At 37.3% G+C, this 144,179-nt stretch overlaps 5 protein-coding genes and 1 long non-coding RNA gene across 12 annotated transcripts in view; 1 reads left to right on the forward strand and 5 right to left on the reverse strand.

The window, feature by feature from the left end:
* The window catches only part of ndp (norrin cystine knot growth factor NDP), a 14,095-nt gene extending 3,040 nt beyond the window's left edge, over window positions 1-11,055 (reverse strand). Inside the window, exons 1-2 of the mRNA XM_052564768.1 lie at window positions 10,911-11,055; window positions 4,345-4,700 (exon numbers count right to left, since the gene is read on the reverse strand). Coding sequence (XP_052420728.1) covers window positions 4,345-4,536 — 192 coding nt within the window. The 5' untranslated portion in view covers window positions 4,537-4,700; window positions 10,911-11,055. The remainder of the gene's footprint in view (window positions 1-4,344; window positions 4,701-10,910) is intronic.
* Window positions 11,056-15,730: 4,675 nt separating this feature from the next.
* On the reverse strand, window positions 15,731-27,209 carry efhc2 (EF-hand domain (C-terminal) containing 2). The gene is made up of 15 exons (XM_052564948.1): window positions 27,093-27,209; window positions 25,525-25,713; window positions 25,280-25,430; window positions 24,964-25,187; window positions 24,640-24,891; window positions 23,910-24,017; window positions 23,618-23,756; window positions 22,443-22,608; window positions 20,873-21,015; window positions 20,585-20,781; window positions 20,357-20,490; window positions 19,450-19,644; window positions 18,073-18,165; window positions 17,876-17,978; window positions 15,731-15,946 (listed from the first exon to the last, which is right to left on the reverse strand). The coding sequence occupies exons 1-15, from the start codon at window positions 27,132-27,134 to the stop codon at window positions 15,836-15,838; spliced, it is 2,247 nt and encodes a 748-aa protein (XP_052420908.1). The 5' UTR covers window positions 27,135-27,209; the 3' UTR covers window positions 15,731-15,835.
* A 484-nt stretch (window positions 27,210-27,693) lies between these two features.
* fundc1 (FUN14 domain containing 1) lies at window positions 27,694-32,902 on the reverse strand. The gene is made up of 5 exons (XM_052564757.1): window positions 32,774-32,902; window positions 32,030-32,192; window positions 31,822-31,897; window positions 31,093-31,221; window positions 27,694-29,560 (listed from the first exon to the last, which is right to left on the reverse strand). Exons 1-5 carry the CDS (start codon window positions 32,805-32,807, stop codon window positions 29,483-29,485), a joined length of 480 nt encoding a protein of 159 aa, XP_052420717.1. The 5' UTR covers window positions 32,808-32,902; the 3' UTR covers window positions 27,694-29,482.
* Window positions 32,903-33,878: 976 nt separating this feature from the next.
* Window positions 33,879-89,714, forward strand: kdm6a (lysine (K)-specific demethylase 6A). 6 transcript variants are annotated; one of them, XM_052565277.1, is made up of 31 exons: window positions 33,879-34,369; window positions 34,507-34,570; window positions 37,916-38,024; window positions 38,112-38,161; window positions 41,615-41,673; window positions 44,344-44,388; window positions 52,338-52,458; window positions 67,862-67,916; window positions 68,377-68,411; window positions 70,068-70,161; window positions 71,783-71,909; window positions 72,152-72,250; window positions 72,836-73,055; window positions 73,336-73,470; window positions 74,750-74,890; window positions 74,980-75,057; window positions 76,404-76,508; window positions 76,620-77,003; window positions 77,413-78,185; window positions 80,401-80,530; window positions 80,797-80,902; window positions 81,853-82,058; window positions 84,045-84,106; window positions 84,193-84,267; window positions 84,950-85,098; window positions 85,223-85,337; window positions 85,442-85,629; window positions 86,819-86,960; window positions 87,083-87,209; window positions 88,481-88,651; window positions 88,754-89,714. In XM_052565277.1, the coding sequence occupies exons 1-31, from the start codon at window positions 34,212-34,214 to the stop codon at window positions 88,781-88,783; spliced, it is 4,353 nt and encodes a 1,450-aa protein (XP_052421237.1). In that variant the 5' UTR covers window positions 33,879-34,211; the 3' UTR covers window positions 88,784-89,714. The 6 variants fall into 6 exon arrangements, with proteins under 6 accessions (XP_052421237.1, XP_052421238.1, XP_052421235.1 ...); XM_052565275.1 differs by having other exon boundaries at window positions 33,939-34,369; window positions 74,753-74,890; XM_052565278.1 differs by lacking the exon at window positions 44,344-44,388 and having other exon boundaries at window positions 33,928-34,369.
* dipk2b (divergent protein kinase domain 2B) lies at window positions 89,428-93,355 on the reverse strand. The gene is given in 11 exon segments (XM_052564708.1): window positions 89,428-89,923; window positions 89,926-90,103; window positions 90,105-90,204; window positions 90,425-90,515; window positions 90,680-90,869; window positions 91,835-91,950; window positions 91,953-92,004; window positions 92,399-92,641; window positions 92,724-92,757; window positions 93,050-93,180; window positions 93,344-93,355. Coding segments are annotated over 11 exon segments (1,191 nt in total). The 3' UTR covers window positions 89,428-89,879.
* A 16,448-nt stretch (window positions 93,356-109,803) lies between these two features.
* LOC127964349 (uncharacterized) lies at window positions 109,804-136,038 on the reverse strand. Of its 2 annotated transcripts, XR_008155035.1 has the most exons (6): window positions 135,870-136,038; window positions 130,233-130,308; window positions 128,138-128,211; window positions 120,001-120,134; window positions 113,518-113,581; window positions 109,804-110,627 (listed from the first exon to the last, which is right to left on the reverse strand). It is a non-coding gene; the product is annotated as an uncharacterized LOC127964349 (long non-coding RNA). The 2 variants fall into 2 exon arrangements; XR_008155034.1 differs by lacking the exon at window positions 135,870-136,038 and having other exon boundaries at window positions 130,233-135,845.
* Window positions 136,039-144,179: the final 8,141 nt, after the last annotated feature.

Consider the following 144,179-nt stretch of genomic DNA (forward strand, 5'->3'; position numbering starts at 1 on the left):
ATTGTTGTGTGACAGATGAATGGCTTTGCACTTTGTGGGACCGACTTATGGTGTTCAGTGATCCACCTGGCAACATCGCTGAAGTTACTGGCTGATAAAGAGGGATTCACTCATCAAAAAATGCTCTGTCCTATATAAGAGTGCTCTGGTAATTAAAGCTTAATGAGTGTTGCGCATCTACAATGATAGACACAAACGTGACCCAGTTCAATGGTCTACTGATTCGGAATATGAGGTGCTGGCCAGACCACGGGCCGCCACATTCCTGAACACTCCGTAAATGGACTCCTATGTCATGTTGTCTTTCAGCTGCATAGTGTTAGCAGAGTGTCACCCGCATTATAAGGAACACTAGCCTGACTAAAGCCAAAAAGCACCCGATATGCATCACTCATGGTCCGACGTCCATGAATGAAGCGGCATTTGCTTGCTGCTTTTAGCTGATGTCATTATTTAATGTTACCTGAAACTGTAGGCATACGGCCATGTTCGTAAAACAAACGGTGGAGAGATGTGGGGTATTTCAGAGGGAGGTGCAGTGGAGGTGTGTGGCCAACGGAAGATGGATATCCAAGGTGACAAAAGCTGGGCAGCAGATGTAAGCCATCTTCCCCTCTATATTTATCTCAGAGTGACTGCGCAGGTGGATCCTATTGTGTCGCACTGCTGAAATTTGCATGGAAGCAACAGCCATCCTCATAACTAATGCAATGTGTAACAAGCTTCTTTAAAGGTGACTGAGTTGAGCTTAATCCATTGTGCTGCTTTTAGACAATGGGCCTGTGTACTTGCCTGTCAATCAGAAATTGTTTTTGAGACAGGAAATTTTAACTGTTAGTTCATTGCATAATTCAAATTGTTTTCCGATTTATTACCAGAGTGGAAAAGTATTTCACATTGTCTATAGTGTCCATTTTGATTACATATCCAAGAAATGATTTGTTAATTATACAGGGAATCTTCTTGGTACATTATAATATGAATGATAAAAATGAAACTGTTAAGTATTTTGTGGATGAAGTAAACTTAAAATGTATTTTCTTCTTTAAATCTCTTAAGATTTCTGGGACTTTTCACTGCTTGTATCAATCCACTTGTACATGTTTGCCACTCCACACATACTCAGGCTTCAGTCTGTGCATTAGTTTGTGAGGATTCTTTCAGAAGATTACATTAGGCCAATTGGTGACAAGTGATTGTCTTCACGAGTGTGTCACTGAATTATTATTATTTTTTCACAATTTTGATTCATTCAGGAACCCTACCTCTATTTGATAGAACTTAACATTATTCCTTTGTGGTTTTGTTTAGAAATATTAACTTCTTGGTTATTGAACTGTTGTGTAAAATCAATATCATACTTGCAGTTGCACCATCGATTGACTAAAAAAGCACTGATTCAAAAGAGTCAGTGCTTTGTCAGTGGTACTACACCAGTTGCACTGAATGTTTTTTTTATTTACTAAAAGTAGTTTATAAGAGTAATTTTTATTTGAATCTGACTACATTGGTTGCATTTGTCAAATGACAAATTAATGAAATACTCAGGACTCTGAAGTTTATTTGTCTTGTAATGTATCTTTGGCTGCATTATAATAATGTTCCTAATTCAGAATAAAAAAATACATATATGTTGGTATGACTGCTTGTTCTGCAAAGTTGCCTGATGAAAATGTTAAAGGGGTCATCGGATGGCCATTTTTCACAATTGATATGATTCTTTAGGGTCTTAATGAAAAGTCTGTAACAGTTTGGTTAAAATTTCTCAATGATAGTGTAAAAAACACCTTGTTACCCTGTCAAAAACAGCTCTTTTCAGAGCAAGCCGTTTTGTAGCATTTTCCTTTAAATGTTAATGAGCTCTCCTGACCCCGCCCATATCTTCTGGGCCACTCTCTGAGGGACTGTTAACTTTAGGTTATTCATCTTGAAACATTACTAGGAAAGGCGATTTGCAAAGATTGATTAAGACACCTTATACTTACTTTTTCTGTTGGTGAAGTTAGACCAAGAATGAGTCGCGTGAAGATAGACGCATTTAGGTAGATCGGGGCGCATTCCCTTCAGAAACAAACGTAATCCACTAGAGTAAACAATGACTGTTGGGTTCATTATTACATCCAACAACAAAACACCTCAATCACTTAGGAGACATTCTTGTCTACATCTGAAACAATGGTGGGCTGATGACAGCTCACTCAGGGCGGGTCTAAGGTAAGACACAAGTCCAGTCTGTACTGAAACGCTACTGTCAATCAAACTATTGTGGGGGGTTGCATGACTGTGTAACGTCACAAAAACAGGCTTCTGAGATCGGCTCGATTTGAAAAAGGGGTAAATATTTTAATAGATATAGTAGATTTTATCATTATAGGGTGGTTGTGTACACACACTGCCAACACTCATTTCAGTTCAAACAACTTGTAAAAGTGCATGTAGCATCTGATGACCCCTTTAACATTTTATCATAAAATTGAACCTTTTAGCAATTAAATAAATGCTTTGAATAAAGATTAGAACTTTTTGCTGAATGAGACTCAAAGGTCAAGATACAAGATCCAGACCAAGAAGTAGAGATCTTTAAAATGAAAATTATGATTAATTGTTATATCAGTATTTTTTCCCAACCCTATTCACTAACCACTTTCTGGAAGCAACAGTAAAAAAAATCTCAGCTGCCGTGTTTAGATCCTTGAATGGATGTTAAACCAACTACGTTTTCCTTTATTTACCCAATGCTTTTACATTATCGAGGTAGTCTGTCTCATAATTAGAAAATGCAGTGTGTAATGCTTGCAGAATGAATATTTTCAGCTCAAGCACAGGTGGCTGACTAGCTCATCTTTAGTTTATTGGAAGTTGGATATTTGTTGACACAGCCCAGCTGGGTTTGCAAGAACAAGAGCCTAAGAATCTTAATTCACGATATACAGATCATGAGAGGCTGCCCTTCTGAGGGGTACAGGTGAATCAGAGCATCTGGAACTCATCCCAGAGTGTTTATTATCGATGGCTTTGTTTTGAGGGGATGTTTTTGAGGCACTCTTTTGTTTCGATAACCAAAAAATGAGTCAGGCACAGCACTGCGTGGAGCCCTGGAACTGTGCCATCTCCCAGACATTTTATGCACCCCCTGAGAGCTTATTTCTGGCGAGGCTTTGGGCCGCACAGGCAGACTGTGCACAGGCAGTGTTCCTTGCCAAGGTGTCAAAGTACCTAAAGGTAGAGGTCATTAGACAAGCCAGCCATGCTATCTGATTCAATAAATGAAAACAAGGTTTCTTCTCAGCCTTGGGTTCTAATTATGAGCGACATCCCTGGGCTCCGTATTTAAATGTAAAACCTTTTAAACACCAGGAGACTTGATTTGTTTTTAAGCAGCTTGTTAGCAGGAAAGTTGTGGGTGTAGAGAGTGTATTGTCTTACAAAAGGATCTGACCTCCAAGACCATTTTTGTAATGGTCTTGGAGGTTGTAATCATGGGAGCTTGATTTTGTGTGACTTTGACTTGGACGCTAATAAGATTTTTTTTTTTTTTTTTTAAACAAGACCACAAAAATTTCTCCACACTGATAGGCGACAAAAATTAAGTTGACATCGGTGAGATGCAAGAAATTAGTTAATGTTAGTTATTGTATTAATTAACATGAACAAACAATGAATAATACATTTATTACAGTATTTATTCATCTTCGTTAATGTTAGTTAATGAAAATACAGTTATTCATTGTTAGTTCATGGTAATTCACAGTGCATTAACTAATGTTAACAAGCACAACTTTTGATTTAAATAATGCATTAGTAAATGTTGAAATTAACATGAACTAAGACTTATAAATGCTGTAGAAGGATTGTTCTTGCTTAGTTCATGTTAACGAAAGTAGTTAACTAACATTAACTAATGGAACCTTATTCTAAAGTGTTACCGAAATGTCTTTGCAAGAAGTTTTTTTTTTTTTTTTTTCTAGTGCAAGTAGTAATTCTTAAACTTCAATTTCAGTTATTTCTCAAGAAAAAAAAACAAGTTCTGTTTTCTCTGTATAGTTTTATCTAACATTTCGATTCTACTTCGTTTAAAATTTATTTCAATTACAAAAATGATTTAGTTTTGCTACTACGGGATACTACTATGATAGTAGTTTTTGTCTTAATTGTTATGATTCTGATTCTTTTTAAGGAGTCAGTCATTCATTTTAATTATTCAGTCAAAAAGATGAACATCCTGTAACTCGTGTGTTAGCTCAGTCAATAAGTTGTTCAGATGCATTTCTGAGTTCTGAATGACTCCCTCGCTGAACTGTAAATCATTGTTCAATTAAGTTCATCAACATTTTGCCATCTTACCTTTGAATTGCACTTGTAGATAGGATGTGTGATGGTCTCAACAAAATGATGTCTCATACACCTGTCAGGATCACTGTCCCCTAAGTGTCCACTCTCTGCCTTACAGGTTACACCATTAAGGATTGTCAGCAGGGGACATGTGACCAGAAGAAGAAGAATCCCAGGCTGGCTCAGAGCGACTGAGTTCCTCATATTGTCCGCAACTTCCACAGGTAAAAGAAAAGAAAACTTGACCGTCTCCTACAGAACACAACACAGAGCTCTCCACTGTGATGTTGATGCCGCACATGTGAACCGAAACATATAGTGAGTGTTCTCTTTAAACTCAGCCATCCTCTTTAGTGGTCTGGATGTGTCTGTGAAAGGTAAAGAGAGGAACCATGGTTAGTCCAGGACGCAAGCTGCAGTAATGACACCCACCTGAGAGTGTGATATCAGGTAATGTTTCACACGTTAAAGCCAGTTTGCGGAGCTGTTTAAATTGTTAGTGGAGGGACTGCGCAGGTAAGGTAAGGTGCAGAGTAAAGGAGAGTGGGAGTTTGTCTGCATGGGAACCCAGCAGTGACAGATGACCCGAGACAGATGTCTGTTGTGCCTTTGCCAACTGGTTAAGGTGATTGCTGCCATGTCTCCAGCCAGGAAAAAGTGGGCTGTGATGTATGAGGAGTGCTGGCAGACGGCTGTAGTGTTATTCTAACAATCCCAACACTGAACAAAAACATGGTGTTTTTATTACACGGCGAAGAAACCTAATATATTAATAAACAGCCTGCAGTGAATTTCCCCAGAAATGAATTTTTCATAAAACGAAATAAGTCTCCACGCAAGTTCTCTCATGACAGCGAAACAACTGCCAGCATAGGTACATATTTATTTATATATATATATACTTCTTTTTTCATGAGCTTTGTGCTTTACAGTCCTCATGACAATGCGCGGCAGTTAAATTCACTGAGCCACAACTGCTAAAAGGTTTGGTGTAATGAGAGGGAGAATGAGTAGCAGAGCCCTGAGGGTAACCGACTCTGCAAACCTGGATCAGACAGAGAGGAAATTATCATTCACTAAAACAATGCCTTGCATTATGTCTAAACCTCTTTCCAATTTTATTTCGAAACCCGCAATTGCTCCAAAATCACAAGCACATCAGACTAATTTAAAGCTTTCTCCTTGTGTTTTTCTTACCGGAGCGACTCATTTAACTTTAGCATTCCTCGCATAAGGATTTTAGGTATCAATTTGCTTGTTTAAATAAATACTCCCTGAAATGTTTAACTGCACCGGAGAGCATGTGTTGAGGGGTTTACAAAAGCACATATCACAGTCTGTTCTTAACTCAGATGCTTTAAATACAGGAGGCTCTTGCTTCGTCATTTATTTAGTATTGGGCATACCAGCCGCCATCTTCATCATCATCATTGTGCCCAGACAAGACTGTTGACATTCAAACCTGGTGGAGGACGTCTGCGGCAGTGATCTGTAGGCACCGTAATGGGCATTTACAATGCAGTGTAGACACCCCAGCTCAAAAGATAACTACAGATCCAATTTAGTTCATAAACAATGAGACGGTGACCTCATGCCGCAATCATCTATGGCAGCTTCATCAGTCAAAAGCTTCTAGTGCTGTTAGGACAGTTGTGGGTGTGTTGCTTCTTGCCAGAAGTCAATGTAAGGTAATGTTGACCACCATAGCATCCACACCTGCTTCAGCCTGTAGATTTATAAAGCCCACTGTGTCTACAAATGGCAGAAGGACTTACAATCACCTCCATCTTAGACGGAATCCACCACATCTGTCCACCTCTGAGCAGAGGAATTGTTTCCCTCTCTGGCTTCATATCTATTCACTTTTGTACACTTACATTTTGGAGTTTATAGACTAGGAAAATGAGCTTTGACGTGCTGGAATCTTAGCATAACAACTGTCTGATGCAAGATGTAATCAAATTAGTGATTTAATTAGCTCTCACAGTACAATCGGAGGCAGAGACAAGAACTTGTTTTTCTCAGCATGGACATTTTCGGGAGTGTCTAAAACAAAGTGTGTAACCAGAATATTTTCGCCACAGTGTGATACATTGTAAAACACTCTAAAAGTTAAATTCTATCATCATCTACCAAAGTCAGTTCACTCAGTGGCCATATTTGCAACGCCTCTGGGAAGCTATTTCTGGCATGCAAGACCAACTCCTGTTTACTTAAATTGAGGAAATACAGAAATCTCAGAAACTCATAACTTAATAACATATTTCAAATCAACAGCAAAATCTGACATGATGGTGTTTTCAATAGGGCTTATGTCTCATTATGTCTTTCTTTCTTTTTTTTTTTTTTTTTACACTCAAATGGTTTATATGGTGTATACTTGAGGTTAGTCCAGTCAGTGTGCAAATACAGTCATCCTAAGGGCAAGCCTATGACTGTTTCTATGGCAACTGAAGCTTCAAACAGTGGTTGCAGTGACACAATTGCTTCACAAATTGGCAATTGACCTTTTAATTTAGAAGGTGGGACTAATTCTGACATATTTCGTCTTGCAGTTTCTTCCATGCATAAGTAAAATAAGTAAACCATCTTGATGTGTGTGTGTCTATATATATATATTATATTATTATTATTATTATTGTAACACTTTAGAATAGGGAACACATGTTCACCAATAACTAGGCATTTTCCCTCAATAAACTCCTAATTTGCTGCTTATTTATGGTTAGTAATAGTTGATAAAAAGGTCTTGAATAGGGTTATACAGAATAAAGCATTAATATGTGCTTTATTAGTACTAATTAAACAGCTAATAATATGCATGCTAATAAACAACTAGTTGATAGTGATAACTAATCCTTAAAATAAAGTGTTCCCTATATTATATTATTACTTTAGTATTTTGTGGAGAAGAAATAAAAAAAAATTGTTCCATGCGGTGAAGTCATTGTTGTTTAACATGTTTATTGGTTGCATAAAAAGTTGAAACATTCTTGAACATATCATCTTTTGTGTCCCTCGGAAGAAACAAAGTCACTGGAGCGACACGAGGGTGAGTAAAAGTGAGCTATCCCTATAATATTTCCAAATTGCAAGATGCAAAACAGTGTATCTTTTACCTTCACTAACTGCCAAATTTTATCCCACAGTAAACAAATTTAAGAGGAAGGCAGGAGCCAGGGCTGGGTGAGACACGCCAAAACCCCGCTGCACTGAACTCTCAGGACAGACTGCTCTCTTAGGGAGCGCGTCTTAACCTGGAGTCCAGTCAGTAGCTATAACGCGACTCAGGGAGCAGTTCCCTGGAATGAACTGTCCCTAGGCGTGGCACTAGTGGTTGTGGAAATAGAGTATGGATCTTTTGAACATGGCTGATCCTCTCAGGCTGTGGCAAGCCTGAGAGGGGCCTCGCCGTCTGCACCATTAGAACTGTGAAATTCCTGACATTCAAAATCAGCCGCAGTTTAAAGGCCGTATGGCAGAAGTTGTTGCACTCAATTCAGTGCTGCTTCTCACCTCACTCAGGCCTCTGTGTTGTGATATCATTAAAAACCATAGTGTCTATTTGATTAAGAGGGTATAAAATGTGGGAACAACAAGCTTTTCATGTCAGGTCATCTTCACATGGTGGTTTTAAAGAACTCAAGGGGATCATGGGTCGGTTCTTGATATCTCAATTCTGTCTCCTGTTCTAACCCTTGCTGCTTTTTCTGCTTAAGATAAAGCTCAGACTGTCATTTTAAGGAGGATTTTCTACTCAAAACCAGCTAAGGGGTTGGATTATGTGGATTGAGTCAATTGAATCCACATTATTAGTTATAGTTTCCTCAACATTGCTGTGAGGAAATGGGCTTATTTTAAGTTAGAGCTCAATTTCTGAGGTAATCCATCTCAAAGTCTCTTAATGCCTTCAAACCAAACTACGCTGAGAAAATAATCAGATTGGAAGAACATTTAATCTGGATCATAATGATTGCACAATGTTGTATAAAAGGAATCATGATACTGGAATAAACACTATGTTTTAAATTTTAGACACAATATCGGATGATAGTTTGTGTATTTTTGCAGTCAACAAAAATGGTTCTGCATATTCTGTTGTGAAATCTGTTGTGAATCTTAGAGCAATAAACAGTAGTCTTTTTCCTGAATGATTCAGTTTTTCAAATGAATCATTGGAGAAAAAGATGATCTGTCCTATTTTTAATAACACTGCTGGGTTTGCATATTAAGTACTAACCAGTAGCCATATCACCCAGTAGCCCAAGACTGGTTGCCCACTGAAGCTAAGCAGGGTTGAGCCTGGTCAGTACCTAGATGGGAGAGCAGGGAGTGCTCTCCATTTGGTCTGTGTGATGTCCTAACGCCCCAGTATAGGGACAAGGTCACTATACTGTCAACAAGCACCGTCCTTCAGATGGTCATTAGATGTCCCAGGAAAACCAAGGTCCTGACCCTCTGTGGTCATTAGATGTCCCAGGATGTTTTTTGAAAAGAGTAGAAGTGTGACCCCGGCATCCTGGCCAAACTTGCCTGTTGGCCTCTGACCATCATGGTCTCCTCTCCGTCAATGAGCTGGGTGTGGTGGGCGTTCTGGCACACTTTGGCTGCCATTGCATCATTCAGGTGGATGCTGGACACTGGTGGTGGAGGAGGAGATTCTCCCTTCTATGTAAAGCACTTTGAGTGCTCAGAAAGTGCTATATAAATGTAATGAATTATTAAGTAGGAACTACATTTGAATTAAAACACACTTTGTAACCATTAAAAAATTACATTCTATATAGATTGAACGTAGTTTGAATGCAATGCAGACATACTTTATCTGCCATATGACTTAGTGTTAATTGCATGGCTTCAATACCATTTGCAACTGCCATGGCCTCATGGGATAGTAAAGGTTTTATCGGATGCGCACATCCGAATCTTTGCGGAAGTAGTAGGTTATCTGGGTACTTTTTGCCTATTGTTTTACGAATACTTAATTGACACCTTGTTGCCACCTACTGTCATAAGGAAAGAGTCACTAAAAATCCCCAGAACTGTTGTATAATATAAAATATATTTGTTGATTATACAAGAAAATTTTAAGAATCATGTTTCCAATGAATCCTTCAGATTTCATTTAATCGTTTGAGTACTCTAACAAGGGTATCATCAAAACTTCAAAAGGGCGCTCTTGATGGGTCTGCCAGCAGCTGAGTCCACAGTTGTTGAGTGAGCCGTGTGGTCGCCTAGTATTTGCCAATAAGCAGAATTGTCTTCTCAGTCACATTGACATGCCCAAACCCCCTCCTCCGGTGAAGGGGTTACGTCACTGTTTTCTACTTTTTTAGCACCCTATTGTTTGACCGGCTTTTAATAAACCAAAGGGCAGATTCCTGCTGGGATCACCCCGCAGCCCTCCTCCCATGCCCATCTGCAACCCAAGCAGCATGCCAGGGGCACTGCCACCACACGCCGACGCCAGTAAACCACGTCTCCACACTAAAGCCCACACTAAATATATCTCCTGTGATAAAGATAAGACAAACACAGTGGATTGGAAAGTAGCTTGTTGCCAATAGCCAGGGCACCATGTGAGCCAATGCTAAACTAATGTTAGCTTTACATTTAGCTTCTCAGAAAAGTGCCGGTCTGATTGGAATGCTAAAGGATGAAAGGGTCTGCGCACTGTAAATCCGTGGCAGGGTTTACCCTGTTATGTTGTCCCATTAACCTTCCCGCTCTAATGTGACGTGCAAATTGACGGCTGTCGTCATCTTCTGAAAATACCTCAGATTTTAATATCTTTGTAAATAGCTTGAAGAGTCATCAAAGGACTGTTATGTAGTAGCCTACTGATTATGAATGAGTTGCGCACTGGTTGACACTGTCTGCTTTTAAATCTAACATCCTGAGGGAAGTGTGTTCTAGTTCACCTCTTCCTCAAGCTCCATAAACAATCCTCAGAATATCTATGATTTCTCATCTGGTGCGCTCGGCTAACGACCTCTGGCTTAGCATTAAATTGTGTATTCAGTCCCTGTCTGTGCTAGACAAGCAGCTGATGGCTTACCTTAGCAACCGATCTCCCACAGCACACATTATGTGAAGCTCGTCATTTATAATATAGCCATTTTGGAGTCATTTCGGAGCAAAATCATTATGTGTCTGATCTTAATGTTATTAATATGCAGTCTCTCTTAAAATTGGATTCTTAAATTGTGAAGTCAACGATGACCATAATTAGCATGTCACTTTGGGCAATGCATTATATTACGAAAAAATTTAAGATTGAAGAAATGTAATAATAACACACACACACATATATATATATATATATATATATATATATATATATATATATATATATATATATATATATATATACACACACATACATACACACACACACACACACATTCTAAAAAAAAAAAAACATATCTAATTAATATATTTATATTTAGTATTTGTTAAGAAAGGTATGTGCTGCCGAAACAAGGAAACAGTAAAACATAGATATATAGCGATAACCTTGCAGTCAATGAAAAGTAATTCTGATGACCTGATCACCTTTAAAACACTGGTGGTCTTACCTTCTGCCTGGCGCCGTTTAACCTGCAGTATTCAATCCCAGCTGGCTCCTCTAGGACAGAAATGAATTTTTTAAGCAACAATTGCCTTTAGATCTCTCCTTCTCCCTCATCCACTTGCTCTCTCTCCTCTCTCTGTTTCTCTTTTACTCTCTCTCACGCATGCCGATTGTGTGTGAGCTCTGACTCCTTCCCCTCCCTCTCGGCTCCCCTCCCCTCCGCTTTGACATTCACACCCCCTCTTTTATTGAGGAATCACATGGAAAAGGGAAAAGGATGGATGATGTACATCTTGGGATGGTTGTCAGATGTGGAACGTGACAGCAGTCGTATATAACCTTAGGGACACACACATACTCGCCCCCAGCTGCCACACCGACAAGCAAATGGGGATTCCAGCCAAATCAAGAGGACTGACCAGAAGTCTGGCCCTCTTTTACGAGGTCCAGGTTATAAAACTGTTAGCAGAGTTTACTTAAAAACAATTGGTCTGCTGGGTTTTCGTTGCTGTCTTGAATGAGACTTGGGAGGTGTAACTCAATCCAGCTGCAAGCTATTTTGAAGTATGTATGTAGTTATATGTTGTAGCATAATGGGGAAAAAGTTTTTTTTTCTAACTCAAGAAAAACTACAAAGGGGAATGACAATAGCTGTATTAAATTCACATCTTCATACGCTAGCATGTGTGATGAAATTCTTACAAAATATGAAGAAATTGCAATCAAATGCAAAGCACATAACTGCATTCTTGGAATATAAAATAAAAAACAGATGTGCAATTATAAGTTCCCAATGAACGGATAATTACTATTTCACATCTCCGACATGGAGAGAATCCAGCAAGCATTTGTGTTTTTCTCAAAGTTTGTCCTTCTGTGGCCAAAAATGTCCTTTAAATGTCATGGTCGAAGAGGCAGTTGAAATTAAATTACTGCAAATATTGGCACTAGAGGGAGAAAAATTCGAGATATGGACTTCATCCGAAAGCAGACTGAAGGTTTGTGGCTTGAAAATATCTGATTGTCAGATCTTACCAACTTTATCCAACAGTTTCCATGATGCAAAGTCTGCCAAGAAATTTAAAATGACTTAGTTTGAAGCTTCTCTAAGAAAAGACAAGGCCAAGGTGGACTAACTTAACTCCGTATATTGACTAATTTACAGTTTTACAAAAGAAATGCAGCACAAAACGTGTCAAGTCAGGAGCCCCTTGAGAAATAAAGTCTGTGCTAAAAGCGCAGGAGGTCAAATGTTTACTCAGCATAAATTACCTGCAAGACTTGGTGGGTGTGACCTCACAGATGTTCTCACCTTCTATCTCTCGACCCCTTGACCGAACTCCTGTTCACACTTCAAATCTGAATTGAAGTAGATTAGCGCAATGCTAATTCAGAATGGACTGATAATGACAACTGGGTCATGTTACATGGCCGCTAGCAAGGTATTTAAGCGAGGCATACACATATGCATACGTAAGAATAAAAATAAATAATTTATCGGAATCTTTTCTACAACTGCAAGACAAATGAAGACTGGCGGTGACCTGGTATGTCAGCGAGAGCAAAATAGCCTTAGCAGAGATTTCCTCCAAGAGCTTCCCGTTCTGGAAACGAGCCCTTCTCATGCCTGTCCATTATATTTTTATTATATCCAGGAGCATCTGCAGTCTTTCAACACTCGACTATTCATTCAACTTCCGTTTTGCAATCTGATGTGGCACGAGTATTATATCAAGTGATTTACAGTCTGCATTTGTCCATCCATCTATTATTTGCTTCAGTGCATTCAAACCTTTTTATGAAAGACCCGACATTTTCAAAGAGGATAAAGGGGTGAGAATTGTCAAAAGACATTGCGTTTGCCTTGATGTCTTCTTACATGACAGTATTCATCCATGCATTTTATCCACAGATTCATATCTGTCTCCCCTTCAACTGAATTTGGCTTTTATTTTTAGCCACAACAGACAGACTGAGGGTTTGCAAAGCAGCTTGTCAAGTAAAGAACATGAAGTGAGCCAAAGTTTTCAAACTTGGGATTTGATCATGAAGTCTCATTTCAAGCTACATGACAAAAAAGACTCATAATTTCGGGTGATTTATATTAAAACAATGCATGCTGTCTCCCAGAAATGAGCTCCTCTGGGAACACTGACCTGGATGAAAAAAGTCCATAGTCCAAATTTACAGCCGGTGTAGAAAAACATTTCTTCCTCTAGCTATTTAAAATAATACTTGCCAAAGACAACTTTGCATTGATCACTGTACCAGGTCTAGCAGGCAAAAACACATACCTACTAAAACGGGTTCTTAGCGAGGAAATAACAGAAAATACATATATATTATAGAATTTCTGTGTGTATTAGTTGGGAGAGTGGAGTCAATTATGACAGCGCAGTAAAAAACAAAATTAAAAACAAGACCATCTAAAGGCAAAACTGAGGGGAATGTAACTGTTTCCCCAAATGTACCTGAGGCTGTGACTGGCCTCCTTAAATGACTTAATTCTGCCTGTTTACTATCAATGTGCCAACTGCTGTAAGCATTCTCAAGTCTGAAGCTATGAAAAGGACAAGGCAAAATGACCGGCATCCGTTAAGTTCTAGAGCTTTTCCTATTAAATTAAAACTCATAAAATGAGTACATCTTGTTTAATTGTGTTGTATTTAGGCAGTTTCTGTTAGTGGTGTTTGCTATTAGATAAAACAAATCTTAATATATGTATTAGATGCTGTTAAAAAGAATATATCTGCTTCCATTCACTGTCAGACTATTGAAAAAGTACTGACGTTTAGGATTGAAGTGTTTTACTAGGGTATAGTTAAAAATGTATCATTTATCAAGAATGTTAACATGATTTGAATATGAAATGGCAAGACATTGTGATGTAAAACTGAAAAAAAGAAAAGGCAGAATTTTATTTTTGTTGAAATCCTTTGAAATTTTATATCGCTCCTAAAGCTGAAGTGTGGAGTTTGTGGATCACTGGTCACCAAATGCTAAATTTATGACTGTTTCAAACAGATTTCTCTCCTGTCTGCCATTGGTTAGCTAAACAGGTGGCCCCACCCAAAAAAGAAAAACATGCCATTGGCTGGCTGATTGAGCAAACAGCAATATTTTGATGGCTCTCCAGAGCTGTTTTTGAAACCAACCCACAAATTGTTTACCTATAGTTGTCTCTGCATAATAATCTAGACATGAATTTTTAGATTGAAAAATGTCACACTTTACCTTTAAGGGAACAGTTCTCCTCTTACTATTTAAACTCTGTCTACCGTGGTTTAGTGGCGGTGTAGTGGTTAAATACTTTTGGTTCAAAACTTCAGGTATGTTGTGGTAAGTCAGTTTAGCTAAGATATTTCCTAAAGAATGAAAAACTAAAGCAATATGATTGATTTTGACTGTAATTTTATAATGGACCCTTTACACAAGACTGTGATGTTTGACTATTTGAGAAAATGGGAATGCAAAAAATATTTTTGTTACTCTCCCATTTGCTCTTCAAGTTTACCCAACTATCGCTGCTGAGAATCCCGGAAATGTGAGAAAGGTCCATTGAAATGTTTAGCAACCACCAACAGACCTTTAAAAATTTAATTGGAGATCTTTTGCACCAGAGACTTTTACAACATTTTCCTGTTCAGAAATTTAAGGAGACTCGACTGGAGACTGTATAAACATCAGTTAAACAAGAGCCAGGAAATATTAAAATGAGGATTTCTATTTCTTAATGTTCTGAAAGGCAGTTTCACCTGAGGGAGAAAGAGTCTGTGTATTTGGTGTAATGAAATGTGTCTATGCGGTTTAAGGAAAAAAAAAAACAACAACATTATTTTCCATATACTGTAAATTATTGGTTCTCCTCTATGTTGTGCTTTTCTGAAAAGCATCGATTTTTACAAAGCTCATCGGTCTGAAAAACAAAGTGCACAGTGATTGGCCAACTAATCCAGTGCATTGTGATTGGCTGACTACCTCAAGCAAGTGATGAAAATTATTATTGCTAATATAGTGTCTCTTACTTTTAGGATTGCACCTCTGTGCCATTAACGTGCTCCAGACAGAAATGAAAACAGTACTGATAATGTTAAGATAATGTTTACACCTAGGTAGGTTAGGGTCTTTGTTGCATTTTGGAATGATAAAATGTGTCCTCTTTCCCCATTCACTGGAGACAGGCTAAAAATAGATCCTAGATCCATCAGCCTTTGTGTTTCGGACAGAAGCCTGCTAACTCATGAGGCTAATATTTTAGTAAGTGTGAAGGCTACTTGATAATACCGGTGTGATGTAATGCACTTCTTTTGTCTTGGCCAGGAACTGAGGCCTTGATCACAAAAGCTCTGATTACAGACACGCTCAACCTGTCTTTTTATATACAGCATCAGCATTTTTCAGTTGCATAATGTTCCAGATCAGCGCGTGAACAGCCAATGCAGGTTATAAAATGATGATGCTGAACCTTTCCTTTTTACCATGGGAAAAAATGCTCATTCCCTTTAACTTAATCATGATAAGACCTTTGGGAAATCTGAGTTTGGGTACTTTATAGCAGGCACTGCAGTTATTTTCTCTTATATGCCTTTGGCATGTTGCTGTATTATATTGACAGCTTTATCCACATAATCATGGCACATGCGCATGTCTGTCTGCCTGTATAAGAAATATGGTTTGATTTAGCGGCTCATATTTTTAACTGCTCCACTCTTAGTCCCAAGGCACATAAGGCACTTCCAAACAGCTCTCTCATTCCAGCATGTTTTTGATTTTATGTCGAATAAAAAATACACATAAACGGTATTATGACATTCATGAAGCACAGCAGAAACAACGATGTGCAACAATGTGAATTTAATCAGCGCAATACACAAAGTCGAGCAGATTTCTTGACTTTCTCATGTTATTGAGGGTCCCATCAGGCTGTTCTCAGCTGTCATTAATGTTTGTGGCGCTGCCAAAGACGTCCTCCAGAAAGAGCGAGTAGTTGATGGTTTTAACTGCAGGGTCTGCAGCGTCTCCTCTCCAGTCTGCGTCAAACTGAAAACAACAGCACGACAGGGTTTGAGAAACAGTTCACAGAGGTTCCTGGAGCACATATGTTTAACTGGCACTCTCATTTCATGTCTCTGTAAATTAAGCTGAAGCGAGACAAAGATTTATCAGGCCGGATTGACTTTAGCACATGGTAAATGTCTTGTACTTGCTATTTAAAAATGTATAACAAATGTTTAACGACTTTGCGTGGTTCAGTAAATCAGACACATAATCATCTTTTTAAAAGAATTGCTACAGATAAGAATTTTTATTGCTCAATATGTTAAGGTGACCAGATTTCTCAAATGAAACTGGGAACATATTTAGTTCAACAGTCTATATATCACTAAAATATCCGATATTATTATCTATGAATTCAAAAAGGGGGACAGTTTTGTGTGATTTGAACATGGCCAATGTAGAACTGCGATGAGTTATTGTATATCATACTCTGACATACTACTATAAATTAGTGTGATCATCTACACACACTTATGAACTGTAAAAAAAACGAGTAAAGGTCCTTGCTCACTGAGTCTGAGATTTTTGGTGTGCGTTTTTTTGTACTTATCGTCCAAACCTTGCACACAGTCAGATGTGTCAAAACACCTCTTAAAATGCTTGCTATGGACATGAAAAACGCAGAAAATCGAACTCGATCCAAATTTTTTATGACAGACGAACGTTTCTGAGGCAGTGTGTAAACCTAATTGACACATCGTGAGGCTGTATTTATTTTTGTAACGTATGCAAGGACCGTAACGTTTCCTCAAACTAATGTTTGTCAAAAAAGATAACTAAACCTAAAATGATTAAAAATGTTTTGTTAATTAAACAGACACACACAAAAAAAATTAGACTGAAGTACAAAAATACTAAAATGTAAACAAAAAGAAATTTAAGATAAATAGGAATATATATATATATATATATATATATATATATATATATATATATAATTTAAATTACATTTAAATATTTGAATTGAATTTAAAATGGCAAAGACACAACACAATTACTAAAATTATAAATAAAACTGAAAATACAAAGCTGAAGCTAATTCTAAATTTGAATAAATACTATAATATAAAGAAATCTAATATAACAATGGATATCAATGCATATTGGCTACCAAAGGGAAAAAAATGTCCCTTGAAATCCAAGGCATCTGGTTATCCTGTCACATGTAATATTTAGCAAATATACATAGTTTTTATGCACAGAGCTTCATGTGGTTTTTATGAAACATGGCTGTAGTCACTAGACTAGACAAATTAAACAGACCGATCGATCCTTTCAGATTCAGTGTGGTCTTGTGGTCTTATTCTTCTTTCTTACATACTGAGAAGTACTTGATAAATGCAGGGCAATTCACCATTGTAATGGCTGCTAGATGAGGTTCAGTGAGGGCCACGGGAAATGGCTGGAAACTGGCAAATTTAGCGATCAATAAACCGAAATGAGCTATGAGAAACGAGCGAGCAAAGCAAAAAACAGAATCACACAGCCTGGCTTGCTTCTTATAGATCCATCTTGGAATCGCTATGAATGGTCCTCCAAGCCTTGATTACATAGAAAAGATTGCAGTGAGAAACTAATCGACCCGTGGCTCCACCTGCTGGTTTGTTAAGACCCAGCACAACTGGAAGGCGTCGCATCGCGCGAGTCAATAAGCAGATGGTTCTGTTTAGGCTCCAAGGAGACATGCTAAATTACTGCGCTGTAATAAAAGCTCCACTTCAGAGTATTCGTTGAGTGGGTTTTTTCCAAGTTTGATTTACTTGTGATGAGGCTTGGAGGTGCTCAAAGCTTGTGGGGCCCAAAGGTTACCAGGGCCTGCACCCTGACACAAACACTCTCATGTGCATGTGGCCGCTTTAGCAAAAGACAAAGAACGACATCTCAAAATAAATGGACTGCTTTTAAACTCACCTTCACAGTGACATCTGGAAGCACAGCAGGGGCAGGGTTTTCTCTCCAGTTGATACTCGATAGGAAGGCGTGATAGTCAATCTTCTCAGACTCGTCTTGAAACCTGGATGCGAACATGAGAGATGCAGAAAATAAGGATGTGTTGTGGTGAAATGTTTCTTGGATAATAAATGGGAGTTTTGCTCTGCTGACCCTACTTTTCGAGAAGGGCTTGTTGTAGGTCATCAGACAGGGGCAGTCGGAAGGCTTTAAAGATGATCTGTGCCTCTTTAGAAGAGAGGTGTCCCGATCTAGAGCAGCACCATTTGAGTAGACAGAAAGAGGAATGAGTAATTCACGTCAACATATTCCATAATATATATAGAACAATAGTATTTACACCATCTAAAAATGGTTTCAAGTCATTTATTTCTATCTTTTGCTGTCGTGTGTCAGTAGTAAATATCATTTTACGTTTCCAAACATTAATTTTGGTATTATTTGTAATAATCCAATGAGATTTTTGTTAGCACAAAGAGTCTGAAAACAGCAACATTAACATAAATCAACATATGTATAATTTATTTTTTAATTATTATAATTTTTTTTTTATTTCAAAGTATTTCTTTAAATCAGGATTAACAATCTGTAATGCTACAAATGGCCTCACTTTTAAACAATGTAATGCATGCTTCCTGAATAAAAGAATTAATTTCTTTATAAAGTATTGACCCCAAACTTTTGAATGGTACATATTATAAAATACTGTTAATAAAATGTTATCATATTCAATTTTCTTGTGGAGTTCATGACGGACAGCTGCAGGCATTCCTGGTTCATTATTTTCAGAACATCGTAAAATAACGAAACTTTCCACAGGGCCACATAAACAGGACAAGCACGTTGACCTGTCGGCATTCTTCCTCATCTGTTTCTCCTGCCTGCAACATGCCACAGGTCTTCATCTGTTTCCAATGCTTCACTTGAACCGCTGGAACTAATCGCACGCCCTCAATCTAAAGCAGACTGATGGTTATTCTACCTCAGCGTGATTGTTAGTGGTCCACATCAGTGCCTGCGTGACTCTTAATAGCTGAGAACAACGGGGACTGATTTCGTGGTTCTGTATGAATGCATGTTTATATCAATGTTGATTTGTTATTATATTCATTTGGTCATGTGCATATACTGCAACAGGGTGCTTACAAGCAACAGACTGAATGGACAGGAGGAAATATATATTGGGACAAAGTTAACATTAATTTATTCAGTGGGGTTCAAATATCTAAGACCAAAAAAATAATAATATTGTTTTCCAAATGTAATTAAAATCTGGAAACATGTAAACCAAAACAATATTATAAAGTAAAATGTATAGTAAAAAGTAGTAAAATGTTTGATATTATTCTGGTTCTGAGGAACTGAATGCACAAAGTATGCCATTTTGAAACTAAACATAAGCAGCAAATTCTAAATGTGAAATTTGTAACACTACTCACAAATAAATCATACAAATAAATATTTGAAGTGCACAACTAATTAAATACAAGAAAATCTACTTTCAAAAGTTAGATTTGAGTTAGGTTGAGGGCTACCTGTCCCGGTCCTCGTGTGTGAAGGCTCGAATCATATCTGTGAAGTTCTCAAAGTTTTTCTTCTTTAGCTGATCCTGAGCCACAGCAAGCACGAGGTTCAAGTCCACCTCTGATTGTTCCCGCGATGAATAATTGCGACCCAGCGTTATGATCTCGTGTTCAGACAACCGAACGTCCATTTCAGCCAACAGAGTCCTGTGAAGAACACAGCCATTACAGAATGCTTGAGCACTGTCAAACTAAACAGTGTAGTGGGTACGCATATTTTGAAGCTTAGCAGCTGGTCTTTGGTTGGTCATGAGCTGGTTTAAGCTGGTTATGAGCTGGTCCTGAGCAGGAGCTAGTTGCTTAAGAACAGCACATGACCAAAGTCTCTTTAATACAAGTCATGTCACTCGCTGGCCATCTTTGAAACACCTCTTGGGCATTCAAGTGCAGCTCCTATCTCTTTGAATGGGAAAACTTCAAATTCTCCAATGAGCTTAGGATTACATTTAATATCTGAAATCACCAAAGAAATCTGGCAGATGTTTCATAAATGTTGTCATTTTTGCTCAAATAGCCTTAAAAAAATTCTTATGCTAGATCAGCCATTGCATTTGACAATGTGTTTAATGTCACAACTATGATGTGTTTGTTAGAAATCAGAATTTAATACAGTTTGTTTCTTTTACTGTGTTGTACCCAGACACAGACACCAAAAGAACTCTGAGTTTTGTCCCCAATCAGCCACAACAACTGCGAGAGGACATTTTGCAAGTCAGTTCTATTTCTGTAGTTAATTACACCCACAATAAAATCTCAAATTCAGTGAGCCTGAGCCAAAATTGCACTCAAAATAAATTATATGGCAGGCTATAACAAGGTGTTATGTACCTTTTATTTGTATTTCTGGCTGCCTTCTTACCTAAATGACTCATATGGAATGAAGCCAGTGCTGCTTGGGTCACTCGTGGTGAAGAACTGTTTTACTTTCTTCTGCTCTTCCTCACTGATGGATTTTACCTTGCTAATAATGGTGCCAATATTGGCCTTGGGGAACTAAGTAATTGAGAAACATACGTGAAGGGATTTTAATGAAGTTTCTGTGTAAAACAAATTGAATAAATTGAGACTTTGTAGATTTTTGTGTTACCTCCTCTGCATGCTGCTCCATGTAACTGAATGTAAATTCATCAGCATCCAGCAGCTGGAAGGGCTGATTGTTCAGATCCAGCCGAGCTCCCACATACAAATCCTGAGCTGTGAAATACTCAGACATCTCACTCTTAAACAGCTCCTGTCCTGGCTTCTTTACCCGACCTCTCTTTAAAAACTTACCCCCAATCACACCTTAAACACAAGAACAATGGAACAACATTAGGTATAATCTTAATCTTATGTTTTTATCTGATCTGAATGTAAAGGAACAGGAGGACAGTACCTGAGTTTCTCTGAGGAGGTTCAAAGACCGCTATGGTATCATCGCTGAGGTAGACATATATGATAAAAACACGTTCTTTGTCCACAGGACTGTCTGTAAGCATTTTCGCCACAAATCTCAACACATTGCTTACCAGACCTTGCCTAAAGTTGAGGAAAAATAATGTCATTTATAATCTGGCTGAGAAATGTTTTGTTACAGGAATGAATAGAATAAAAGTTTTATCATTGATTTGACATTTTAAAATCAAACTAATCATGTAGATGTTTTTGCCTACACTTTGAAATGTGTTTGAGCTTAATATTTATTCTCATTGTAAAAAGTATTTATGTATACTATACCATTGGTACACTGAATAAAACATCCAAACATATAGAGTTTGATGATTTTATTTTTAAAATGGTTATTTTGAAGAGATAGTTAAAAAAATCTATCATTACTTACTCTCAAGATGTTCCCATCATGTATGACTTTATTTCTTCTTCAGAATAAAAATTTGTGCACCAAATCAGCATAATAGAATGATTTATATTAAACAAATAACTTGTCCTTTTAGACTCTATTTATTATGCAATTAACAAAAGTCAAAAAGGCTTCTAACACTTGCTTGCTCTATTCTTTTTCTATTCTATCTGTTTTCTGTTTTCTTATATATGTATATATATATATAAACTTGCTATGTTTACTGCGTTAAGCTGACTAAGACTTATTATAGCACTTGTATATCATTGCTCTTTTGTTGATTTTAATTGCTTTCATTGTTCTAATTTGTAAGTAGCATTGGATAAAAGTGTCTGCTAAATGACTAAAAGTAAATGTAAATTTCTGAAGGATCATGTGACACTGTGGAAAAGTAATGGCTGCTGAAAATTAAGACTTGACACAGCCTCCTAGACTGAACAGACCAAACTGCATGTGACACACTTGTGCCAAGTTTTCTTGTATTCTCACTATACTAATGGACTCCCTGACTTTGCTAGAAAGTTTGAAGACCTGTTCTCTTTCCAGCTTACAGTGACTATTCTTAAAATATATAGTTCACCAGGCTGACAAGATCAGGATGGGTCTTGATTCCTGTCACTTAGCTGCTTTGAGGTTATTAGTATTTATAAAAGAGCCCTTCACTTTGAAGAGCATTCTTTTTCCCTTCAAACTCTAAGCCTGCCAATGTCTGACATTGTATTGTCCAAAGCAAATTGAGCGAGACAGTTATTTCCAGCGTGATACTGGTTCTTGGGATTATATTTGGAAGCAAAACACTGCAAAAACAATGTATAATAATAAACTGACTTGAAAAAGTGTTTTACATCGGAAGTATGGTGAGATTGCGGTTGAGCTTCTGATTATTTATAAAGGGCATGTGTTCATCCATGTGCTTTATTGCAAAAAGCTGCACTAAACTGATGAAGGATGACTTTAGTAGGACAGACAAGGGTCTAATGTCTTCTAGCAAAATGATCAGAAAGCCAGTTAGAGCCTGACATGTTGTTTTGATCTAATATTAATCATTTTAAATGGAAGGCAACCATATACTCTAGATGTCCTAAGGGAGATTAGCTCCACTGGTTACCTGTCTTTTTCCATAAGCTTCTTGAAATCCTTCTGTGGAGGTTTAGGCAACAAGCCCTGACAGGAGCACAGCGAATCTTCCTCAGATCCAAATCCAGTGTAGGGTGGCACCTGTCTGGCTGCTTTAGGAGGGAGCGAGGCCTGGTATGAGACAGGTGTGAAGTCCTCTGTGAAGCCACACAGGAAGAAAACCTCAAACACACAAATATTTAAGCAGACATATGCATGGAAAACCGGAAGTGACGCCAGACTGGTTGCGTTTACTCATATGAATTCAATCAGCAACCTCTTAACCTCTGAGAAACGGACAAGTGCTTCATCAGAGCATGTGTCACCTCGACTCCGTTAGACTCATGTGTAACTAATGCTATGATCTGTTCGGCCAGCATAACGCCGCAGCAGACAGATGCACGTGCACCCGTATTGTGTTACCACTGGCATGGAGCTCGTGTGCCTCTCATGTCCGGGCTTTTGAAGATAAAGAGGCCAAGCTGGTCATTGCTCATATCTGCTGTCCAAAAACTGAGTCACCTTGAGGTGTCAATCAGTTCTGCTCCTTTAGTCTTCTGTTGTTCAATGCGTGTTATTCCAACAGTTATTCACAGAGATGAAAGCACACTAGGGAGCATTAGGCTCTCATAGAGATGTGGGATTTACGACAGGAAGACTTTGATAATAATGAACAGCTTGTCAGACCACACAGATGCGATGTGTACAGAGAATGAGGGGTTGGGGTATGTACATTTTCTTTTCAGTTTACTACAAAAAGCAGTCGAGCATACAATTGCAAATGCTGTAGAGAGTTTGTCTGGAGCAATCAAAATAAACATGAGTTCACGACATAGTTCTAAAGTCACAGGTGAAACTCAATACTGACATCATGTGGCCATTAAGAGCGGGGCCAAACCCCTCCCTCCAATTTTTTATAAATAAATAAAATAATCTGTTCTCCTGTTCTATTTTATACTATAAAAATAATAATAATTTAAAAATAGTAAAAAATAATAATAAAAACTTTCTCTCTTTTACTCTCTTTTGCCTGGAATCAAATTGTTTTCATTTATACAACGCTATTTAACCACAAATCACGAATTAGGACATATTAATCAAATATAATGTTATCTCCTTTAAAAGCATAAATACTACTGCCTCCCTTTGAGGCACGATGTAACTCACCAATACCATATTTAGACCGATAATACTCTTTAGTGAAGTTGTCGCAGTCACAAATTAACATCCTACGACCCCACACATTAATGACGCCTCCAATGGTCAGGTCACAGTCTTTGTAGAATTCTTCTTCTACTGCTCCAGTCTGTAAAATGTTTAGGAGACATTGACATACTCGTCCATTCAAATTTAAACAGCTGGCTACTGAACTGATTAAAAAATGTATTTATAGAAATGAACAATTGTTATGAAATTCCTAAGGGCGTTGATAATGGACCAATGTTTAGTCTGTACTAACCTTGAGGCTATCCAAAATGTAGCGCCCTCCTTGTCCGACCGGTCCGAATACATTGAGGACTGTGCGGTCTGTTATTTCTCCAGGCTGGCGTTTGGGAATAGGAGCATGCTGTTTGACACAATCAAGAGGAAAATAATTGACATATTGCAGAACCTGAAGGACAAGTGAAATTTGCCAATGGGTTCATTATTAATTTTTCACTGGGGGACTCCTGCAAAACCTTTTTAGATTACATTTAGTGAGAGGCAACAGAATGTGTGACAAGACTACATGAGAACAGAAAAAAAACCTTCTTGCTTCATTATGAATTTAGACTGCAAAACAAGCAGAGAGGAAACTGAAAAGTGCTTTGGGAAGTTGGATATTCTTTCAGCCCTGTCAGTCTGGATAAAAGCTTGGCATGGAGGATGGAGAAATGTGTCCAAGCAAAAGAGTAGAGAGGAACTGATAACCACTGAACTGGATTGAACAGTGACCATTTAATTTCATGTTTCTCAAAGACATTCATTGAAGTCATCACCTCTGCATTTATTTGATCAAAATACAGTAAAAACAGTAATATTGTGAAATATCATAACAATATAAAATAACGATTTAATATTTGAATAACTTTTTAAATGTGAGAGCAAAGCTGAAGAAACATTTCTTCTTATTATCAAGATATTTTAATAAATTATGGATGTGTAATATTTTTTTTATTTATTTTTTTGCAGTGCTGTCTTTTACAGACCTTGGGAAGCTTTCCCCTGTGCAGAAATTTAGGGACAGCATCTCGACCAGAGTTTGGAAGGACAACTTCGTAAATTTCCATTGTGTCATCTGCCAGGAAGTAATGCAAGATCAGCTCTCTGGGGTCTCCAAACATCCTCTCAGTATCATCCCAGTAGCAGTAGAAGCGCAAGACTTTGCGGTCATGTTCCAAAAACTGCTTCAGGGTATCTATTCTTTCATACGGCCGCAGTGGCTTCATGTTCTCCTCCATCTGTGAGAGGGAAAGAAACAGTATAACATTGAAGTATTGATATTGCTATATAGATACACAATGCTTTCTTACCTCTTGTCGATGTGTGGAATAGGGATCTGCTGGCGTGGAAGCAGGGGGGATTAGGCGCACCCCCATTTTTATCAAGAAGTTGCGTGTGAAGGGGTCACAGTCCGTAATCATAAAGGTTCTGTTATAGAACACTATTTCCTGATTGATGTTAAAATGGTGCACATTGTAGAAGCAATCATCTTTAGGAGCTGGGAGAGGAATGCGGTGCCTCCGAATCAGGGTTCCTACATTGAAGGAGAACAGATGGATTTAAACAGGATGTTTTTACTGGTTTGTCGTTAATCAGGATGCTATACATTTGATTCTGATGGTTCACCCTGTGGGATCCCACTGTTTTTGAGCTCTGGCTCCACTACTTGTATGGTGTCATCCTCCAGATAGAAGTAAATCTTGCACTTTCTAACTCTATATTTTTCTTCCCTCCTCTGAGGTACAGCTTCTTGGAAATAAGCTTCAAAACACAGGACCTTTGGGTAGGAAAATAGCATGAAAAATTAGGATAATTTGCACAGCATTATAGGTAAAATGGCTATATTATGTTTCCTCATAATAAGGACAAACCTGTTTGTCAAAAGCAACCCATGCAGGAGCATTGCTGCCCTCTCCCTTTGGAAAAAGTGAATACTTGGGTCTTGTGCCCTGCCCCAGGAGAAGTTCTCCTCCAATGCCTGGCTTCTCTGACCCAACCATCATGGCTACTCCATTTGAATAATCAAAATGCTGAGATTTGTGAAATTTGTCTTTTCCAAGCTGGAAAATAATGAAGAGAAAATAAAATGACACTCTAAAGTGTTTTCATAATTTTATGACAGAATCTTTGTTTCTATCAATTTAACTTCATTTTATGTGTTTTTTGGGGGGGGGGGTTTCTTTGTCAGTAATTAATGGTTAAAAACATAGAATGAACTTCACTGCAGGTTGTGAAATTAGCAATAAAATAATTTCAACGTTTTACATTTACATTTATTCATTTAGCAGACGCTTTTATCCAAAGCGACTTACAAATGAGGACAGTGGAAGCAATCAAAAACAACAAAAAGAGTAATGATATATAAGTGCTATACAGTAAGTTTCAGTGAGGTTAACACAGTACACGTAGCATGGGCTTTTAAATAATATAATAAATAAAAGGAAAACGGATAGAATAGAAAAAGAATAGAGCAAGCTAATGTTAGAGGTTATATATGTATATTCACACACACACACACACACACACACACAATTGCACAATAAATGAAAATAAAATAGAATACAAAAAGATTAGAAAGGCAGTTAGAATTAGAATAGTGAGTGCTAAAGTTAGAGGGTCAAATAAAGATGGAAGAAATGGGTTTTAAGACGATTCTTGAAGATGGCGGAGGACTCAGCTGCTCGGATTGAGTTGGGAAGGTCATTCCACCAGGAGGGAACATTTAATTTAAAAGTCCGTAAAAGTGACTTTGTGCTTCTTTGGGATGGTACAATCAAGCGAAGTCCACTTGCAGAACACAAGCTTCTAGAGGGCACATAAGTCTGAAATAACAAATTTAGGTAAATGGGTGCAGAGCCAGTGGTAGTTTTGTAGGCAAACATCAATGCCTTGAATTTTATGCGAGCAGCTATTGGAAACTAGTCCGAATTGATAAACAGAGGTGTGACGTGTATTCTTTTTGGCTCATTAAAAATTAATCTTGCTGCCGCGTTCTGGATTAATTGTAAAGATTTGATAGGACTGGTTGGAAGACCTGCCAATAGGGCATTGCGCTGTCCATTCTGGACAGAACAAGAGCTTGAACAAGGAGTTGTGCAGTATGTTCCGGAAGAAAGGGCCTGATCTTCTTGATGTTGAATAAAGCAAATCTGCAGGACCGGACAGTTTTAGCAATGAATGTGCTCTGAGAAAGTCAGCTGTTTTAGGCAGCAATGATTACATAAATGAACTCGCTAAATAACTAAATAGAATAGTAACGTTTGATACTACAAACACACACACACACACACACACACACTTTCAATATTTTCAGTTTTATAAGTAAATATTAGCGAACCGCTCTATAGCTAGCAATACTTAATCAGCCTTTATTCACATAAAGTTGTTTTCCCTCAACAAAGACAGAACATTTCTAAAGATCATTTTTGTTATCACTTACATTTCTTTTGACTGAATTTCCAGGTAACATTGGTAAGGCCATTATTGGTAGCAAGTAATGTCGGTTTTCTCAGAGCAGGACGAGCCCAGACTGATGAAAACTGGTCGCCAAGATAACAACTTGTTTGCAAACAGTATTGCTAGGCAACGAAACCCAGATCACGTGACAATACATTCATCGGTCTTCAGTTCAAATATGATTTCGCTTGAAAGACGTAAATCATATTTCAGGTTTATCGAAGTCCTTGCTTAGGCCAGTTTTATCATCTCTCTGTGTTCCATAACCCGTAACATGCACTGACAGACAGACTGATAGATGGATTGTACAGTGAGAAATAAATAATTTTGAGATTATATAAATTACTTATGAACATACTCCTGGACCTAATTTACATTTGAATCTTTTCAACCAAGTTATTGTTACCTTAAACTGCATAATCTATTAAGATTAACCGGCTGGCCAAATTCTTATGAAAGCCCTTAACTTATAATATACACAGGTGCTGACCATATAATTAGAGTATCATCAAAAAGTTGATTTCACTAATTCCATTCAAAAAGTGAAACTTGTATATTATATTCATTAATTTCACACAGACTGATATATTTCAAATGATTATTTCTTTTAATTTGGATGTTTATAACAGACAAAATCAGTATTTCAGAAAATTTGAATATTGTGAAAAGGTTCAATATTGAAGACACCTGGTGCCACACTCTAATCAGCTAATTAACTCAAAACACCTGCAAAGCCTTTAAATGGTCTCTCAGTCTAGTTCTATAGGCTACCCACTCATGGGGAAGACTGCTGACTTAAAGTTGTCCAAAAGACGACCATTGACACCTTGCACAAAGAGGGCAAGACACAAAAGGTCATTGCAAAAGAGGCTGGCTGTTCACAGAGCTCTGTGTCCAAGCACATTAGTATAGAGGCAAAGGGAAGGAAAAGATGTGGGAGAAAAAATGTGTACAAGCAGTAGGGATAAGCGGACCCTGGAAAGGATTGTGAAACAAACCCCATTAAAAAATGTGGGGGAGATTCACAAAGAGTGGACTGCAGCTGGAGTCAGGGCTTCAAGAAACACTACGCACAGACGTATGCAAGACATGGGTTTCAGCTGTTGCATTCCTTGTGTCAAGCCACTCTTGAACAACAGACAGCGTCAGAAGCATCTCACTTCAAAAAGGACTGGACTGCTGCTGAGTGTTCCAAATTTATGTTCTCTGATTAAAGTACATTTTGCGTTTCCTTTCGATTTCAGAGTCCCAGAGTCTGAAGGAAGAGATGAGAGGCACACAATCCAAGTTGCTTGAGGTCCAGTGTAAAGTTTCCACAGTCAGTGATGGTTTGCGGTGCCATGTCATTTGCTGGTGTTAGTCCACTGTGTTTCCTGAGGTCCAAGGTCAACAAAGCCTTATAGCAGGAAGTTTATGGAGATGCAGATTTCATTTTCCAACAGGCCTTGGCACCTGCACACAGTGCCACAGCTTCCAGTACCTGGTTTAAGGACCATGGTATCCCTGTTCTTAATTGGCTAGCAAACTCGCCTGACCTTAACCTCATAGAAAATATATGGGGTATTGTGAAGAGGAAGATGCCAGACCCAACAATGCAGAAGAGCTGAAGGCCGCTATCAGAGCAACCTGGATAACATGTATACATGTGTGTATATATCTTTACAGGCAGTAAAAAAAAAAAAAAAAAAAAAAAAAATATATATATATATATATAAAAATATATATATATATATTACTGCATGTAAAGAAGTCCATGCTTTTGTCTACCACGAATTATCTAAAGTTGTTTTTTTAAACCTTAGTTAAGGTTTTATTTTTTCCCCCTTGTAAAAATCAAAACAACATGAATAAACCATAAACAACCAGAAAGACATACTTTTTTTATTTTCCACAAACATGTTATTGGTGGTTGATTCTGTATATTTAAAAAAAAAAGAAAACACAAAGAAAGTAAAACACTCAAAAAAACAATACATGCTTCTGGACAAGTAAATATCACGGAAATTATCCAACTAACTCTAATAATGTATTGTCAAAAACACAGCACAGTAAGAAACACTTTAGTTGTATAACAAACCTCATGTTGATGTCTTACTAAGAGTATGCAAAATAAAATAAAAAAATAACAAAACCACACCTACAATTTTCTTTAAAGTTATTGGCACAATATATCTCTTCATCAGGATGATTAAGCTATGTACAGTTAATCAGCATTGTAGAGGAATATATTTAGAACAACAGTTCAGCAAATGTCCATTGCACTGCTTCAGACAATACATCAAGTTCCAGTGTTGGTTGTATTGCTGTGACACCGACATAAGGGAAAATATTAATGTGCAAACTACTTGGTAATACAGTAGATCCATGTTTCATTTAGGATGCAAGTCCCAGCAGAAATCCTCCAACAAATCCACCTGAGATAACAATATTCCTCTTCACAAATTCTGTCGACTGGAAGAAAAAGACACCATTTACATTTACATTTAGAATGTAGGATAAGTAACAGTCAGGGGTGGTAAAAGTACTCCAAAGTTATACTCAAGTAAAAGTAGATGTATCTAAATAAAAAATGACTCCAGTAAAAGTAGAAAGTCCTCCATTCAAACATCACTCGAGTAAAAGTACAAAAGTATCCGATTTAAAATATACTTAAGTACCGGAAGTAAAAAGTAAATATTCAAATTAACTGTAAATATCAATAATTAAGCAGATCAGTTGTTTTGGGAGTGATATGCAGTGTTTTAATTGAACAAATGATGAGATTAGATACTTTAGAATTTTTTAGATTTACAATCAAAAGAGACAATTAAGAACCTTATCGCAGATTGAACTTTCAATAGACATGTTACATAACATCATAGCTGCATCAAACAGAAGATGTGCAAGATACAAGGTAAGACTGTTTCAGAAGAACAATGAGGAAGAACCAACTCTTTAAAGAGTTAGTTCTCCCAAAAATGAAAATTCTGTCATTCGCATTTTAGGTGCTAAATATCACGTTATTGGTATTGTCGCTTCGACCTGCGGACATGAAAAACAACCACAACTTAGTGTTGCCACATCCGTGGTTGTTTTTCATGTCCACCGGTCGAAAAAACCCCAATCCCAATAACTTGATATTTCGCGCCTAAAATGTGACTTTTACCAAGGCAACCCTTCCAATAAACGTATATTTTAACCTCGGGAACCAATTTTTATCGGTGAACCTCTTGGAATTGCGTTTTTGGGCTAGTTTTTGACTAGTTTTGAGAAGAAACTGGTCAGGATTTGTTGTGAAAACCTGGCAACCCTGATCTGAACGCATGTGCTGGAAATATATACTACTAATTACAGGAGCGTTACTGATGAGATGAGCATGAAAATCGCATTCGACACAGCCCTTACTGAAATTTCATTCACCCGTGGCAGGCTAAGAAGACATTTCAGCCAATAAGAATCTCCCTTGACTTCAGTGAATTTAAACATATCTTTGAGATATGGCCATGGGTGATCCCTGTCGGGAATCTCGGGATCATTGCGGGCAGCAAGAGCTGCACTATCACCTATTTTAGCGGTCATCTTCCACCTTGAACTAACTGCTGCGTGAGCGTATGTTGGCAAAGAACTCGCGCATTCTTTTTTTCAAAAGAAAACCAAATTTTTAATTGGTTTGTAAAAATCAGTGTAATAAATACTTGAAGTGGGCATGGGGAAATGTATCAGAGTAAAAAGTAAACTTTGTCTTTAATAAAGTAGTGGAGTAAAAGTGAAAGTAGATGGAAATAAAACATACTCAAGTAAAGTACAGATCTCCAAAAAAAAATACTTAAGTAATGTAGCAAAGTATTTTTACTTCGTTACTTACCACCACTGGAACAGCTTTCTAAAGTTTTACATGCCCACATTAAATAATAATGGAAAAATGCTTTATTGAAATTTGGGAGCTCAAACTAGCTAGCAGATTTGTATACGATGTTATAACGGATGCATGAAAGAATACCCACTTCTTCTATAAAGGAATTGAGCTCAGGGGCTGCTTTGTTTGCCTTTTTCTTCAGATGCTTTTTTGCTTTATTGACATCCTTTTCCACTTTCTTCCAGTCAACCTGCACATAGCCACTGTGGTTGGCAATCTGAAATGAGAAAAATAAGATTTGTTTTCCTCTCTTAACATGACATAGAAGCATAACAAACCCTTAAAGGAGTAGTTCACTTAAAAATGAAAATTTGCTGAAAATCTACTTACCCTCAGGCCATCCAATGAATTTGACAAACAATCACTGGAACAGATTTAAATAATTTTAGCATGACATCACTTGCTTACCAGTAGATTCTCTGCAGTGAATGGGTGCCGTCAGAATGAAAAAGCAATATAATGGATAGAGGCCTTGTATTTTAGCCAGAAGGAACTGTTTGAAGTTAAAAATGAATTTATGATGTATTTGTTTATTACAAATGCACAGATTTTTGTTTAAATTCATAAAATGTTTATGATGAGCCAAAGTTGTGTTTTATTGTTATTATTGTGATGTTTTTATCAGCTGTTTGAACTCTCACTCTGACGGCACCCAACAGCAGAGGATCCACTGGTGAGCAATGATGTAATGCTACATTTCACATCTACATGAAACACATGTACAGTAAATGAATGAATGACCTGAGAGGGAGTAAACATTTGGCACATTTTCATTTTTGAGTATTGGCTACGACATAAGCATTTTAATAATCCGTACTTGTAGCAAAAGAAATCCTCCTCCAACAGCAGTAGCCACAATTTTTCCAACTCTCTGAAAAAGATAACCAGTACACCTGGAGGACAAAGTAATTTTGGATTTATTAGTATGGATTATTTCATACATGAATAGAATACTGACATTGGGGGATCAAATATCAGAGCACATAGGAAATAGCATTGGTTTCTTAATCTGTATTAAGACTAACCATCCTGTCACTCCACCCATCATGATCTGTGAAGCCACAGAGTACTTTTCTGCAATGGGTCCTGTACTGTTCCCAAAAACAAGACTCCACCACTGATGCCTCCTGGCATAATCTGTGATGTTAACCACCTCATATAATTCATCTTCACTCTCTGCATCTACATCTGAAAACAAAAGGAACTGTTATACAATAAGTAAGTTAATTGTATTTCTACACCGTCCAAAATCACAGCATGGACGCAAGTGAAAATACACCCTTATATAATTTATTTGGTTGTTTTGCATGGGTAAACAATTGGCATACATATTATTCGAATATTTCCACCCAAGAACCAACTGTAGGTCCAAAACCTGTTTTACATTATTTAATATTTTAGATGAACCCCTTTATGATCTGATTTAAAAACAAAGAAAGTTAAGAAACAGCACGAACCTTACACTGATAATGTCACCAACCATCGCACCTTACCCTGAAATATCATACCTGAGAACAAGGCACTATTTTTAATGTATTCAGCGACATGCAGTTACTAAGACATGATTGAGAATTAAAACCGTATGAGTGGATTTTCAGAGAGATTTATCCAAATGATATCTGTACAGTCTACATAATAATAATCGATCACTTGCAGCTCTACTATATTGCAAACTCTTGGAATCTCGTTGCATATAAGCTATAGAGATAAATAAACAGGTTGTCAATCATTAAAGGCTCTTCAAATGTTTAGTTGGACAATTTATTTACCTTCACTACGATCCGCCATTTTATGAGGCTCCATTCACACAGTGCTCCAAGCCGCTGCAGCGCTACGCACAATCCTGCGTAATTTACGTGCGATCACTGTCCACGGACCGCTACGGTCGCTTATATGCGTTATTCACAAAATACTCTGCTAATTATTTCGAGTGTACTTTTACATTTTAATATATGGTTTACTTACAGTATCAGAGATCTTTTAAACCTACTGTCTGAAGCTGGCTTAATTTAAGAAACACTGTATTATTTTTATAATAATAACACTCAAGCAAGGGAGTAAAAATAAGATAAATAATTAGTTCTTTCTTTTCTTTTTTTACTTTCTTGCTTAGTATATTGAAGGATGTTGAAATATATCTTAATAACTCTAAAGAGAATAGTGAAAGAAAGAAAGAAAGAAAGAAAGAAAGAAAGAAAGAAAGAAAGAAAGAAAGAAAGAAAGAAAGAAAGAAAAGATAGGATAATATAAAATAGGGTAGAGCATGATAGGATAGGATGATTTTTTTTATGTGATATGATAGAATAGTAGGATATTTATTATCTGAAATTTAGGAATAACATCATTGGACAAATACTAAACTGATAACTAACAATAAAATAAAATAAAATACAGTACGGAACTCACTAATATATTCACTAACATACAATAATAAACAATTACAGAACCCTAATAGGAATTGTATGTACATTAGAAAGAAAGAAAGAAAGAAAGAAGAAAGAAAGAAAGAAAGAAAGAAAGAAAGAAAGAAAGAAAGAAAGAAAGAAAGAAAGAAAGAAAGAAAAGAGAAATAATGTAACCAAATATTCCACATTTGGCACATAATCTGGAGTAAAGAAAATCATACTAGCTCATGTAACAAACTGCCTAATAACTGTAGAATTCAGGCACCGTTTTCCTCACATCCTCAAAACCCTGAGTTCTCAAACAGACAGATGCTTGAGCCAATAATGCGTTTTATGTTGGTGTTACGTAATCATAATAAATCCAGGTGAGCCAATGGCAACAGGCGAAGATGCGGCGTAAAGTTGAGGGGTTTGTTATTTACCCTCCCCCTTGAAAGTTTATACGAAAAAAGGGATCCCGAGACAAGGCCGATCACGTGGTCTCCACCGAGAGCAGCCATTGGCCAGAACCTCAGAGGAGGCGGTCCGACGGCGGCGGCGTGGGCTCGCTTGAGTGACACAATTATAACAAGTTTGAGCTGGCGACTAGGGGGAAGTTTGAGATATTACTAAATAACAATTTGCCGTTAAATCCCGCATTGCTCGTTCTGCATGCATTTTGGTGTACCTGCGACTCGTTCATGTCGAGGACAATGTGAAAAAGGGGGAAATTATTTTCCGTCTATTCTTTTTTTGCGTTCAGATCTACGCAAAAAGGTGCTCGGCTTGCGGTGCGTAAATATTTTCGCTGGTGTTTTTGTCTATGAAATCGTGCGGAGTGTCAGTGGCCGCTGTAGCTAGCGCTGCTGCTGCTGCTGGTGATGAGGAAAAGAAAATGGCGGCGGGAAAAGCGAGTGAAACCGAGGAGGACTTTCCGAAGCTTACGCCGCAAGAGAAGGAGCGCTTAGCCAGCGTGGACAGGTCAGTTAAAGCCCCTTTACCTGCACCGAGAACCCTCCGTGCATTTTTACGAGCCTTCCCCACATGTTAAAGCGGTGCAAATGAACGCGGTGCAGGTAAAGTAACACGGAACCGCCTGTGTTGTCTTCTGTTTGCAGCACACTGTTTGGATTTCAGAGGCTTCATGAAGATGGCGCCAGAACGAAGGCCTTGCTGTTAAAGGTATGAGTATATGACACTGATGGAGGTCTGGAGACAGATAGACACATAACTGCAAATCATATAACATGCGTGATACAACATAGTATGCAATGACACTCAAGTAGGTCTGTGTAGACATAAATATATACTTTATTAATCAGCTGCAATACAGTCAGTATAATGCACAGAAACAACTATTGCATTGTACAGAATAATGTAGTGTGCGTGACACTTTTATAATGCTGTAAACAGATGCATACTTTCTATAAAATGCAAAAAGACGCACAGTATTAAATTCAGATTGTACTATACTTCAAATGATATATTAAAAGTTGCATATAGTCCGTCCAACTTCATCCGCATACACAAATCACTCACGTAAAGCAATAAATAGGTCATCTGAGTGATTGTTTATCGTTGTATATTTAAACTTATATTGTCACCCAGCTCTAATCTGCTAAATACGACTGCACGGATATATTAGTTAAATCTTCATGATTTTAACTGCTTTGAGTTTCGTGGAAAGTGCTATGCAATTGAAACTGGCACAATGCATGTCAGTGATGGGGATCTGTAGATGCTCTGCGGTGATTATTTTAAAAATTAATCGGTTTTGAAAACAGCATGTAAACAGCAGTCAGACTTCATTTTTGTTAAGTAAAGCTATTTTGTATAAAGCCATGTTCGCCTGTTATGACCCCATCGTCAGTGCGGCTCTGTAATGAAGAGTTGAGGGTGTTGTTTTTATTCTTTTGCCACCGTTTGAGTATCAGTTTAGCAGTCTAAGGTTGCTTGTTTTAATGAATTATCTTAAATCTAAAGAAACGTGTTTCATCTTTTAATTGAGCCAGAAGGTGCATCTGTCGTATGATGGTGATAAACAATCTCAGTAGTGTTTAAGTTTAGCTAAGTTAGCCGAGCTGTTCATACTCGGTTAGGCCAAAGTTGTGAATTATTGAACTTATTTTGCTGATCTTAGACCAGACTGTAGGCTATTTTCGTGTTTCAAGATGAACTGGGAAGGTTAAAGCTCTGATCTCAGTGGTTTACAAGGCAGAAAGGCTACATATTAGCTGGGTAGCATGATGCTAACCAATGTAATTGCATGTGAGGAGTCATTTGAACGCAACTGGGCTCTTTTCAGTCTTATCTCAACATCCAGGCGTTCAGTAAATCAGTAATCAATTTATTTACGAGAACTTGTGTGAGGTTTAACATTTAATTTGGCAGATTCGAGTACTTCTGAAGGGGTTTGTCATTATGGCCGAGCAAGTTGACTTTGTCAGGTTGCCTTTGCAAGCAGCATTTGTTGCAGTACGTCAGCGCTGGATATTTTGTCACTTGATTATTTTTTAAGGTACATGTGTTTTTATTATTACTTACGTTGTTTATAACATAAGGAAAGCATATAATTGTGTTTTTAAAAAATAATTGTCCTATTGTAGGACCCATGAAATAAATACATTTGAACTGTAGTAAAGTGATAAAGAAAAAGATTAAGAAGTTCATGTACCTGGGGAAGTGTTTTTTTTTAATTTAAAGAATAAATGTAAGCTTGTAGACAAAACTATCCTGAAAAACAATTATATGAATAGCTTAGAATTATTGTTCATAGACATCAATTTGCCACAAGAAATGCCATAAATAATTGATGCGTCTTAAAAATAGTGACTGTTCATACAAAAAAATGCTAACTATAATAGTAATTATAGGCAGTAGAGATAGACAGGTGGAATGCTTAATGAGCCAGACATTGTGAAGCTGTGGTGGCTCTTACAAGAAAGGGATGATTCATTTAGAAATAGACCTGCGCATCCCTCAGCGGAGCGCTCATTGCTGTTGTGCTGCGCTGCTTACTGTCTGTCTGCCGCTGTGCTACTCTTCCCACAAGCTAGCCATGTCTGTCAAAATGTTCAGTGTCCCAGATACAGCCAGCACCTCTTTAAAGACCTTTGAACACTGCGGTTAAATGAGCATTTCATTTTAGTTTAACTATAACGTGTATTCATGGGTTTAGCACTGACTGTACTGAAGTTATTTTGGTTCCTAGATATGGTCTAAAGAGAAAATGTTCATGCAAGATATTTTGCAGTATGTGTTTTATTTAAATGAAAAGGCGCTTATTTAAAAAGTAGATTTTTTTTTTCTAAACAAGGATCAGTTATTCAATATGTGAAAGTTTGCATTGGTCAGTCTGAATGTTAAACTTTTTAAATTTCATATTCTGTTGCCTAATGCATGTTTTAGCAGTTTAAAACACCAAGTTAAATATTCCAAAATGCATAGACAACAAAACCGAATGAAAACCTCAGTGTTCTGAACTTCTTGTGTCAAGGGACATAACCAGTGTTGTTTAACCTTTTCTATGACCTTCAGTTCTGTTCAACTCGGGTGACCTTGTAGGTGTAGCAGAGCTTTAAAGGGTACTGACAGTACAAGTAAAGAAGTCTACCAGTTGTATATTGGGTGCTGCATTTAGTATAGTTACAGTGATGGGTCCTGAAGTACTTGAGTGTTGCTTCAGTCTCTCTAACATTCTACTAAAGCAGTTAAAAAGATCTTTAATTGTGCATTAGTGTGGCATTTGCCACATTTAATTTGTGGTTAAGATAGATGGTCTATCTTGTGTTAGATGTAAATGTAACATGCAACATGTTTTATAAAGCAAGTAAGTGAACTTTAATGTTGAATTTTCAAAATGCACTCATTTCCCACATATAGACTACAGTATAGGATTTATATAATGCGTCTATTTTATGTCTGTTATTTTCAGAAGGGCTGAATTTATTTGATGGAAAATACATTTGTTATAACAATCAGTGCTCGAAACCGTTGAGCTTCTCAATATTATTGTGGAAAAACTATTTTTTCCCCCAGGATTTTCTGATGCATAGAAAGTTTAAAACAACAACATTTATTTGAAATAAAAATTGTTCGTGATGTTGTACTAGTCCTTGCTGTCACTTTTTGTCAATTGAATGTGTCCTTGCTAAATGAAAGTATTAATTTCAAGGAAATTTGACCTCCAAACTTTTAGCATATGGCTGCTGTTTAATTAGGCAAAAAGTTTTAGAATTCAGACTTTAGGGTAAAATTTCATAATGCTTGGTGAGTGCTGAGATACATGATTTCTATACATTAGAAAAACGAATATCTCTTTGCATTATCTATCTTCACCTCTGTATTTTATGGTAAATATGACAATAGTAATTGATTGATTGAATTAAATGGTAGTTGATTGAGAAAATTATAAAACAGTCACAATTTGTTTGTCCTTGAAAAGGTTTTACCAAGTTCAAGACAAACTGGTTGATTTCTCCAGGTGGTCTTACTGACTTTTGTTCACATTTACGGTTTGCTTCTCAGGCTGTTCGCTGCTATGACGTCTACATCTTAAAAGCTGAAGGGAAAGTGGAGCCAGAGGTGTTTTGCCAGTTAGGTCACTTCAACCTTTTACTGGAAGATTATCCTAAAGGTGAGTTCTGACTAAAGGAATATTTCTTTTATTGTCATTGAAAATATCACAATTAGTCTTAACACGTTTCTTTTGTTTTCTTTTCAGCATTATCTGCATACCAGAAATACTACAGTTTACAGTCAGACTACTGGAAGGTGAGCAGGGCCGGAGTGGGACTCATTTGCAGCCCTGGAGCTTCATACCTTAGACTGGCCCACTTTAGTTCATGACTGACTATAGGCTTATTTAAATAATGTAATTATAGGCCTACATCTGCAATAGTGAACTGTTGTTCCCTACAGCCTTAAATCATTGTATTTTTGCTTGCATATCTTCATCAACCGACAATTATTATTATTATTATTATTTTTTTAGAAAGGTGCCTCTGTCGGAGTAGTCAGAAGATAATAACGTCATCATTAGGGTTGCCAATTAACTTCAGAAATGGAAAATAAGGGACAGTTTTGATTATTTATAAGAAAGGGAAGCTCAAAATATTTTGTAGTATACCATAATGTGTGCCTAAAAAGTTCTCAGAAATAATCATATTTTTTTTTGTTTAAACTTTTTACATACAATTATTCTAAAAATAATTTTGTCAAAAAAACTAAATCGGCCTGAGTAAATTGTGCCATTACAGAATAGTCTCTGCATACTGCAAATACTCTGAAAGTGCATACATACAAATGGCATTGAAATGTTAAAAGCATAACAACTAAACATCAGTCAATAAAGCATTTTTTTTGAATGACACTTACATTTTTGAACTAAAATTTTATTTCAACCATATAGCCTATGAATGAATGAAAATGTATATTTTTCACTCAAAGAAAACTTGAAGAATGTGGGCTACTTCTGGTCCTTGGATTTGTACTTTTCCAATTGGCTAGAAGTTGATTTAGCCTATTATGTTTTCTCCATTCAACAGAATTGACTTACAAAAGTGAGAGGCATCTTCCCTCTGGTAGATTGAGTGTTTTGATTGGATATTGGCCCATGATCAATAGGTTTTTTGCATTCCCAAACTGATTTGGCAAATTCAAAATGCGTATAGTGAAATGGAATTGCCGTTAGCATGAGTCCCGCTCGCTGCGAAACGGGAGCAGACGACAGAGGATTGATTGCTTGCAAATATGGGACAGACTGCATTCTATAGGCTATAGATTTTATACGAGACGATACCGTATTATACGGAACGGCTGGCAACCCTGCGAGTGGGCCTGTGAGAATATAATAAACAAAAAGAGCAGGGTCGGGGCTGCTGTCAGTGTAGGCAGTCTAGGACAACAGACCGCCCCTACAGGAATTCTCCTGGTCCTCCCGATTAGCCAATCCAGACCTGAAGGTGATGGATGCTTGATTCTCAGTGGTTGTGCGCTTGCACAGTTTACACTACCAATGTGTAGGAAGTGTTAAATACAGATGTTAACAGTGTCCGGTGTGTTTTGGGAATTCATTGTGACAGGATCAGGCCCACTTTTGGAGGTATTTGTAGATGCATGTGGTAACATTTAATTTGTCTAATGCAGTGGTGCCCAATCCAGTTCCTAGAGATCAGCTCCACCCTGATCAAACACAACTGAACCAGCCGATTAATATCTTCAGGAATACTTTGATCGTTTGGAACTGAGATCTCCAGGAACAGGATTGGGCACCACTGCTCTAATGCATCACAGACAGTATCAAAAGGGGGCGTAATCATTCCGTCAAAACAAGGGCTTTAAACTTAAACTTAACTTAAAGCAATAATGATTACAATAAGAACTGAACAAATGCACGCACAAGACTCCGTAGACTATTTGTAGTATGGCTACTTGCATTTGGATCACCTGTAACAGATGTAATTCCAGGTGTCTGTTGTTCGTGAAAACAGTTCAGTTTGATGTGTCTTGCTAGGTGTAGCTGTCTGTAAGAATGTTTTTGTACGTGAAATGAGATTCTGTAGGAGTGTCAGTAATGTCCTCTGACAGTTCTGGGTTCTCTCCTAGAGCAAGAGTGACGCCTTTGGCTTTTCCATAGCAGAGTAAACTTTCAACGTGATTTGACTTTAGATACGGTTGTCAACTGTAGAAGTGTCATCTCTTACCTACCAGGCGCTAAGCCTCCACATACGGCTTATAGAAACTGATTTCCAGCACAGATGGACTAAACGTTCTTATGTGAGCTATTAGGTAGTTTCTAACCGTTCGTACTATAAATTACGGTTTTGCATTGGCACTGTTTAGTTTGGACGTCTGAATGGAAAATTTGCCAGTGGAAACATTGCAGACCGCAGCTGTGGAAGTTGCAGATTTCATACCTTTTTCAAAGCTTAGTACTTAGCTTAGCTTAGTATTTTTCCTTCCCCCGATTTAAGTTTTTGTTCTCAGAGTCAGGGCATGTTCTAAATGTGTGCCTGCGTTGAAGGGGTTAAAAAGGGTGCTGTCTCAGCACTCAGACAGCTGTGTGTGATTTGTGCAGGTGTGATGAGCAGCCCGTGTGCAGTAGCATCAACCTGTCAGAGTGATGCACCATATGCTTTGCATTCAGTTCTTTTTTGGCACGTTTTATTCTACGCCTGTCCTGACTTCACACTGCTGTCCGAGGTCTTGTGAGACAGTCATCCTTTCTAGATTGTAAATAAGTAGCGTGCACTGTCATGCCAGTCGTTGAAAGCCCCTGTCATTGTTGACTTCCTGATTGCATTGGAATAGAGAAAGATGATGAAACTGTCACATTCATCTAAATTGTGACAGGCTTGTCATTTCAGTGCATTGGAATGCATGAACTGATAAAATGTACTTTGAATGCAATGTCTGTCCCATAAATGCAAAACTTTCTTAGCTTTATCTATACTTTTTCCTGTAGGTTTACTCTGATTAAATTGCAACAGCCTTTAAATATATATTGTTATTCATGGATAATCCTACCTTCTTGCCCTTTTTGCATTTTATGATTGACTATTTAGATTGATTTTTTTTTATAATTCTAGCATGTAATAATATTTTGATTGTCTAGCTTAAGCTATTTTACTTTTCTTCCAGTGCTTTAAAGTAGAAAACTCACAAAAAATACAAATTGGTTGCAAGTTTTGTGGTTTGCGCTGCATATACTGGCTTTCATGAAGCTCACCCTGTCTATATGTAAATGGTGACTGGGGTTTGTATTTGTTTGACCTTGTAGCCCAGTTCTAGTTTAATTCTTAAGTTATTCACTTTGCCAAATTACCATATAGTTTCATCATCTAACGAAAGTGCATTTGTGGGGAAGACAAGCCGCAGTGGCTTTCAGTTTTAGTCACGCTTGGCCTCTGTGAGCACAGATAAGAGGTTCACACATGATAATGTTTCATTGATCCATATTGTCTTGCACATTCCGTTATGGAAATATAACCTTTTATGGAAAACTTTTGCCACCTTTTTAGTTTAACACATGCTCATTAGCCGCAGGTGTTTCTGTCCCCTGCTGAGCGCAGATGTGTCAGACCCGCTGAGAGGGTAAACTATCCTTAATCATGCTTACGGTGCCATCCTTTATTAGAAAGCCATTTTGCTGATTAATTAAACTATGATGAATTAATGAATAGTTTCTTCTTATTATGTTTCTAACTCAGCTTTATTTTTTTCCAGAATGCTGCCTTTTTATATGGCCTTGGTTTGGTTTACTTCCATTACAATGCTTTTCACTGGTAAGTTCACAGTTACTGTGTTCTATAATGCATTTGTTTTCTCATGCATTCCATCTAGTATCTTTTTCTTTTTTTCATCTGTAACATAACATTGTTGAAATATCATCCCTAATAGCATTTTTCATGACGTGAAGTGTGATGTTGATGCTTTCTCAATTTACAGACTAATTAGAAATTCTGTATTTTATTCTCCTCTTGTTCGTATTTTTTGTTATATCATTTTTTTTAGTCTTTGCTGTTGTTGTTAAAGACTGCAGAAAGTATGTGCATTATTTAGGTCCACTTTCTGTCGATGAATAACTGAAGTGTTTCGGAGAACGTATCTCTTGGTGGCTTTGGCTAAGCAATTAATTGAATTAAAATTATTGTTGCAAGATGCTATTAAACCACAAAATGGAGGCAGTTAAATATATGTCTGCATGCACTGTGTGGTTCAGAGTTAAGGGGCTCTTCATTCTCTTTTTGTCTGTAGTCTAAGGTTGTGTGTGGGCTGATGTAAGAGTGCCTTTCAAGTTGTACATGATCCACAAACTTTCGCTCCAGAGGTGATTTGAATTTAGTTCACTGGGTCCGTTATAATTTACCCAGATCATGGTTATTTGTGTTCCTGGTTCTGCATTGGTCTCTCTGCATCGTTCTACAAGTACACAGCCAAAATGCTATTTGGCAGTGCTGCCGACAGCAGCAAAGTGCAAGCAGAAAACATTGCTGGGGAACTGGCAACTACAGCTACATCTCAATAAATTAGAATGTCGTGGAAAAGTTATTTCATTTCAGTACTTCAACTCAAAAACAAATTAGTTTAGGATAAAATGAACAAACTGTAACCAATGTTGGGTCTCTCATTCGACACAAAATCGTGTTTCCCTATTTGCGATGTATTTGAATGCCAAGTTATTTATTATAGTCTACTTCACTCGCTTTCCAATATCCACTTGAAACAAAATGTTTTGCATAACATCATGGCGGTATAGTGATAACACTTAACACCACAGATTTTATTATATATTTAAACTGAACAGTGTGTCCCCCCCATATGTTTGACTGACTGTACTTTATTATCATAATGAACAGGCTGCATTGTCAAAGTAAAGCTTAACTTTGTGCTTGCATGTGGCGCTAGGGCAATCTCTTGATTTTTTGTTTTCTAACAGTCGAAGCAACTTCTCCTTTTAGTCATAGTTAATCGAAATTGTAAACGGTTTGCCTTCTGTGTACATTCACAATAAAAACAAATCTTTGAGCATAAAAAAAGCCTAAAGAAAAATAGGATGCTGCTTTTTTGCCGTCTGTTTCCTTTCGCGCAGCACAAAAATGAATCAAAATGTTGCGTTTTTCGTTCATTTTTGTCATTTATTCAAGAAAAAATATATTTCTTGTATAGGCCTATTTATTCGGTATATATAACCAGGGGTGCACATAAGTGGTCAGCGGGTCCGCATGCGTGACCAAAATAAAAATTGACAGCTGTTAATGCACAATTACCATTTTAGATCACCTACTGTACTATATAAGTTTTATTTTCAACCTGAAAGCATAAATTTAGGCTATGCTTCCCATTTCAAAGCACAATACAAAACTGTGACTGACACTCTTTAATCCGGAAGCGCGTATATTTACTTGCCGGCAACCCGCCGGAATAAAAGACTGCTGATTTAAAGTTTGAATATGATGAAAACGCTTTTGTTTATTTTTAGGTGTTTTTTCCAAATTGGGGAATACATAAAGTGATTCTTCTTAAAGAGGCAAACAAACAAAGTAGTAGTAAATATTAGCATTTTATTATTAAGTTTATTTACTATAAAATAAATGCATTTGTATTTAATACTAAGACTGCTTTTTATTTTTTATAATATTATCTCACACTATTATTTAGTTTATTTACTATTATTATTCTTTTAAACAAATTAAATAGTGTAATAATATTATAACTATTATATATTCATTTTTTATAGTTGCATTTAATGGGTCACACTATATGCAGTGTGAGGACCAAACCAAATCTCCTGGTTCTCTTATGAGAACTAGGCTGAAAAAAATGATGTGCACCCCTGTATATAACCTAGCTTTATTATGTTTTTCTCCACTCGCAGAAGCACTGCAGGTGCGTGAAGTGATAGGAAAAGCGTGTGAATCCTCATATTCTGTTGTTTGTTGCTTTTTGCATAATTTGATAATTTTCATATAAAATTATCAAATGTTAGTATTTTTAAAGGGTCACGGAAACTTATGTTTTCTAATTTGATTATTGAATGAGGTGTTTTACATCTCATGTTTTTGGCCAGTTTAGTTGTCTTTACTAGTTTATATAGGTCCCCCCCAAAAAATATTGATGATCCATAAGGATTCACTTAAATGTATATGATTATACTGTCTCTAGTCAGGTTACATTAGATTACTTTTAACATTCTGCCAAAATCTGCCAAAGACCAATATTGTTGTCAGTTGGTAATTTTGTACCATCACAGAATGGCGGTCAGGTATAAAAGAATTATGGGAAAAGCATCACATTCCCTCATTCATGAATCAGTCAACTTTTTCCCCCTCCCCTATAGTGTTTTAAGGTCAATTTTATATATTAATCTATAGCGTATAAATTTTATAGGATATTGCTATTGATTTGGCAATTGTGATATTTACTACTGGAGGTCCCCTCTTTCCTTGTCTTAGGGCAGTACAGCGCACCCCCTCAGATGCCCATTCTGGACAGAGAAGGTAGGCATACCATGTTGGTTTTGTAAGGGTATGCCTCAGACATGCTCTGTTAGATGTGTTTATCAGTAAAAAAGGAATGACATGTTGATAGCTGTTAGAAATATCTGCATCGTTAAACAGTTGGTATGGGAAAGTATGCTGCATTTGTCAGTAGATGGGGTTGAAAGCACAAATGAAAAGCTAGTACTAGTATTAGCTAGTACTAGTACAAGCTAGTAGGAGTACTAGTACTCTTATTATATGAAATGTTTTTTCTTTTCTTTTAAATAAATTCTTCGTAAATGGTCCTTTTAGTGTTTAAGTGGATGAAATGGCTATTCCTCTAATGCCTGTAGGCAGTTTGCGCCTTGTAAAAAGTGTCTAATGGATAATTTATCATTGCACAGGCAAGGTTAAGGTTGGTTAGCAATTCTATCACATAGTGTCATACTGAAGCATATGATTTTTAGTTTTGTGAAGTTAAGTTTTGTACTTTTGAAACTGTATATTTGATTTTTTTTCTTGGAAATTGTCTTTCCTTGTTAAAAATTACAGTAAAGGCATTTTAAGTGTCATTTTTTTACCTGTGGGGATGTACAATGTCACAGATGCTGTTGATATAGTGTGCACACCAAAAGCAGATTTAATTATTTGCATGTGTAGATTACATACAATGTCAATGCAAAGTAGGGATGTGCATCTTCATAACTGAGGCTGATGCAATATGCATCTTGATGCATAGCCAATGATACGATACATTAAAGATACGTATGAAGCAGCAACTGATGCGTTGCGATGGTGCGATCCAATTCACCCCATTACGATGCAGTGCGATCCGATTTCAATTGGATACAACACAATACATTTCAATGCAATTGGAAAAAATATGATGCTATGCAATTCAATATGTGACAGATACAAATAGTTCACTTTTATTTCTTTGGTTAAGATTAGGGCTGCACGTTTTCAAGTTTTTCATTAACCGTTAACCGAGGCCCTTAGCGGTTAATAATCGGTTAACCATAGTGTGCGCCAGGGTTTCCGTTGTCCGGTAATTTCCAGACATTGGCCAAAAAAAGAAAAAAAAGAAATGTCCGACAAAATTTAATCTCTCCGGTCAAATTGTCCTATTAAAACTACCTAATAATCCCGCCCACTAACACAATCTGTATTTGAGAAGAAGCCTAAAATGTATAAAGCAAATATACACCGACCTTTGGCTATGTTATAAATAAAGGACATATAAACATATTTTCCTATTATATTTTGCCTGGAAACGCTTCCAACAAGGCGTCAGTTCTATTTCTAGCATGCACGCGTCGAGCCGCGCCTGAGCCGCGCGTCTCACGCAGGCAGTCGGCAAGCTCTAACCTGTTAACATGGGAGCCGAATTAAAAACAGACACACCACGCAGCTGAGATGCTTTCGCTCATCGCCACGCATCCAGTGAGTCCTGACCGGCCTAATGATGCCCGGGTGTTGGCTGTTGAGATTACAACAACGAGGTTGTACTTGAAGTATGTCTAAGCACTGTATTGCAATACTTGCATTTTGCCCCGTCACTCTCAATTTTAAAGTGCTCCAACGCTGTACTTTTTTTTGCCCGCTTCATATTAGAAAAATGACTTCTTCTTGTGGACATTACAAATGTCTGGGAGCGCTCTGGCGGTGCAAAAATGTATTACAACTAAATTCAATGCACGCCATTGACGTCACTTAACCGAGCAAAATGTTTCACTCGGTTACGCAATTTTTAACGGTTAATCGGTTAACCGGTTAACCATGGACATCCCTAGTTAAGATAGACATTTTAATCTATATTATGCTTCTCTCAGGACATGCCATGGTCTCCTTTAGTGATGTGATACGTTATATTCATTTAGCAGCAGTGGAGATGAGAGAACACACTTAAGAACCTGTTTAGAGAGGAGAATGTTATTGGTCACTTTAGCTGCGTTTTCTACTGCTAGGGACTAGAGCTGAAGATCTTTGCCCGGACCCGACGGGACCCGATGGAACCCGACGTGTTCGGTCTGGTTCGGGCTTAATTTATATCATTGTACATGGGCTCGGGTTTGCGCTCCGGTAGGGCTGGGCGATATATCTAACGATATGATCATGCGCATCTAATCAGTAAAGCTGCTTCCTTGATCACCGCTAAAATAGCCATCACCTGCTTGTAATTGGAGTGCCATTTAATAGACTGACAAGCTGACAAGCTGACAAGCTACGCCATATCGCTAATCGTTCTTGCAAGGTAAACGAGCGGTCATGTGATGTGTTTCAATTAGCACAAGAAAAATGCGAAAATGGATGTTAAGTAGGTGTAACGGAGGCTTGCCTCTGGAGATTATGCAAACTTTTTTAAACCGATGTATTGCGTTGTTAACTTTTATGCCTATGCACCAATGCGAACCAGTGAATCTTACCATCCCTGATGCAAAGACATGAATTTGCGGCAAGGATCGCAGTTTCCACAAATGTGCAATATGCACCTTATGTGTCTTCCTCGTAAGTTAAAACATTTCAGCTTGAGCAGAAAATTCATGTGACACGTTGTCATGCAAGCCAATCAGGGAAGAGCTTATTGACATGTCCGGTTATATCAGAAAATGGAGGAGAGCATTATGTAATGTTTATATTTACACAAGTGACATGAAAAAAATTCTGTGATTAATCTAGAATGCAATGCAAATATTAATTTCGCTTTGCACACACCACAACTATTTTTGAATCTGGAGCATTATGTTCCGTTGTGTGTTTTATTTTTTTTATTTTTTTGGTCACATGTAGCTTTCAGGTCCTTGACTCAATTACTCATTGAAAGTCTAAACCACTTTTGTCTTGTAGGTCAAGTTATCCTGTTGATCGTAACTAGGGAATCATCAATTCAATACTTCGTATCAGTATCAGCTTCGATACTGGCATTTTCTGTCGAATCGGGTATTGGTCAGATGAGACCGATCCAAATACGATATTGTGCTTTATTGTATGTTATTGTTAAGTCCCACAAAAGCACAGAAACATTATAAAGCACCATAAAGTCTTAAGTCCAGGTGTTTTTAAGCCATTCCAATGTTTAATGTGAGTTACAGATGATTATTTAAGTTGTTAAATTCAAGTTCACTTAAACTCTTCTCCCCGCTGGGTCTGTCTGTCATCATTCAGAATTCAAACTGTGGGTCACATTCGGTTACGACAGTCAACACGATGATACTCTCTTCAAGAGCGCACTATAACTGAAATTTAAAACTGTTAAAAGAAAAGGCTCAATAAACTATCACACAGGTTTAATAAACTCTGCATTAATATATCTTCCCTTTGTGCTTTGAATTTCTCTATGCATAGCGCTGCATGCTGTAACACGACTGTGATTGAAATATTGCTTCAAGCGCATCATTCTGCACATAGGATGCACATAAGCGCTTTGTGCTGCTCTGTATAGGAGCTTTTTGTATTATAATACTTTTGCGCAATGAAAGATTATTTATAGCAGTTCTTGTTCTGTCCTATGTATGTGTGTATGTATGTATGTGTGTATATATATATATATATATATATATATATATATATATATATATATATATATATATACATACACACAAACACACAAACACACACACACACACACACACACACACTATATTTGTTTTAATTAATTATTTTAAAACAATACAAAGAGCAATGTGTAAAATGTTTACGAAAATAATTCCCATACTTATTCGCTTTTATTTGTTCCCCAGTCCCCACTAAATAGTTATTTCACTAAATGTTTAGATTTTATAAAAAATTGTGCACTTATAGTTTTTCTAGTATAACTTTGTTTGCTAAATTATCCACTAACCTAGTTTATAACAGTATTTTTGTCATAGATTTTTCTTTTTATTGTCTATATTTAGTTGTGTTAAACACACAAAAGAGTGAGATTATAGAAATTCTACATTGATAAAAAAAAAAAAATAATAAGAGTATCAGCCTATACTAAGACTTTTCTGGACTTCGATCATTAATTTCAGTGTGCAGAGACTAGTGACTAGAGCATGTGACCCAGTCATGGATTCTTGCTTGCTAGTAAATGATGAGGTAATCTTTCTCTGCCTTTCAGTTCCCAAAAAGGAAACTGAGATGAGCTGCTTCCCATTTTTTTCTCTCTCATTTTCATTCTGTTTTTTTGTTTTGTTTTTTTGTTCTTGTTCACTCACTTGCTAATCGCTGTAATTCAGGGATCTTCAATGCCAGCAAGGTTGACAGACTAAAAGATGTAGCCTATAGCCAGGCAGTTATGTCAATTATTTGTGGTACTTGGTACTAGAAGATAATCTAGCCAGATTTTGTTTATAAACCTAAAGTTTGTGGTTTAAGTAATCTTATTTGCCTTTCAATTTTCTATTTGTGGAGTCTTGAAATGGAAAAAAAACAGCTGTTTTATGATTAGCTATGTGGTTACATGCTGGGTTGGTTGTGGCATGGGATTTGGACTACATGTAATTTATGATATTTAGTTTACTGGCTTCCAGTCTTTTTAGCAGATCAGTTCTCCTGCTTGCCTAGTTAAAATTTTAATAACACAAAATAACCAGGGTAGAAACTGTTAGAAACTGCTAGAAACCTCATACAGCGCTAGCTGTTCCAGTCAGAGTTCAGTGAGTTTATTATGGTGTTGTCACGATACCAAAATGATTGTTTTGATACCGATACCTAGTCAAGAATTCGATACTTTTCCGATACTTTTCCTGTAAAGGGAAAATGCATTCTCAAATATCATTGATGTGCTTTATTTTACAACTGGGACAACATTCTAATCATGTAACACACTAATAAATGAACATATGACCAGCAGATATATTAAACATTTGAACAAAATATGAAATATCAAAATATAAAAAATAAAATAGAGCAATGACATTCAAGTTAAAGAAAAAATACATTTAGTAGCATTATCTAAGTTATCATAAGAAACATAAGAGTAATTAATTTATCTTGATTCTGAACTTTGAATAAAAAATATGAATAGCAATTATATTAAACAATGTTTCTGAACTCAGAAGATTAAATGTCAAAAGATAAATAATATAAATTTAAGCAATGGCATTCAAGTAAAAAAAAAAAGCAAATAAAATTTAGCAGCAATATCTCAGATATTGTAACTTATTCTGTCAGTTGTGCAACCTTTTCTTTCAGAGGAGAAAACTCCAGTGAGCTTTAATGAGCGTCATATTTATTGAGCGTCATCTTTTTCTACCAGTCATGGACTGGCAGCCACAGTATCACTTGTGTTCGCACGTGCAGCCTAGTGATGTGCGGGTCGTTTTTTTTTTTTAACCCGCGGGTCCCGCGTTTATGAAATAATTTGGCCCGCCCCAGCCCGCAAATAAAGTAACATTTCTTTACCCACCCCGACCGGCGCATCGGGGACATCACATAAGATACGTTGCTACTAGACTCATATTTCTCGTTCACTGAAGCTCCTCCCTCCACAGCAGCGCGCGAGCGCGGCACTATTAGCAGCGCATGTGCAGCTCGTGAACAGCTCTTTGAACTGTTTCATACTGTCAAAGAGTTACTCAAGATGTGACGGAGCATGTGATTTGATGAATGTAGTGAACGAATCCGCCCTTCACTGAATGAGATCGAGAGATCTTCTCATGCGTGAATGAGTTGAATGAACTGATGAATGAGTGTACAGGGTCAGTGAGCCAAGCATGTAAATCTCGATCAGCAATCAGCAGTTATAGGTGCTGTGCAGATACGCTCGTTTTCATATTTAGCATACAGAACAGAACTCCACGTTTAATCCCAGATTAATGTGAATATTATATATGAACTCTCTTGACCAAACGATGAAAATGTTATTTATGCAAGAAAACCTCGTGCTTTGTTCATATCAACAACTTATTTAAACTATTTAATGCGATTATCCACACATGTTAGTAAAGCCACTAATACAGGCAGTAGTGCTTCTTTGCTTGCAACACAGACGTACATAAGGAGGCACTGGAAGCGTGCGTTGCACACACTAACATGAAATACGTCTCTAACAAATCTGGAACGCAGTCATTCTTTGAAGTATCGATACTAATACATTTAGGTATCGTGACGTTTTTAATTTCCAAGAATTGCGATACTTTTGAAGTATCGGTGCACCGTGCAACACTAGTTTATTATCATGGTTCAATAGTCCACACTCACCGTGGCACTGCAGTCTTCGTCTTTCTTCTTCTGTGGTTTTCCTAGTTCGTGATTGGTCAACTTCAGACAGATCAACAAATCGGCTCGTTCAACAGCGCACGTCACTAATTCAAACCGATAGCTCACAGACTTTTTAGACATGTTTAAAAATGATCGGGAGGTCGGGAAGTGCCCGTAAGGCACTCTGCTCTGCTCGTAATTCCTCGCACATGATACGAGCTACGAGCATACACCATTTCCACACGATTGAAAAAAATCGCATGTGAACTCGAATGACACCAAAAATAAGAAAATAATGTTCTTCATAAAGTTAAAGTTTAACAGCAATCAATTAAAGGCAAATATCACAAATCGCTGAATAAAGTAATACCTGATAGAGCACTGATGAGACTATAGCTTCAGAATAAATATCATTTTTTACTCTGACAAGTGAATAACTGATTTACTTGTCCAAAGCACAAGCACATTTCAAAGTTTAATGTCGAGCCTTGGCTAAAACTAATTGAAGGTCTATTAAGCACGGTGCATAGCTTTGGGGTTGTGGCTTATGTGCAAAATGCATGCAGCAGACGCAAAGCAAGCAAGTCATTAGGGCTGTGAGAAACTGTGAGGGGGCTGGATCTTTTGTACAAATAATTCACAATGTACAAATTATGCTTTTAATGGGATCTAAACTTTAAACGTACATTAAAATAGAAACAATACAAAGTCCTTGAACATCAAATATTGGGAACAGGTTGGAGCCCATCTCTTGTCTCATATCTTCATGTTTTCTCCTAATATTCCACAGCAACTCACACACCATTTAAAAATGGGCAGAAAAGCAAATAATATTTTCAGCACGAGTGAAACATTTATTGGATGTTGAGCTGCCGGGAAAGAGAAACTGAATACTGGCACATGTGAAATACTCCTGTTTCCTGCTGAAAAAATAGAGATAAAAAAATGTATTAGTTCAATCAGCTTGTTAATTCAATACTATGATAATAAGTTTGTGGCTACGGTTCATGTTTAATTTTTTCCCTTGTTAACCTATGATTTAACTAAAATGAGGGAACAAATTAAGTCATGAGAACAAACTCACAGTTCATGGTCACAATATCTTTTGGGTTTCCCTTCAAAATTCACAAGAAAGATTTAATTATAATGCCAGTCACCATGCTAATTGATTGTGTACATTTGCCTATTTATTGATCTTTTCAATTTCCTTTTCTAAAATGTCATATAGCGTTAGCTCTTGTGAGAGTGATGTGATTTACAGGGAATGAAGAAATGATGCTAAAGCATTACGTTCTGTCATGCAGAGCTCTCACACACTGCAGTGCTCTGCAGAAAAGCAGAAAAGACTGTTTGGAAGGGAGGGGATAGGAGGGGGATCGGGGTCATTGAGTTCATTGGGCTGTGACTCAGCAAAAACACCCTCTGTTTGTCTGAGTGAACATTGTATAAGCAAGCAAAACCCACTGCTGTGAGCCGACCATGTGTTGCAATCTCCGTTAGAGGTGGAGATCAAGTGTAATAGTCCACTGTGTGTGTGGCACTCTGTTATCGGTTATAAATTTGAATGTCATGCATATATGGAATATAAATAGATGGGTTACAACAGAGTCAACCATGCAGCACGAGTTTCATTAGTATTTCCATTGCAATAATGCTTCTGCTTTTCCTTTTGAAGCACATGTGCCACAGGAAGCACATGATATTTATTTATTAATCACATTGTATCTATAAATGAGTATGTCTCTTCCTTAAGATTTGTTGTTGTTTCTTTTCTTCCACAGGGCGATTAAGGCATTTCAGGAGGTGCTTTACATTGACCCTAGTTTCTCAAGAGTCAAGGAGATCCATCTGCGACTTGGCCTGATGTTTAAAGTCAACACAGACTATGAGTCGAGCCTCAAGGTATGTCTTTTAATGGCTAAGTCTCCTTCTCTACATTACATTTAAAAATTTGTGCTTTTGGCATGTGACTAGCATTTCATTCTAGCATTATGTTTTTTAATTGTCCATTCCCTGGGAATACAACCCTTGAACTAAAAACCTTGGCATTGCTACAGTAGCTGCATGCTCTGTAATGTATTTACTAACAAGCTTGTTGGTTAAATAAGCCTTAATACAAGACACTGGTCTTCTGAATGTGTTTTAGGGCCCACACATCGATGGTGTCCTCAGACCATCGATGCGTGGGCCCTAAAACACATTCGCTTTTGAAACGTGTTTATTATTAAATATTGTTATGCTGGTGTCAGTAGGTTAGTCCAGACTGCTGGCATTGTCATCAGTTCATTTGTCAAGGATTGTATTGGAGAATATTGTTTTCCATTTGAAACAGCAGGCCGCATTATATGTCTTATTTGAAGCACACCTTTTATAGTTTGCCTTTTTAGCAATTGATACCTCTAAATTAACCTGGTTATACATTAAAGGTGTCTTTTCTGTGGGCAGATTTTTTTTCTGTTTCGCCAAATAGTGGTAATACTTAAAATTTGGCTTGCACAATTAATTTAATGCGGTTGTCATGGACGTTTTTTAGTTAAGCCACTTCTGTGATTAGTAGTAAATCTCCATCACATGCTTTCAGATAAAGCAGCATTTACTACATGGAGCTGTAGTTCACCGACAAGTTACACAAAAATCGCGTTCATAAATGAAACTTTTTTTTTTTTCAAATGGAATCTATAATGACATGGTTATTACAGTGTAAACATGGTTTATGAGGACACTTCCTGTGCCCTCGTAAACAAAAAAGCTTAAAAAAAAAACTAAACAGTGTTTCACTGAAATTTTAAACATGCATTTTTTCTGTGATGGATAGAGGTAGTGTATGGGGATAGAATATACAGTTTGTACAGTATAGAAAACCATTACGTCTATGGAGAGTCCCTGTAAACTACATATGAGTGTGTGTGTGTGTGAGAGAGAGAGAGGGAGAAATAAAAAGCATGGGACACGCTGTTAGATTAATCAGTCCCTCCAGAAAAATGGATTTTTTTTGTGATTGTTGCGGGCAAAGATCCTTGATTTTGCAGCACGTTTTCTTAAAAAATGCTATGGAATATGCAGGATATTTTTGCAATTTTATGCAATGAAATTGCATGAATGTGCAAAAACTGCGGTTTGATGAAAAAAAAAAAAAAGGTGATTTCCCCAAAAGCGAGCATACTTAATCACAGAATATTTAAGTTGTAATCTCTTACTGCAACGTAAATTATTTTACATACTACTAATATAATTACAACTGTACGTTTTTGGAACTGTTCTGTAACAAAAAAGTGCAATCTTACAACTGTAAAGTTGCATCAACTTCTGAATGAAACTACATACCAACAGTGTTAGTAGCCTAGTGAGAAGGGGGTGTTGGGGGAATCACCTTTTTTTCTCTATTTCATCAAACCGCAGTTTTCGCAAGTTCTCGCAATATAGTTTGGCTCCACTATCATGTAACAAATCGGGAAACTGCTTCGCGCGTTTTTTTGCGCTTATTTTTGTTGGCAAATAAGAATAATTTGCGCATTTCAAGTTTCACCCTGGTTTCACGGCAGGGGTTTGCAGATGATGTTCACGTCACGTAATTATGTCACTTCATAAGGTTCCCATGGCAATAAGGGGATAATGGCGCTTTACTTGTGTGAAGTAAATGCAACATTTTTCAACTTTCTGCTAATATATATATATGAGCATGTCATATTTACATGGCAATATTAATTACCACATTTGCTTTTTCACTCTGCACAGCGCATGTAAACTGCCCAAACTCAAATGGAATCGCAATTCCTTTTGCATTTGATTTTCCGACGTCTACATGGAAACCTGTCAATCAAGTGACAGGGGTGGGGCCATTTTATTGGGGGTGTTTGCATTGGGAAGTGACGTCACTCACAGTCGACGGTAATAAGCAATTATTAATAGACAATTTTGCGGAATGTTTTGAAAAATGAAGGTAATCTGTGAAATTGTGGAGGGCATTTTAACACTCACGCAGCAACTTGACGACAGTTCATACGGTACAGATTTCCTTTTACTCATTTGGTTTTGGACAGGTTAAATGAGTTTGTGGGATTGATGTACAGCATCATCAGTAATGTTTGAAATAAATCTTTCTGTAAGATGATGTGGCTTCTTACACAGAATAAAGCATGCAACACATTTCATATTATTCTAAGCAGTGTAAAAGGTTATGTCGATTAGCATTGCATTATTATATACTCCGATAAACCATATTGTTGTTAGGGCTGTGCAGTTAATCACATTAGATTGTCATTGTTAGATCTCCTCCGTAAAGCCGGTCCTGTGATTTGTAGTAAATCTTCATCACCTGCTTTCAGATTGAGTGGCATTCACTTCACAGAGCTGTAGTTCACTGACAAACTAGAGCCGCGTTTCCACCGCAGGAACTTTACCCAGGAACTAGGGACTTTGGCCTGGTACTTGGTGTGTTTCCACCGCAGGAACCAGGAACTAAATAAAGTTCCGGGTAAAAAAATGCCCCTCAAAGTCCCTGCTGGCGAGGTGGTACTTTTTCAGAGTTCCGGAACTTTCGGGGGCGGGACTTTGGCGCTAAACATTCTGATTGGTTGAGTTCACGCAGCATTGGTTGAGTTCAACCACCATTTATTCGAATCAACATTTTCAAAATATTACTCTTATTGTGTCATGAAATGTAATTTTAAAAGTATTTCAGGCGAGAATGTAGTTGTTTAAAACTCAAATCTGTGGTTTATTTATAAAGACAGTGCCTATTTAAAAATGTGTTTCGCCGATCTCAGAGATGGTAAGCTCCACTCGATCAGCGGGAGCTCAGTCCTCATGTATCCGCAGAGAGCAGCCTCATCTCGGATAGATCTTCTGATATGTGCCGCTGGCTCTGATGTCTCTTCAGTGGTTAAACATAAAATATAATTAAGCTGCGGGGTAAATCTAACAGGTTTTCTTTGGTCTGTATTCAATTTATCTATATGTTAAAATGAAAATAAAGGCAAGTCTATATAATATTTCGTTTCATTGCCATGGCTGTACATAACATTACACGTATCCCTGAATTAAGTACATTTCTGCAGCTGTTATTATGTTTAAATGAAAACGAAAGGAGGCAGTGGTATTTTATATCCTATTTAGTTTTATTGTAAATATACTGAGGGGGAAATAACAGTAGCCAAAGCGATCTGAGTTCACGCAGCATTGGTTGAGTTCAAACACCATTTATTTGGATCATTTTCAAATATTACTGTTATTGTGTCATGAAATGTAATTTTAAAAGTATTTCAGGCGAGAATGTAGTTGTTTAAAACTCAAATCTATGGTTTATTTATAAAGACAGCGCCTATTTAAAAATGTGTTCCGCCGATCTCGTAGACGGTGAACTCCACTCGATCAGCGGGAGCTCAGTCCTCATGCATCCGCAGAGAGCAGCCTCCTCTCGGACAGATCTTCTGATATGTGCCGCTGGCTCTGATGTCTCTTTAGTGGTTAAACATAACATAATTCAGCTGCGGGGTAAATCTAACAGGTTTTCTTTGGTCTGTATTCAATTTATCTATATGTTAAAATGAAAATAAAATATTATAATATAATATTATAAATATAATATTTCGTTTCATTGTAATGGCTGCATATACACATATCCCTGAACTAAGTACATTTCCGCAGCTGTTATTATGCTTAAATGAAAACCAAAGGAGGCAGTGGTATTTTATATCCTATTTCGTTTTATTGTAAATATACAGAGAGGAAAATTACAGGATTCAGTGTCGTCGCTGACATCACACTCCCCAGTAGAATGCACGAAGTCAGAACTAACTACGGATGATGCACGTCCAAAATCAGCGTACCTTTTTTTTTTTTTTTTAAATCAGCGGTACTTTGTATTGAGAAACGCGCAGACCTACGTCACCAGTCTATTTGCCTAATCTACCCGGTACTTTACATCGTGGTGGAAACGCAGAAAGCAACAGGTCTGGGGGGAAAAAAGTTCCTGGGAAAAAAAGTTCCTGGTACAAATGTTCCGGGTAATTTCGGTGGAAACGCGGCATAGGTGATATCGCGTTCATAATCAAATGTGATTTAATCTGTGATCATGAACACGATTTTACCTATTTGTCAGTGAACTACAGCTCTGTGTAGTGAATGCCGCTTAAACTGAAAGCAGGTGATAGTGATTTACTACTAATCATGACTGGCTTTACTGACGAGATGTGCATGACAGTCGAATGCGTTTAATTGCTCAGCCCTGATTGTCATAATCGTGTGTTTATTAGTCACGGTGAATCATTGAAAGCAGTAATATCTTGTTTTTATTCAGCTGAAGCCATAGGCATTTCCTGGATTTATTACTTTGGGGTATATTTCGTGTTTCTGCACAAGTGTCCTCTGGCCGATTTACTACTGATTACAGAACCGGCCTTCTCTGAAAAACACACATGACCATCGCAGCTTCTGACTAATTGCCATTTATTGCCTTTGCAATTTAATTTCGATTAATCATGCAGCCCTACTTATGCAAATGATTGAGTTTATAAGCTTTTACATGTTCCTGACAGCAGTTTAAATATGACTTTAAAATAAAAAAATAAAATATGACTAATTGTTAACATGCCATGATGCTATGTTTAATTTAGCTTGTTGATAAGTGTATTCATTTAACATTTATTTGTGCATTTCAGTATTGTAGAAAAGTGTTTTTTGTTTGTATGTAGTAGGTTGATTAGCAGGCTTAGAATTAGCTCCTCCATACTTTTTTTTTTCTTCTACTCTGGTCAGGGATTACGGTGCTGCAGGATGTTTTTGGCAAATGGTAACTGTTTTGTAGGTCATTGATTCTTGACCTCTGTCAAGTGATTTTGTTCAGCTTTAAAGTATTGTCAGTAAATACACTGGTATAGTCTTTTTACTCTCTTATATTTTATTGCTTTTTGAGTGTTTTTTTTTTGTTTTTTTTGATCTACTTTACTGTTCTTTTATGAATCTCTCTCTCTCCTATTGTTGAGGGCAGGGGAGACTGTGATTTTTAACATCTCTACATGCTCTTCTAATGTGAGTGTGTGCATGCTGAGTAGCCATCTGGGCTAAAGGAAAGACAACCTCTGAGCAGATAATTAGATTTTTGAGCTTATTTTCTTCCCCTTCTTTTTGAAAATGTTTCCCTTATTCCAAACCTCTCTCATCTATTCTTGTTCACTGGTCTTGAGCACCAGTGTGCTTACTGATTTTATGTTCATGATGTGTATAGCATCAGATCCTCAGCTGTACATAAACTACGTAAAATAGTCTGTGAATGGTCGTTTTATTCGTCAGTCAGATAGTCTATTCTTGAGTGGGTGGTTCTTATGAAACGGCAGAGGTTGAATGTGTGTAAATGCAGTGCATTTGACATCCTCAACCATCCTTTACTGTTCAGTATATTGTGAGCCTTAGGGAGTGAGTGAGTGTTAATAAGTCGCAAGAACTGCACGTGCAGCACGTCCTCCCTCTGCTTTGGGGAAGTGCTGGCTGGGGCTCGTTGTCAGGCAGCTGAATGCTCACCGGCAACTCTGAGGGCAGGCAGCACTGCTCTCTTTACTCTCCATGCATTCTGTGAATATCTCTCATACAACCCTACACTCCTCGAACATAACCCTCTGGTAATTGTCTGCAATAGGAAACAACAAGAGGTGATCTTGCTATTACATCTGCATTCTAAAGCAACGTATCTGTTGCGTTACATGTCATAAATGTTGTAAAAACACCATACTTTGTTTATTTGCAGTGACATTCTTTAAGAAAATTGGATTGTGTATTATATTTATGCATATTCATTTTTGGGATTTCAATTTTTTGCTCAGACACAGTTGCATTAAGATATATGTGATATACCTGTCTTCTTGTTTTAGTGTTTGTTTCAAGCTATTCATTAATGCCAGTTGATATTAAGCTTAATATATTTTTTTATATATTTCCACCTTTCCAGCTGATAGGAGCTCTGTACTATTATGTCCATTATCCATATAAAAACTGTGGTATTCACTATGGTTCAAATTTTATGTATTTGTTTTTAGAAAGTCTCTTATACTCACCAATAATACATATTGTTCAAAATAAAATGTATCTAAACCAATATTGTGAAATCTTTTTACAAATTAAAATAATTATTTTAAAGGGGCTATCGGATGCTTATTTTCCACAAGTTGATATGATTTTTTTAGGGTCTTAATGAAGTCTATAACATACTTCTCATATTTATTAAATACTCTAATACCTCTCAAATATTTTTCAGTGGTAGAGTAAAACAACACAGTAAGCCATTTTCTTGCATGCTGCTTTAAATGCAAATGAGCTCTGCTCACCCTGCCCCTCTCTTTCGAGTCGCTCTCTGAGAGATGGTAAACTTTAACCGCATTCATCGTTTAACTTGCTAACTAGCATGTTATTAGGAAAGGCAATTTGCAGAGATTAATAATAATAATTTTAAAAAGTATACTAACTTCTTCAGTAGGTGACGCTAGATCACGAATCATCCGCGCAAACAAAGATACATTTAGGTAGATCAGGGGCGCATTCCCTTCACTAACAAACATAATGGACTGCGTCTTCAGAGGCTCAGATGTCGGGAGCAAACGATTACTGATGCGTTATGCATTACATCCAAAAACAACATGCCTCAATCGCTTAGGAGACATTCTTGGCTAAATCTGCTCTGGTGTTGAAACGATTCAAACTTATGACCGTTCACTCAGGGTGGGTCTAAGATAAGACACCAATCCAGTCTGCTGAAACGCTACTGTCAATCAACTGGTGGGAGGGCCTGCGTCTGTGTGACGTCACACAGAAAAGAAGCTTTGTTTTGATTTGATTTTGATTCTAGTAGATTAAAAACAAAAAAGACTAGGTGAACTTATATCATTATAGGGTGGTTATTTACACACACTGCCAACACACATTTTATGTATAAAAGTGCATTTTGCATCCGATGTAAGGCTGGGTGATATGACTATTATCACATATCGATGATATCTCATAAGTATCGCGATATTAATGTCAGCAGTCAGGTAACAGAAGATTATCAACATTATTGGGGAAAAAAATGACGAATGATAAACCTAGTAAGTCGCAAAAAATATTTAACATGGCACCATAGTCACCATACAGGTGTTTTTGCATGCAAGAATGAAACAATTTAGTAGGAGGGCTGGGAATCTAAAAGCTATTCCAATTTTGCAAATCAGATCAGATGCGTAAGGTCTGGAATCAAATTACTTGTTACAAAATTAAATATCTAAAATTCTGCTTCTTGATTCCTGTATGTGCATTTATTGTTATTTCAAAAGACTCAACTGCAAGAAGATGAAATAGAACTCACGTCTGCATGCACAAAAGCCACCTCTATACATGAACTAGAGATGTTCTGATACCCTTTTTCTCTTCCTGATACTGATTCCAATACCTGTGCTCAGGGTATCGGCCGATACGGAGTACTGATTCGATACCTTGGTGTGTATCATTATATATAGCTGTATATACTAGTCCTGTGTAAATTGCTAGAATAATTTTATGGTGTGCTTCAGACTTATCCCTTAAAACATGAACACATACATGGTGAACTACTGTATTTATTACAGTATTTTTATTATCTGACATGAATTTGACAGTAATATTATTTATTTTCATAAGTGAAAAAGAACTTCGAATGTAGCCAAAAATCTAACACTGAAACTAAAAAAAGGTATTTTAGTTTTACAATATAACTGTATAAAAACTGCAAAAAATAAGTCTAGGAATATAAAAAAATGATATTAATCAGATAATCTCTTTACAACAAAAGTAAAAAAACAAGCAACCGTCTAGGCATAATTATTATTATTATTAATAGAGACGTATTATTATTACTACATAGAGACATAGCTAAATCTACTGAAGGCTGCAACAGTAGCTTAATATATTGTCAATTTACTCGTTAAACTGAACATTTATTTTGATGGGTTGCCATGAAGATCTTTGAGTGTCTGTGTTTATGAAATGACAGTTTTCTCAAATGAAACGGTAAATTCTTATGAAGTGATGGTTTATGCGTTCGTGACCTCATATAGTGACACACGGCAGAGACTACAAAACAGCGAGCTCCCGCACATCTGTGCCCGTTACCCACAGAGATGTAGAATTTGCAGGAGTAATATTTAAATAGTGTTTTGCAGTTTAATATTCACAGACACTAGTATATATTCAGCTACAGTCTGGAGCCCTGCACTTAGACTAACACGGAAGCGACTGAACGCAGCTGCGGGTACCAAATACACTCGTAAGTCGGTAACTTACTACCGGTTTACTACGCTGGTATCATCACATTTTTACATTTTCAGCACCGACTTGGTAGTGAAGTGCCAGTACTTGTGGCATCCTTAGTCGCCGTTTTACTGTCTGGTTGGTCCATTCTGAAATACTGCTAAACAGCGGACATACTGCCAACCACTGATCTATAATATAGACGTGGCTTCACTGTCTGTTGGAAGTTTAGAACGCGATGAGCGATCCAGTCATATATAGGGGTGCTCCGATCACGATCTGCCGATCGTTATGCGCATCTCGTCAGTAAGGCCGGTTATCTAATCAGCGGTTAATTCCATCAGGTGCGTGATTTCACATAGAGCAGCTGTTACTACACAGAGCCGTTGTTAATAGAGAAGATGCGCAAATCACGTTAATTTTCAGCGTTTATTGGTGCATCTTCTCTATTAACAACGGCTCTGTGTAGTAACAGCTGCTCTATGTGAAATCACGCACCTGATGGAATTAACCGCTGATTAGAGAACCGGCTTTACTGATGAGATGCGCATTAACGATCGGCCGATCGTGATCGGAGCACCCCTAGTCATATATAGATCAGTGCTGCTAACGCGTTTTCATTTCTTCTTCGCTGCTCTAAACAGGGGTTGCTTGTGGCAACACAGCACAACTTCCTGTGTTTGCAATGCATTCTGAGCAGTAGAGAAGAACTGTGCAGCAGTTAGGCAAAGCTAGCGGTCATAACTAGGTCTTGTTAAGAAAATGGTATCGGATCGGTATATGGGTTCATGTACTCGCCAATGCCAGAATTTGTTGTGGTATCGGTGACATTTCCGATACTAGTATCGGAATCGGAACAACTCTACAAAGAACAAAAGAAAATCCCTCACTGGTCTTGACTGAATCCCTTTTGTAACTTCAGTTTATATTTTACTTTTCTGTTGTTCGGCTCTGTGACTACTGTAATGGCAGCGTGCATTGGTTTATGTGATTATTTTGTAGATGTGTTCCAATATCATCTATCCTTATTTGAGGTATAGGCCGAATCTTTTTTTTGTTCCGCAGTTTAGTAAAAGTTAAAAAGAAAAAAGATATAGTAGCACCGCATGGGTTTCTGAATATTAATTTAAACAGCATTTAATGATGAAAAACCAGCCTTCACAGCCTATTTATACAGCTCACATAGTGCCCTTTTTTTTTTCTTTTTTTTTTCTTTTTTTTTACAGATTTTTAAAACGGTGTATACCGTATATTGTTTAAGCTAAGATATAGCACTATAAAGTTTTGTATAACACTATAAAGTTTTGTCACATTATAATAGACCTAGCCTATATTTCTAAAGCCTATATGAAATTAAAATTACCCTGCTTCTAAATAAAGCAGTTATTTTTATTTCATTATAAAAACAGGCCAAAAGAGACCTCCAAACTAGGCTACCAGAAAGGAAAAAATTCCCTGCATGATTTTAGTTGTGTATAATAAATATAACATACCCTAAGTTATAGCTTGACTAAAAGTCACTAAATTGTTATAATAAAGAAAATTAAACTTACCGTCATGAAATGTGTCTACATGCGTGATAATGCCAAAAAGAAAAAGAAACAACAGAAAATAGGCATATTTTATTCAAGATATTACTATATGGCAGCAACATGCAGTTTTCATTCTTACCATCTCAACCAGAATGTCCAACTTGACCATGAGGAACTTAAAATTGGGTTTTATTATTTTTCCCTAATAGTTCTCATCACAAAATGAAATTAATTTCAAACACAGATTATCAGAAATGATCAGAAACACCAACATAACAGCAAAGCTAATGTTTTCTGTTAGCTAAAGCATGAACTATGATTTTTTATTTTTTTTTAATATGACAGTAATTAAGACCAAATTAATTATTTCCACATTTTTTAACTTTGCGTGTTGGACATGGGTCTTAAGTAGACGTTATATAGATGTAGATATTTTTTACTTATCGCCCAGCCCTAAACGGATGACCCTGTTATTATATTTTAAGGTGTAATTTATTCCTTTAATGATTATTTTCAGCAGCCATTACTGCCTTCAGTGTCACATGATTCTTGAGAAATCATTCAAGTAAAATCAAGAGTCTTTTATCTCGAGATCAGTTTTGCTGCTTATATTATTTTTTTTATGGAAATTAGGAAACATTTTCTTTCAGAATTCTTTGAGGTTGCGCCAATGGCCTCATGGTTAGTGTCCCAATGTACAGCGCAACTGCGCTCACGGCGACCCAAGTTCAATTCCCTCCTCAAGGTCCTTTGCTGATCTCAACCCCCTTTCTCTCCACCCAATGCTTTCCTTTCAGCTCTCTACTGTCCTGTCCCAATAAAGGCAGAAAACGCTATAAAGGCTTTAAAAAAAAGAATTATTTGATGAAAAGCAAGCTCAAAAGAACAGCATTTGTTTGAAACATTATCTTTTGTAAGAAAAGTTTTTACTTTCACTTGATTAATGCACCCTTTGGTCATTGTAATGTATCCTCATGCAACCAAAACTTGCTGACCCCAGTTTTTTTTTTTTTTTTTTTTTGTACAGTTAGCCTATGTATTTGAAATCGTGTATGTGTGTCTAGATGTATATATTTTTTAAAAACTGTATGTCTAATGTAGGCCACTGTAGGATAGGTTGCAATTATTTAGTTGTAAAGATGCAAGAGTTAAAAATGGCTAAAAAATGTGTCTCTCGGCTGCCGTGTTGCTTTCTATTATGTTCCATCTAGTTATTTATTCATTCTTTTTATTTATTTATTTATATTTTTTAAGAAAATCTTCCTCAAATTTGTGTTGGTTCCATTGTTAGAACTGTTGTATTTCCTGCTGCCCCCTGCTTTTCTCATCTTGTTTTTTCCTTGTTCTCTCTTGTCCCTCTGTCCTGATTTCCTGCAGAGCGCGAGCGAGTGAAAGCTTACGGCAGCCGTATGTTGTGTGTTTGATAAAATGCCTGGAAGTGTGGAGAGAGCATCTCTCAGCTGCTGCCGCTGCTCTCTCTTGAATAGTAATCAGTATTAGAGAGAGAGAGAGAAAGAGAGACACTGGTAATCCTGCTGCATTATCTACTTGCCAGTCGAGAGTCATAGAGAGCGAGCGAGCGTGTAGGAAGCAGTTGATCAGTGGCGATCAGCTCTGCACAAAGAGCTTTCTGTGGTCAGTAATCCATGTTTCTGTTTGTTGGATGATGCCTGTATGAAGCAGATAGATGTGTGTTTGTATGTTTTCTTGATTTTGACAGAAGGTAGCAATGATTTGTAGGCAAGTAAGTGCTGAGATTGTTAAAATGTCATATTTCCATTATTCTAAAATACATGAATTTGGTATCCATTTTGGGTATTGTCTGTTGATTTGTCTCCAGTGATTGTATTATATTGAAAGCCATATCTTTGAGTTCTGTATGCTGGTCATCAGTACATTCTAATGCATGGCCATGTTCCTCAGTTGTTGCTATGCAAGTAGATGGGTTTTTTCTTCTAGATACCTCTATGCTGGGTCAGGTTCAGTGCTTTATTAAAAGCTTTGCTTTTGGGCTGGTTTCTTTGTAACCTGAGCAGCTGGTGGTTCTTTATGTCTGGGGTTGTTGAAAGGTTTGTGATTAGTGTTGTGGTCATGCTGCTCAGAGAGAGTGTTTCTATGCTCTTCACACAACATAATGTACAATACTAGCTGTGTCTGACTGCAGGATCACATCCTCATGATGTTGCTGTGTTTCAGAATCAGTTAGTAGCTATATATGTGTAGACATTTACTAATGGCAATTACAGAAGTAATGAATGAAGCAAGAATTGTTTTACTGAATTTGTCTTTCTGCGTGTAAGTTATTGAAAAGTGTACACTGGGATTTGATTGGATCTTGATTGGAAGAATTTAGGGATGCACCGATATGAAAATTTTGTCCGATACAGATAACTGATAATTCTTTAAATATGAAAGCTGATAACCGATATGATGGCCGATAAATTTAAATCCATATTTTTACATAATCTTTGAGAGCCTGATTACCAAAAAAGTATCATCAAAAGGCATTAAACACTTCAACATAAATCAAACGTAAAGCAGCCTTACAGATAAATAACGCTTTAATAATGGAAACAAGTTACTGGACAACATTACTTAAAAAAAAAAAAAAAAAAGGTGAATATTCAATAGAGTGTGTTGAAAGAGGTCTAGTGTGTAAGGACTATAGCCAGAGATATTGTCAAAATCATTAAATATTGTCATTATTTAGAGTATTTGGCATTTCCAATGAATTTAGACCTGTTATTATTAGGTTACCTTTATACTTTTATATTATAAAATTAATATCACAATTAATTTGCATTCGCAACAATTTCATAGTGCATCGCTGCATAACTGACACTTTGTGACTCACAGCCTGTGAGGAAAATAAAACATTAGATTATTACCTTAGACTACTCAATGAAAATGTTTTGTCTTTTTAAAACAGGTTTATTATAGCCTACAATGAATTATAGGCCTATAGCCTAAATAACATTGTTACACTTCTGTAACACTTTATACATTTTATTAGGGATGCACCGATCATGACCGATACCGATTTTTTACAAACAAACTGGCTGATTCCGATACCGATTTCTGATTTCCGATTTTTTTTTTTTTTTTAAATCTTTAAGCAACAAACAAGAAAGGAAAGTGTGCATAAACAAGATGATTATTTGGTATTTAATAGGCCAAACCGGCTTTTGGCTATTGAAAACAATAACTGCAACCATCTGAAATTAACAGCAGTAACCGCACAATAAGTAGCCTACATTGAATACAAACATAGATGTTACAGACATCAGCATTTAGCTTTTGTTTTTGAATTTGGTTGAAACTACAGAGAACTGGCCTTAAATTAAAAGATGAACTGTAACCTTGTGAAATTAGAGGCAATAACTGCATAGTTCTACAATCCAAACACAGTCAACACACAATCAAGAAGATGTTTCTTGATCAGCATTCAGTATTTTTGTTTTTAAATTTGGTTTTAAATAAAAGGTCTTTACCAATGTCTTTATTCACAGACTAAATAAAAGTATGCTTTATGAATAGATTATTCCAAAATGTTAAAATCAAATAATGTTGGTGCGAATAAAACAAAGATGCAAAGTGTTTTCATTCATCCAAAAAAAAAAAAAAAAAAAATTAAGGTAATGATTCACGTCTATATATTTTTTAACTTGAGCCAATGAAAAATAAATAACTATTCTCTCAAGTAAAAAAAAAATAGATGTGAATCATTACCCTAAAATGTTTTAATTGGATGAATGAAACACTTTTTGTCAGTGTGCTACAGCAGGTGATTTTTAAATCAAGTCGATGTAATTTTAAGGTAAAATAAAAATAATCATCCAGAACTGACATTTACTTCTGGCTTTTCAAACAAGTATGCAAGTTCCACTTTACAAAAAAAAAAAAAAACACAGTTTAGTCCGTTTAATTTCTCATCCAACATGTGAGAAGTTGATCTGAACATCTCTTCACGGTCTACTCGTGTTCAGGGCTCGGACCGATAACCGTAAGCTCGCGCAGCTTTAGTGTGCACAGAAAAGGGACTCTTAATTGTGCGCCAGTACACCAACGGCTGATTGCTTCCTGCTATCTGTGCCTCAGACATAAAGCTCTGCACTTCCAGTGCTGAACGGCTGCCCGTGTCCTGCGCACATATTTCGAAATACTTCCACACAAATGACATAGTGAACAATTACAATGTAGTCTGTGCACGCGGCTGCACTTCCGGAAAAATCGACCTAAAGAAGACCAAAAACCGGCCGATTGCCGATCGCGTATTTTAAGCAAAAACCGACCAGTTCCGATTTATGGCCGGTCAACCGGTGCATCCCTACATTTTATGCACCAAGTTTCAAAAACAACCTGTTCCACACGAATAATGTGTCTTCTCATTGTTCTCACTATGTTTGGGGCACAAGAGAAACATAAAAAAAAAAAAATTCTAACCGTTATACCACATGTTAGGAGATTTGTCTCTTGTCATCTCTGAACTCGGCCAGTTTTTACTTTCACTATCATTGTGAAAGACGTTAATCGGCATAAGTTTTACTTGCTCAAAGTTTGCACGTTGCTTGTATGATATCCACTGGCTCGCCTTCACAGTTTAAAACAGAACACGGTGAACAAAGATTCCATTACATTATTTTACAGTAGCTAATAATCTCATTATAATATGACATACTTGCCGTGCTCATGTCGTAGTTCACTGTATTTTCATTTTCAATGTTTTTCCAGTGATATTTCTAGCAACTAAAAACCATCATGGTGAACAATGCGCATCTGAAGTGTCTCTGCAGGAAATAATGCGTTATTTAACGCGACTCTTATCGGTTCGACAACGATAACAGAAAAATTACAATTTATCGTCCAATATCGATATGGTGGCAGATATATTGTGCATGCCTACAAGAACTAATGACTGCATGATTGTTTTGTCCGTTATTGCACAACATCATATCATATAGCCTGTAGAAATATGACAGGCTTCATTAGATTAACTTTGACCGCTGGTAAATTGCATAGTACTTGCGCTCATTTTCTGAATGGTTTAATAAAAGTCTGTGGCCAACATCCAAATGTCCAGGTATCAGTGTCTCAACAGATGTGAAGTCATGGGATAGTTTGATGAATGGAATTGTGGTTGAGGATGTTTTGGGAAAATGGTGATCAATTAATTTACTACATTTGTCTCCATTTCATAATTACATTTTATGATATAGTTGCGAATTTAGTTGGATCTGTTTTTAAGGGCGTTGTAACAATGGAATTTTGTGTTATTAGTCGCATATGGCTCGTTGCATATTATTAGAGGAAGCAGATTTGGACATATGCATTGGTGGGAGAAGAAATCATGCTTTTGCTGTAGCCAATTTCTTTTGATGGATGATTATGTTGGGATTGTTATTTGATGCCAAAGTAATTTGGGCAGATCTAATTTCAGAATGACAATTTAGATCAATAAAGAATACCCTGTTTTTGTTACTAACTATATCCTGTCTAATCAAACTTCACTCGTTTTCTTGCAGCATTTTCAGCTGGCATTGATTGACTCCACACCCTGCACTTTGTCAAAAGCTGAAAGTAAGTACCTCCAATGCGTGTTCATTTTTATTACATATCTTTTATTATTATGCAACTGCATTGTCACATTATGCATGAGTTTTTTGTTTTGTTTTGTTTTTTTGCCACAAACAGCGACAGCGATGTTTGTTGTCTACTTGAGAGTCTTTTTTAATAGGAAAAAAGTATTTCTTCAATTAGATTTTTCCTCTTACCATTTCCATCCTGCCTGAGACTCCAGTTTCCAGGGAAACTGCATGACTGTATTCAGCCTTGTGTTGCCTTGCATACGGGCAGTTATGACATGCTTGAAGTGCACAAAGGTGCAAGCTAATATTCTTCCTTTCCAGTGTCTGTACACCCATAAGCTTATTCACACTCAAGCTGAAACAGTGAAGACAAAGAAGGCTGGTTTTGAATGCAAAGTTTCCATTAGAATAGGATTTCCGGTATTGATCAGTTCCTCTTTTTGTCCCTACAGTTCAGTTCCACATCACTCATGTATATGAAATTCAGGTGAGTGTTCCCCTTTTTTGTAACGTTTTATCAGAGTAAACAGTGTTTCGTTGATATTCATATTTTAGGGTATAATGTTCTCGATAATATAGAAGGCAACAGTGACTGTTTGCTTTTACACAGACCTTGGTTCTTAAAGTAAATTGCAATCTATAGACATAGTCATCATATATATTGTTTAATTAGAAGCAACTGAAGATAAGGCTATGTGGGATAGACAACAAATGTTTAATCTGTGATGTCAAAAATTTAGATGATAATTCTGTAAGATAAATTTATTTTCAAACTTTTTTTTATTAGTAGAAATGGTGTATTGATATTAACTTAAACGTAACATGATTCCAGAATTTTCAAGAACCATACACTCAGGTTTTGAGTGTATTGAAGAAGTGGGGGAGAAATGGGGAAGAAATGCAGAAGTATGTTGTTGCAAACCTGTACTTATTTCTTCTGTTGAACACAAAAGAAGATCTTGAAGAATGTTCCAGCAACTGTTTGGTTCCCATCATTCTTCATATTCTTTTGTGTTCAACAGAAGAAAGAAAAAGTCCTGGATGTACAACATGAGGGTGAATAAAGTCATTTTAGATTAACTGTCCCTTTAATAAGGCATTCATCTTAAATAGTTTTAGGTGTTTCACAGTATTCACACTTTTCCCCCAAAAAAGTTTCCCAAATTTCCCAGAAACTGCAGCTGCTAGTAGCCATGATCACAATTTTCATGATACCGTCAGCTTTTCTGATGGTGAATCTTGTAATTTCACTAGTACTTCATACATAATTACCAGATTTAAAGTTATTTTAGAAACAGCCAAAACCTTACTGTTGTGTTCAATTGGCCTTGTAAATGACTGTTTGTAAAGGAAACAGTTTCTAGAGGTTATATGGCAGTGTTGTTGGTCCCTGGGTTTTCTTTTGCTCACAGTTTACTGCTTTTACCACCATACACTCTTGATTGATTGGATTGGTTTCTTGGGCACCTCCTTGACGCTGTATGTGTTCAACCAACCGATCCCCACCTTGCCCTCGTGGTTTTGCTTCAACTTACCTTTAGTTATTCTTTATGATGAGTTATAGACTCTTGTTACACATTCAGTCTTTTCTGTTCAACAAACATCCACCTCGCCTTATGTTAAATTAAAATGTAATGCAATTGTATTAAATCTCATAGAAATGTAAATACAAAACGTTGCTGTAAGGAATGATGACTGCACTAATCAGCCAACCAATGCTTAAGATTTATAATAGGTTAATTTTATTGTCCACCACACACAGATGAGATTGCTTTTAAGTGTGTTTGGAGTCGTTTTGGTCAGCTATGATGGTCAGCCATCGGCTCCAACAAAGATCTGTGTCAAGGTCACTAAGAAAAACAAACACTTTTTCCTGAGAGGGCTTCTCAAGTTACACTGATTCAGAGCATGTCTCTGTTTGTCTGACATGTTAAGTCTAGTCTGGTCTGGACTGACCCTCCCCCTTCGTCTGTGTGTTTGTCCCTGTGTCTGGCCTGGTCAGTGTCCAGTCTGTTTCCTCTCTTCCTGACACCGTACATTCTAGTCTGTCTGACGAGGCCCTTTGTGTCCACCCAGAGTGGCCGTAAAAGTGCTGACCCTTTTGTCTGTTCAAACATCTCTTTCCTTCTCTGACTGTCTGCAGAAGAAATACCGTATCGCAAAGGAAGCTTACGAGAGTCTTTTACAAGCAGAGAATCTCCCTGCACAGGTGAAGGCAACTACGCTCCAACAATTAGGTGAGTTTGAGTTTTACTTGCTTGTTTTGCTGCTTCCCACAGTCATATAAAACCTGGAAATATCAGAATTTGTGATTTGTCTGTCTGGAAAAGTCATGGAAGTTAGTAAAATGTCATAGTAGTCATGGAAAAGTCCTGATTTCTGTCATCAGATATGTTTCTAGTTATGCTCAGCCATTAAATATTTCATCAACTGCAGTGCAGTGTTCACAAAATGATCCTAATCCATCCAGTAATCACAACCAGCTGGGGAAAGTTATGAAAATTCATTGGTCAAAATGTGTGGGAAACCAGGTTTTATTTTAAATTGTGGGTTTCCTATTTAGATAAATGTTTGCTGTGTGATTTCTGTCTTGATTAGTCAAAGAATGCAATCTGCAATTTTCTGCACAGATTTAGCATACAAGATCAGGATCATTCTCAGTGCTTTAAAAAAGAATGTATGTGGCAAACCGTGGCAAATATCACAGTCTTGTTGGGTGGAAAAATAAAGAGCATTCAAGAGGGTGGTGAGGTTATTGTTAACTTGCATTTACGTTTTTGAAATTCTGCACAGCTGTTTGTGGAATTATGAAGCTACAATTTCCACAGATTTGTACTGATGTGGATTTTTAAAAACATTGTAAGGAGAGGATATTTCATTTAGGTTTTTCAGCCATGTTTTAATTTTCAGATTAGGTAATTTTTTGTCATAATAACAGACCGTCCTCACTAATGTATTGCATCATGCCATCTCCCCAAATAACATAAGTGGGATTCTCAATAACAGCATCCCCAAATGTGCAGTCCAGGTTTTCTAAGATATTTTTCAGTTCTCTAGGGTGTGCTATTTTGCCAGACATAATTGCTAATAATAAATGTGCAGATTGCTTTTGGAATACCATGGTGTGGTTAGAAATCTGAATTAAGGGCAATCTATCAACTAGGAAAGCGGCACCAATGAGCAAAGGACACCAGGATGGAGATGTCTGCAATGTACTTTGGGTTAAAAGCATCAATAAGTAATTAAATCATTTTAATTATTAGCACAGTTGCGTGTTGTGAATCCTCAAACCCCAGCTCTTCATCACACCAAGCTTATTTCTTTTGCTATTCCAAAAAGAAAGTAAAAAAAAAAAAATTCAGCTACCATTAAAACCATTTCCACGTTGCCTCTGCAGTTGTTGGCAATGGTCTGGTTGCTGTAGTAACATTTCCCGGGTGCAGGCGCTTGCCACAGGTGTTAAGAGCTCGGCTGGGATCAGTGCATTGGAGAAGCCAGGCCACATGGGGGAAGTTCTTTGTCTGTACTGCCTTTGTCTATCTCGTTCTCTTTAACAACTTCTGGCTGGCTGGGAATGGATAGGAGAAGGGCTGTTTGGACAGTCATCTCTGCTGAAACCTTTTGAAGCTGCTGGTGGTGGTAGAAACCACCACAGCCCCCCTCGATCCTGCTCCACCTCATCTCCCCACCCTACCCTGAAGATAACTAAGGGGGAACCATTTGCTCCCTTTACGAGTTCCAGTGTAACAGCCTCCACAGTGCACACCAGGGCTTAGTGTTGTGGCAGAGAGTATTCTAGTCGTTTTGTTGAGAATGCTGCTTGTTATTTAATCCCCATATTTCCCATCGCTTACTCAGGCTGGATGCATCACACGGTCGAACAGTTGGGAGATAAAGCCAACAAGAGCAGCTATGCTATTCAATGTCTGCAGAAGTCCCTAGAAGCAGACCCCAATTCGGGACAGTCTTGGTATTTCTTGGGCAGGTAAGCAAACATTTTACCAGATTTAAATGAAATTCCTATTCCATGTATATTATATGATATATTTTTTAATTGTTTATATTTTTAATTTGTTTTACAAAACTGAGTTTGTGTATATCATGAATCCACTGTAATTTGCTGAAAGTGTCTGTCAAATCCAAATCCAATACAGTTGTCACATTTAATCTCTACAACTCATATGCCTGAAAGTGTCTAGTTTTGATGCGTTTTCGCTTGTTTTGCAGGTGCTACTCAAGTATTGGGAAGGTCCAAGATGCTTTCATATCTTATCGACAGTCTATTGATAAGTCTGAGGCCAGTGCAGATACATGGTGCTCAATTGGGTAAGCTCTTTAATGGTTGATGTTTGTGAGGTTAAGCTGGTTCTATTTATTATTTACAGGCATTTCTTGCACATTAAAATGAGACATTCTTGTTGTTTGTTTTTCTGGTAGCTGGGTGTAAATGGGGTCATTTGGGGCTGATGTTGCCTCAGGTTTGGTTTATGTTGCTCTCAGAAGTGAGACAGAAATGCTCAAGACATTTAAGCTAAAGCATTGACCTCATCAGAGCCGTGTAATCACTTTATCACAATCTTAACACTGAAAGCAACCATGAAAAAAATAAAATAAAAACTTTTGTCCTATCACAAATTGTGAAAACCCTTTTTACCTAATTAGACCACAATGAAACATCCCAAAATGTCAGTAAAGTCAATCAGAAAATGAAAATTGTACATTTGTAAATAGTTGTTAGAAAATGATTTGAAAGGTTTATCATCCATCGGTTGTCATGGCAAAATTTTATGTTGAAGATATTAAATGTTTCTTGAACCTGCATTAACCTGTGGCATCTAGTTATGAATGATCTGTCTGTTTATTTAGCTTTTCCTTTTTAACCACCCCTGTCTGCTGTGCTTGCATCTCCAGTGTGTTGTATCAGCAGCAGAACCAGCCGATGGATGCACTACAGGCATATATCTGTGCAGTGCAACTGGACCACAGCCATGCGGCTGCCTGGATGGACCTGGGCACACTCTACGAGTCCTGCAACCAGCCGCAGGATGCCATCAAGTGCTACATCAATGCCACGTGCAGCAAGTCCTGCAGTAACATCCAAGCTCTGACTGCTCGCATTAAATGCCTCCAGGTAGAAAGAGTGTTTGCGCATGAAATTATCAGGAGAGGAAGTGTACATGTTTCATTTTAATGTGCCTATCATAGTGTTTTTCTTTCTTGATTGTTAACATTGTTTGCTTTTGAGTTCCTTTCTGTTTTGTTGAATCACGTCCCCTTGTCTGACATATTATTCACTGAGGATGATATATGAGTGTCATTTTCATCTGTGATTTGATGCATACCACCATTGCATTGACTCAAGCTTAGCTGAACCCGCCACTGAACATGTTTTCTGCGCCATCTTTTTCTAGGCTCAGTTGTGTAATCTTCAGCAAGGTAGTTTACCAAGTAAAAGTAAAATGCTCCCTAGTATTGAGGAGGCATGGAGCCTACCAATCCCAGCAGAGCTCACCTCCAGACAGGGAGCGCTCAACACAACACAACAGGTGAGAACAGATCAGCTAGACAAGCCAGTAGAAACTCTTATACCTTCTAATGGTTTAGACTCATTAAAATTATTTGTTAGTGGTAGCTTGGATATTGTGACTTTTTAAAGAAATGTTTTGGGTTCAGTACAGGTTAAGCTTGACGCTGTTAGTGGCATTATGGTTAATATATAATAATAATAATAATAATAATATATAAAATATTAATTATAATTATTAACTAAGTGGTGGGCATAGATAATTTTTTTTTTATCTAGATTAATCTAGATTAAAATGGCTCATTTACTTACCTTGTAGCGGACTGCAAACGCGTCCTGTGTGAAAGCACAATGAGTCCGTGCTGCTTCTGCACCACATACTGCAGACGGAGTTTGTGTGAAACAGGCGTGCGTCTTATCGAGGTTTCCATTGGAAAGCTTCTTAAAAAAAAAAAAAAAAAAATTCCCTGAAGCAAACCCGGTGGCATCTTAGCTGCATCCATGTTAGCACGTCACATTTGATGTGGTAATTTCACAGTAGGCATACACACAGGTTTAAAGACTCGTTCTCGCCCCTACAGATTCGGCTATGTATACATCCACGCTAATATATCAAGGTGAAAGTCATTATAGCTTGCTTTAGACCCAGCTCTCAACCCAAACTTGAAAATAGATTAACAGCGATGTTTTAGCACATTAACGGATATATCACATCACTGTATCTTGCAGTATAGCCGTATGTTGAATCAGCAGAAGCCCCTTAACCACAGATCTTGTATAACACATGCTGTCGAGTGAGCTTAGCCTGTATTGAACCCATGACATTTCTTATTCCCTAATGAAACATCAAAGTGTGTGGTAAGGCTTGACTTCATGATTAAGTACCACTTAATGGTCCTTAATTTTCAGTCATACAGAACAATGTTGTTGTTAACATTGATTCTGGAGAATAATCTTAAACTGCTAAGGTTTAAAGTTATTTCCTCCTAGATCATTAGACCATAACACCCATCAGAACACATCATCCTTTGTTTCAACATATTGGTCACAAATTTTGGGGAATGATTTAAATCTGCAATTTACTGTGTGTATATATATTTTTTCTTCATATATTTAACTGATATAATTAAGAGTGAGAAAGTTGGCATAAACATAATCCTTATGCTTATTGTATAAGGGAGCTGTATGTCACTGAAACATCAGTATTGATTTTTATGCAATAAATGCAATTTTGGTTACCATACTTTAGTGAAATGTTCATGCCACTGTCCTAGCTGCTATTTTGTTTTTGTTGCCAATAGCAGACCACCTGCAAAGCTCATCAGAGCAGTGAAGCCCAGTCCCAAATCCCAGGCCAGTCTCTTCCCCCTCATATGGTGTCTGGCCAGACTGATGACCAGTCCAGTCCAGCCAAAAGGAAGAGGACTGCAAGTCCAGCCAGGGTACTAGAGGACAGCATTTTAGTTTGTTACATCTGTTATAACTATTAAGCAATGTTTGATTATTTACTGGTTTCTCGTTTCATCATCAGATTTCACCAGATTCCTGGGAAAAAGATCCAGGTCATCATCAGGTCCCCAACTGGAGTTTAGCCCCACAGAAGCTTCAGGTTGGTAGATTCTATTTATATGGTTGTTTCTATATCTGTAAATTGTTGAATATTATTGATTTATGGTAGGGATGCACCGGAATAAATTCTGGACTGAAACGGAAAATTCTGGATGCACTTGCCTGAAAATATTTTGTAATGATTATTTATTATTTTATTAAATAATAGAAAGTAATTTTGTAAGACTTTTTAATTTAACTCAATTTTATAATACTGAATTTAAAAAACACAAGCCACTAAAATAACAACACTTTTACTGAGAGTAACAATAAAACTGGACAGAATTTATATTAATATTGGTAACACTTGGTAACACTACTTTAGTTAACATGAACTAAGAATGAACAATAGTTCTATAGCATTTATTAATCTTGGTTAATGTTAATTTCAGCATTTACGAATGCATTATTAAAATCAACAGGTGTGATTGTTAACAGTTAATGCACTCTGAATTAACATTAACAAACAGTGAACAACTGTATTCTCATTAACTGACATTAAGAAATATTAATTAACTACCATATTAACTGATGAAGCCTTATTGTAAAGTGTTACCTTAATATTAAATGGCAGTATATTATTTTTATTCATTTCCTTACAATAGAATCAGATATAACTTTTTTTTAAACTAATTGTCCAAATCATGTATAAACCTACAAAGCTATTATAATCAGAGCATGTGAGCAGAGGGTAGTGTTAGGTTGCCCAGTACAGCTGTACTACACCATGTTACAGCACAGCAGCGCTATTGCGAACAGGAACAAGTATACTACATTGAAATTTTATGTCGGCGCGTTATTTGAGTGGACTTTGATTTTTGAGCTTTGTTATTTAGAGCAGATTTTGAGCATGAGCAGTAGTCTTCTACACGAGCGGAACGCGCATTCATAGAGTGGAATGTGGAGTGTGCAATAAATTATTTTAAGTATAATTTCGGCTCATGTTTTTGGCTGTTTTTCTGTTTCTACTGATAAAATAAGTGCATCCCTAATTTATAAACACTAACAGGCAACTTTTTCCTTTTGTTTTTGACTAAAGTTTCTTAATTTCACCAAGGCTGCATTTAATGAAGCAAAAAGTATAATAAAAAGCACTTAATATTGTGAAATATTATTATAATTAATAACATTTTCTATTAAAATAATTTGTAAAACATGTATCCCTGTAATGACAGCTGAATTTTCAGCACTCATTGTCATTTGTTAGTGTCTAATGATTTTCAGAAATAATTGCCATTCTGAATTCAAATTTCGATTTATTCGATTTACTTTAATGCATTTCTATCCAGATATTATACTAGAGCTGGTTTAAAGCAAACTATTATGGTTTTGTTGTTTTTCTCTCAGCTTCTGGAACAGTTACGGACCAACAGAGCTAATCTGAAGCCAGTGCAGCTGCAGATGCTGGAACAGTTGGAAAAGCAGCTCAGTCTAATGCAACAGAATCAGCAGGTATGTGTCGTGTGGATGTGCATAGAAGACTGCAAATTTTTAGACAGGCTAGAATTAGCTTAAATTAACTTGCTGAGTTTTTAATACTGATAGTCTTTCTCTCCCCAACAGATGAGGCTGAATGCTATGGGTCAGATACGACCCAGTGTGTCCAACGGTCCTATAGTCGACCCCTCATTGCCTGTGAACTCTAATTCCACATCCTCCTCTCAACATCCACACATTGCTCTTTTCCGCACACCCTCCACCCTCTCAAGATGCGCTGCTCAGCCAATAGCCAATGGACCTGTCCCTGCAAGCCCCGCCCCATGCACGGCTGGAACCATGGGTAACACAGATGCCATCTCTGTGGGCAATAATCACCTCCCAGGATCGGGGAGCAACGGAAATGTGCCTTACTTGCGGCAAAATGCACTACCTCATAACTGCACAACCCCCACCAGCAGCAGCATGGATGATGAACCGTGGAAAAGCCAACACATCAACTCCACTCAGGTGAGATTAAATGTCCTGGTCAATATGGTAAGATCGTAATGATCATGTTATGTATGACAAGAAAGTTCTATAGGATCGTTCTGTGTCAAATCAACCACATTTCAGAAACTTCTCCAGCTCAAAATTTTAAGATAAACATGGTGATGAGTGCCAAAATCGTAAATGTCATGGATAAATATTTCCTGAGTAGTCCATTGTTTTGTAGAAGGGGTTCAAAATTACAATCTTAACTTGAAATTTGGAGCCAAATTACAGCGGTGTACAAAGGAGTTTAGAGGGATGCATTTGGCATGAAAAATGGACATTCATCTTGATTTTCTGCTTGTCTATTGAGTTTCTCTAGTTTTCAGTTCTTAAGGTAGCAATTTCACTGCTTAACCTTGCATTATTTACACTATCTTTATTGCAGGGGCTTCAAAAGAGTCTAGGTTCATATTCGGCAGGTCCAAATGGCGAGCAGGCTTCCTCTTCCGCTGGGACGTCCCAGCTTACCCCGGCAGCCGGCACTGGCGTTCCAAATCAGGTCGAACCTTCGGCCTCAGCCAGCGACACGTTAGCGCAGGAGGCCAGTCACAATCACCTTCCCTCCCCAAGCTCCCATCACTCTGCTACCTCAGGTGGACAGCAAGGCATGGTGCACACCAAAGAGAGCAAGCTTTCAGGAAACGGGCATTCCACAGGGACACCTAACAGCACTGCCACTGCAGAAGGACTGCCTAATCACGTCCATCAGGGCCAGGCAGACGCTGCTGGGGCGAAACCCTGCTCACCAGGTGTACTTAGTTCAGACAATCCTCAGCTCTCTGCCTTGTTGATTGGAAAAGCCAATGATAGTAATAATAGTAATGGTGGTGGGTTGACGGCTGCCGGCACAAAAGTTAACAACGTTCACCCAAGTCTGCACCAGGGACTGAAGGCACAGGGGAACTCTGTGGCCTCCTCCCCTTGTTCTGCCATGTCCACGGCCACACCCTCACCCAAATCAGCTGACCATCACAGCACTCAGAACAGTGTCAACTGCCTTAACAGCCCCACGCTCAATGGCCAAGGTCCGGAGGACTCTCAGAGCCACTTGAAGGTGGCATCTCCGCTGGTTTGTCATATCCCCAAGCCTCCCTCGTTTGCCCCGTGGTCTTCTGTCTCCATCTACCCCAACTCCAGTGACGTGCTCAAAGCATGCAGGTGAGTTTCCCATTCCTGTATCCATTTGGGCATAGATGTGCAGAATTCCAAACAGAATTCTTGATTGGTTTTGTGCAGATTTTTTGGTTATGGTTATATCGAGCCACCTTATAAGCTTTATAAGCTTACAGTATAAGATTCTAAGCTTTTTTGTGTCTGTGAATATAAATAACATAGCTAGACCTAGGGCTGGGCGATATGGCCAAAATTTCATATCCCGATATAGCTCATTTGATATCGTTATCGGGATATAGCAATTTTTCTGTTAATTCAGTTTATGAATGGTCTATATAAAATTGCAATGTGGAAATGCAGTTTGAAATGATATACAAAACAAATAAAGGTAGTATGGACTAAATATTTATTTTATTTAGAACCTTTTTTTCAAGAAAGACTGTTGGTCATGTGTTAACACCTGCCATTAAAATATTTCAACCCGCTATTATCGACCGTGTAGATATGCTTGCATCTGCGGGAGCTATGGCTATATGGTGTGCCACGGGAGCCGCTCACAAGCTCCTCGGTTTGGGTTGGCTGGTCATCTTGTTGAGAATTACCCTGGTCTGAACCGCGTCTACTACCGTCTTCCTCCATGTTTGTTTATATATTGCAGCGTGCATGGGCATGCCGTTGCGTGAGGTGCATCTTGACGTAAAATTCTGCCGTAAACGCCTTATCGTGGCGTAAACAATAGAGCCTTATATAAAACAATAGACATTTTCTATCGTCCAGATGTTATATTTCGTCATATCGCCCAGCCCTAGCTAGACCTTATTTTCACCTTTTCTGCTATAATACAAATCCATCCTAGTTGATTTTGTTTAAATCTGCAGTAAAATGGTTTAGGCTGATGATTTGATGTATTGTTCTCACTGAAAGAGATTTGCATTGGTGAGCTGTTGAGTTGTACATTTTTTTGGAAGGTAGTTACTTGTTGATGTCGGAAGGTAAATACTTTGTTGATTAATGTTATATTTTTTACAATGTAATTTGCATTGACTGGAAACATGGATGTGTCTACTAACTATGTTAGGTGTGTGTCTGTAAAATATACAGCTGTGTGTTGTTCTTTTCAAGATGGTCTTTGATTGCTTTCAATGCACTGCCAATATAGTAGTTATATATGTACACTACTGTTCCAAAAATTTGGATGGTCAGTAAGTTTTTTGGTTTGCAAAAATTAATACTTTTATTTAGAAAGGATTTGCTAAATTGAGCAAAAGTAACCATAAAGACATTTTATAATTTTTCTAACTTTTCTATTTGAACGTTCTTTTGAACTTTCTATTCAAAGTATCTTTGATTAAAAAAAAAAGTGTATCAAGAAATATTATTTAGGACAAGTTTTCAAAATGTATAATTAAAAATGTTTTGTGACACTAAATGCATTCAAACAACAGTATTTCACAATATTAATGCTTTTATTGTATTTTTGATTAAATGTTGCCTTGGTGAGCATAAGAGCCATTAAAAAATGGTAATGCCTTACAGACCCCAAACTTGTAAACCACAGTGTATGCACAGGTTTATTTATTATATTGCTAATTTTATATGTACAGGTTTGTTTGTTTATTGGAGTGTTAATTTCCTATGCATTTGTTAACCCATCTAGAGCCTATTAGTGAGCAAAACTGATAAATCCCTGCTTGCTATTTTTTTTTTTACGCTGCAGCATGTTAAAAAAAAAGCTATTCCATCATTAAAAATGACAGTGAATCTGCCACACTACCCAACAGCACAGAGAATAAGCTGCTGAAGATGTCAGGCAGTGTCAAACTTAGTCAGTTTTCACAATCACCAAGGTTCCGATTCCGAACAAATACCAGCATGACTACGCTCCAGCCTCACAGCTGTAATTATTTAGAGACATTTTAGTTACTGAACTTTTGACCCTCTGCCATGTTGTTTAATGTGGGTCATTTTCTCAGTGCTTCCAGTCTTATTACACGGTTTGTTTTGACTGGAAGGGCTGTTGATGGGGAAGGACATTGCCTGTATGTCTCTAGTGATCTGGTTTATGGCTCCACCTGTTTCTAGACAGCAACAGCACATGTACTGACCCTCAATGTTCCTGTCATGTTGACAAGAATACAGCAGAGTCACGGTCTTCACTGTAGCACGCAATCAATTAAAATGACATTTGGATAATATAAAAGATTACATTACATACAACCATTTGGACATGTGCTAATAAATATCTTGAATTATTTTGCAGAAACCTGGGGAAGAATGGTGTCTCCAGTAATAGCATCTTGCTTGACAAGTGTCCCCCTCCACGGTTACCACCTGCACCCCTCCCAACTCTGCCAAAGGACAAGCTCAATCCTCCCACCCCTAGTATTTATGTGAGTAAAACATCACTATCATCTGACACTGTGCAACCTGGTTGTTCTTTATCTGCTCTCTCAAGTATTCCTGCTGTCATGAAATTTACAAGTCAAAATACAATGCAAAAGGGTCCAGTTGCACTGATTAAAGGCATTTGTTGCCATGAAAAAGTCAACTTTGTTTGACCTCAATTTATGCTTGCACAATTACACCCTTTTTTTTTTTAGATTCCAAGGTTTTATTTTCTCCAGTCAAATAAATCTACTTTTTAAATCCTTGGCAGTTGGAGAACAAGAGGGACGTTTTCTTTCCGCCGCTACACCAGTTCTGCACAAACGCAGCCAACCCCGTTACAGTAATCCGTGGCCTGGCTGGAGCACTCAAGCTGGGTGAGAGTGTGTTTCTGGGCACTTGTGTGCATTTGAGTTCTTGCCAAAGCACCATGTATGTGTGAGCGCTGATCTGTGGTCTGTATTATTTTAATTTACCCTTTTATTAGTTTTGCTGCATATTAGCACCTTTGTTTAAATGATTTTGTTGTTGTTTTTGTGTCTGAGCATTAAGTCGGGAGACATTTAACTAAAGTGAGTTTTGGCAAAGGATGGTTTCAGGATGACTTGGGCGTAAATGACAACAGCACCATCTGCATGTTGAAAGTGGCATTACATGGGAGCCTCTTAAAAGGGTTTAAAGGGTTCCTCTTAAATGACGTTTTTGTGTACCTGCTGCCCAAACCTCATAAATGACTTGAGGAATGTATACTTTTGCTTTCAGATGGGCTCTGATGGTCTAATTTGGGAAAGTGACATTATAGTTTAAATGTAGATTCTGACTGATATTGTATGCTTGTTATTATGTTAGACATTATATATTTCATCATTACTGTGTGGCAAGTTGCTGTTTGGAAAATTTGGGCGATTTGGACAATTTCTATACTGCTTGTCAAGTCAAATGGGAAAAAAAGTGTTTGTCCATACTTTTCTACATATGGCCTCAATCTATGCGCGAGGTTTTGAAATCTAAACCTCATATTCATGTTCGAGTTGTAGAAAAGGTATGGTAGTTTCGTTGTATTCTTCAGTTTAATGATGGTTTATATGCAGGTGGCCTAAGTTTGAATCCAGCATTTTGTTTTTTTCCCGATGTCACTAGTTGCTACTTTAAATTGAAAATGGTGAAAAATTAAATCACACATTCTCTTCATACCTTAAACATGCAAAAAATAATCCCCTTCTGAAATTATTATTATTTAATAATTAACTAAATATGTAATATTTGTTTCAGTTTTTACCCTTTGTTTTCATCAGTTGACATTGTGGTGTCTGTCTTTGCATGTCAGACCTAGGATTGTTCTCTACCAAGACTCTGGTGGATGCCAACCCAGAGCACCTGGTGGAGGTGAGGACTCAGTTATCTCAGCCCACTGACGAGAACTGGGATGTGACAGGAAGCAGGAAGATGTGGCGTTTTGAGAGCAGCCGTTCTCACACCACCATCGCCAGATACGCTCAGTACCAGGCCTCGTCTTTCCAGGAATCGTTGCGGGTGAGTCGTCATAATTCCCACATTAGGAAAAAGACATGCAATCCAGAGATGTCTGGAGATTAGCTTAATATTTTATTAGTGGATTCAGTTTAATGTGGATATTTTGTTTGGAACAAACATTTTTTCAACTCTCTACTTAAAAAATAATTGCCACAATTTTCCAAACTTAATTGTCCATTGGCTCTGTACTGGGGTCAGTATGTCAGCAATCTACATTTCCTCCTCATGCCAAGAGTTTGGATGTGTATGTTCTGTGTGACTATTATGCTGTTTGGAAGCTGTTGGAGTTTTTTTTTTTTTTTTTTATATATTTTTGCACTGGTGGACGAAGTACATAAATCAAGTACTTGAGTAAAAGTATAGATACTTATAATAAAATATTACTCCAGTAAAAGTACAAAAGTAATAGATTTTTGATGTACTTAAGTAAAAAAAAAAAAAAAAAAAAAAGTACCTATAGATGAATTTATTTTGGAAGTTTATATAGGCTTAATAAAATTTATAATCCTACTGCTCAAAATACCTGGGATTTTCCTAAAATAGCCACTATAAGGAGATATTTTTGTTGGTGATATGGACTATGTTGATGAGAGTAATGTTCACTGTGATGTACTTTACCTGAGAGAAAACAGAGTTGACCGTCTGATTTTCACCAGTAAGAATAAAGTGTTTTAAAGTTTGTTGTTTTGCAGAACATCACAGTTATATATGACATGAGAATAAGGCCTGAAGTTACGAAGAACATTTTAAGGAAAATATAATTATATTTTTATGAAGATTTTTTTCCTTCTCAAACTTTGTCTGTGGTGTAAAAACACCCCTGGTCAAACGCCCCCAGAGGGCATCACTTCCCATTTTGATAATTACTGTAGTTTCCATATTCTGAACATAACATCCTTTTTTTTTTTTTTTCAGATGCAATTTATCTAGGTGGTTGAATACAAATATTTGGACTTTATAGTTAAAAATTACCTCAACTTAGCACCAGCACGCTTGTTAGTTAGCATCAGCTAACAATATTTACTTATTTCCAGTATGTTTATGAATAAACACTTATATGTCTACTCGGCTAATTAACGTTAATCCAAACATTTGATTAAAAAATAAAAAAAACGATGTCTCACAGGTTACATGCATATCATTTTAATAAAACTGGGGTTATTTTATTTAATCTGTTATTTTTAATTATTATTTTTTTAATTAAATATTTATTTATTTTACTTTTTTTTTTTTTTTTACCTAAAGCAGAGACACTGATTGATGTGTCTGTATTGTCTGCAGTCAAGCATTTCAGTGGGCTTAAATAGATCACCCCTTTACAGCAGATTAGGTCACTAACAACTGACAATTTCTGCCTAAATATGATTTTCAGTTACAATAATTAATCGTAAAATTCAACATTAGTAACTTAGTTTTAGCAGCATCAGTTGCACGCGTGCTCACAAGATCCCCCGGTTCTTGTTTATTCAGTTCACTAGGGACTCACACTGAACGGTTCATTTGAATCAGTGAGTTGTCGACTCATTCTAATCAGATCATTCTAATTTGCAAACGGATTTAAAAGGTTCATTGAAAATAATCCATCTGTTCTTGAATCAGACACTGCTTTTGCGTCTCTGAGCACATGATATATTATGGAATAATTGTATGTTTTATGAAATGTAGTTAAGCAAAAAGTATGATCTTATGCTTTGGAATGTCATGTAAAAGTAATATTTACTCAAAATAAAACTACTCCAGTGAAGTATTTGCAAAATTTAATTAAGTATAGTAACAAAGTAAAACTACTGTTACTGTTCACCACTGAATTTTTGACAGTGGTGCATTAGAAATTTCTGTAGCAATCCAAAAAACTTGGAAGTGTTTGCTCTCAGCCAGCTGTGTTGGAGATTTAGACAGACATTGAATGATGTTGATACTGTGAAATGCTTCATGATTGGTGCTTGGATTCTAATGGATTCTTTTTCATGTTTTTTTATCTAACAGGAGGAAAATGAAAAGAAAGGGCAGAAAGACCACTCAGATGCAGAATCTGCTCTGTCAGAAAAGTAAGTCCATGTTCAAATGAAGTCTAACTGTTTGAAACACGTTTGACAGAACAATAGTCTGTAACTGGAGCCTATGTTTGTTTCAGTGCGGTCCGCAGAAGAAGAGGTCCTTTTAAGAACATCAAGTTTGGGACCAACATTGACTTGTCAGATGAAAAAAAGTAAGTGCTCACTGGCTTTGTTCCCCTTTTAAGCATCCATGCATAAACCATCTTATATGCAATACAACGTTGCAGATCTGTTGTGCATTTAAGGTTATTAGTTAACTTCAGAATTAAAAATTTCCTGAGATTTTACTCACCCCCATGTCTTCCAAGATGTTAAAGTCTTTTGTTCTTCAGTCAAAAAGAAATTAAAGTTTTTGAGTAAAATATTCCAGGATTCTTATTCTTTTAGAAATACTTATCCTTCTTTGTAACAAATGTCTTTACAGTAATTCTTGAACAATTTAATGAATTCTAGGATGATGGTCACCTTGCAGAATCTGAAGTAATTGTAATCTTTTAATCACTTGTTTCTTTAAGGGTCAAATGTCTTAAATAAATGCAGTAAGCCACTTGAGTTCATGAAGTGTTTTTTTTTGCCTTGGTAAAAAGGAACTCCGCTTCTTGTTGTGCTTAATAACCTTTAACAGTAATAAAATCACTTTAATGCATGCCTCATGTGGTTAAGTGCTGCATCAAGATGCTCTAGAGAGTTTAATTGAAGTCTGAAGGAGGGTTTTGAGTGTCAAACGGGCCTCTTCAGACCACTTGCAGTGTTCAGACAGACTCCTAGAGTTATGATTGAACAGGGGACATGTTAGGTCACCACACCTGACCTCTTTGCCCTGTGGCCTTGCAGGTGGAAGCTGCAGCTGGCTGAGTTGAGTAAGCTGCCTGCCTTCGTGCGGGTGGTGTCTGCAGGGAACCTGCTCAGTCATGTGGGCCACACAATTCTCGGCATGAACACAGTCCAGCTCTATATGAAGGTCCCAGGCAGCAGAACACCAGGTCAGCTCATTGGCACGCGAGCACATGCACATCTCGCCATGCTATACCAAAACATTTCTCAAATACAGACGTTACGGAGTTGAAAGTCGGGATGTTATTAAAAACCATTTATTTTTCCATTCAGGTCATCAAGAAAATAACAACTTCTGCTCTGTGAACATTAACATCGGCCCTGGAGATTGTGAATGGTTTGCTGTTCCTGAGTCGTACTGGGGTGTCATGAATGACTTCTGTGAAAAGTAAGCACAATCACAAATGTTTAATTCTGCTAAAACTCTGTAAAATATGAATTTAAGTTTGTTTGTAAGTCTGAGTCTTACTGACTGACATATTCTTTATGCAGGAATAATATAAATTACCTTATGGGCTCATGGTGGCCAAATCTAGAGGACTTGTATGAGGCCAATGTTCCAGTGTATCGCTTTGTCCAGCGACCAGGTGATCTGGTCTGGCTTAACACAGGCACTGTGCATTGGGTTCAGGCTATTGGCTGGTGCAACAACATTGCTTGGAATGTAGGACCACTCACTGGTAAATATTTCAAGTTGCTTATTACTGATATTGGACCACCAGGGGCCAAAATGGGCATAGAATTGAAAATAGACGAAAATATGTGCACACCATACAGACTCTCCAGACCAAGGGTCTTCAACTAAAACCCCTTGAGGGCCAGTAATGAACTCTCTTCACCAGACAATTTTATATAAAAACAGTTGATAGTTTTTGCCAGACCAGGGTATCTGCAGAATATTTAAGCTTTAAATTCAAGACTTTTTTAAAGACCTTTTCAAAACCTGCACAAAATAAATAAAATAAATTTAAATGCATGATTTACAGTTCAGATGCACGTTTTCATAAAAACAAAAGGTTTTATAAAATGATAAACTTCATTTCAACCTTTAAGAGTCAAAGGTATCAATTCTTGTGATTTAAACCATTATTAACCAAGTAATATTAATTAACATTTTGCAATCTTAATTGTTTAATTTTTTATAATACGTTATCTTGTTGATCCACCAGTTCACAATTACAACCTTGATGCTTAAAAACATAGGTTGGTTTTAATATTGGTCTTTGATGACAGAAGACAGGCTGATTGAAAAGGGAAAATCATTCTCTTCCAGCAGGTGGCGCTTTCGGAACGGCAGTACACAAAGCAGCGCAGCAGCTGACTTGGAAACCCGAAATGCTCATATTTATTCGATGTATAGTCTTATAAAGTTTAATCACAATTCTTGTCTTTCCATCTCTCTTGAGAAATCAAAATTTCTCTTTCTTGTACCAATTAAGACTTTTTTTTAAGGACCCGTCAACTTTCCAAAGTGTTGAAAATGCCATTTATTTATTTATGACAAAAGCCTTCACAGTCCATATGGACGCATTTCGCAGTCTGGATTCGGACCAGAGTTTGCTAGTTAATTATTTAATTATTTCGTATTTTGAGTTCATTTTATCAAAGAAGGATATATGTATTTAGTATTAAAAGGCCACGATTAAAACAACAAAATGCTGTCTTGGTAGGCAGCTCACTTGGTTTTAAATGGTTACGCATATCAGTTTTGAAGAAGGTGATATTTTACGGTCTTATAAAATATAATAATAAAAGTGAAATGTAATATCAGTATATTTGATAAAGCCTTAAACCTTAAGTTAAAATGTAGTTCATCTACTGTATTTGTTAACTGTTCAAAGGGTTTAACTCTTATTTATTTTTCCTCAGTGCATCAGTACAAGTCTGCTGTGGAACGCTATGAGTGGAACAAACTCCAGAGTGTCAAATCCATCGTTCCCATGATTCACCTCTCTTGGAACATGGCCAGGAACATCAAAGTGTCAGACCACAAACTCTTTGAGATGATCAAGTGAGTTTACTGCACCACATTTATGAATCTGGTTCTTTGAGGGGACAAAATGAAGTCTAGCGTGACTGAAATTTTAAGCAGATTAATGGAAGTGTTAAATAAGGTCTGTTCCTCCTCCTCAGGTATTGCTTGTTGAGGACACTAAAGCAGTGTCAGACGTTGAGGGAGGCGCTTATAACGGCTGGAAAAGAGCTAGTTTGGCACGGAAGGAGCAAGGACGAACCTGCTCACTACTGTAGCATCTGTGAGGTGTGTATTCTTAGATTTACATTTAAACATTTAGCTGACGCTTTTATCCAAAGCAACTTACAAATGAGAACAATAGAAGCAATCAGAACAACAAGAGAACAACAACAGCAGACGAGTGCCATGACAAGTCTCAGTTAGTCTAGTACAGAACACGAAGCCAGGTTGGTGTTCTTACCAAAGGTTCTTTATATTTTAATTGCCCGTAAGTTGTAAATGATAGACAATAGTTTACACTCAAGAATTAAATGTTTGCTTTGGCACATTTGTTTGAAATTACATAATCATCACATGAGGCGAAGACTTCAGTAATATCAGTGGTCTAAAAAAAAGCTCTATTACATGTATCATAATGGATATATCAGGAAATGTTTAAAATGGACTTTGTCAAGGCTAAAAAAATATATTTAAAATAATGCTGTCAAATGATTAATCACATCCAAATAAGTTTTTGCTAACATAATGTATGTGCACTGTGTATATTTATGTATATACAAAATAAACACATGCAGTATATATTTTGAAAATATTTACATGCATTTATATATTTATATTCTTGTATATGTGTATATATGTGTATATCTGTGTATGTATGTATGTATGTGTGTATGTAACATTTTCTGATGTTATGTACAAGTGTACGCTATGTAAACAAACTAATTTTGGATGTGATTAATCATTTGACACACTAATTAAAAATAAATTATTTAAATACCTGGAAAAATCATGAAAATGTCAACAAGCATTTAAGTATATTATTTAAAATATTTCTAGTTATGCTCAGCTTTGAAATATGTCTTGGGCTTGAAATTTCCCTTTGCAAATGTGATCTCTGTTTAAAGTGATTTCATTCATTCTAACATTCTTATCATTTAATCACAACAATTGAAAGCATCATAAAAAAAGAGGTTGGAATCATGTTGAAATCACATTGACCATGGATGAAATATGCCTGTTGAATGTTGAAATATATTAATTTTAAGATTCTAGCATTTCTTTTTACTAGTAATTTCATACAAGGCTTTATTTTTAGATCCTAGAATTTCCATCCCTAGAAAATTTTATACAGGGCTTTGTGAAGTCAACATTTTTTTTCTTGACACTTTGTTTAACATTAGGCAATTATTATTATAAATATTAATTTATAATGAAAGTGTAAATATTTGTACACTTTCATCAGTTTTGTCGTTTTGTTTGTTTTTGCCTTAAAACCTTTTTTTATTTATGCACATAAAAAAATACTAATAATTGTTATTTTTTTTATTTTATTGCAGGTGGAGGTCTTTGATCTGCTGTTTGTCACCAGTGAGAGTAACTCACGTAAGACATACGTGGTGCACTGCCAGGACTGTGCTCGGAGATGCAGTCCTAACCTTGAGAACTTTGTGGTTTTAGAGCAGTACAGAATAGAGGACCTCATGCACGTGTGTGACCAGTTCACATTAGTAAGTCTCAAAGCCCTTACTCTGACCTTCTCTAGATCTGATTAATGGTCTCAGGTAGCAAGAAATGGGCATCGTTAAAATATGCTATGGCTGTTTCCACAGGCCCCACCCCTGCCCTCCTCCTCAACTTGACATTGACATTAACGGTTCTTTGGATAACACCCTGGAACGCAACACATCGCTTTCTGATATTCAGGAGACCTGACCCAGTTCCACACCACTGGTTTCTGTAGCAAACCCCACAAGGCTGCTGGTTCGAAGCTGTTTGTCTATGCAACCTTGCCAAGTTTGGAGTTTCGGCCCACTGGAGTGAAGTGGTTTCGTCTCCATCTTCAATACTGTCTCAGCTTGTTCAGCACCTCTTCTCTTTGAAACACAAACTACAAATAGACTAATTGCTGAAGAAAAATGGTTTTGTGTATATACCACAAATGGCAAAATCACTCAAAACTACTGACTCTTCCTTTTTATTTTACTGTTGCTTTAATCCTCTTTTTTTCTTTTCTTTTGTCTTCTGTATTTCATGTAAAAGCTAATACATGATTTTCTTTCAATCTTATTTCCTTTAAGTAGGGCTTTTTTTGTTCAACATTTTCTTTAGGTAACAAAAAATAAATTTGTAATGTGAACTTTTTTTTTTTTCTTTTTTCGTAAATATTTTTCTCTTTTTCTTAAGGAAAAAGCAAGATTGGGGTTGGGGGGTAGCCAAGTCACAAAGAAAAATGGGTTGCACATAGACTAAGGAATAAACTTAAATTTTTCTTTTTATATATATATATATATATATATATATTTCTAATCTTGTTGTAAATTTACACTATTTATAAATATTTATTGCTTGGAAAATATTTGTTGATGGAATGCATTTTTTTTTTTTTTTTCAAGAGTACCTGCCATTAAAATTTATGGAGTAATGTCATTTTGAACATTTCTCTTTTTACATTTTCTATACCTGAATAAAACTGCTTAGCAAGCATTGTACAGAAACATGAAGATTGATATGGTTTTTGGGTTACTAATCAGAGTTGTCTTTGTAATTAAAATATTCTTCTTTTGTGATGAAGTTCCTGGTCTTGTCTCTGACTTTAATTTTTGCAATTTGAACAGACTGGTTTCCTTTTCTTTTTTTCTCCCTAATGTCTCATTGTTTGTTTGCCAGCTATGCTATGATCACCGAAACACTTGATATTTACTGTTGAGATTTCACAGTTCCTTTTCATGCTTTAGTCTAGAACCTGTCACTACTGAGGCATGCAGGATACCTATGAGAGCGCTGCATGGCCTTAATGTCTGCATAATGGCTTTAAAGGTTTGGACAGTAGTAATTCTTCTTTGCTCAGACTGAGATTGTTGTGCACAGATAGCAAGTGCACTGACCGCTTCTTGATGACCTGACTGCACATCATTAGGCACAAGTAGATTGTTAATGACATGTTTGCAAAGTAAGATAAAAACTCTGTGCGGCTCGAACAGTTTCACACGGAGGAAGTCTTTCACACGACATCCGAGACCGGAGATGATGTTCTGGTAGCAAGTCTTCATCCGGCGGTATCCTACACGAAGGAGGAGTGTAATGAATTAGGTATAACACATAGCACTCGTGTCCAGTAAAGCTAAATCATAATTGCACACACACACACAAAGCTGATATTCTTTGATGAATAAAGACTTGAATTACACTTGATACATGGATAAAGCAGGTTTGTCTCTTTGTAATATTTTACCATTAAAAAAACAGTTTACATGTTGCTGCATATGTGACTGACCCAAAACTGACCTTCATGCAAGTCAAAAAATCCTATGGTACTGGCATCCACAATAAAGACCCTGCTATCATCCAAGGTACCAAACATGTCCTCTGAGGCTTTGGTGTAGAACAGTGGTTCTCAAACCTGTCCTGGAGTACCCCCGGCCCTGCACGATTTGTACATCTCCTTCATCTATCACACCTGATACAGATCATTAGTGGAGACCGAAAGACCTGAAGCTGGTGTGTCAGACATGGGGAGAAACACAAAATGTGCAAACTATTGGTGTAGAAGAGTTTGAACTGGAGGCTGTTAGAGCTCAGGATCTGGGTAATGTGAAGAAGTTGATAGGTAATGTCTGCACGGCGCTCCAGCGGAGAGGAAAACAGACTCCTGAAAGCTTTTCTTCTTGCCCAGACCATCATCTTTCCTCAGGGGCCCTGGTAGCAGAGGAAGGGTCTGGAAACATTCTGTAGGCAGAAAAGTCAAAAGTAGGGCTGAGGACAGGAAGCAGACCATGCCAAGTGTGTACATTTTCATGTTTTTATATAGCTAGTATTGATGTGGAAGGTTGTTTCCTCCACGGAATAGCCTATAAAAAATAATTGCGACTTTTTAGAGTTTAGCCTATGTCTCACAGTTCCCTGACCTTTTCAAAAATCGCAGTTTTGCAATTGATGCCAAGATTTAAAAGCGCTGGTCAATGTCAAAATGACTGAGGTAGCTACCTATCAAATGAGAGTAGACGGGGTTTACGTCACAGAACCCGAGCGCCAATTCTGGCCCCATCCGACCGCCTAGTTTAACAAAAAAGCGAGGTAAGATTGTAGGCAAACGTTTAATATTTGACGACGGTTTTAAAATAGAAACGTGAAACTACTTGAAATTTTCTCTCGCATATGACCGTTCTAAATTGAAAATGTAAATAGTTTGCTTAGGTCGGTGTCATTTCCGTGATGTGTGTAATTCCTAACTGAACGCGGACGAGGCAAGAAGCGTACGTTTTGGACATACAAATAAGAGTTAATGTGTGCATATTTTACAATATTATTTGTAAACTTCCTAGCAAGGATTACACCTAGAATTTCCATTACTATTCGGTTTGGTTTTTCTTCGACATGGTTATGGATGAGTTCATGCTTTGGGAGTGCCCTGGGAATCGAACCTATGACCTTGACGTTGCTAGCTATGCTCAATTTCGCTTATATTAGAAGGCTAGAAGGGAGACATACAGCTGCAGCTACTGGGCATGCGCACATCAATATAGCATAATTTCTGTCACACTGTACAACAATATTACTGTTTTTGCATTATTGTAAGGGGTAGGTATAGGGTCAGTGTAGATGTAGATGTAAAAAAAAACAATCTTATAGGTAGACAATTTAATTTATTGTTTGTTTCCTGCCGTAGCTGTATCCCTTCTAGCCACAGCCACTTATTGTTATATGTGCAGTATGAGAGGTTGTTAATTGGCATTCAGGGTATAAAGAAGCCTGAGTTTGTCTTTTTCACTGAAGCGCTTCATCTGCACACTTCCCACATCAGCCACACAATGCGGTCCAGCAGCCTCTGATATGGACAGCGCAGCATCGGGTTTACCGGACCCTAAAAGAGGTTTTGATTGAAGTTTTCAAATGTGATGTATAGTGTTTCTTCAACTGTGGGTTCGTTCATTTTGAACTTTATTTAAAGCACATTGGTTTGTTGTGGGAGAAAATTACAGCTGTAATTTATAAATGGAACATAAGATGAAGAAACATCCGTAAAACATAATCTGTTTAAGTTTGGCTGCAAAGGAAGAAATACACTCGGTACCTTCATCTTCACCAAAGCTTTGCTTTAAGAACCATTGATAATTGACAAATAATTTGCCACATTGTAAGTGCTAAATTGGCACCTTCTAGTTTTCAAATAAATAACCCTTTGAAATGTGATTGTTCAGACCTTAAATCCTGAGCCACTGCTGCTAGACATCAGAACACAGAGACCGAATGCAGACCTTCATCATGCTGGGAAGCAGTAGGTTGGAGCGGACCCAACTCTGGAAGCGTGAAGTGGCCCTGAGGACAGCTTCAATGCTGCAGGATTTCCCTTTACCTACTGAGGTGCAAATGCTATTGTCTGATATCTGGTGCAGGTGAGGAGACATCACGTAGGACAGCACCACAGGTCTCCAGCCTGCTGTGCTGTCTGTAAAGTTTCCCTCATACGAGCGCACATCTGCTGAGGAGAGATTAGACATCTTCAAGCAGTCAGCCATCTTTCAAACCTGCGGTGAAATAATCAGCGTCCACGTTAGCTTCCTGTTTTTGCTTTCATTGCACATGCTCACTCAGATCAATGATTAGATATTGTGAGCTGCACGATTTGAAGACAATTTTGATGAAGAAAAGGGCAGCTTTCTATTGATGCTTTATTTCCCGATGGCATGCGGTGCTCTTATTTGAATAGATTTATACATACAAGCAGAAAATTATTTAACCCTGAATGTAGTATTTTAGGTCAGTGAAGATAAAACTGAACATATTTACTTCAATATTTGGACATTTGGATACCTTGTTCCAGAGATCCTAGTATAAATTTCTCCATAAGGACAAAGAGAAAATATTTTTCTATATTAATAGTAAATATCCTGTTTCATCCTAGAAGCATCCCCCCCAAGAAGACTCTTCTGAAGTCAAGGAGTTTCTCTTGGGGTGCTGGTAAGGGGTCTGGAGTACCAAATGCTAATATGAGGGACAATGTCCAGATTTCTGACCATATCCCAGCCAGGACTGTATCCTAAAACCCCAGAATCACAGCACCATAGTGGCAGATCCACACTTAACATGTGCACATTAAACAATGAAGTGGCACCTCTTGAGTGTTAGCTTTAGTAGACCTGTTATATTCCCTGAACTGAAAACCTCACCTAGACAGGAAACACATGGTGAACAAAGATAACCCTTGTCGTCATGGTGATACTTCCTCCTGCATACAGCCTCATTTCAAAGCTGCACATGCAAAGGCTGGAAACCCTGTTGTTCCCATTGAGTTCTTCTGAATTGGTGATTTTTGTAAATTGTTGATTCCACATGCACAACTTAAATAATGCAATATTACATTTTTTAAATGGAATTTTTAATTTTGTCTAAATTGATTTGTGAAAAAAAAATAATGTCAAAAAGATTGCAAAAAAAAAAATCTAAAAACCGAAGCACAACTGTCAACAATATGGAAGATGAATGACACATCGAAGAAATTATGAAAAAATACATTAAAATATATAGTTTATCAAATTGTAATTGTTATTATATCATTGCTTAAGGTAGTTAAATGTACTAACAAACAATGCATCATTCTTATTATCATCCAGACAATTAAACTGAAATATCATTGCGATGAATAAGCATCCATATTCATCATGGCTATTGTTCAGAATAATGTACTACTATATTACACTTACCCTGTCTGCATGCTGTCCACAGTATGACAGTGTTTAGTAAACTAATATTTCAAACAGGCTTCCAACAATAATAAAAAAAAAACGTCTAATGATCTAGATCATTATACATGGTATTACCAAGTAAACATTTAATGTCTAAAGTGTAGAAAAGCAATCATATTTTTTATATTTAAAATAATGCTAGCTGAATTAAATATGTAATGTAATAAGAGTATGTGACATAATAGGTATATAATAATAGGCATATCATTTTAATAAATAGTAGGCTGTGCAGTAAGCAGTATTCGCCTCTGAAAATTGTGTTGTCTAATACTGAATTTTTTTATTAAACAAGCTGTGCAATACACAAATCGGGCAATAGATGTCAGTCGTGAGGCTTGTAAGACTGAATTCAGCTGCTTTTGAAACTGAAAAGTGTATTCCTGTCGCGTTAGTCACGCGCGTGATTCATAGTGCATGTTGAACATGCTTGTGTTTTTACTCGCGCTGATTCACAACTGTATGGAGAACACTGGAGATTATTTAAGATAAAAGGAAAATATCAATATGTGGGAGTGAATTCTGGAAGTTTTCTTTGGTCTAGTCATCCGACCACAGGAAAACATCGTTCAAGTATTGTAGGAAGTGGAGTAAATTTAACACAGTCTTCTATTCAAGGCTGTGTGTCAACGATGAATCATTTTCTGAAAAACATGAATGGCGGTGAATATTGTTTGACTTTGCCCCATCAATATAAACAATGTCTTAGACAGACGTTGTTAAATATTTAAGCTGTTGGATATAATAATGTGTACTTTTAGGGTTTTCCTTCTCCATTTTCGGGATTTTTTTGTATTGGATGCTATTCATTACAGTCATTTAACTGACATTTTTACCCAAACTGATTTGGCTACAGCAACCTCCTGTTAGTTCATGATATCGATCCTTGTGGTGTTGAACTTGCCATCTTTATGTACCAGCCCTGATCAATTACCATTAAGCGTTATTGCAAGGCATAGTTTAAAAATAAAATACAATTGAAATGAAATAAATGGAATGAATAAACACAATGTCTGTTTGTGCATAGAGGTGAAGTAAACCTGCACACTGCACTGAGAGTGAACGGATCGGGACTCTATATATAGGGGACATAAATAGTCCAGTGCGCGTTTGACTCACCGTGGATTAATCATCAGTGTTTCAGTCGAGTCCCGGGACGAGCGGAAACAGAGTTTATTGACTAAGTGACTAACCCAAATCTCACTAAATGAAACGGCTGCGCCTGCAAGCTTTCCTATCACAAACAAAGACCTCATGGTTGCATTAAACTGTGCCCATTTTATTGTAGACAATCTAATATTAATGAAAGACAATCGTTTCTTAATTATAATTTATTAGGCTATAGGCTATTTAATCTACTTTTGCAAGCCATTGTATCAGTTCTCATTATTATGTAGCCAGCTCACTACGGTTATTATAATATATATACTATGTTGCAGCTTAGTAGCTATATTATCAGCACCAAGCCAACAAAATGTAAAAAATACTCCAAATTAGATTCATTATATAGCAATGGCATGCTTAATAAATCTATGCAAAGTTAAATTTTACTGTGTAGATCTGCATCCTTAAAGCAGAATGACCTACATCCCTGACTTCGGAGATGCAGTTGTCCGTTATTATGGTCCTAAGCACAAAATTCCCCCAAATACCAGTTGCGTTAGTGTTCATGCTGATGATCTTACTCATGTGTGGCATCGGATTATATTTCCGCTATTATGTAAAAGTGCACGTAATATCCATATTATCATAAACCAAAACGGATTGTAATGTAAATCTTTGCCGCTAGCTAGTCATACGGGTTATGCATTACTGATTTAAACTAATGTCTAACATTTAAATATGTGTTTTAATAAGTTTTAAGGTTTGAAACACCTTCAAGATCAAACTAAATGCAAAATAATTAGACTTATACCAAATAAGCGTTTCTTTACGTAAATACCTGTGTTTAAAAGATGTTTGTATGTTTGATTTCGTTGTCATGACACTCGTAATCACGCTTTCTTTTCTCTGGGCTTTTGTCAATCAACACAACCCGGCTTCCGTATTTAATATGGAAAAAGTTTGAATGGATGTAATTAAACGGTTTGTATTGGACTAAAGGCGGAATTCTCTGGAGAAGTAGAAAAGAAGAAAAAGTTAAAAGGTATTTCACTTCAATAGGTTATTTGCCTTTCAGACACTAAAGAGCACATTATGGTTTGTTGTCATTAAAACCACGCGATGGCGGTGTTTACAACTCCAACTGAATTTAGACAGCTGTACAAACATCTAGCAACGTGCGAATTAGTCTTGAGGAAATTTTGATGCGTATTCATCGCAATGATATTGAAATTTAATTGTTTGGTTCAAAATAAGAATGATGCATCGTGCTTTAGTTCATTACATATAATGTTTATTACACTAAACAATGTTGTAATAATATTTGAAGTGATATAAACTATATATATTTGAATGTATTTATTTATAATTTCTTCGATTAATCATCCATGAGTAAACCGACAGGGAGTTTGTGCGGATGGTCAAGTTTAACTAGAAGGAATATTTTCAAGCAGTTGACACTTAAAGTGTTGTAAAATATGGATGTTTGTTTATGACAGCTGCTTACTGTTCTTAGTAGCCTCCTTTGACTCTCTGGTAATCAATGCTCCATACTTGTGTAGTAGGTAACGTTCCTCATATTCGGAGAATAATAAAGGGAAACCGGGGTTCGTTTTCTCTCATTTTGATCGATGCACTGAAAACATTTCACGTTTGTTCATTTTTTAAAAGTGAATTTGTGTATAAAGGGATGTCTTTAAACAGTCCATTACTTATTTGTTTGTTTGTTTTTTAAAATATAAAAAATCTAACTGAAATATAATGTAGAAATATCAGACAATTATTTCCCCCAACAAATAGCATATTAGTGTAATTGATAAACTGTACAAATATAACACTTAAAACATGTGTCACAGCTTTCCCATCCTGACATTTAGAAAAACTCCCTTGTACTGAGAACACAGTACAACATTTCTTATGTTAAAAAATATATATTTTTTAATATACCCAAACATCTAGTAAAATATGATAACATTGACATTTTAGTTTGAACATAATTCACAAAGACATTCTAGTTAAATAAGGACATGAGAACTAACCACACTCTTATAAATAAAGGTTCCATGAAGAACCTTAAAAATCAATTGAACATATACATTTCACATTAAATTGGAATAAGGTTCTTTAGATTATTAGCATGTCCTTCAGACTTATATATATATAAATATTCTGACAGCTGTTTGACAGCTCTGAAAGTTATTTGAGAAACCCAAAATGGTTCTTCTATGGCATTCTCTTGTGAAAGTCCTTTTGGAACATTGTTTTTATTCGAGAGCAACTTACTAAACAGCTGATGGAGAAAAGAAGTGCAATTTCAACTCCTATTCATTCTGTAAGTATAAGTAGATGTTTAGGAACAGTTTTGAGATCTGTTATGTTTGTCTGGGTTGATGTGTCAGCTGTGAGGAATCGGATCTGCAGGGTGACTGCTGGCGCGACGAGTTAAATACTGGGGCTTGTAGGAGGGTTTGGGTTGCGGTACATGGTGTATGAATCAGCATGGCAATGTTGGCATGCTGACAGAACACCTTCAGGGTCCCTGTGGGTTCCAGTGCGGTCTCAACTGCTCTCGATCCTGTCCACACGCATACGTCCAGCCCTGGCGGATATGTCTTCAGTGAAGTAGAGTGTAGAGCCCATATTTGTCCACTCTCTTCCTACCATTTGCTCCCTCTATGAGTCACATCTTTTGCACTCCGTTTAGAATACCCCCTGAATAGAGTTCAAGGAAAACGAAAGCTTTAGGTTTTTCACTGAAAAGACCGAATTCCTTTATGACTTTAGTTAGTGCAGTTCATGATGGTCCCAGTACCTGTGACCCTTTGTGCTTGTGTCAGTGGGAAACTAAATGTTTTCGATTTCCATCATTTATTAAGTAATCAGTTTGTGTCAATGTCGGCGTCACTCATCTAACGATTGTCGTTGTCTTTTATGGCTGTGCTGTTATGTGTCAACAAAGCAGAGAGGAAAGATCCTGCTTCTAACAAGAGACACCTGTAGAAATGACGTACCATTTGACCAGGGTGTGTGTTTGTTAGGTGTGTGGGGACTGTGTTTGTTTGCTTGTGTGACATACGTGTTGCTAGCAAATGTTTCCCTCTTTTTTTATATTAGGTTTAAGCAATTACTCAAATCACCTAAATGATCATTCATAGTTCAGCAGCCATGCTAAATGCTGGGTCTGCAGAAGTGCAACAGTTTCTTTTTGTTTTATCAGTCTCTGGAATTTCCCTTGCACTGGGGATCACATATGGATAGAAGTGTTATTTATTCTTATATCTTTATTTTAATATGATTTATGTGTTTATAATATAAAAAAAATAAATGTAATATATTTTAATATAAATTTATAATTGTATAATAATAATAATAATAATAATAATAATGCAGAAGTAGAAAATGTAGAAATTATTTTTATAAAATGTGTATAATATATTCTTCTGTTTTTCTCAGATTTATGCATGATTTGAGCAAAATGTCTTCTGCTCACCAATATATGTGTGTGTGTGTGTGTGTTTGTGTGTGTGTGTACTTCATAATATGATCTGTTCTTATAATGGCAAAGCTAAAAAAATTTTTTAGCAGCCATTACTCCAGTCTTCAGATCCTTCAGAAATCTCAAGAAGTATTTATTATTGTCACGGTTGAAAACACTTGTGCTGCTTTATATTTTTTTGGAGAAAAGAAAGCTCAAAATAAATAAAAAAAATTAAGCTAGAAAATTTGAATTTTTGGTAATGCAAATGTTTTTACTGTTTCTTTTGATCAAAATTATAAACCCTTGTTGAATTGAATTTTCTTCAAAAAAAATGAGAGACAAAAATGCTTTATAATATATAAACAGATTTAAATCAAGGCCATATATACAGTATCACATGCATTCTGAGTCATTTATTTTGAGCTTGCCTGTCTTATATTTCCATGTAGGTTTATTACATTTGAGACCAGAGTGGACTCATTGGCTTCTCACTTCTTCCATGTTCCGTCCCTTTAACGTTTTTTAAAATGTGGGGAGGGGAGCGGAGGGAGGACAGATCAGTTAGTGGAGGAAGCGCTGTCATATCCAAGAGGAAGTATGACTCAGTCGTTTTGCATTTTTCAAAGCTGATTCAGATTTGCCAATGAAATGGGGTCTTCAAAGTAGTTTGAGCACCAAGAAAGTGACACCAACCCCTTTTGTGGTCACATTGTGCCGGGTGGCGTATAGCAGCCATTGCAGTGTCAGTCCAGCAATGCTGTTAATGGCTGCTGAGAAACAGAGCTGTCACTTCTGTGGAGTTCAGCATCTGAAAGTCTGTGTTTAGATGAGAGAAATGGAGAAAGACTGTTCTCCGACTGTTCACCCTGGTTCCCTGAATTTCCTCCAATGCCCTCTCTCGCTTTCCTCTTCCTCATCAGCTCTCGTATTTCAATGCTTTAGCATTGCATTTAACTCTTTAGAGCTCAAAGTCTTGCACTTAAACCAGAACTTTGTGACAAGAAGCATAAGAAATCTCATTGGTGAGAAAGTGAGGAATTAGCTTGAACATTAAAAAAAAAAAAAAAAAAAAAAAATATATATATATATATATATATATATATATATATATATATATATATATATATATATATATATATATATATATATATATATATATATATATATATTTGATTAATTGTATATATACCATTATGCAAAGTTTGAGGTAAGATTTTGTTAGAAAGAAATTAACTTTTATTCAGGAAGAATGCTTTTTTTATATATATAGAAACAGTTAAGACATTACTGTAATTTTATTGAACTTTCTATTCATCAAAGAATCCTGATTTTTTTTATCATGGTTTCCACAAAAAAATATTAGGCAGCACAACTGTCTTCAACGTTGATAATAATAAGAAATGTTTATTGAACACCAAATACAGGAATAAATTATATATTTAAAAAAATGTAACAACAGCATGATGACATTAACAATACAATTCACAATATTACTGTAAATAGATACAACTTTAGTAAGAGACTTAATTCAAAAACAATAAAATCTTGCTGACCCCAGACTTGGTAGTTGTGTTGATAGATAGATAGATAGATAGATAGATAGATAGATAGATAGATAGATAGATAGATAGATAGATAGATAGATAGATAGATAGATAGATTTTGTATGTGCAGAAAAGTCATATTGCATTCAGTAAAAAAAAAAAATGTATTAATGGGCAGAGTTTACAGCCAATACTTGATCCTGAAGGCACCTGCTACAGGGTGTGTATGTCATTCAATGTGTTTCATCTCACAAAGCCAAAACCTTCAACAAATCATTTTAGCAATGGACTAGTGCTTCCCTTTGGGATGTGTTTTACTGTCCCAGAGCCTGGCATCCATAAATGTGTTGAGGTGGGAGATGTTTTCTCTAGTGATCAACCCTTAGGATATCCCCTGCACTGGAAAACAGGCTCTCAGCTGATTCACACACAGAAAACATGCACACACTCACCCTGAAGTATGTGTTGTAATGCTGTAATGCAGGGTAGTCGCTAGGCAACAGTCTTACTCTTAAGCTACTCGAAACAAAAGGACACACTCAGAATCTTGCTGTGTGCCGAGTTGTAGAGGGTCTTCAAATAAAAGAGAGTGAGAAGCTCGAAATCACAGATTCAGCTTTTGTAAAGCTGTCACTGGAGCAGCCATTAAAGGGATAGTTCATCCAAAAATGAAAATTCTCTAAAACACTTTAGATTAGGGAACACTATTCACTATTAACTAGCATATTGGCTGTTTATCAGTTCTTATGAAGCAGATATTAATTCATTCTGGATACTATTTTCTTTAATCTTACTCAATACCTAAACCAAACTATTACAACAAACCTTCCTTACAATCAGTAAGCAGCAAATTAGGAGTTTATTGAGATGAGTATAGTGAATATGTGTTCTCTAATCTAAAAAGATACTGAAAATTCTGTCATGTACTTGCCCTTATGATGTTCTGAACCCCCTGACTGTGTTGTTCCCCCTCCGAACAGATCGAGTTCTGTGATACCCTTGCTAAATCACACACCGGGGGGTCCCTCTCAATAAAAATTGCAATTGTATTCCCCTTAGTCGTGTTTCCCCCTTGGGGGTCCCCCTCTATCGCCGGGCCCTATCTATCAAATATGTACGTGTGTGAACATTCAGTTGTAACCCCGTTTGTAATCATTAACATATTCGTAAGTAACTGATTTAATTACACATTTTTTCTCAGTAGCTGTAACAGATTACTTTACTTTTTTATTTTATTTTACACGTTTTTTTAAGGTGACCTTGTTACACGTTACATCTACTTACTTTTGTAATAACAATACATTATGCATAATTACATGCAAGTATCCCTAATCCAAACCCTAATCCTAACCCTAAAATATAGTAAATACATGTAGTTAATTAATATTACTCAGTACTTAAATATATAATTACACTGTAACAAGGACATCTTAAAATAAAGTGTAACCTTATTGTTTTGTCTGTAACATGTAACTAGTTACTCCCCATCATTGCTGTTAAACACAAAAAAAGACATCACAATGTTCATAGTACTTCTGTTTCTAATACAGTGAATGTGGAAAAAGTGATTCATTGTATGGAAAAAGTACACTGTGTTGAATATCTCTTCATACGGGTCATATCAAATCATACAGGTTTGGAACGACATGAGGGTGAGTAAAGATGATAGAATTAAATTTTTGGATAAACCATATCATTTTTTTTAAGTGTCTTGGTTAATTCTGCCATCAGCTGCTTTTTAGTATAATTAGATAAGCGAGTGCATCAACAAAGAAAGACTTACCAGATGAACTCTATAGATGGTATAAAGACTTCCAGAGAGAGAGAGAGAGAGAGAGAGAGAAAAATTGTAATCCCTGTACGGTGGCCTCCTGTCATGTGGTGTTCATTTCTGCCATGCCTTTTTCCTCTTTTTCATCCATCAATGATGGCTTCTCTCCCCTCCTCCTCATATTGCACAACAGCTTCCTTTCTACAGGGCTCAGGGAATGAATGAAAATCTAACCCGTGTCACATGCCACTGGCTGGGGTCAGATGCTCCCTGACTGCTGAGCTGTGCTGCCTCGCCAGATCTTGTGCGGGACAGCCAGACTTTGTGCGCTACTGTCCCGCTCTGTAGGGCATCAGGGATCGTACCAGGGTCATGTGGTCAGATACAGTAATGAGCAACAGCAGTGTCACAATTGACAGCCAGACATTACCTTATTTTAATAGTGCCACTCTTATGCTCCTGTGGAACCCTGGCACAAAAATGGCAGTAATATAAAGAAATAGACCCATCAATAAAAAAAAAAATTAAATCAAAATGTTTTGTTTACTGTATATAGACTCTAATTATCCAAATCAGCACAAGTTGTTTTTGTTGTACATTATTCAAAATTACCTTGTTGGAACAACATGAGAGTCAGTAAATGTAGATTTGTTGCACTGTTCCTTTAAGAGCAGTGGATCTGATGAAAGAACATTGCAATGACATAGTTTGTATCCTCCTACATCAGGGTCAAATGTAACATGATGTCAAATACAAGACATCCACAATGACTCTTGTTTCGTAGTCAAATTTGACTTTACAATGACATTATTATTAGTCATCAAACCTAATGCCTGCATGGTGCCATATTTGATTTGAAAAGCAATGTGAGATTTAAAAAAAAAATATATATAAGACATTCAAGTGGTCATATGGATGACGTTTCTTATTCATTTTTAGAGCTTGACAAACATAGTCATGAACTGTTTATATAGAAACAAGAAAATGTGTGATTATACAAATGATTATACAAATTCACCATTTCATGTTATACAGAAAAACAACATTTGAGGGTGAGGATACTGATGACAGAATTTAATTTTTTAATGTATTAACTCTTTAGTAAGGAACTTGCAACTTCCTCTCATTGGTTTTTAAAATTGGCTGACATCACCTTTTTATCTTCCTTTCTTTTTTCTTCTTTTTTGTAACTATTATATATCATTTTTTTGTAAAGACATATTTTCAAAAATGTTGTAGTGTGATTTTAGTTTAGTAAGATATTGCTGTTTTGTAGGGAATCTCAGGAAAATGCATTTTGGGGAAACACTTATAAAATATGGGGAAAAAATAATAAATAAAACGTTCTATGACATACCTGATATTGATTAATATCCTAATCACTGCATTCTTAATGAGTTGTCCAAAAATCTATATTAATGTAAATATTCACACACTATGTAAATGTTGCAAACCCCCAATTTTTTCACAATTGAACTTAGGCTATGGCATGCAAATGTTATATATAATCTTTTCTAAACATAAAAAGGAATAATATAATATATGCATTAAAAATCTCAAAGACAAAAGGATAAGTCGGCTATCAAACTGTATGCTTTTTATTGTTTCATTCACAATCAACTGAAACACCATGTTTAGCATCAGCATAGCAAGGCAGTGATGTCACAGTTGAGAAGGGTAAAGAGACATGAGGACATGCTGCTATATTAAAAAGACAGTTAACCCTTGACCGTTGACCTGTCCTCAGATGCCTAGCAGCTAGTCCTGTCCGTGCACATATTAACTTCAATCACCCCTAACCTGCCGGATCGAGGATTACTGCTTGTGGAAACATTTGTATTTTTAGTAATCCATTTTGGAAATGTTCACTAGAAAGATGATTGCCATCATCATCACGCATGGGCACCTATTCCATTATTGGATGTAAAATGAATGTATGAACATATTGGAGTCGTCTATGCCAACAAAGAGGATAAGGATGCCCAGAACTGTCTGCAGTCCAAATATTTGAATGCATGCTGTGATCATGTCTCATGTGATTTGTGTTTGTCTGTTTAACCTCCTCTCGTTCCAGTGGCAGGATGCAGTGTGGAATGTGCACACCTTGGATCATGAGTCACGACAGAGAGAGAGAAGGAAGGAAGGGAGGGAAAGAGGAAGTGAAGCACATCCGCCGCATGCATCTGGGCTTAGAGGGATCCTCTTCCTTGGCTGGAAAGGACCAGGATGCTCAATTAAAATGCTATGATTCTGACTTCACAGGTAAGACACATTGTTCATCTTTCATCTAATGTAGCTAGAATGTTAACAGTATGGTTAATAAAGTTAAGTAAATTTTTGTCATATACATTTTTGGACATTTCAAGTTATAAAGGAACAAATTAATAGTCAGTGTTTTATGAATAAACATGAATTAACAATGAACAATAGTGTATACTGTATACTGTACACTACTGTAAAAAAAATGGGTCTGTAAGTGTTTATTTAATGTTTTGTTTTATTAATTTAATTGTTATTGTTTTTATTCAGCAAAGAGTATGGACATTTAAAATTTAATATATATATATATATTTAAATAAATGGTTTCTTTTAACGTTTTTATTAATTAAATAATTAATTAAATAGAAGAATTAAAGAATTCTGAAAACAAAAGCTTCATAGTTTACACAATTTTTTTTAAATGAGCATATTGGTTTACATTACAACATAATAACAGTAATGAATGAATTATTTTACTATCCAAATCATCCACCACAGGAATAAATGTATTTTTTTAATCTATTAAAATAATAGATTAAATTGACACATTTTTGACCCTTTAAAATAAGTATACACTAATCATTACAAATCATTAGCAAACTATTAGTTACAGATATTTCATAGTTTATAAACTGTATTTAATACATCATTAGACTTTTAATAAGTTTGTTAGTTACAGTGCTAATTACTAAATAACTGAGTCTGTTAATGTATTAACTACAGTTATGAATTAACTATAAACGAATAGTTTGCAAATGATTTGTAAGTACTTTATTAGTGTATACATATTATGAAGTGTTACTGACTTTTATATTTAATTCAATTTTAGTTATTTTTATGGTACATAATTTTATTGGTTATTTAGGTCGATTTGATAAGATTAGCTCAATTTGGGAGATTAATTGCTAAATTAAAAAAAGTCATTTTTGGACATCTGTACTCCTAATAAGTTTTTATTAATTTTGTAGTGCACATTTAAATTTCAGACTCATATTTTTATGTCGATTGAAGATTACTTTACTGTTCGTTTTTGTCTTTGTGATAGTTTTGATATCAATATCCTTGGAAGCAACAAACAAAATGTTTGTTTAATCTGCTAGTTGAGGTGGCTCCTGGTCCACGTCATGTCACCCAGATACCGTTATGACCCTGAACTTGCACTCAGTGTGGTCTCTGTGTATACACATAACACATTCCCACCCTCCACCGTCTTCCCGCCCAGTCTGCTGTGGTCATGAGACCAGCACATGTGTGTACTGTACACCCTGCGTGAGGTAGCCAGTGTTACCTACAGGATAAACAGATAACCCCCTACAGCAGGACAAGACTTGCAGGATGTTGATGGAGTGTATTGTTGTTAAAGCTTCACAGGTACTTAGTACTGAGTAATGCAGACAGAATGCATTCCCACCCACACAGGGGGCTGCCAGAGATGCCAAACGGTCACACCAAACCCATAGCACAGGCGTTAGGCGCAGCTCTGAGTCATATCAGTATTCGGATGTAAGAAAGAGATTTGGTGCTGGATAGGCAGCTTCTGGCTCCCACGAGACTCATTTATCATTCACAGCAAATGATCCGATTAAGATGACAGAAGCTTGGTTAAATGGACTTTACAATTATGCAGTTCTGTCCACTTACAAACCCTCTTATAGTTCCAAACCTGACTCTTTTTCTTTTGCACACCACACAATTACTTCAACTCTTTCTGTTCATACAATAAAACGGACTTTCACTGTATAAAAAACAGACACTTTTCCAAAATATCCTGAACCATCAATGAAAACACAGTATTAATTAGGCAAGGTTAATGCTCTACATATAATAATAATAAAAATGTTTTAATTTTTATTTATTATCTCTTATTAAAAAACAAACAAATACCAAAGGTAACACTTTAGTATAGGAACAAATTCTCACTAACTATTTGATTATCACTTTAATATACTGGCTGTTTATTAGTACTTATAAAGCAAATGTGCATGACCATATTCTACATCCCTAATCCTACCAAATACTTAAACTTAACAACGACTGTACCTTACTATTAATATGCAGCAATTTAAGAGCTTATCGAGGCAAAAAGTTGTAGTTAATGGTTTGTTAATAGTGAAAATTTGACCTTATACCGAAAGCACCTGGAGAAAATAAATAAATAAATACTGATTACTACTACCAGTAATGTTAATAGTATCAATAAAACTACAGTAATATGTACATATAATACATTTTTTACATTTTAAGTTGTATAAAATGCATTAACCTAGATTAGATAAATGCTGTAGAAATGTTGTCTTTTATTATAGTTCATGTTACTTTATGCATTAATTATTGTAAAAAAATGGAACCTTATTTAAAAGTTTTACTGATGAAATTTCTGTAATTTGCAAAATGCAAAATACAAATCATTTCTCTTAGCCTGTTTAGTGGTGTCTTAAGGGAACTTGTTTGCTTTTGAACAACAACCTTTGGGACTATTAACACAGTTTTTAATAAAAAGGATTTATTTGCCTATATAATTATTGGCTCATCTTTCAGAGCATTTGGAGAGAGGCAGTTTTCGCACCAAGCGCTCTCCGTCCAGAAATCTTGACAGTCGAGACAAGGCCTCGTCTCCATGGTACCCGAGCGAGCAGATGGATTGGAGTCTATGCAGCTAAGTGAAATGCTGAAACTTTCGTCAGTTTCTAATCTGCCCTTGGCACTGAGGTCCACGTGAGCTGCGCTGATATTAAGAGATTCTCTATGAGTCACTCAGGTATTAAGAGAAAATACAATGCTCCTGCGAGCACTCTTTTAATGTGAGGTTTTATTGTCGAATCCATTTGTGCGCCAAAGAAAATTTCCACAGTGCCTTTTAATGCAAAGACACATCCAAGCGCGCAAACTAATAGCCCCATATAAAAGACATGTAAAGTGCATGCTCGGGATCCCCTGCTTTGCCTAGTGTTTAATATGCAGCGTTTCCTTATTGTTTCGCATCACAGCCCAATATTATAATGTGCTACATGGACTGTGGGAGGTAGAAAGAATATCTATAATATATTTGAATAGATCTACTCTTGTGCGGGGTGTGAAAAGGTCAGGGCTGACTGAGATTAACGTCGCTATATACGATTTTCAGGTTATCTGGGTATTACACCAAATTCAAACCAACTACACTAAAGCGTGTGTTTGGGTTTTGTGCGTCCATGAATTAATTCGTATCCGATTTATATAAAATAAAACAAGAGGTGGAAAACTGCATGTGGTGTTGACGACATTGCAGTTCACCGTGCAGATATTCTGAACAAATGACGTCAGTGCCGTCGGTCAGCTCTCGGCCCACACTGCACGGTTAATCTGCCTCTATCAGTCCTCTCAGATACCCAAGGGAAGCCCTGACAGAGCATCAATTAGCATTCCACACAAGCCCAACCATGGCCCCGGAGGACCCCCGCTGATGTCATCACACAGCTCTTGCCGCACAAGATATCAAAGGAGCGATTTACTTCCATTACACGCTATTCAGAGGTTTACATTACTGGAATACTTTCACCCTGGACACTTTCCCCTCTGGAAATGTTAGTGCGGCAAAAACATGTTGCTGAAGACTGTGTTTTAGCTCACAAAGAACAGAAATGTTCTTGTTTGAAAAGAAAGTGTGGCGCCCATTTATGATTTGTGATTTAGTGTGCAGATACGCGACTTCCTGTAGAGCAACAGGTGTTAGCAATGCAGCATCGTGTTTGATTCAGAAAATGTAAAGATAACACTTGAGTATAGGAACCAGTTCTCACTATTAACTAGTTTCTTATTTTTAACATATTTGCTGTTTTTTTTTGGTACTTATTAAGCACATATTCTGCTTGACCATATTCTACATCCCTAATCCTACCCAATACCTAAACGTGATAACTACATTACTAGAAATAAGTAACAAATTAGGAGTTAATTGAGGCAAATTCTTAGTTAATGGTCTGTTAATAGTAAGAATTCAATGTAAAACAAGTTTAAGCGAAAACAAGTTCATATCATTAGTCATATTTTGCATTTCAATTAAAATGTAACAGTTGTCAGACATTTTAATCACTGTGAAATGGTTTCGTCCCTCGTCTGAGGGGTGTGAATTTAGTGCTTCACGAAGGAATACATGACGGCTGTGTCTGTTAGGGTGAGCGGAGTAGACAGATGGGAAGTGGCTGTTCCTGGAGCAGCCCGAGTGTGTTTTCCCTGTCCCTGTTGTTTTATTGAAGTGGTTCCAGTATCCGCTGGCTAAGCAGTGGCTCCCAGTATAGAGCGCATAGAGGCTCATGACCACCTGCCTCCATATTCCTGTTGTACAAACAGTAGTGCAAGGGGAAATGGCATCATTGGAAACACCTGTGCCCGACTGCCACTGCATTCAGACCCCCCCCCCCCCACTTTCAATTCTCTGTTCAGTTTGGCTTTGAGCATGTGTCGTTACATAGTGACGAATAGCAATGCTGCACTTTTAAAATAAAAATATTTATTAACTTTTTTTTTTCTTTTTTTTTGTGCTTGTACCATTTTCTTGGAAATTTTCAAACGGTATGCAGCTCTGAGATTTTGACCCAAGAGGTCAGTCTGTGACTTTTAGCTCTGCTATTGGTCAAACAACTTTATGTAAATATCTAGGTCAGAGGTTACCAAATTTGAACTTTGGTACAAGTTTGCAAAACTTCTTTACATGTGCTTGCATTTCTGCTTTCCCACTCACATGCATATGGATGAAAGTGAATGGCGTTCAAAGTCTAAGTGTGATTGCATCTTAACACTGTGACCTAAACAGATATGAAAATTTTGTTGAATGTGACATGATTGGTCATCTCATCAAAATCTCACTCCTAATATTTGCTTTCTGTGGAAATTTGGCATTATGAATAAACTAAGTTCTTCTATGACAAAATGTTTCTCAAGTTGTTTTGATAAAAGCATTTACTAAATGATTAAGTGTCAATGTCATAAATATGTTAAACATCAAATATGTTCTGATTGGGGATATTTGCATCAGTGTAAACAAACTAATTGCTTGTTGCAGGAAACACCCAGGCACTGCAAAAGGAATTTCAAATGGTCAGGAACTTCTGGAATGTGGTTCTCTTAAAAACTCACATGAACCTAATCATAGCAAACAACAAGTGCTCTTTGGAGAGGAACAGGTGTTTTGTTTTATAAAATTGCATTATCTTGCAGTGTCATAAATCCTCTGTACTGCTTTTATATTATGCAGTTATTTAGAATATGGTTGCATGCGCTGCTGTATGAATGCATTACAAAAAGACACATAACACAAAGTGAGGACTGTGAGAGATGTGCTACAGCGTTCCTGCAAGGCATTTCTGTCAATATCGTAGTCAGATTGTGTGAGGACTTAATGAACCGAGTTCTCTGGAGGCTTCAGGCTTTCTTCAGTTCTTCATTAGTTTTTTTATGCATCGAATCCCTAAAGACATAATAGTACGCAATATAGGAAGATTTAGGAATGTGATTTTATATTGCATGATTGCTGAATTTTTCTTCTAACTTTCATTGTGTGTGTGTGTGTGTGTGTGTGTGTGTGTTGTTGGTGGGTGTATTCAAACGCAGATGGGTAATAGTGATAAGAAGCTCTTCTGGGTGTACGGCTGAAATATCTTGGATGCCTTTTTAATCCCTGGTGAAATTTGTCAGTCTGTCATTGGATAGACTCTGTGCAGCTCTACAAATATTAAGCTGAACCCACGGTAAGACTAAACACGAAGAGAAATAATTGGACACATCACAGTTTTTATACTTTCAGTACTTTTATTGTATATTATTCTCATAGTAGGATAAGTCTTTTTCAAGCATGCATGACGATTTAACGACTCACCTTTTCAATTTCTGAGCTGAGCAGGCTTTTTCTGCTGGCCTGAAACCCAGCAGACAATGTAGCTGTAGATTGTACCACACAGAAATCTACATTGTATGCCAGGTTCACGACAGCACAAAAGACTTCATCCTTCGCTCCCCGAAACCAATGGGATTCAGCACGTCTGCGCGTTTAACTCTCATTATTTGTCAGCCTTCAACTACTCAAAAACATTTGCACAAAGACAGCCCCTTGTGACAGGCAAATCACAAAGAGAATGTGACATGTCGCCTTGTCCTTTGTTACCTAATCACTTAAACTGAAACTTCAGCAGTCAAACAAGAAACAATGTCTCAATCCTTTCTTTCAAAGACATCTGAAATGGGTTCCCGAGACTTTTAGCTACACGTTGACAGTTCACTCACCTTGATCAAATTTTTTGAGGATAAAAAAACAGCTAAAAATGTGTAAAAGCACCACCAAATTGCTCTGGTCCAAGAGACAGTCTGTTGTGATGAGCCCTCTTTAACGTCCATGAAAAAGCGAGTCCTATTCTGACAGGATGAGGCACACATTGTGATAACATACCACACAATCTGAAAGGAATGTGCCAACAGGAAGCAGAAAATGCCATCAGAGACCCAGTAGCCAGATGTAGCTGCTGATTGCAACACAGGATCTACACTGACTACTGAGCACCTCATGAGCACCCTAACAAGCCGCCTGCAGTGCTTGTCCACTTGAGCCGTCTTCAGCGCCTGAGAAAGACAGAGACAAAGAAGCGAATGGTTAGACAACCCCAAATCAAAGTGTCTGCAGCTCCGGAGGACGACAACAGTCCTCTTTTTTGCTCGCAGCACACAGACAGGCAGCACTGGGGAGGGGCAGCTAATCTCCCGATGGGCATTTTTAAGCATGGCGTTAGCACAAAATATTTCTCATTCTTTCCCATTAGCCTGGAGGCAGGACGGCAGGCAGGCAGATGGGCCAAGGCTCCAGCACGTTTTAAAGGTGCTCATCACACCCTTTTAACCTAACCAGACCTGCGTTGTGCATTTTTCTCATAACAGACGGCACCATAAACCCTTTTCTTTGACCTGAGCATTATGTTAAGGCTGTTAGATATCATGAAAATGTAAGCCTGGTTTTGCGACTATTATTTCCCGAATCCACTTAGTGGTTTGGCACGCATTAGGCTACATCAGTCAGAACACTCAATTCAAGTCTTATTAATTAGAAGTGGGTGCTTGTTAGCCGCCAAAGGTGCACTTTGATTGGGTCATCAACTAATTAAATCACCCTCAGCTAGACAAACAAAAGAGAGTGACTCACATAGTGCTAAATACTTCCTGTTGGCAAAGATGCTGAGAGTGTAAGGCCATTTATGTACTGGTTAACAATAAAGCCATTTGACTAACAGGAGCAGGCAGAAATTGCCCCCTTGTGTAAAGGCTCCAGCCCTGCATACCTGAGACCTTGTGACTGTATTGATCAAACATACTTCGACCAGCTGATGGTCACTTGACTCCGATTTTTCTCTATTAGGGAGTTCATTCCTAATCTGAATTCCAATGCTCTGTCGCTGCTCGCTGTCAACATTCGGCCCTCTATAAGCAGTCAGATTTAGACCATGGGACAGTGAACTACCAGTGAACTACCAATGGTTTTTAGTGAAAAAGAGAAGATGGATTGACTAATCGTGTCTGGTTGATCCTAGAATGGTAAAAGGATGGACATTTAGGGGTAAAGTTGATTAATGAGAACCTTGCCTTCAAATAATTATCAATCAAGTATGGCATTCATTCAGTATCAAGGTATGTGGGTCAATGAATACCAATAATTGTGCCCACAGGAAAAAAAAATGGTGGTGTAATCATAAATTAAGATTTAATAACCCTAAAAATAAGTTATTCGGTGACACTTTAATTCTCAATATTAACTAGTTTATGAGCATGCATATTACTTGCACATTGGCTGTTTAGTTGTACTTATTAGGCATATATAAATGCCTTATGCTGCATGACCATATTCTAGATCCCTTAACGCGACTCAATACCTAAACTTAACCACTACCTTACTTAAGTTGTTACAAAAGATTTCTGTTCCAAATAAATGAATAAAATAAATGTACCCCAGTGTCCACAAAAATATTAAGCAGCACAGCTGTTTTCAATGTAAGGAGAGTTTCTTCAGCACCACATTTAGCATATTACAATAATTTCTGAAGGATTATTTGGCACTGAAGACTGGCGTAATAGCTGCTAAAAATTCAGCTTTTCCATCACAGGAATGAATTGTTTTAAAATATATTTATATTTACCTATTATTTCACTAATATATTCATATTACTGTTTTACTGTATTTTTTTATCATATAAATGTAGCCTTGATTAACATATAACATACTTCTTTTTAAATATTACCAACCCAGACTTTTGAATAGCAGTGTAGACAAATTAAAGCTAAAATATAATTTTAAAATATACATTTTAAATATAATATAAATATAATTTAAATAAACTAGAGATAAAAACAAAAAAAGAGTGTCACACCATTGACCCATATATCAAAGTACAACAAGATACTATCACTGTACCATGGTACAGACACAGTACTCTTTTGTAAGAGAGTGTATATAAAACAGTTAAGGCTATTTAGTGAGCAGTGAACTGTCATGTGAGAGTGGTCTTAATAGAATGGTGCTTGTAGAATGGATCTCTGTGTTGTTCTGTATTGTGAACGTGGGCTTTTAGTTTATTCTACGCTACAGTTATGATTATGCGGTTTAAATGAAAAAACTGATTGTCTGCCTTGTTGACCGTAAAGTGCTTTGGATTCTAGGGTTTAAAAATTCTGTCAAAATTTGCTGTTTCATTTCCAGAGTGACAGCTGATGTTGACAGCTATATTGTTTCATTCTGTTCCATTTACATTCCTATTGTATTTTTTTCTGGCAGCACCGACAACAGGCTCTGAAAATTAAATGCACGAACAGACGCTTTGTGAAGACGTGAATCACAAAAGCCATGCTTTAAGTAAACAAAGCAATTCATATGATGAAGTTACAAATATACACGCATCTACCGGCCCATTAAGCCTTCCTAATTTGCTGCGTTTTTTATTTTCTTGTGTGTGGCGATACAACAGGGTGGGGGAGCGTGCCGTGAGGCTCTCGAGGGAAGTATGTGCTTCCTGCTGCAACACTATTGTCTGCCCCTAAGGAGAAGCCCCAGCCCAGGACTTAACATGAATGACCTGTAAACATTATAAGAATTCTTTCACATTCCATTCATAACCTTCCACAGTCACTGCTCAGCCCAGGGCCCTGCTAGTCAGCACATAAGACACGGCTTCTATTGTAAATACTAAAGTTCTGAGCTAAGGTTCTTTTCAAAGTGCTGCAGCAGACATTTCTGCACATTTCAGATTACCAGTTAAAGTGTAATAGCTTTGCAGCATGTGGAAGCTGAAAGCCTATGAACAATTTCTATTCAATTCAAACACTCTGAATTTGATTTTTTATTTCCTTTTTTTTTATTATACATTTATCCACAAGACTGAAGATACTGAAGAAGTTGGCAAATTCAGTGAGGCAGGAAATTAGCTGCAATATTAAATGATATATAAAATAAATATAAGCATGTGCTCACCTAAACTGAAATGAAGACATGGAGCATCACGCGATCTGAATATATTCAGCCTGTCTGAATAACACTGTAAGAAAAAAGAGAGAAGCAATAAATTATTTGAATTAAAAACCCACATAGCTAATCATATCACTAATGTCATGTGTTGAAGTCCTCTGACATCAATAAGACTAAGAAATGTAAAAAATGGATCTTTAGAGGGACCCAAACCAACATTCCACTGAAAGAATATGGCCCACTTTTTACCCCACACAAACAAAAGTCTTTTCCAAAGCACTAAAGGATGAGATGCTACCCCCTTCCTTGTCACTGCACTTAACGTAAAAACGTCCCTCAAAACCCATCTGTAGATTGAGCCAAAGACCTCTTGCTTACGCCTCCTACACGGTACAGCATTGGAATAATTTTTTCTTATGATCAAAGAGAGAAATGCACAAAGCATGACAGGTAAATTCATGATGTTTCTTGAAAAGTGAGGGCCTTTAGGTGGCCTTATGAACAGGCATCAAAGTTACAACTCGTCAAAGCCTCGAGGAGAACTCCAAAGCAATATTTCAAGGAGAGTGATGTCTCTCTCGGCTCCATAATGAAAACTGAATCAAAAACTGAATGTGATTTATATAGCGCCGCTTTTGATGAAAAATGTTCAGCAACATTAATGATAATGATCAATCATCTCTAATGAAGACGTTCACTGCAGGCAGAGCCCAGATCACAGCAGGCTTTGTGTTTATTGATGCAGATCCAGATACTGGGGCAGGTCCAAAACCAGAACTGATGAGCCTCTACTTGTACTACTCACTATTTACAAGACGTTTGCCAGGGCTGTCTTTTTAGGGGGAGGCTGAAGATTGGAGGGGAGGAGAAAGGGCAGAGAGGAAGCTGCCAGGGTAACCTCCCTGAGCTGGGCTATTCCTGGAGCCCCAGCTAGTTTCAGTTGATGTGGGTTTCCTCCTGGCTGCCTGGGAGATGACTGGCCTGACCACATCCAGATTTTGAGAGGAGCAGCAGCCGAGCCCCTGACCAGAATGCTGTCAACGTGGTCGGCAACCAAACAGGAACTGAATCATTACCCGCAGCAGCCCTGAGCACAGGAGGAAGGAGGGGAACCCAAGCAAGTGTTTGAGAGGGTGTGTGTGTGTGTGCTTCTATTTGTACATGCCAGTCTGTTTTTTTAGGAGAGCACAAGAGAATCAATAAGTGAAGAATGATTCAAAACTTTTAGAATCATCCCTGTAACATTTCAGTATCACTTAAAAGGCTGCCTAGTTTACTAGCAGAACTATTTTGGATCTTTAAGGTGATCTGTCTAACAGCCGGCTTACAGCAAAAATCAATTTTCTTCTAAAGGCTCTGGCTGTGTTTAGTCCTTGCCGCCTTTGACCTCCTACCGACACAGGGCAATGCTTCTAAAGAAGTCTGGACTGCTTTCTGTCAATACCGGCTGTTTGCTATAAATGTGGTGGTATTGAAAACAAGCGGTGAGCGGGTCTCGGCTTCATTCAAAACAAAAAAGATATCACTTTCACGAAGAGGTGGTCTCCTGTCATTGAGAAAGCGGGAGGGCTGGTTTTAAAGTCTAATTCGATTTAGAGTAAGTAACCATGCTGTATCATGGGATTGCGTCTGGGTAGCCTAGTGTTGATAATCAACCTCAGTAGGGTTTCAGTGATATGATCGTACATGGAGAGTTTGGCCCTGGCTCTGTGATAGGTGTAAGAGAGATTCATTTCATTTCCCCTAAGCCCACTTGCCCCTTACTGTGGGAGGGAAGAGTCAGCTCTCCATTTTCTACTAACTTTCTACGAATCAATGTGTAATTCCATTAGCTTGAGGGATAGATCAGATAAGGGCGCTCAGTCTGCCATCGGGAGGGTGAGCGTAATTGGTTCTGACCGGCTTCTAAAACATCACTAACCATTGAGAGACTGGATCAGTGAAAGAGGCTCCATTTCCCCGAAGAGTTCAGGGAAGGTGAGAGGTTTCTGCCATGCTGCCATTGCACTAGGAGTTCCCCTTTTTGCCAAGACCTGACCAACTCCAGAGGCGGGAAGTCCATTTGTTTTATGGCTTGTAATGCAGGTCCCATTAGAGTGAAGCCCTACAGATGGGTCAGGTTTGAAGTGAAAGGCGATCCCTAAGCACTCTGAGGAGGATGGTGAAGTCTCACGCAAAACTACCATACGCACGAAAAGCCGCACGCATACGCTTTCCTGCCATTCGGAGACCATCTACTGGAAGCTCTGCACTGGACTCTCGGTAAAGAGAAGCGAGAGACTCTTTCCAGAGGGCTGTATTGATGGGAAAGAGCTGGCACACAACAGAGCCTACAGTCCCTTTACAAGGCCTTGGCAGAAGTAAAGGCTCGAGTGAGAAGGGAGAGAAAGATCAAGAGAGAAAGAAGGAGTCTGGTCCACAGCACACCCACTCACACGCTGGCCTGGAGAGCAAAAGCCTTCTATTCCCTAACTCGAACTACTCCCAGCACTGCCCTTGGCCCGGTCCCGCTCTCGAAACAGTGAAGTGTATAGCATTACACCTAAATGAGGGCCGATAAATTCTTCTCTATTAAGGCAACACAACGCTCTTAAAATAGCTATAATACTCGCTCTGTTTGAGAGTGCACTAACCCTGCTGCTGAGATGCGAACCAGCTCAACTCCGGAGCATAGATCGCAGAGGCCATAAAGAGTTTGGATGCAAGTCTTTCAGGGCATGAAGCTGGGCTGCTCTGCTTCTCTGCTATACATGCTGTCAGTGGACCTATTTTTCTACAAATTGTTATTAAAACAATATAGGATCAGACAGAAAGTTCAATACTGCCAAAAAGAGTAACATTGCAATGCAGCAACACAAAATGTCCACCATGCGAAAAAATTTTTTTTTATAAAAAAAATGATAAAAATAAAAATTTATATAAGAATGTATTTGAAATATAATGTATTAAGTAAATTAAATTGTTTCATTTCAGAGATGAGTTATTAGTGTGTGTAACTATGGGTAATTTATACAAAAAAAATGAAATTAGTTATACAATTCATTATACAATATTTACAGAAATGAAAGAATGTGCAGTGTGGTGCCGCATGGCTATATTTATGTATTTAGGATTTAACTGACATTTTCAATGCTGCTTTAATGGTGTAGAACCTTGCTAACAGAATGGTTTGCATTTAGCTGTGGACAGACTGATACCTGCTTCATAATTTACCTTGATTGGACACTGGAAACACTGAACAAAAAAGAGAAAGAGAGGAAGCGGCGGGATCGCCATTGATTCTCATTTTCCATGACGTGTTGCTACACGTACTACACTCGTCGCTTATTGGAATTCAGTGCTCTGCCTGCACTCTGCCCAGGTGGGGAAACACTGCCCATATATGGGCACGGATACACGAAGCGCTGGGTGTGGGTGTTTTGCCGTTACCTGAGTGTGTACGTCACTCACACACCTTCTATCTGTCTGCCTCCCTCTATTACGTCTATTTGCAGCTTTCATTACATCAGGAGCAGGGAGGCATGGAGACAGAGCTGGGAACAAAAGCAAGTCTCTTACAGGAAGTCTGACTTATGAAGACCAGATTTTGAGTTTGAGAGAGAATTGTGCTGTTGCTTAAATAGATAAGCACAAGATAGTATATAGAGTAAGAATGCTTACGTAAGCTGACAAAACTGACTCTGTAGCACATTTATGACAGGTATGTCAAGGTTGTGTCGTGCAGTGACATAAATGGTGCCGGTACACACCCATGGATACGAAAGCACTCTACATGGGTGGAACGTGTCAGTGGCTCCCCACACTAGTCACTCCCACCACTCCCTTTTACAGGGAGTGAAAGTCTGTCAATTCTTCCTCTAAAAAGCCACCTGATGATTCACAACTGCCACTGAAACTCTAACTGTTTGAAAAAGCATGACCTAGAAATCAGAGAAGCATCCTCACATTCATTTCAGCCTTGAGACAGCATTTGAGCAAAAGCTGGCAATACGTCTTGATAAACTAACACTTTATCATCTCATCTTAATACCTTGTGCGCATTGCAATACACTATCATGCACAATTTAGAGACAACGGAAGCACTGTGATACGATAAAAACCCAGATCGTTCACCAGGATTATGCTGGTGAATACAAGGACAAATTCTTACCTCGCAAGGAATTTAAAAAAAGTAATAATAAAGCTTAAAGGCATAGTTCACACCAAAACAGAACTTTCTGCCATCATTTACGTTCCAAACTTGTATGCATTGTATGCAAACAAAAGAACATATTTTGAACATATTTTGACCCCACTGACTTTCATTATATTGACAAAAAATTATTCAAAGCATCTTCTTTTGTTTTTTTGCAGAAAAAAAGAAAGTCATACAGGGTTGTAATGACATGATAGTTAGTAAATGATGGCATAATTTTCATTTTTAGGTGAACAATCCCTTTAAGCCAGACTTCCTTGGGTGGGCATGAGAACTGGAGGGAGTGGTATTTTTCGAATAGTTTTAGAAACACAAAGACACGGAGGATGCATGAGCATGTTGGTGGGCGTAGGTTCTACCACTGCACCCTTCTGCAAGCACAGGGGTCAATGTGTGACCGGCAAATTCCTTCGGCTGTTTGAGGCGTCAGTCTCGAATGCACACACACACACACACACACACCCTCTCCACACCCAACGCCCAACATCCTTCGACTTCACTTCCTGTCAGGGCCTTACATGATGGCAGGTAGCCTTGAAATCTAATTTTAGGGTAGCTATTGTTTGCAGTAGTTTCCGGAAGTTTCCGCCTGTGTATAGTCGGCAATAAAATAATTAGGTTAGTGTGTGAGGTGACTGTTTAAGGGACTTTAACTACACTTCCTGTGTCTGCAGCAACCTAGATAAACTGGGAGAAAGAGTTAGTGGCATGCTACGGAAATCAAGAGAACAAATCTTGATTTCTCCTACCTGAAAACTTTTAGATTACTGATAGAAAATAATATCTGAAATATTTTAGATTACAAAATATTATTATATAAGTTAAAATAACTGTTTTATATTTTAAAATGTGATTTATTCCTATGATTCCAAAGCTAAATTTTCAGCAGCCATTACTCCAGTCTTCAGGGTCACATGATCCCTCAGAAATCTTTCTAACATGCAGAAACTATTCATTATTTTCAAAGTTGAAAACAGAGGTGCTGCTAAATGTTTTCAGGATTATTTGATGAATAGAAATGTTAAAAGAATAGCATTTATTCGAAACGGAAATCTTTTGTAACATAAATAACTTTACTGTTATTTTTATAAATTGAATGCATCTAAATATATAAATGTATTTTTTTTTTTTATTAAAATCAAGGTTTAATTTCCTTTCATTTATTTTGAACTAGATGATTAAACATTACATGCTAATTTTGTACATTTATATTCAACAACAAATAGTACTGACTCATAATCAGTAATTCAACTCAACTCCTTTGAAGGTCATTTCTCGTACAGTAGATCCTGAAGGACAACAGCTGGGCATAGGGCCGAATGTAGTGTCTCTCTCACATTCTGATTGGCCATTGACTAAGATAAACATCTGCAGCCCTGAGCAGTTTTTATTTTGTTCTATGTACTGACACACAGCCTCAAAAATATCACTACAAATATATCTACACGGTACGAACAAACACTCTGCCTTCATTGCCCAATATTGCAACAACAGCTGGTTGAGAAGACATAGAAGGTAAATCTAAACACCGGTGATTCCACCCACAAGCTGACCACTAGTGGGCCGGCCGGCAAACCAGAGAATGTGTCCTCTGATTACCCAAGAGCAGCCGGCCAATCAGAAGTGATACTCACACGCTCCATTCATAAGAAGCAGCATTGTGTAGGGTACTCTCTATAAATTCTTCTTCCTTCTGTGCTCGCTAGCCATAGCTGCAACAGAGCGCTCTCTCATTGGTGGAACGCAACAACCGCTCTCCCAGGGGAAACCCCAAAAATATGTTCTCAGGCTCTAACAGGCACATTGACAACTCTTTCTCAAAAAGGACCCACATGTGGTATTTGGAGAACAGCTACTAGAATTAGCCAAAAACAGCGTTTCAACACATTAGCGACACTGATAAAAATGAGATATTTTCCATATCAGCTCGGTAATTAGTTTCGGTTAGGTTAAACACGTCAATTTTCCTCAGTTAAGTTCCATCATGTGACACAGATGAAAATGAAAGCACGTGGAATGAATGGCAGTCCTATCCATATGAAGTTAACACGCACACACACACACACACACACACAAATATATATATATATATATATATATATATATATATATATATATATATATATATATATATATAAACACACACACATCGTATATTACACTTTCAAACGGTTCCTAATTTCTCAGTTTAGTTATCGAAAACCTGCAAACAATTTCTCAGTTTTAAAGCACACCATATGATATCCATTAGTAGCAAGAGCTCTCTGTCTTTTTTCCCCCTCTCATTGACTTACTCTGTCTGGGTGAAAAGAGTATTTCCTGATGGCTGAGCGCTGGGGTCCCCGACTTCCCCCTTCGTCTTCAGGAGCCGCAGACACACACACACGCACAGAGAGAGAGTGAGAGCTCCATTAACGTCTCCGAACTGCTGGAAAATAAAACAAAACTCTACTCAGCTCAGTATTATCAGTCTTCTCCATATGAGTTCCAGGCTCGAACGCTCTCAGTCTGTCTCTCCCTTCTGCCTCTGTCCCTTTTTCTCTCTTTTTTTCCACTCGCATTCTTTAGCGACTAATCAGTAACACTCTTAAAGTGATAGAGACAGAGGAAGTGTGCCACATAGTCTGATAGTGCTTCCCTGTTTCAGCGGAGAACGAATAATATAATTGTTATCACTGTCACTGAATTTAAACTCTCTACCGCCCCCTCCTTCTCTCTCTCTCTCTCTCTCTCTCTCTCTCTCTCTCACTCTCTAAACAGTCAGTCATACACTGGAGACGGACTGCCAGTGTACTTATAGTGTTGGGTTGAGGGGCTGAGCGATTTTCCCGCAGCCTATCAGTGTTCAGGGTAGTGTCCTGTTTCAATGCTGCTGTGAATTGAGAGGTTAGAGAGAGGACACCCATTCAGAAAAAAAAGAAGGGGGAGAGCGAAAGGGAGGAAGGGCGAGAGAGAAAAGCCGGCAGTCGTGAAAAACGCCTAGGAGCAGGAGCAGGAAACTCCCCTACTTATGTGACTGAGGAACATTAGTTAGTGTCTTTCAGTGAAGAATTCGCTCACGTACCAACCAGTCTAAACGCTTTTCTAAACGGGTCCACCAATGTCAAACAAGCACGCCGTTTGTGACAACGTAAAACAAGCCTTTAGAAAGTCTCATAAAACTGATATTATGCAGACTCACATTTATAATTGAGACAACTGGATAAAACAGTTTTGTAAATAAGAAGTTTTTAGGGAAACTAACTTCTTTTTCACTCCAAGAGTTTATTTTTTAAAAGCTTATATGTCTTATATACTAACATAAGTTCAACTGAGTACAAATTCAGCGTTTAATTTATGAAAACGTGCTAAGAATGAAATGACTGCTTTTTGATCCAGTTCCAGCATATCAGAAACACTGCTTTGACTCATCCCGGCTCATCGTCTTCATAAACCCCTAATTCTCCATCTTGGAGAAAGTACCTGAATTCTCATCAGCTGTGGGAAACCCAACACCATAGAGGGACACTCGGCTGTTTAATATTTCAGAGCATCACCTTTCCAGTGAAATAAAAGAAAGAACCAAATAAAGTGATATGGAGAGAGTTGGAAGAAATGACAACTGTACCTGCCCATCTCCCTCTCTCCACAGCTCTATGGAACTGGAGCACCACTGAAACGTCTTTTAAACTGCCATATTTTAGTTGTTAGTCACCAAGAGAATAGTGAGTCATCTCCGTGTGCCGTGAACCACGCCGCGTGGAAGCTTGCACAAGTCCTGTATTTTACCCCCGCTGCCTGAGTAACACAGCACAGCTCTGTGCTTCCCTACTGCCCATTTACAAAACACAGAGGACAGTCGGCCAGTGCTGCCGCCCCTCTGACGACCCACCGGCTCTTCAACCGCCCCTGATTTTACAGGATGCTCAAATGAGGATCAGTCATAAGAAGCGAAAAGGGGGAATATAGGTCTCCTATGTGACTCGGAGAAAGAGTTTTTAGTCAAGCTATTCAATGAGAAAGATTAGCTAATGGTTTGATCATTTCCAAACATTTTGATTTCCAAGCTATCAAATTATTCTTACTATTATTCTTACTACTTCTTACTCCTGAATTTTGTCATTATATAAACCTGGAAATAAACAGCAAGTTTTAGGATTTAGTTTTTGACAAAATAATTTTATATTTAAAAAAGTCACTAAGCAAACTTTTGACACTGGTTACAAAAGTTCAGATTGTAAAAATAATTGTAAATAAATATATTGAATCAGAAAAGTGTCAAATAGAAAAAATCAGTTATTAGCAGTTTCATATTTGCAAGTGCCACTTTATGTTACTTATACAGTACATAGTTTATAGATTTTACATGAATCTCTTGGAATTACAAATATCTGTGATTTGAGACATGAAGACATGATGTAGGTCAGTGAAGTTGTATGCATAAATTGCCTTTAGTCTACGTATCTTCCTCCTGCGTTCCCCATCTCTTTACAGCAATCTGTACACAACACTGGTAAAGTGTTCAAGCTCCTGCTGTGTCAGTCTGCATGGTGAAACTGAGCTTGACCACAGTACAGACAGCGTGTGTTCCAATAGAAGGGAGGAGGTTACGATGAATCACACATCGTAACGCGTCAACATGCTGCTTTGCCTTTTTTTACTTTTTTTTTTGCGAACAATTTAACTTGCTCTCGCTCATTTTGTTGTCAGTGGGTTGAGAGATTATGAGTCAGTGACATTACAATGTAATCACAGGGCAAGCAGGGGCGATTGTTGTTGCAACCATGTGCTTCCCAGTCCTTTCATTTGGAAAAGGAATTTAAAAACGGTGTTCCTACTTAAAGAAATTATCTTAAGTGCTACCTTAGATATCAACTCAACTGAACAACTTTAAATAAGGGGGGGAAACTTCCTGCGAATACATAGAAGAAATGGCACAAAAATATATTTAAATTGACATTATATTTATTTATATGTTTCATCAAAATGTATGTATAATTGTTGTTTTCAAATATTGCAGAGAATGAATTTAAACATTATCCAACTCCTAAACTGTAACATGCTGTCATTTTACTATTTCAATTTAAACCTACCATGTGCCTTGAAACTTTGAAAACCCAGTCACTTTAGCATTAAATCATTTTCTGTTTTTTTACCCTACTGTAGACATCAAAAACAAAACAAAAAAAGATACTAATTCGGAATCAACCATGCCAACCATGTTTTAAACCATTTACTTGTTTGTTTTATTGGAATCCCAGTCATATATTACATGCAGTATATTTGAGCTGGGGGGCTTGTGTCTATAAGCACATAATGATGACAACAACCATACCGAACACAGAAATAGCCTTACATTTTTCACATTGCTGTGGTGTAAAAGGTGTGAGCTATGACTGCCAACACCACCATAAATGTAAAGATGAAAGACTCGTCCAGCCTACCAATACCGTCCTCCGCAACCTCACTGGAACCTGATAAACCACGACCTGACGCAAGACAGGGGTCAAGACCGATTTAGAAGGAACACAAGACTGCCACTATTCAATAGATTAAATCAATTTGGCAAGTAATTGCTCCTATTATTACTACTTTAAATGACATTGAAACTGACTTAAACTAAAAAGAAAACATGTCTTACTGCAAACAAAAGCAAATTTTTCATCATTTTATATGCATTGAGCATCACCTACAAAACAAAAGGCTCTATCTCAGTAGGTTAAAAGTGGCCCATGCTGTAATCAGACTCATCCAGAGTGGTTTGCACAATGGGTAGAGCAGCTGCCAACATCAGGTGACCACATCAATCCTAAGGCACACTGAGGATTCATGGTGACAGAGGCAACAAATTGCCCTCATTTGTGTCAATGGGCCAAAATCACATGAGTGTTCTCGGCTCGCTTGAGCCACACTGGAATTCGTTTGAGAGACGTCAGGGTGACGTGCTGCCACCTCACACTCCCTCCTCCCAGAGCGCAGTTTCGTGGCTCGTGTGCATGCCTGCCGGGTCCCGCCACACGGGTCTCTGCCAGTCTGGCCCCAGGCACTGGATGCCTATATTAGGTGGCTGCTGGCGGGCAGGGGAAAAAAATGCAGGGACGCAGCTGTGATGTCATTGTCATGCCACAAAGGCATGACTTCATGCATCTTATCGGCTGCAGATAGCCCTGCGTGCTTTTGATATATTCCGCTACATGCATTCACGCGCTCTTCCTCCATCACTTTACCAGCATGCAGACGCAGCTTTTAAAAAGGCACAAGACTGTGCACCCAGATACCTTGTAACCATGCCAACCATCTGTTTGACATACTGTAGCTGACAAGACAATGAGGGATTGAGCCGGTGAGTGGAGGCGAATCTGACCCTGATCCAGGAATGTGAAACATTCCTATTGAGGAAACGAACAGTCTATTAATGATTAGCCTTACAACTGTGGTTATAATTGTCTGACACTTTGTGACTGTTGGAGATGGCTCACAGAACAATGGGACTCTTCTGCATACACGGAGGCAATCTTCATTTTTCACTTCGGTCTGACTGAGTGGCTAATATGAAACACGATGGTTGAGGAACTCTATCATGTGACTGATTTATTTCAGTATGTGACGGAAGTGCTTGTAAACTTCTGTGCTCGGACTGAATCGTGAAACTGGTACTAAATGTGATGCAATAAAAAGAGTGTGTGCTAATATAAAAAATAAAATAATTTTAAATAATGGTAAAATAATGGCAAGAAATGTCTTTACAAATAACATGGAACGAGTATAGTATAAAAGATACAGCGTGAATAGTGTAGTCTGATTCCCCCAAAAAAGATCAGTCACCAGTTTGAATCTGTCTGAAGAATTGAGGAATCAACTGAAACAACATCTGATTCATTTACTGTACTGTGAATCATTATTTTAAGCAGAATTTTTTTTGTTTTTGAAAGAAATCTTACACTCATTAAGGCTGCATTTAAATGGTTAAAAACACTGTAAAAACAGCAATATTGTGAAATATTATATATAAAAGAAATGTTTCTATTTAAATACATTTTTAAGTGTACCTCTGTGATGGCGAAGCTGTTGTTTTTTTTTTTTTTTGTTTGTTTTTTTTTTGCAGACATTACTCCAATCTTCAGTGCTACATTCTTCAGATATGATTCTAATTTGGAGCAGTAGAAACATGTTTTATTTTAATCACATTTCAAGAACAGCATTTACTTGAAATATTTATAACAATGTTAAAGTCTTTTTTTCACTTTTGACCAATTGAATGCATTCTTACTAAATAAAGGTAGTAATTTCTTAAAAATATATATATCTTACTGATCCTAGAGAGTAGTGTATATATTAGCAATACTTCTTTGTTTATTGCACACAAAACTCTATGTTAGTAACACATGCTATACACTGTTTCTGTGTACTTGTTTTAATAAATGAACATAAAGATATAATAAAATAAAGATGCCTGACTTCGAAGGAACAATAACGAAGCGTTTCCTTTTGTGAGCAATAAATCAGTCTTCTAATAAGTACGATGTTATGCCTTTCCTGTCCCATTTGCAGGGGTCTGGGTGGATGCTGGGTGGGAAACCGTGAGATACGGTAAAAGGAGCCCGACTGGCTCCTTCTCCACCCCTTGGCTGGCCCTTTAAAAGGTGTCAGATGAAAAGCAGCGGAGATTGTTGCTTTCCCTCATTCTCTCTCTCTCGCTCTCTCAAGCATTCTTCTGTCCTCGCCCCCTCAACACCCACGTCTTTTCTCTCCTCCTCAGCTGCCCACACACTAACTGCTCACGCTCACACTGACACACACCCAGGACCCTCGTCCCCTTAGCCTGCCGCCTCTGGATGTCCCTATAAATTCAGGATGCTGGACCCCCGCCTTGCGCCACGGTGACCCCATCCGCTCTGGTCCACGTTTCCCCCTTGCGTATATCCTGTGAGTGGGCTGGCCCACCAGTGAGAGAGAGAGTACGAAAGGAGAGGAGAGCCACGGCTTCCCTTTTCCGCCCCCCTCTCCAGAGCCAGCGCTCCAGCGAAGGAGAGTGACCAGCAGTGCAGCGGCAGACGCCCTCGTCCTGGAAGTTCCGAACACGTTCTTTTGAAACATTCCATTCTATGCCAAGAAGGGTTTCCTGCTCTCACACCCAGCCCCCCACCCTCCTGCGCCCACCCTCTGCGCCCGGCCTCCCCCGGCCCAGACAAGGGCTCTTTCAGGGCTTCCTGGAGTACCACCTTCAATTATCTCAGGGCCGGAGAGAAACTGCTGATGTTATACAATGCTGATAAAGTTTCCCTCAATACATTCCTCGCTAAGGCAGAGTGGCGTAATCAAAGGCGGGACTGATTACTCTGGCCCGGGATCGTGCTGGACAACGGCGAGGGTGATGGAGAAAGGGAGACTCTGAGAGAGAGATCAAGAGATTTGGGGAAAGAGAGTAACCTTGGACTGGAAGATCGAGCAGAACGAGAGCCAATTTGGGAGTGAGTGCGGGAGGGAAGACATGACATAAAAAAGTGAGAGAGAGAGAGAGAGAATCTGGGGCTCTTCTCCAGCTGTTTAAAGGGCTACGGGTCAGCAGGGTTCATTTCCTCCGGAGCACACACGTCTTTATCTGGCTCATTTGCCGACGGAGCTGATACGAGCCTGGAGGACGCTAGGGGTGTCTACCACAGTCCCAGCCTATGTTCCTTTGTCTTAAATTTAAGAGGGGTGCACAGTCCGCCGTCACACATCCCCTGCAGACTTCCTGGTGCTCCTGTATTGTCCGCCTTTGCCCTCGCGTGTGATTCATGGTAAAAAAAAAAGGACTTCTCTGATCCACCGTGATTCTCTGCCGATGTTTTGTCTGCCGTCACACAATGGTTTTTAAGCATACGTTAGGTTAACTGTAATTATATCAAAGAATTCACTGTCTGTAGTCTTTTTAGAAGATAGTCTTGACTTATTTAAGAGGAGTAGAACTATTAAATCCCCATGCTACATTCAAATATAATTTCTGATAAATGACAACTTTAACTGGATCAAAGATTACCAACCGGGGTACCTGAGACTTTTAGTTCTCGTCTATGAGTACGGACTGCATGCATAATAAAAAAGATTAAATACTGACCATCCTGATATTTTTGTTAAGAAATATTAAGCCCTAATAAAAATATCAGGTCATTAATAATTCATGTTATTACTTTCATGTTATTTATTTCTTTATTTTTATTTTTTCAGTTAGTTTCACTTCAGGTAAAAATAAATAAATAAATATGTGCAGGCCGTGTCAATTTGTGGGGAAGAGACAATAGCACATATAGCCTCTGAAAACACCAGATGTTGATTTCTTCAACACCGATGAGTCAAAAGCAACACATTTTGGTGTCACTGAAGGGCTACTTGAGCCTCAGTGGTGGTGAAGCTGACAAAATAAGTTTTGAGTTGGTCTTTAGTTGATTAGTGTAGAGATGGTAACCGTGCGCACTTTATGAAGGAAATATAGGGACTTCACAGCTTTGTCAGGGAAACCAAAGTCTTCTGTCTGAAAAACGATGTATAAATAAGGACTAAAAGAGAGTGAACACAATAATCTTTGACATATGACTCACGGCACTGCATCATTCATGTGTAATACTACTCTCTTGAAAGAGCACAAAAAAAAGATACTAGTCACAGGTTGAGCAGAGGCGATGATGTGTCATCGGTTAGATGAAAATAAATAAGTGTATCGATTATTCAACTCCACATTATTAACATCAAAAGCCAGTCTTACAACACATGTGAGTTAGAGGAGAGGAGAGGAGAGGAGGAGAGAAGAGAAGAGAAGAGAAGAGAAGAGAAGAGAAGAGAAGAGAAGAGAAGAGAAGAGAAGAGAAGAGAAGAGAAGAGAAGAGAGGAGTTGCCCCTGTGTGGGTTTGAACAAGTATGAGTCACAAGTTTGCTGCCCACTCAGACACCCACACAAACCAGAGAGTGGGTGTGAAAATGCTGGGCTTGGAGCCTACGGGCTTTACAGAAAGGAAGAGATGATCATTCTGTCTCTTATTTTTTCACTTTCTCTACTCCTCTGCACACATACACCTCTTCTACCCACGAGCTGAGCCCACATCGAGGGAGCATTTTATGATGTCATCTCCTCAGATCTAAAGAACCACGGCACTCAGGATAATGTGTGGGCTATTATCCTCTATACGTAGGTGCCGCGTGCATGTAAATTACTGAATCTTTTTGGAGTATACACTGCATCCCTTTCTTTCAAACTTTTTTTCTTTTGAAACAATTGACCACATTTCTTTTCAGCACAGCATCCTGCCGTGCATTGATCTCACTCTTCTCACAGACCCAGGATCAAGTCTGGCACCTGCCAATCATCACCTAAACTTTCTAAAGCACACCATCAGAGTCTGTCGATTTCAAAAAATGCCCACTGCAGCTCACTCACCATTAAGAAAGACACTAAAGAGAAAGCGTTGAACCTACCGGTGCAGGATGAGTGCGTGATTTGGTTTTAGCAAGTCCATCCTGTTCTGTTTCAGGAATATTCATCTGAGGCCCTACAGAAAAATCAGAAAGAGAAGGAAGTGTTTTATAATGCCACATCATAATGCTAAAACTAAAAATTGATAAATCACTCCCAAAACCGTTCCAGCCATCATAGACCAATATTATGTTGTATAACATGTCCAATTCAAATGAAACCCTTCAGGACTGTGAAGGAACATTTTGTTGAAACGGACCAGCTAGATGACACTCAAGTGAGACAGATTGCTCATTAGAATATTTCACATTTGCGTGTGGGCGATCACCAACAGCCATTCTTCATCACAACTCAAATAATCTCCAGAGATGAGCGCTTCAACTTGCAAAACAATCTCAAATCACATAAATAATCACGTCATTTCTTCCTTTTAATAATCACACATTTTATATTAATTATAACCCCTGTAACAGTGAAATATACACTATGGATAAAAGGTTTAAAATACTATTGTTTAATAGAAGACAAAATGTGGCAATTATACAGCCGTTGCTATAAAAGGAAAGCCCTTTTAAGACACTTTGGGGTACTTAACTGAAATATACAGCGGTATGAATCATTCACATCCTTATCATTATGCCAATTGAGGTGCTGGATCCATTAACAGCACTTTTGAGGGCGAAAAGAAAATTCTCTGGCATGTCTGACAGTACAAAGACGACTCTGTTAATGCACTACTTTGTAACTGATCAGACGAACCATTTGCCGAAAATTTTAATTACATTTTGACTTGGGTTAACTGAGAAATAATCTATATCAGTCGGAGACAATATCTGGTGCTAAAAATGCTGCCTGTCAGCATTCAGACAGCAGCTATTGTTACACATAAGCTGGTGTCCATATTTTACAATATCAAATGTACATATGACCAACAGGATTGGAATTTTTTTTTTTTTTAATACTGCTTCCATATAATTTTTTCTTATCACCCTCTGTACACTTATATCACGGTATGTCTCGTGTGTGCCCCCTGATGGAAAATATTTGAAACAAAAAGTACAAATTCACACTAATCAGGTATTTTAAGGCTATTAGATTAATGATTTGTGGGTGCATGACATCATTTGGCTGACACAGATAAAAAAAAATGTTGGACAGTTAAAAGTAGACTAATTAAAAGTAGTTACAGATGCACAAATCATTTTAATTGTATACTTAGAGCATTACATCTCATTTGTTTCAGTAGTACTATTAGCACTAGTTTAGTAATTAATAATGAACACAGAGATTCCAATCCCTTCGGTTTAGGGGTGCGTAACAGGGGCGATGAAGGGTGCTGGGGTGAGCGGGTTCATTGAATCCATGTACATAATGTGTCCGTTCATTCCACTCGCAGGCGTCCGGCCACTGCACTTCTTCTTCTTAGGCAGTGGTGTTATCCTTGTCATTTGGGGGGAAAAAAAGGAAAGGGGAAATGTGTCCCCCCTTGTTTCCCCCTCTCTAAACTCGCCCCTCTCTTATTCCCCAACTCAATTCTTTCAGTCCCCCCGGGGCAACAGCATTCCAAAACACACACAAGAATTTCCTTTTCTTCAGTTCACAAGCCCTCCCCTCCTACCTCACTTCAAGAAGAGGAAAAAAGAATACATCACCCTCAACCAAATGGCCCTTACACCAAATAACAAAAATATAGAAATAAAACGTCTGTGTAACTTATGACAAGTCATTAAACCACTTTTTCAGTCTTTCTTTCTCTCGCTCTCTCTATAAAATGCATTTGTCAGATACCACACACACTGTAGCTACAGCATTCTCTCTCTCTTTCTGTGTGTGTGTGTGTGTGTGTGTGTCGTGGATGCGGCATTGTAAGTTCGAGGTTTTAAACACAAAGCAAAATAAATGCATAAAGCAGCAAAAACAAGTATTCTTTTCAAATTAATTATCACATATGGTATCATATTTGTGGCATTGAAGTTATAGTTTGACCATATGCTATTCAAAATGAAATAAAAATTAAGCAAATGCCAAACAATGCTTATTAAGGATGCACAATATGCAGCTCATGGCACAATATAATAAAATAGACACAGGACGCACCTTTTGTTTGACTTCGCTGCATGCTCGCGTTTTTCCTCCGCGCACCATCACCGCTGATAGCGGACAATCTGTTTCTCTGCGTCCAGGAGAAAAAGAAAGAAAGGCATAAAAAAAAATGAGCTCGGTCGACAAAATGAAAGTACGGCTCCGTTGCGAATGCAGAAACACTTCATGTTCATCATCGCATGTTTCATTCATCTACTTGTCATTTCCATTTTCCTTGCGCCGGCCGACTTTTCACGTTGTGCATTAACATGCCGAATGACTTGGAAATGCCACTGCTGCCCCATTCACATGAATGCTGCTGACTTCACTAACCAGCACTCAGTTCAGAAATCCCCCTCTGCTGGGGCCGTCCCTTCGCACGGGGATATAACGGGGATATAACGCACTGCAGGCAGGCCTATAATATATATGCACACGATTTGAGGAAACTCTAAATCAGAAAAAGACTTTTATGCAGAAAAGGCGAAAGTCCTATGCTGAGATGACATCATTTTTCTACGCTGAACTTGTATGTTTCTGAGAACAGAAAGGGGTAAACAGCTGCGTCCTCATAACTCTCATTTGTAGGCAGATGATAAAGATTTCAACAGTAGATTCAAAGGGGATTTTGTCAGTACATTTTGTTGTTCTTCATGTCGAAATAACTGTACATTTTAAAAAAATAAGCCCGAAGCCACTAGACAACTTTTTAAAATTCTACAGAGGTTTAAAAAAAAGAATTCTGGTTATGTGGACAACATATGTGTACTTTAAACTGTGTGTGAATTATTCACTGACTTTCGGGGATTAAAAGGACTTCCTGTGAGTAATTTTTGCTGTTCGTCTCGCGCCTATCTAGACTACAGTTAGTAAAATGTCAGCTTTCTTAAGTTGTCTACTTCTTAAAACAACATATTTGTCTCATATACTCGTGACATGTAAATATATAACAGAATAATAAAAATAGCCTACTTTTTTGTTGAAGTATAAACCGATTACGAATCCAAATAGAACACTGTCGAGCTCTGCTGCTGCTTCTTTATTTATTTATTTATTTATTTTTTATGTTGGGATTCCCAATATTTTTTTTTTTTTTTTTTGTCTAAATAGTCCTAGCAATTGTGCTTAAATGAGATGGTTGGGAATCACCGTTTTACAAATTCCATTAACCAATACGCTATTCTGAAGAACCTGTTATCTGACGTCAAGTTGTTCTCCAAATAACCCTACAGACAACACAACATTTATAGTGAAAATTGAATATAAATAAGTATGTGCCACTTTATTAGAGTATAGGCTATATATCATCAGGAACTTTAAGATGTTTTTTTAAATGCCAGATTGGCATAAACCGAAGAGTGTTTATGTCAGTACTTGGTTTCCTCTAAAATTAGTTTAGGGACTTTAATCCAATTGAGGAGGAAGTTAACACTAAAGGCGTTTCATTGATTGATTCTCATTTGGTAAAATTGATTTGAAACAAGCCTTTCATGTGTATTAAGATGTTTTATAATGAGCTTACGATCCCCAGATGTGGTTTCTGAAATTCACTCATTGAAGATTATTGTTTTTAATTGAGTTAACACTGAATATTAGTTCAGAAATCTGTTCTTCATCTGGACATCATAATCTTTTAAAAGTCAAAAAAATTGTGTTGTAACTTCAATGCACTCGAAATATCCTAAAGGATAAAAGAAAGTTTAAGACCTAATCTATGGCAGTGGAAACATAGAAAACTTTAACCATTTCCTAAGACACAATTTCAAGTGCAGTGCATGCCAGATGCATGTCGACAAAACAGTGATTTGCATGCGTTCACTCATTTAAGTAGTTTTGTTAGTGTACATTGATATGGGAAACCACTGAGCTTTGTGTACAATCTGGTTCCCCCTTTGCTTTCCCTCCCTCTCTCAACAGCAGAATTGTTTTTACAGTAGACACAAGGGGTTTCACCAGAGAGTAAGACTAGCAGGAAAGAAGTACAATGGGAGTTCACCTAACTGACCACATCGTCTCATTCACAAGAGACCATGAACACTCTTCTTCAGTCCTTGTCCCGAATGCAAAAAGGATGCATGGGGGAAATACAACAGCTGTGGGAGGTGCCCAGTGATTTACATAAAATTTCCAAAGTGCCAGATTGGCTTATGATGAAATGTCTCGTTTTTTCCATTCTCTCTCACACTTTCACAGAGAACATCTCAGAGAAGGCTTTCAAGGGAAGGATGAGCAGATGATGAACTTGGGGAAATTTGCACAACTGATCATTCTGACAGGGTTAAAGAAAAACATTTCTACCATTCCATCAATGGATTCTTGTTTAATATATGTCCAAATAGCTAACAAAATGTGCACATGAATTAAAGTTTAAATTAGGAAAACAGAATTGAACGCGCTATCAGAATCGAACGCCCATTTCAGTGTAAACCAACAAAACTACTTAAATTAATCAAGCTTCAATAAATCAATCGGTTTTGAACTGAGAAATGTGCCATATTATTAATAAAGAGAAATATTATGACTGTTAATGATTTTACTCTGAAAAACCTCATTTGCAGCTTACATATATTGTTCTGATCTAATCAGTGTGAGCACATCTGCACAAAGAAAAATATGAAAACATAACCTGCGCAGCATGTCTCTTCAGCCCTGCTCACACACACAGCACAGTGTGAGCCTTTACTGGTATGGAAACATTTTAAATATCAGTTTCACAGCTGCTTCAACCAAAAGAAGACACTAGCATCAGACAAAGAGTGAGAACAAAATTGTTGATAATTTAGTTGCTGCATTTAAAAATGGATGAATACACTTTTAAATAATAGTGCAATTTCTTTTAAAGATCTGTACCTAAAAAAAAGGACTAAATAAGGTTAATTCTGCTTTTCTAACACATAACAGGAATTTTGGAGCTAAAACACATATTTTTTTTGTTTAAAACTGATAGAAATTCCATTAACTATTGAGAAAAATCCAAATTCCTAACAAATTTGCACTATTTCAACTCAATATTTCTTTAAGGGTAAAATGATATGATTCTTCAGTTATATCATGATCAGTAATGACTTGGCAACATTTATGCATTCATCAGTTCCAAGACTAACCTCTTCAAATATCGGTCGCAAGCGATTCAATAACATATACAGCAACCAGAATGCAAAAATAAACAGTTGAATGTTTTAAAGTGATCTATTCTCAATGCACCTATTATTCTAAAACAATCTTTACTTGTCCAGCTGAAGTATGTCTATTAAATATTTGGAAAAGCCTTTCTAGTTAATGAGAAGTAAAATCTGTACACAGAATTTTGCCAGCTGTAGTATTTGGCAGTGAGTACACTTGTGGATCAAGTGAAATCCACTGGCAAATACAGTTTTCCCCCACTTGCAGCTCATGATTCATTTACTGTTTATGAATAGCATGTTACGATATGGGAGAATGCAGACATAAAATCAGAGAGGTGCTCATACTTTTCAAGGTACTGTATATGGTTACACTTGGCTTAAGATGCAGACAATAGCGCACAATACCTAAATGCATTCTTTGAGTCTCATCTTGACAAGTACCTTCAATCATCTGCGATTTCAGTCAGCTGTGGCTGGAATTTGTTTATCCATAGTCTAAAGGACATGTTGCCTTTGTTTAGTTAGACCAGACATATTGTAATGAATAACCACTCCTGTTATATCCCGTTCATGTGTAACTATTCCTTATCATATTTTCTACAACATGTTGCATGTGGTTTCTGCATTCTTTGATCTTGGATTCTGAGGTACATTTAAAAGCCTGCTCTGGATGAATTACCTATACATGTGCTATAAAAATTCTCAGTGCAAAGTATTGAAAAAAAAATCCTGGTGCATGTACAAGGACCTCAAATTCCTAAACGCAATGTCATCTTAAAGGAATTCAGATGAACTCTCACCTCTTTCCTCGTTCAGAGAGCGAACTATAGAATTGATTTTCATTGAAGACAAACATACTCTTCCTTAATGAATTTTTAGGTCGAGCAATCTTTACAAAGGGATATGAAATGTTTAGATAGGAAATTTTGTGTGGAAAAACGATGAATACATAACATCAAATAATTCTTTATTTCTTTCTTTAATTCTTTAGTCTGGCATTTCAGCCACAGAGAGTAAATCAGTTCAGAAAGACTGAATCACTTCGAACCAATCAGGTCTTATTGCTAACTGAATCGATATAGAGTCAGCGTACACAGTTATAAAAAAAACGAATATGTCAGTACTTCTCTCACTGTTTAAAACCCATCTAAAATATATATATACTAAACTAATAATAATGTTTTATTGCATTTAAAACTGATATTTGTATGTTTTTGCTAAGATGACGCAGCCTGCAGAGATTTTTCTGGTGAAGTATGCAAGTTAACGAGTGAGTCGGTACTCACTAAATCTTATACTCCTCTGTGCAAGAGTTTGAACTTAAACACCACTTGTAAATGGCACATCTATAGAAACATCCCTCATTGTTTGTCATTTGTAAGAATGGAATCAGACCACCTCCCAGACCACACACCATTTAAAAACATCGGCACATTATTCAGTGAACTGGAAATGAAAAATATCGCCAACCCCGCGGGGGAAACGACAGCAAGACACTTCACCCTCCCAGCAGACAGTGTGATTCTAACAGCTCCACAGGTGGGTCTCTTTGTATCCCCTCCCAGTTGTGCCCCATTTTGGGAAAGACCCTCGGCGGCAGACAGCAACCGTCTCCAGCTGAACCTGAAATACAAGCCCGAGCGCTGGATTTTTCCCACCGAAGCGAGGGGGATTGATTCGTAGGGATCCGTCTGAGCTAAACTCTCTTAAATGTCCCCCTGGCTTTTGTCTTCACATTTCAGCTGAGATTCGCAGTTCATCGAGCGCCGCTTCAGAAGCACTGGAATGCTCTGGGTTTGACAAGCAACCCTTGCCTTCTGCAAATGGGTGGAATATTTCACATATACACACACTTCACTTGTGCACACACACACTTGGTCACCCACACACACTGAGCTACACCCTCCCACACAAATACCTATATCCAAACACCCACACACACTCATGTGCTCCTGAGTGCACATGCACAGGGCACACACACACACACACATATCCACCCACACACACACGCGCTCCAACACAATAAGTTTCTCATGATAGCTCTGATCTGGTTTTGTACAGAATGGAATACAACAAAACAAATATGGCAGATAATGGCATTAGCCGAGATCCCGCAGGCAAGTTTAAGCACTTTGGGAAAGAAGCAGATAGGTGTGTGTGTGTGTGTGCCATTTATCCCTCTTTAACTGCGGAGAACAAAGAGCAAAGCTGCATTTCAGTCTCTTGCATTCCATTCGGGCAGAGACACTCTTTCAGCACAGAGAAAACAATTACAGATCCCAGTCTGTCAACAGCCTTGCACAGCACAGAGGATCTACTCTCACTGCAGTGCACTGCAAACAGTGAGGCGCCTCTTTCCTATTAATGAGGAGTTGAAATTGACCACATTTTTAGCATGAGAGAGACTGAGCCAAAACTTTACATCATTGCAGAAACTCTCATTCCATCTGAAATTTCAAGTCGTGTAGATCAACTCCGGTCATTTGCTTTCGCTCAAAAAGTTTGTTAATCTTCAAAAGAATCTTACCTGCACACATGGCACAGTGTGATTTGTGTCTTCCTTTCTCTTGTCACTCCATTTCCTCCCGTGTTCATGTGCCTGTGACTGACTGCAGTATCCTGTTGAGATCTGCTGTTATATGTGTGTGAGTGTGTGTGTGTGTGTGTGTGTGAGGCTGAGCTTTTGCCGTTCTCTACGAGTGTCACGCTGGAAGTGTTGTATCCACAAGCTTCCTTGGGTTTAACTACATAGCATCTCTCCACCCCCATGGCTGCATGGTAAGCGTGTGTGAGCAGGAAAGGTTTTCTTCCTACACGGCTCTGTAAGTCGGCCCCCCACCACACACACACACACATTCACTGCCTACTTTAAAATGCCGTCACCTGACCAACCTACCACAGTCAGCCCACACATAGTTCAGTTTTTCCTTTTTTCCCAGTTTTTTTTTTTCATGTCTCAGTTATGGTTAAGTAGAAAAAGTAATGAAAATAACCCAAATAATCAATGAGAAAGCACAAAAAGTTGGCATACTGTTGCTCTAAGAATTTATTCTCGCCAACAAGAGGCGTTTAAGTGAAACTCTTCATCAGTCACAATCATACTGATTAATAAAAAAAAAAGAAAAGAAAAAAGCGCCAACCTTTTGTGCTTTTTTTAATGTGAGAAACAGTTACAATGTACACTGTAATGACTTGAGACTGTTCAGAGAAAACGTTTCAATTCTTAACTATATATCTATTAAAATTTCTATTCATTTTAAATTCCATTAACGCATAATTAAAAAACTTGATTTAAATTACATTTTTAAGTGAAAACAAATTAATAGATTTCTGTTTATGGTTTGCAAATGTTATCAGTGAATATAGTTTTTGTGTGTGTGTATGTGTGATACTGTTTATGCAATATAGCTTTTGGCTTTTTTTCACAAGCTGGTCTTACAGAAGAATAATCTGTTCTGAGACTTGATCGGGTTAGGATTTGTCATCTGAGGGAAAAAAGGAAATTGGATGTGAAATTATAATTTATGACTTCACAATGCTCACCCTGTTATTGGATTGATTACTCACTCCATTAAATCATAAATAGGTCACCTCAAAATGTGTACTGTTTTCCATGTGCATCTCATCAAGCCAGTCCTTTAACACTCATAGACAGTGCATGCTTTTAAAAGTGTGAGGACTCAATGAAATGTCAGTGTATGGAAAACATATGCCTTTGTTTGCAATCAGAGATCAAACAGTGTTTGAGGCAACATCACAAAAAAAAACTCTGAATGAATATGAATATGTGGCCCCGAACATATCAATCAGTATTTCCATCAACTCTGAAATATCACAATGGAGCAGTTTATTACTCTATGTAGAGGGAAGAAACTGTATGTTTCCCATTTCTGGGAAGATGTGTTAGAGTCAAACTCTCCATGTCCTTACCCTTTTAAAACTAACCAGCCGCAAAGAGGTCATAAAATACGAACTTGTCTATCTGAGAGTCCATTTAGACAACAAGTGCTCTATTAGAACCAACCACCACATTTATACAGCTTTACCTTCAGTGCTGTGCATTAAGCAGAGGTGGGTGGGTGCGCTTCAATTTGTGATTACTTTTCCAAGCTGGTAATTGGACTATTTTAGAGAGCGAGTCTGAAAGAATATTCATATATATTCAGGTAATATGGCTACAGAAAAGAGGAAGGAATTATGCGTGGGCAGAGCACAAGCTCTCAGACAGGTTTTATAGACTCTAATGGAAACAAACGAGGTTTATCTGGAAAAAAAATAATTTTGCTGGTACCTAAACATTCAACTTCAGCTGTGAAAATCATTTAGTTGATTAGTGTTTAGCCTTTTTAGTTAAAATAACTAAGCATTCTTAAAACTGGCATTAGTTTTAAAAAATGGCATAATATTGTATAGTGGCATAGTGTACACTCTTAATAATTAAGGCTGCACAAGTTTTTTTTTTAAGCAATGCAATAAAATGTTGAATTCCACTACATAAAAAAAAAAAAAAAACCTTTGTTAACAATTCTTAAAAGAACCCTTTTTTCCCCCTAGTATAACCTTTTCCCATCATACATTCTTAAAAACAAAGGTTCTATATTGGAATTGGTGAAGTACCCTTAACATCCATGGAGCCTATCCACTTTTACAAAAGTTCTTCACAGTAGAAAAAGGGTTCTTCAGATTATTAAAATGCCCTTAATGTTAAGAAGAAGAAAAAACTGTTCTATACGGAGCCCTGCACATGACATGCAGGAAAAAATATTAGGCTAAATCGTGTGCACGATTTACTAATTAGTTCCCTCAATGTACTAAAATGTGCTCACGATTACTATTGTGTTCCCTCGATTTACTATTGAGTTCAATTGATTTATAAATTGTGTGCACGATTTAGCAAATCGAGGCAACGCAATAGAAAATTGAGGGAGCGCAATAGTAATCGTGTGCACGTTTTAGTACAGTGAGGGAACGAATAAGTAAATCATGTGCACAATTTATTTATTTTTTTCTTGTATGTCATGTGCAGGGCTCCGTAATTCTAAAAGGTTCTTCGCAGAACCAAAAATGGTTCTTCTATGGCAACTTTTAACCTCTATTATTTTAAAGGGGACATCAGATGACCATTTCCCACAAGTTGATATGATTCTTTAGGGCATTAATGAAATGTCTGCAACATACTTTGTTACAATTTCTCAATGGTAGTGTAAAAGAACAACCTTTTTTTTTACTTTGTCAAAAACTCCTCTGTTCACTGCGATCTGTTTTGGTGCATGTCTCTATAAATGATAATGAGCTACTGCTCACCTCACCCCTCACCCCTTTTTTGTGTATTCGGCGTCGCTTTACCAATTAAAACAAAACTAATCCACTGCGTCTTCATTGGGAGAATGATGTTGGGAGAAAATTAAGACTCTTATGTTGACTTCTACAACCAAGTACCATGGGTTGTGGGCGGGGCCTGAGCTGTATGACGTCATATTAAAAAATCTAAATTAAAATGGCTTGATAATTGAGACTGTTTAGGTTTTTGGGTGATTTAAAAAAGGAGTGAATCCATTCACACACTGCTAAGACAAATTTATATGCAAACGCCATGTAAAAGTGAATTTTGCATCTAATTTCCCCTTTAAAGAAACTTTTTTGTACAATCGAAATGTCCCATAGACGTTAAAGGTTCTTCACAGAACCGTCAATGTCAAAAGACAATTTTTTAAGAAATATTAAATATGAATCCATTACTATGTTAGTATATATAAAAAGTGTATACTGAACCAGATATCAGTCAATTCTCTTAATTTCTCCTTTTCAGATATGCCTGACTTCTATGGAACTTATAATATGACAAAACAAGTTGAATTTGTATTGTGTAAATTTTAATTATTAACAAGTGTCATTTAACTCCCACAGTATAAGATTTCAAAACAAAAAAATTGCTGTTTGAAAATACTCTGCCATAAAAATATTCAGTTGTTAAATTTCCAAATGTTTAACATTCAAGTTTAAAAAAAAATCTTATTCAAAACTATGTTAAATGCCTCATAATATACATATTTGTTAAATGACATTTGTCCAAAATTCAAATATACACAATACAAATTCAATTAGTTTTGTCATATTATAAGATCCATAGATTTCTCTGATTTCTCATTGACTTGAACAAAGCATTTAAAGGTCTAAATTTATGATCTTCAAATTACCAATATTAACAACTAAGATCTGTGACAAAAAAAAAGTTTACTGAGCTGCTAAAAGAATCCAATCATTTTGGGAAGTTTTTGTCCTATGCAAGCAAACAACAAATGCTGACATATCTGATTTGTTTCCTTGAGTTCCTGTTCATTTTTGTCAAAAAACTTACATTCCATTAAATAATTTACAGTCATATTAAACTGTCAATAATTCATGTGTTGCTTGCAAATTGTCCATTCTATTTTACATTAACGTAATTCTTCAAGAAAAAGAAAAAAAACTGACCGTGAGATTTGAACCCTTGTTATTATTCATAATGAACAGGTGTGGCTTCTAAGAAACAAAAACACTCATGTATTTGGTTGAGTAAGTTCTCATCACATATGCAACACAAGACCCCACCCCCTACACCCTCACCACAGTTTCCCGACAATCCTCTCCCACCTTAACTCAGATTTTACCCACAGAGAGTTCAACAGCCAAACCTGTTCTCACAGACACTTGAGTCACTGGGTTCTTTCTCAGATTCAGGGTGTCCACTGTTGAAATTTCTATCCTGCTGTTTAAAGCGAATTTACCCAGGAACAACCCAGAATCATGCTGTGGAAACCTGAGATACCTGCAAGCGCCTATATGCACTTCATAAAATATGAGGGGGACCCATGGAATGATAATGACAGGAGAGTAATTGATGCAATTATTGCTTAGCACTGAAGATCAAGAGTCATTCATAATCAAGAACTTTCCATGCATAAAGTTTTTTTTAGCTCATGTTGCCCTTGTGCTGGTTTGGAGTTTTAAGAAAACATACAATGCAAGTAACATTGTTAGCTTTTTTTCTGTTCTTTTTTCTTCTTCTTCTTCTTTCTTGAAAAAGACGATTGCCAGGAAGATGAATCCGTTTTCTACGCAACACTTTGCAGATATCTTCAAGTTAGGTACTTTTTCATAGGTGGGATGTGTGTGGACAGACACAGTGGGAAAACCCTCTGGACTCTCTGCTCAGACAATGATTACTGGAACAAGGCAGCATTATCTTTATTTTCAAAACATTTTTTACTGATTATGAACTTTAAATATAAAGGGACAGTTCACCCGAAAAAAAAAAATCAAATTCCGTCATCATTTACATTTCCTCATGTCTCAACCTTACGTATTACTTATGAGAAACAATTCAAAAACCAATTCAATTCAGAAACAAAACCAGGTAAAAGGCAGAAGGCAGACTTGGAATGCGAGCCATTTTGTTCAGGCATCTGACTTATTTTCCCAGAGGACTGATGAGCTATTTCAAGATAATTCTAACTCACATGTTCTATTTTTAGCTATTATTTTTTTATCTTATCTTGTCTGTACCATTAGAGGAAATAAGTGTTATTCCTGCATCTGGAGCCAGTTAGAATTTCTTTGACACAAGTTAAATAATAATAATTTATATATATATATATATATATATATATATATATATATATACATATATATATATATATATATATATATATATATATATATATATATATAAACAGTGCATATTTTCCCTTTAAATTAAAGCATGAAAAGATGAATAAAAAGATGTATGGTATGTTAGGTGGAGGAGGACATGCTGGTAAAATACTGTTCTCGTTTTGATGTAGAAGGGAGTTCCCCTTGTAATTTCACAGCAATGAAAACAAAAAGAGACACTGGTAATTCATAACAGGGTTCTTATTCTTGCATGGAAATTATTCAAATTAGACCTAAAACACTAGGGATGTGCCGATTTAGGTTTGAAGTTGCTTTACGATCTGATTATTTATGGAAGGCTACACCCCAATGAGCATGAATTTCCATTCAAAGCATGTTTGCCTGGTACCAGTAACCTTAATTCATTCATTAAAGAGTAGTAAGAAAGATCAGACCTAAAACTTTTGTTAGCACATCAGTGATCGGGTAAATTCTGCTGTTGTCACTACTGAGGAATTACAGTGTGAGCAGTGACGCCTCGAATGCTTCAAGGGATGTTGGGGAAGAACAACTTCCAACTGACAACTGGACAGGAAGAGGAAATGAAATCATTTAAAAAGAAGTTCAACACAGGTAATGCATTCTGGGAAATGAAGTGTTCTTCCACACAGTTAATTGATTAGATCTATCTATCTAAACCTGTTTTTCAAAATGTTTAAACAAGACTACATTCTTTTAATTCTACTTCATTATTCTGAAATTTTAAATGCAATTGTGCATCTTGTTTGCTACTTCATTTCAAAATCAGAAACTGAATTCAAATGCAATCACAAGTCTGAATGGCCATCATGTGTTCTGAAGGCCACTGCTGCAGTGGCATCACTGACAGCCAGCTCAGATCCTTTTCCTTTTCTCCCAAAGGCTGGTTTGAAGTTGAGACATCAATAACAAAAATTAAAGAAAACACTCTGTTATTACTGTAAAACGTAATATTCTGTATTTCTAAGAATATGCAAATCTGAAATTCAGATAGCTGACTAATTATGACTATAACTGCTATCTGATTATGAGTGCTGTAGTGAACCTCCATACCTGGAACGGCTTGAAACTAAATGACTGCTAAATTTAGCCTGTGGACAAGAGATGTCAACAAGACACTAATAAGTTGGTTTTGCTAAAATTATGAAGTGTACAATTATAAAGTGTTTGAGCTGTAATAATCCTTTAGCAATATGCATTTCACTAATATTAAATGGTTTTGAGGTATGGGGCAATAAATGCAAAGCTACAGTATTTAATGTCATTTTTGTAATGCACTGTACACCTGTAAAAATAAAAGGTCCAAAAACATTTTGGGATCCTTTCTGTTTACCATTCTTAAAATGTTGTTGTTTCTTAGTGTAAAAAACATTTTGATAATATGAAGAGCCTTTTCGCAATGCAAAGAACCTTTTGATCCATGGATGTTCTTCAAAGAACTATCACTAGGGAACCTTTATTTTTAAGAGTGCACTAGCATTAAACCAAGGTATCATGGGAGGTATCATTCTATTGAAGGCAAAGTGACTGTTGTTTTACACTTGTTTGCTTAAGTTATTGTTTGTAGCTGTTGGCATCTGGTGGAAGGACTGCACCAAAGCCACTTCCTGAAATGTTTAACGTCTGGCAAAACCAATGCGAGAATCGTAGATAAGGAACAAATAAACCCACCTCACCTGTTTGAGCAAGGAGCCACTCCAGGTACAAAAGCTATGCAACAGGGGTGGGCTTAGCTGTTCAGGCACACCCCACGTAAACGTCCTGTTCCCCCCATTCAAATCCAGTTCCTCTTGTTAAACAGTCATTTACTCACAAAAGAATTTCTCTGTGAAACATGCAGAAAAACTTGGGGATTCTCTTTTATGGAGCTTTACCAAACAGCCCATGAGTGCTCTCTTTAAAAGCTTGCTGGACATGCCGACAGGTAATTAAGATCAAGACGTTAAGGAATGTGAGAAGGAGTCGCCCTCCAGCAGGGCAATATTCACAAAGTGACAATTATGTGCATACCTAGATAGTCAAATCTCTCATTCTGAAAGCTTGGCTGCATTACTTCGACTTCCATTCCTCTACTGCACTTGTTACAACAAGTAAGAACAGGACACCCTGCTAGAGAAACAGTTCCTATTCTTTCAGGTAAGGGTGAGTCAGGTGTGGAGGATGGCCATAAGTTTACATACCTTTCATAGCAAGTGTCAAAGGTCATTCCCACATACCTAAAACACAAATTCTAGCTTTTTTTTAAATAATTTAATGAAATACAGAGTACTGTTCAAAGGTTTGGGGTTGGTAAAATTAAAAAATAATAATAATGACAGCAAAAACAGTAATATTGTGAAATAATATTACGATTCAAATACATTTTAAAATGTAATTTATTCCTGTGATGCAAAACTGAATTATGCAGCCATTACTCCTGTCTTCTTTGTCACTTGGTGACCAAGAAGTATTTATTATTATTATCAATTTTGAAAACAGTTGTGCCCAACATTTTTGTTTAAGATTCTTTAATGAATCAAAAGTTTTAAAAACACTATCAATTAAATGCATTCTTACCTGTTGCTTCAATGATAATACAGTACGAACTATGCAAAGCAGTACAATAATCATTAACTACAATAATACAGTAAAAAGATTCTTGTGTGTACCTTTTGTTAATACTAACTGTCTTTCAGCTTTTATTAACAGCCACAGTTGGTCAAATCCTCAATCATTACAAGTGTTAATTGTGGTTGCAAGATTTGTAGCTTTAATTTCACAGAGCTGAGATATCACTTTAATTTCACACTGATATCAATTTGGACTTGGATAAAAGGTATTATACACTGGTGTTGCTGTTGGACACTGTCATTTTATTCAAAACTTGAGCTTTACACACCACTTGATCTGTTATTTTGTAATATTGCTCAAGTACAACTGTAAAATATTAAATTCCCAAATCTTCATCAGAACAGCAGAAACCATTGCAGTATTCAAGAAATAACAGAAAACACGTTTCTACTCTACTTGTGTTGCATTTTTCGTTGGATTGAAGTGTGTCTGCTAAATGAATAAGTATGGCCATGCTGGTCTTCGTAATTTGATTTAGTCTTTCTTTTATTTGGGATAAGGATGAGGTTACAGATCAAAGATGGTTCTTTGGAATGCTGTTCTCCCACATGAGGAC

Source organism: Carassius gibelio, chromosome B9, assembly GCF_023724105.1.
Source record: "Carassius gibelio isolate Cgi1373 ecotype wild population from Czech Republic chromosome B9, carGib1.2-hapl.c, whole genome shotgun sequence".
Taxonomy (NCBI): domain Eukaryota; kingdom Metazoa; phylum Chordata; class Actinopteri; order Cypriniformes; family Cyprinidae; genus Carassius; species Carassius gibelio.

Excerpts from the sequence above, each read along its gene's own strand:
- efhc2 (XM_052564948.1), bottom strand. The coding sequence starts at position 27,134 with ATGGCCTTACCAATGTTACCTGGAAATTCAGTCAAAAGAAAT. Across the intron at positions 25,714-27,092 it reads GAAATTCAGTCAAAAGAAAT|CTTGGAAAAGACAAATTTCA; the intron begins GTAAGTGATAAC and ends ATTATTTTCCAG. Across the intron at positions 15,947-17,875 it reads TTCCAGATGTCACTGTGAAG|TTTGACGCAGACTGGAGAGG; the intron begins GTGAGTTTAAAA and ends TGTTGTTTTCAG.
- fundc1 (XM_052564757.1), bottom strand. The coding sequence starts at position 32,807 with ATGGAGCCTCATAAAATGGCGGATCGTAGTGAAG. Across the intron at positions 32,193-32,773 it reads AATGGCGGATCGTAGTGAAG|ATGTAGATGCAGAGAGTGAA; the intron begins GTAAATAAATTG and ends TTTTGTTTTCAG. Across the intron at positions 31,222-31,821 it reads GAGGATTTCTTTTGCTACAA|ATTGCCAACCACAGTGGCTA; the intron begins GTACGGATTATT and ends TTCTCATTTCAG.
- kdm6a (XM_052565277.1), top strand. The coding sequence starts at position 34,212 with ATGAAATCGTGCGGAGTGTCAGTGGCCGCTGTAGCTAGCGCTGCTGCT. Across the intron at positions 34,370-34,506 it reads CGCTTAGCCAGCGTGGACAG|CACACTGTTTGGATTTCAGA; the intron begins GTCAGTTAAAGC and ends TTCTGTTTGCAG. Across the intron at positions 82,059-84,044 it reads CTTTCCAGGAATCGTTGCGG|GAGGAAAATGAAAAGAAAGG; the intron begins GTGAGTCGTCAT and ends TTTATCTAACAG.